At 44.3% G+C, this 144179-nt stretch overlaps 1 protein-coding gene across 5 annotated transcripts; it reads left to right on the top strand.

Moving 5' to 3' along the window:
- Nucleotides 1-50185: 50185 nt before the first annotated feature.
- On the top strand, nucleotides 50186-120385 carry LSM14A (LSM14A mRNA processing body assembly factor). Of its 5 annotated transcripts, none has more exons than XM_056136317.1 (11): nucleotides 50186-50498; nucleotides 79511-79674; nucleotides 81015-81111; nucleotides 91852-91977; nucleotides 95791-95832; nucleotides 96881-97057; nucleotides 97344-97409; nucleotides 104614-104796; nucleotides 104889-105060; nucleotides 106941-107172; nucleotides 118326-120385. In XM_056136317.1, the coding sequence occupies exons 1-11, from the start codon at nucleotides 50378-50380 to the stop codon at nucleotides 118347-118349; spliced, it is 1404 nt and encodes a 467-aa protein (XP_055992292.1). In that variant the 5' UTR covers nucleotides 50186-50377; the 3' UTR covers nucleotides 118350-120385. The 5 variants fall into 5 exon arrangements, with proteins under 5 accessions (XP_055992292.1, XP_055992291.1, XP_055992294.1 ...); XM_056136316.1 differs by having other exon boundaries at nucleotides 50187-50498; nucleotides 80982-81111; XM_056136319.1 differs by lacking the exon at nucleotides 95791-95832 and having other exon boundaries at nucleotides 50188-50498.
- The last annotated feature ends 23794 nt before the right edge of the window (nucleotides 120386-144179 follow it).

The following is a 144179-nucleotide window of genomic DNA, read 5'->3' as shown; positions in this document are numbered from 1 at the left end:
CATGGAGGATCCTGATGTATTGGGCTTGAATGCCCTGATTGGCTAGGGCTTTAATGACCGCTTCCGTCTCAACAGAATCAAAGGCCTTCTTTAAATCAATGAACGTTAAACAGAGCGGCATCTTGAACTCCCGAGAAACCTCAATGAGCTTGGTTATCATGTGGATATGGTCGATGGTGCTGAATCCTTTGCGGAACCCGGCTTGCTCGCATGGTTGTCCTTCATCTAGTGTTCTGCCAATCCTATTTAGGATGACTCGAGTGAACAACTTGTAGATGACAGACAATAGGCAGATCGGGCGATAGTTGCCAATGTCATGGATGTCTCCCTTCTTGAACAGTAGTACGGTCCTGCTGGTTTTCCATTGGGACGGAACCTTGCATTCAGACAGGTAGCGAGTGAAGAGCCGAGCCAGTGTATTGATGAGTACTGACGGCAGGTTCTTCAGGTGTTCAGGTCTGACCTTGTCTGGGCCGGGTGCTGTTTGTTTCTTTACCGACGAGATGGCGTGTCAGATTTCGGAAGGGAGAACGTTGAGAACGACATATCCATCCTGTGGAATTTGGTATGTCGGCAAGTGGACATGGCTATCGAAGAGATTTGAGTAGAAGTCATGGATAATCTTCTCCATTGCCGTTCTGGAGGATGTGATGGATCCATCAGGACGTCGGAGGGCAGTCATCTTAGTCTTGTAGTTGGCGAAGGACAGGCGGGCGTTAAGAATACTTTTCCCGGCTTCTGCTGCATCTACCAGTACTTCTGCTCTTCTCTCTTTGAGGTCTTCCTTGATCGCATCTCTGCACTGCTTTGCAAGCTCAGACGTTAGCTTGCGGTTGCCTGAGGCATGCGCCAAACCACGCTGGCGAATTAGCTCAAGAGTTTTCAAAGATAGGCGATTTTTTGTGGCTATCTCTCTCTTGGCGTTCCTCGCACATTCATGGAGGTGCTGAATCAGTCGATTGTATTCCTCGTCAATGTTGTCAACAATGGCATCTTCCCATGTTGCCGCAATAGTACCAAAGAGTTCCCAGTTGGTGGTCATTCTGGGAGTTCTCTTCTTAAACTTTGCAGCCCTTTCTCCCCGCTCTGTGAAGTAGAATTTTGCACGAAGGAGACGGTGGTCCGATCCCGTTCGAAATTTTGGGACAACAGCGACATCAGTCAGGCAAAACCATCGATTGAATATGATGTGGTCTATTTCGTTGTGGAATCGTCCACCGGGAGACTCCCATGTCCATCGTTTAGATTCTGCCTTCTGGAACCGTGAGTTACCATGAATGGTCTTGGTCGACATGATGAACTCAGATAGTCTCTCACCCTGTTCGTTCCATTCTAGGCCATGGGTCCCGATGTGAAGTTCTTCAGCTGATCTTCTCGGTCCTATCTTGGCATTAAAATCACCCACAATGATCTTGTAGAAGGTGTGGTCTTCTTTATAGAACTTCTCTAGCTCCATGTAGAACTTCTCGATTTCTCCTTCATCATAATGAGATGTTGGTGCGTAGACAACGAAGATAGAAACTGCAGGCAGTGAGCCACATCTATTCAAATGTAAACGTCCGATTCGGGTTGTTAGGCATTCGAATGAATCAATGCTCTTGGCCAACTTTGTGTTGACAAGGACACCGACGCCTCCAACACCTCTTTTATCGCATGTTCCGAGGAACAATTCTTCTCCAGTGTCGAAAACGGCATAGTGAGATTCGTGCCTTCTTGTCTCGGTCAGACCAATGATGTCGTACTTGATCATTCGCGCTTGTACCATCAGGTCCTCGATGGATACATCTGATGCTAGCGTACGTGCATTGAAAGTACAGATGATCATTTTTGTCTTCCTTCATTGTGGCAGCCTAGGTCGGCCTTGAGATTTTGTCGGCCTCTCCTTTCTCATCCTTTTCAGTGCTGCCATGTCGGTGAAGCCTTCAGGGTCAGGTGAATGAGACCAGTTGTAGTTACTGGTTTTGGCATATCGAATACACAACGGATAGCTTGCCAGGCTCTTCCGTGCGGGCGGAATACTCTCGGTAGCTTGCCAGTCTTTCCGAGAGGGATAGAGGCTTTTGGGGCGACCTCTAATCACCCTTGTAGGTGTTACCATATTTGAACCCTATCAAATACGGTACGACAATTCTGGAAGATCGGTATTTAGTGTCTTATGGTGTGTCGCACAGCCGCTTCGCTTCGCGGCTGCGCAGGTCCGGAAAGCGTCCCAGAGTGTGGCGACGGCTGGGTAGTGGAAGTAGTGTTCAAGTAGTGTCCAAGTAGGGCCAAGACTCAGAGACTATAAAACCCAGCTCCCAGAATCCCGTCATCTTATTATCTCATTTCTACTTTGGACAAACTGGCAGGCTACCGAATGTAACCTGCCCACACAGCAGAGTCTGGCAAACTCCCCGTGGCGTACCCAATATGCCAAACACCAGTAACAATGATGGATCTCATTCTCCTAACCCTGAAAGAGCCTTGAATATGGCACTTTTTAAAAAAAATCTCAGGGCTAGGATGAAGGAGACGTTACTGGGGCCTGCTCAAGGCAATCGACGAACAACAGGATGGTCGTGATCGTGATCATGATCTGGCAGTATTCAGGGGTTACTTAGGAATTACTGCTGTCAGTGCTCGAAGGACCATATGGGATGTCAGGGATCGAACCTACGTTGGCAATGTGCAAGGCAAGCACCCTACCCGTTGTTCTATAACTCTGGCCACCAGGATGACTTCTAATTACCACACTATAAAGTAGGCGACACTAAGTTAATGCCCTAAAATTTCTGAGGAACTGGAGATAGAAAAAACTTAATATTGAAATAGTAGCATCAAAGTGAAAATTGGGGTTAGTGATTTGGCCCATTGGTAAGTATATAACTGGCAAGTGGAGAGCTACAGATTTTATTCCCATCATCATATCACCCCCAGATCACTGCTGGGAGTATCCATTATAACTAACAACCAAAAGAATCTGAAAAACCATATGATTTGTAGCTAACATTTTCTCCCATTATGAGAATACTTCATAGGTGAAAACAACATAAAGCAGTAACTTAATGAAAAAAATCACTGAGCATTTCCAGATCCAAAAAAACTAAACTACCAAATTGTAGAAAATAACACCTAATGCCTCAATTAACACGATCACAGATCAGAAGCAGGTAATAAAGACACACCTGCATAAATTTGTTCCTGAGGAAGATACTTGGCAGGACTGACCCTGTTTCCTGGGATGCATCTGCCTCTAAAAAGGCTGCTGCAAGACTCAGGCCGCATGCAATTATTGCTGTGGCCTTTTGCCATAAAAGCAAGATCCTGTTCAGATTTCTTTTAGTAGAAAAAGAGGTCAAATAATAGGTTTTATTAAATTAAGTTGGCAAGAACATTCATAAAACTCAGAAGCAAACTTCTGAAAAGTTGGATTGCATATATTTTGATGAATTTGCCTGAAAAAAATTAATGAAAATCAACTGGGAAAATGAACCAGCAGCATCCAAGGAGATGGCTCGAAGAGAAAGGGACCCCTTGCATGCACAAGCCCTGAGTCTGGCCCCTGGGATCACATGACTGTCCAGCATTACTGGTTACAACATTACTGGTTACAATCAGCATTACTGGTTACAACATTATAGCCCTGATGTGCCCCCTCCCCACCCCTGCAGCCTTGCCCACACACTGAACCTTCCATTCTGGTTGGCAACTGTCTCCAGGAGTGGCCATCTGGTTCCCTGAGAAACCCTAGGAGTCTACCCACACCCTCCCCTGCCACTCCCTACCCCCTTGCCCAAGACAAAATCAAAACTGGTAAGATAGTTGGTTACAAAGTCAAAGGCAATAGACAACAATCAGTAGCGCTTTTTACCTGCTGATATCTCTGGTCAATTTGGGATACTGCTAAGAGCTCGGCAACAAGGGCAAGGCCACGAGCTCAGCCCTGACTTTGTCCCCACAGCTCAGTCTGTGCCTGGTGGCTATGCTGCCTGTGACGCCAGGGCCACCATGTCCCACTATGCTGCAGCCCCGTGTCCAAGGATGTGACCCTGATGAGCATTGCAACCAAGCATGTGTAAGGCACCAGTACTCAAAACATTGACAGGGGAATATGAGAATTCTTGGATTTTTTTTGGGGGGGGAAGCGGCTGGGGTTGGTTTGGGGGTCAGAAAATGCAGAAGCAAACTTCTGGAAAGTTGGATTGCCTTGTTTTGTGCTCAGGTATCACTTCTGGCCAGTCTGGAGGAACAGACAGAGTGCCAGGGATCCAAGCCTGATCAGTCGTGTGCAAGGCAAAGATCCTACCCATTATACTACCACTCTGGCCCCTCCTGATTTTGACTAAACTCACCTTTCTTCCAAAACAAAACTATATTCTGGGTGTTTGTATGTCAGCAAGCTTTGTGATTGCTATTCAGGCAATGCACCTTAAAGTTAGCCTTTTAATGTTCTCAGATGATGCCTCTCAACTCCATCCTCCATCGTACCACCTAGGACAGCACTTGAGCATGACATTTACGTCACACAGCGCTGAGTCCATCTCTCTCTCCCTTACCAGGCTCAGCCATAGAGACCGGAAATGCTAGAATCGCCAGGTGGGAGGAGGTGAGGGCCTCAGTAGTGCTCAGGGGACCATTCAGGGTCAGAGATCAAACTCAACCTCTTCATGCAACATTCAAGACATGCTGCTCCCACCCTCGGAGCTATCCCCAGTCCCTGGGATAGCATCTCTAAGGTGAAGAAAGAGAAAAAGAAATAAGCACAACTTCAAATTGGACATGCAGACAAAATGCCCTTCAAAGACAGAACTGAGGGCCCGGGTTCAGGACAGGAGAACATCTCTTGCAGTCAGGAAGCTGGGAGTTTGATCCCCAGCATTGCACCACCTGCTGAGTGCAAAACCCTGGTGGCACTGCCTTTGGGATCCTGAGCACCGTACAAATGTGCCATTTCCTGAACACCACAATCAAGTGTGTCCTGCCCAGTCAGCACTGTCACCAGCGCGTGCAAGTCCCAGTCATCACAACATTAACAACCACAAAATGGAAGGAAAGAGAGGGGAGAGGGGAAGGGAGGAGGGAGGGGGAGGGGGGAAAGAAAGGAGGGGGGAGGGAGAAGGGAGGGGGAGGGGGAAATGAGAAGGAGTGTGGGAGAAGGGAATGGGAAGGAAGGGAGGGAGGGCAGGAAGAAAGCAGGAAGAGAAAAAAAAGTGAAATAAAAGGAATCCCACAAACAAAAAGAAAACAGCCTTACATGGAAGCACATGGCTGCAAAAAGAGCATGAACAAAGCCGTCAAACAAAGGAGACCTAACAGGAGACAGTACAGCGGGTAGGCCCTTGCCTTGCACATGGCTGACCTGAGTTCAGTCCCTGGCATCCCATATGGCCACACGAGCCCCACCAGAAGTGATCCCTGAGTGTTGAACCAGAAGTAACCCCTGATCATCACCAGGTATGATCCTAAATTTTTTTTAAAAGTTCATGGCCAGACTTTTGTTCCTCGAGCATTTAAAGACCAATCTTTTGGGGTCCAGAATGGCTCATGTTAAGTGTCCACAAGCCTGAGCTCAGCTGACAACTGAGGCACACAGAGACAGGACAGATTTTTCAAGGTTTTATTCACACACCAAAGTACACTCATACAAGGGATTCAGCGCTGAGAGTTCACGAACCTAAGAGACTTGGAACCTTGAGGGTCTGAGTAGCAGGAATTATATACTCTTTTTTAGGTTACTAAACAAAATATATCTTCCCTTTTCACATGGCAGTTACATTCCCATCTTATCTAGAGCAAAGCCGAAGTACAAAATCAAGTGGTTAGAACATCCTGACTGAGCCAAACGTGCATCAGTGGCCTTGGGTCTGATCTGTTCTTCCTCCTCTCTTAGTTTGCAGGTGTCATGAGGGACTATCTTAAGATGGAGTAACGTTTGCCTCTCAGCTCAGTGACAAAGCACCTCCCTTGCCAGAGTGAGGCCAGAGGGGCTGCATCTTCCAGGCCTGATGCCCACAAAGTCTAGTGCAGTTCCAGTGGCTCTGCAGTTTGAAGCACAGAAACCCTGGCAAGCTCCACAACCAGGTGTGCACCAAACCCAAGCATCATGCAGAAATGACAAAAAAAAAAGGAAGCAAAAAAATGTTTGTTAGAAGTTGTTTATAAGGAGCCTGGTATATAGTTCCATGGACAGGGGAATATGCCTTGCAGGTTCAGGGACCAGACACTAACTCCCACATGGCAGACCACCCCCTGATACTCAGGCCCTAGTGTTGCTGAACCATTGTCCAGACAGGCTGAGAATTGCCAGAAGTGTCCTCTCCCATCCTAAGGAAACTGAGCACTACTTGGAAGGATCAACCAAAGAAATAAAATATAGGACAGTTAGCTCTAGATTTCTTTTTCTTTTTCTTTTTTAATTTTTTTTTACTTTATTAGGTAGTTCACAATGTTTGATTACATTTAATATTCAAACATCAATCCCACCACCATTACACCTTCCCACCACCATATTTGGGATGTTTCTATCCCCAAACCCAATCCCTGTCCCAAAGCAGAACCAAAATAATATATTTTGTATTGTTATGAAAAACCACTGAAAATGCTACAAAAAAGTATCCATAGAGGAAAGAGTGTGAAGATTGTTCTACTTTGGCAGGGGCCATTAAGGCCTTCTATAAGATATTACTAACATGTTGTTAAAGGTTGAGTCTTGTGGACTTTCATATATATGTGTGTGTGTGTGTGTGTGTGTGTGTGTGTATTTCCCTCTATGATTGATTGCCTACTATTTGAACCCCATCAAATGTGGTGTGGTACTCTTGGAGAATAGGTAGGGTGTGTCTTATGGTGTGTCCAGGAATAGGTTCATTTGTGCGTGAGGCTCGGCCCTAGTGTGTGAGGAGCGGCCTTGAGCATGGTGGTGAGGAGGTTTTCGGCTGCCGGGGTTGGATCCCTTGGAGCAGGGAGGGCTCTCACCCATCCCCTCTGGGATGCCCCGAGTGAAACAACCTGGTGCAGGGTCCGGTGGCATGGCTATGGCAGGCTCCCTTCCGATATGATATGCTATGCTCCCTTCTGGGAGAGAAGGACATGCGATGTGGACATGGCCAATGATGAGATTTCCTGGCACCAGCCAGAAGTGGCTTATGGGCGTTATGGCTGGGTCACCAGAGACAGGGGGTTACAGGCAGAGGATCTCCACTCCCAGACCCATTGAACCCTGAGTTCTCAGTCACAAAGTTCCGCATACCTGGGTTTTGTGGGACTTCACTGGTAAGTGAGTCTCGGCCCAAACATGTTGGGAGAGGCCTTGAGCATGGCGGCAGTTGAGTTCTGAAGGTTTTCGGCTGCCAAGGCTGGTTCCTTTGGGGTGAGGAGGGCTCTCACCCGCCTCCGCTGGGGAACCCCAAGTGAAACAGCCTGGTGCGGGTCCGGTGGCATGGCTATGCCAGGCGTCATGTTATGCTCCCTTCCTTTCAACCCAGAAAATTAACATTTTAATGAGCCTTCCAGTAATTCTGCTACCCCCAAGTCTCAAAGACCACCAGAGCAGTGGTAAGGGCCGCCACAACCACATGTCTGGGTTCCCAGAGAAAAGAGTTACACTGCTGCTCCTGGTTTCCCACAGAGCTCAGCTCCCGCTGGAAGCCATGGGTTCCAGAAATGGCTCTGTGAGAATCTAATTATTCTTAAACAATTACACCACGAGCAAAAACTCCCGACACCAATAATACAAAACTCTGCAACAAACCTGGCAAGTGGGAGCATCAGCCCGCAACTGCATTTTTGATCAGAGAATGGAAAGTTTACAACGTGTATCAAATGTTTTGAAAATGTGCAAATCTTTTGAGCCAGTAATTCAACGTAAGAGAACTATCCTCAGGAAATATCCATATGTGTGCAAGGCTGTGTGTACAAAGATAGCCACTGCACTGTGGATATAATAGAAAATAATTCAAACTATTTCAAAAATCAGAGATTGGCTACAAAAATAATGGAGCCATAAAATAAATGCTAAGGACGAGTACCAGCTACCCTTGGAACTTACGTTCTGAAAACATTTGTTGAGAAGGAAAAATGTTCATGATAAGTACATTCTAAGCAAACAACTGGTTACAAAACAGCAAGTAAAATACTCTTGGTGTTGTGTCTACAGATGTATATTGAACAAACACACTACACAAGCAAGGGAGGAAGATGGAATGATACTATTACAAGGCTTTCAACCATTACAAGGGCTTCTACTCTTTACTTTTTATTTGGGGTGGGGGTGCACACCCAGTGGTGCTCAGGGTTTACTCCTGGCTCTGTTCTCAGGTATCACCTCTGGCAGGCTCCGGAAACAATATCGGGTGCCAGAGATTGAATCCAGGTCAGCTGCTCACAAGGCATGTACCTTACCACTATCAATCAGGACCCTCTACTCATTTCTTATTGCTGACAAAATTCACCAATTTTGGATGCAAAAGTGAAAGTGAGATAGAACTTTTGTGGCCTCAAAGATATTTATTAATACAAAGAGAAATTAAGCATTTTTTCAGTGCAGAATAGGGCTGGAGCGATAGCACAGCGGGTAGGGCGTTCGCCTTACAAGCGGCCAACATGGCCGACCCGAGTTCGATTCCTCCGCCCCTCTCGGAGAGCCCGGCAAGCTACCGAGAGTATTCGATATGCCAGACACAGTAACAACAAAGTCTCCAATGGAGACGTTACTGGGCCCGCTCGAGCAAATCGACGATCAACGGGAGGGCCTTTACCTTTACCTTATCAGTGCAGAAATTGAGCAGAAGTCACCAACAAGTGGTCAAAACTGATTTACATTAAAAAAGAAAAGAGGGCTAGAGAGATAGTATAGTAGGTAAGGTGCTTGCCTTGCACACTGCCAACTGAAATCTGAACCCCAGCTCCACATATATGTCCCTGCCAACCAGGAGTGATTGCTGAGTGCAGAGCCAAAAGTAAGCCCTTAGGACAGCTGGGCATGCCCCCTTCAACCCGGTGCGGGTCCGGTGGCATGGCTATGCCAGGCGTCATGTTAAAGGTTGAGTCTTGTGGACTTTCATATATATATCTATAAATATATATGTGTGTATATACATATATATATTTCCCTCTATGATTGGTTGCCTACTGTTTGAACCCCATCAAATGTGGTGTGGTACTCTTGGAGAGTAGGTAGGGTGTGTCTTATGGTGTGTCCAGGAATAGGTTCACTCGTGTGTGAGGCTCAGCCCTAGTGTGTGAGGAGCGGCCTTGAGCATGGTGGTGATTGGGTTGTGGAGGTTTTCGGCTGCCGGGGTTAAAAATCCATCTTCAAGATCATGGCCAGCAGAATGAGATGTACAGAGCACATCTCCACCTCATTTTTCTATCCCTTCATTGCAATCATTGAGGCACATCTCACAAATTCAAACCCACTTACGTTCTACAAAACAACCAGTCTGGACTCAACTAAAGTGTCATTGGAAGAGATTGAAGGGAGCTAATGATAAAAGGCATTGTTCTGCCCAGACGTACTCCAGAAACACTGGTGAAATTCAAAGGAAACCTGCAGCCCTATGAGTATCAGACCAAGATGAATTTCCTAGTATTGATCAGTTCATAAAATGTTAACACTAGAGGAAGTTGAAGGAGAGAAAAGAATGTTTTGCACTGTTCTGTCCGGTTTATATTGCTGCATAACAAATAACCACAATTTTAGCGGCTGGAAATAACAAGCATTTATTGTCTCACCATTTAGAGATAAGAAGTCTAGCACCCATGGTGACATTCTCTGTACGGGGGGGTCACTGGGTCAAAATCAAGGTTGACACTCACCTGGGTCTTGAGGTCTTTTTGCAAATTCACTTCAGCTGTGTGCAGGATTCATTTCCTGGCAATTAGGGGAAGGATGCTACATTTCCCATGACTTCTCCCCACGTCTCTCTGGTCCTTGTACATGGCCTCCCGCCACCTTCCAGGCAGCAGAAGTGCTTTGAGTCCTCATGCTTTGAATTACTGTCACCTGAGCCAAGGAAGCACTCTCCGTTTAATGGCTGGTGTGACTGGATTGGGCTGGTCTGGAAATTCCTGTCTAGAACCTCTTGATGTTACAGCTTCATCCCCTTAAACTTATTTATAAAGTCTCCTTTGCCACCTAACATAAATTTTTTTGCAATCTTTCTCTATGGTTATAATTAGTCCAAATTTTCATTTTATTTAACTTTGGTTTGGGGGGGGCAGTAAGGGGGGGCACTAAGCAGCTCAGGGGCTAATCCTGGCTCTGTGCTCAGGAGACCACGTGGTGCTCTGACTTGAATGCAGGCCTCAGACATACAAAGCATATGCTCAACCCATTGAGCTATCTCTCTGGCCCCAAATTAGTTCAAAATGTTTAATTTAAAGAGTTGTTTTTTCTCTTGATGGTGAAATGTACAGGGGGTTGTTTTTTTATTCTTCTCTACATTTTCTTTTTTTTTATAATTTTATTTATTGAATCACCATGAGACCAGTTACAAAATTTTGGGGTCTAAGTCTCGGTCATACAATGAAACACCCGTACCTTCACCAGTGCCCATTCTCCATCACCAAAAACCCCAGTATACCCCCATCCCACACCCTCCCCCTACCTGTGGGGCAGATTATTTCCACATTACTCTCTCTCTACTTTGATCACATTCAATATTTCAACACCAGACCCACCATTATTATTTGAGATTTTACCCCAACACTCAGATCTGCTGAAAAGGCAACAGTAGACAATTTGTGTTCTATTGCTGGTTATGAATAACATATGACGTTGCATGGCTGTAGTAGGGTCATGTGATTTTGAAATTTCAAAATTTTTTTTATATTTATTTTTTTTAATAGTGAGACACCATGAGGTACAGTTGTAGACTTACAAATTTTTGTGCTTGGGTTTCAATTATACAATGATCAAACACCCATCCCTCCACCAGTGCGCATTTCCCACCACCACGGATCCCAGCATCCCCTCCCCCCTCAGCCCCCATCCCACCCTGCCTCTGTGGCAGGGCATTTCCCTCTCTCTCCTTTTGAGTGCCGTGGTCTGCGAAAGAGGCATTGAGTGGCAATCATGCTTGGTCGACAGTCTACCCTCAGCATGCTCTCCCATCAAGGGCGGATCCTCCCAACACCCTTTATTTGGTGTTCCCTTCTCTTTCTGAGCTCCCTTTTCCCCTAACATGTGTGGTTGTCCTCCGGGTCATTGAGTAAAATTCCTGGTACTAATCTCTGCCATACTTGGGTGTTAGTTTCCTATTTTAATTCTTCTCTACATTTTCTACATCTAATATTTCAGTAGTTCCAATGTAGGATTCCTTTGTTGTATATATATATACATATATATATATATATATTTGAGCTGGAGCGATAGCACAGTGGGTAGGGCGTCTGCCTTGCACACAGCCAACATGGTTGACCTGTGTTCGATTCCTCTGCCCCTCTCGGAGAGCCCGGCAAGCTACCAAGAGTATCTCGCCCACATGGCAAAGCCTGGCAAGCTACCCTTGATGTATTTGATATGCCAAACACAGTAACAAGTCTCATAATGTTACTGGACCCGCTCGAGCAAATCGATGAACAACAGGAGGACAGTGACAGGACAGTGACAGTGATATATATGCTTAGTACAGGGGTTAAGGCACTTGCTTTGCATGTGGCTGACGCCAGTTTGATACACACAACACACAGGCTTGGGAAATTCTGTACAAAGTTTTGCTGCCATGTTTCCGACAAATTCAAAAGCACCAACCAGGCACACTGCCCGACTGAAACCTTCCAACCTCTCTTTCTTTCCTGGGCAAACACTGCTTGGAATCCAAACCAGAATTTCTAAAACTAACTTTTGTTCCAAGGCTCTTTCCTGTCCTAGAGATTCCCCTGGGTATAGGCTCTGAAGATAATTTGTTATTTGAAAAGCTGAAGACACTTCCATGGTTTCTAGAAGTCCAACTGTTTGAAAAGATTATTGTCGAAAGGCCTGGAAATGGCATTTGTCACTGAGCATTGGATCCACTTAGATAGATGTTGTTATTCATTAAATAATAAAAGCATCATGCTGCCTTTCTGAAATTCCAAAACAGAGTAATGAGACCAATTACTGGGTGAGCTCAGCCCTCAGTGGATATTCTCGGCAGCTGTTCAATGCGGAGGATCTGGAGGAACCACAGCTGTGGTACAAAGGCATCTGATGATCTGAGCCTCTGCCAGAACGGTCAGAATCTGAAGGTGTCCTGGAAAGAAGATAAGATGTTTATTTTGTTCAAAAAGAAAAGAATTTTCCCAAAAAAAGAGAAAAGGATATGGTTTAAAAGTATTTAGCAATTTCAAGCCCTTCAATAATCCTGGAAGGCATTAGCTCCCACTCTTTCAATAAATATTTATCGGGCACTGTTTCAGCACCAGAGATATAGCGGGATTAAGCTTGCAGCCTAGTGAGAGATATAGACAATAAATTGAAAATCCCTCAAGTCATTACAAGACCCTGATAAGTGCACCGAAGGAAAAATTCAAGGTCAACCAAAATATTAGTCTGAAGGGTCAGAAAAAGAGATGTTATTATGAAGATGTTGTTGTTGCTATTGCTTTAGTATGGTAGGGGGATCACATTCAGGGACACATTACTCCTCGGGGATTACTGAAGGGCCCAGGGATTACTTCCCATTGAGTGTTCAGTGCTGAGGAACCATACAATGCCAGGGATGAAACCCAGAGCTCCCGCGTATAGAGCAGGCATTCTAGCCTATTGAGCCAACTCCCCAGCCTCATTTGTGAATTTTTGTTATGAGACCCATGTGTATAATATCAACTCCTGGCACAGTTCCTTCTTCTCACGGTGCCTGAACGCAGCATTTCTGGTCTGGGCTCCAGAGAATTGAAGGCTTTGGCTTCCTTTGCTTTGTCTCTCTGATATTAGAACTGAGAGAAATACCTCTGGGTGTGCCCCCTAACAAAACAAACCAAAACAAAAAGACCTTTTATCTGCATCTTGGCCTCTCCTCTTTACTTCCTAGGGCTTCAACCCTCTGGACAAATGTCACAGATGGAAGAACAGGAGATGCAGTTGTTCTGGTTTTCCTAGCAACGCCAAGTGCGAGCCTGTGCTGGCTCTTCTACACCCATCAAAACAGTCCTCAAGGCAGCATCTTGGAAAAGCAGTTCCCAATGCACACACCTCCTCCACAACTCACTGAACTCCTCCTCCCCACCCATTCTGGGCTTGGCATCCACCCACCTACCCCCAGAAGAAAACCAAGAAATTGAAACTCTAACACTTGTGTCCCTGGGTTACCTTTATTTCAGTAAAAAGTTTTAAAGGGCGTAACAGTATCAAAGAAAGCTGCTCAAATATTATCAACATTTTCTTTTTATTTTAATTGAATCACTGTGAGATACAGTTACAAAGCCTTCTTGATCCCCTTTCAGTCATACAATGTTCCAACACCCATCCCTCCACCAGCTTACATTTCCCACCACCAATACCAATATCACCACCAATATCACCAACCCCCTGCCACCATTCCTCCTGCCACTCCTTCCCCAGCCTGCCTCTATGGCAGGCATTGTTCTCTCTCTCTCTCTCTCTCTCTCTCTCTCTCTCTCTCTCTCTCTCTCTCTCTCTCTCTCCTGTTTTGGGCATTATGGTTTGCAATACAGCTGCTGAGAGACCATCATGTTTGGTCCTTAACCTACTTTCAGCACACATCTCCCATTCAGAGAGATTCCCAAGCATCATTGTCATAATGGTCCCTTCTCTATCCCAAGTGCCCTCTCCCCCAGCCCTTGAGGCAGACTTCCAACCATGGACCAATACTCCTGGCCTTGTTTCTAGTGTCCTTGGGCGTTAGTCTCATACTATTTTTTTATATCCCACAAATAAGTGCAGTCACTCTACATCTGTCCCTCTCCTTCTGACTCATTTCATTCAGCATGATACTCTCCATATCCATGCATGTATAAGCAAATTTCATGACTTTATTTTTCCTAACAGCTATGTAGTATTCCATTGTGTAGATGTACCATACTTTCTTAAGCCAGATGTCTGTTCTCAGGCACTCTTGTCATTTCCAGATTCTGGCTATTTTGAACAGTGCTGCAGTGAACATACAAAAGCAGATAACATTTCTGTTGTGTATTTTTGCACCCTGGGGTATATTCCCAGATGTGGTATTGCTGGGTCATATGGAAGTTCAATTTCTATTTTTTGGGGCGAAATGTCCATATTGTTTTTCAAAAAGGCTGAACCAGTCTTATCAACATCTTCTAATAGCATCCAACATAATCCTCTAGGAAAAAAGAAACTACTATTTAAATGGCACTTGGCTGATGAGGAAAGAAGAAGGGGAACCGTCCACATGCTGATTTTTATTCAGAAAGTCCAGTACACACAGCACTGATAGAGAAAGAGAAATCAGGTGGTGGTGGCTTGGAGGAGGACTGATAGAGAAGAGGCATAAGAGAACTTTCTGGAAGTGATGGAAGTACCTTATATGAGACATACCTGTGAATGACATAGGTAGATGACTTGTCTACAGTAATTGACCTGTGACACCTGTTTCTGTGTTCTGGTCATACCAGCAGTGCTCTGGGGACCATACAGTGCCCAGGGTCACTTGCAGGCCTCCTGCATGCAAGGCACAGGATTCAGCCTAATGAGCTTTCTCCCTGTCTCTGATAAGACTTTTCAGACATTATTTTTAAATTAAGAAGACTTGAAACAAAAATAAGTGTGTGGGAACTTACTTGGCCTTGCATGCAGCTGACCTAAGTTCAATACCCAGCACCCCAGAGAGTCCCTCAAATCCTAAACATGAGACAGAACTAAGACCTGAGCACTGCCGGATGTGACACCCACCCACCACCACAAAAAAAAAAAGACAAAACAAAGCAAAGTTGTTAGTTCTTCTCCTCTGGGCTCTTGCAAAAAAGACAAAAACAATAAGCTACAAATAGTCCCAAGAATAAAACCGCCAGGTCCAAGGAAATAGTGCCATGGCAGAACGCATCTGTCACATATGCCAGGCCCTGGTTTGATCCTTGACCTCAGAAAATAATGGTATGGGGGCTGGAGCAATAGTACAGTGGGTAGGGCATTTGCCCTGCATGTGGCCAACCTGAGTTCGATTCCCAGCATCCTCTATGGTCCCCTGAGCACCGCCAGGAAAAATTCGTGATTGCAAAGCCAGGGGTAACCCTTGTGTATCGCCAGGTGTGACCCAAAAAGCGAAAAAAAGAAAGAAAATGATGGTATACATTTAAAAGCCTAACCATGAGAAAAATCATCTCAGGGGGCAGAGTACTAGAATACACAGCAGGAGGGCAGCCTACGGGGCCTGGAATGGAGACTGAGTCAGTAGTCTTCACCTTTGGCAAAGCACCATAGTCCTGTATGAAACTTGAGGCTAGAGGACCTTCTCCTTGAAACACACTGATTCAGTCTGTACCACCAGCAGCTCACACAGAGATGTGACAAATTGCAGTAGCAGTGTCAACTTGTTGAGGAAAAAAAGCTGAATGGGTCACCAGGGAAACTCCTCCGCAGTCAGAGGCCTGTGCTTTACACACACAGGAAACTGAGCTCAAACTCTGGCCCTGCATGGCCCTCTAAACATCACCAGCTCCCCCGGGTGGCCCTGGCACCATAGGCTCAGCTGACTGAGTATCACTGGAGTAGACCCAGGCGTCCTGAGCATTACTTGGGAGCACACACACACACACACACACACACACACACACACACACACAAGAGGGCCAGGGAGATGGCTAGATCACACATTTTGCAGAAGTCCTGAATTTGATTTCTGGCACCCACATGACTCTTCAAGCACCATCAAAAGTGGCCCCAAAGGACTACCGAATATGTTCCTCCTCTCTCCACCAACAAACATTTTTAAAAGGCTGAAAAAGACAGCAAGCAGCTAAGCAGGGCTAGGTGCCCTGACTTCACAGGAAGCTCTGGGCCTGGAGAGCTGGGAAACAAAGAAGCCAAGTGAAATGGAATCCAAGATTTCTGAATTGGATCACAGAATAAGAGCAGCAAGACATCATGCAATGTGGTTCTGGGCTGAGGGAGGGCAGAGAGGGTGCCATGTGATGACAAAAACAGCACTGTAGCACTGTCATCGCGTTGTTCATTGATTTGCTCGAGCAGGCCCAGTAACATCGTGAGACTTGTTGTTACTGTGCTTGGCATATAGAATAAATATATCATGGGTAGTTTGCCAGGCTTTGCCGTGCAGGTGAGATACTCTTAGTAGCTTGCCAGGCTCTCCAAGAGGGGCAGAGGAATCAAACTCGGGTCAACCAGGTCGGCCATGTGCAAGGCAAATGCCCTCCCCCCTGTGCTATCACTCCAGCCCAAAACCATAAAATCACACCCAGAGGCGGAAATGAGAACACTCATGCCTAAAATCACACACAGTGTGTCCCTGAAAGTGAACAGATCTACAACTTCCAAGACCTGCTAAAGTGCTTTGCCTACATGAAGAAATCCTGTGCTAAGAGACTAGAGCGATAGCACAGCAGGTAGGGTGTTTGCCTTGCATGCGGCTGACCAGTATTCCATTCCCAGCATCCCATTTGATTCCCCCAGCACCACCAGGAGTAATACCTGAGTGCAGAGCCAGGAGTAACCCCTGAGCATAGCCAGGTGTAACCCAAAAATTAAAAAAAATACAGAAAGAAAGAAATTCTGTGAGTACTATTTGAAACCATAGGAAGTCTTAGGAATGCAAAAACAGTTCGAGCATCTTACCAAGAGAAGCTTGCTGGTGGAACTGCTTTTGGAAACTTTAATTCTTGCAAATAATCTTGCTGTGCCAGATAGATGGATAGTACAGCAGATAAAGCACTTGCCTTGCATTCAGCTGAAGCAGGTTTAATTTCCATCACCCTATAGAGTGTTCCAAGTTGGCCAAGAGTCATCCCTGAGTGGAGAGACAGGAGTAAGTCCTGAGTACTACCAGGTGTGGTCCAGCCCCCTTCCTCTCACTGAGAGAGAGAGAGAGAGAGAAAGGAAGAAGGGAGGGAGAGAGGGAGAAAGGGAGGGAGGGAGGGAGGGAGGGAAGGAGGGAGGGAGGGAGAGAAGGATGGGGGAAGGAGGAAGGGAGGAAGAAGGAAGGGAGGAAGGGAGGAAGGAAGGATCAGAATCCAGAGTGACAGTACAGATGTTAAGGTTGATTCCATCCCCAGCCCTCATATGGTTCTTTGAGCACCAGCAGGAGTGATACCTTGAGCATAGAGCCAAGAGGAACCCTTATTTCTAGGAGTGACTCCAAAACCTATATATCTTGTGTTTTTTTTACATAAAGAACAAAACTTTTTAAAAATATATAAATATATACATTGTATTGCAGTCTATACCTTTATGGTGGCCATTGAAAAAGATGCCCTTTAAAACTTTCAAGGCCAGGGAACTAAGTGATAGTACAGTAGGTTGGGCTCCCCAGACCCTCACCACAAGTGATCCCTGAGCATACAGCCAAGAGGAATCACTGAGGACAGCCAGATATGGCCCCAAAACCAAAAACGAAAGGAACTTCCATTTCCAGAAGAAAATCAGAGAGTTCTTTAAATTTTTTAACAAGTTGTCTTTCACGAGCCTGGGTAGACACAACTGCACAGAAAACTCCTTGCTGGGGTGGGGGTGGAGGGCAGGAGGAAACAAATGCAGGTTACCTGCATCTCTCTCCACTCGCCCCATCAGAGCCATCTGAACCTGTCCTGCTTCCAACAGAATTCAGGGACCCTGATAAACCCTGAGCAGGCCAGAGGATCATCACTCAGCATCCACAACGCCTTTCTTTCTTTCTTTCTTTCTTTCTTTCTTTCTTTCTTTCTTTCTTTCCCAGGCTCTCTGGGAATCAAACCCAGAACGTCATGTATAAACGGAAATCACTATTGGGGGGGACTACATGTGATACCAGAAATGCATCACAGGTCACGTAAGGCAAGCTCCCCACATTCCCTTTCTGAAAACCAGTTGGTCAGTAAATAACCCAGGGCAAATAAATGCACTCACCTATCTGTTGACGGCAATTCTGAGCCCCAGGGCCGAACTGCCTCTGCAAGGCCTGAGGCAGAAGGCAGGTGCTTTCTGGCATGGACTCACTCTTCATGGCATGGATGCTAAAGACATCTTCAAAGATGAAACACCACTGACCAAGCAAGTAGAAGCAAAGATAAACAAACGGGACTACATAAAACTAAGAAGCTTCTGAGCCTCAAAAGAAAAGTGACCAAGATACATACAGCCCACAGATGGGAAAGATTATTTATCCAATACCTATCTCTAAGGTTAATATTAAAGATATATAAGACACAGGTAGAACTTTACCAGAAAAAGATATTCAACCCTATCCAAAAATGGGGAGAGGAAATGAACAGAAACTTCCTCAAAGAAACTCAAACAGCAAAAATAGACTCTTGAGAAAAATGCTCTACGTCACTAACAACAATGAGATATCATCTCACACCATAGAGATTGGTATATCTTGTTCAAAAAAGAACAAGAACAACCAGTGCTGGCATGGATATGGGGGAAAGGAACTCTCATCAATTGCTGGTGGGAATGCCTTTTTGGAAAATAATATTTTGAGAGCATTCCTCAAAAAATTAAAAATTGAGTTCCCATTTGACCTAGCAATCCCACTTCTGGGGATATACCCTGGGTGCCCAAAAACACACTGCAGAAATACCATCTGCACCCCTATGTTCATTGCAGCACTGTTCACAACAGCCAGAATCTGGAAACAACCCAAGTGCTCAAGAATAGATAACTGGATAAAGAATCTATGGTACATCTACATAATGGAATACTATGCAAGCACCAGGAAAAACAAAGTCATGAAATTTGCTTACATATGGATGAACATAGAGAGTATTATGCTCAGTGAAATGAGTCAGAAGGAGACAGACATAGAATGATTGCGCTCATTTGTGGGGTATATATTTTAAAAAAACATAGTATGAGATTAATATCCATGGACAGAAAAAAAAAAGGCCAGGAGGACTAGCCCATGGTCGGAAACTTGCCTCAAGTGTGTAGGGGGTGGAGGGCAGTTAGGATAGAGAAGGGACCACCATGACGATAATAGTTGGAATAATGATTGTCACTCTGGACAAGAACTGAGTGCTGAAAGTAAGTAAAGGGATATGCATGATAACCTTTCAGTATCCGTATTGCAAGCCATAATGTGTGTGTGTGTGTGTGTGTGTGTGTGTGTGTGTGTGTGAGAGAGAGAGAGAGAGAGAGAGAGAGAGAGAGAGAGAGAGAGCGAGCTCGCGTTAGGGAGGTTGCAGGAAGGTAAATGGGGACTTGGTGGAGAGAAATGTACACTGGTGAAGGGAGGGATGTCTGAATATTGTATGAAAGAAATCCAATCATGAACAACTTTGCAACTATCTGTCTCATGGTGATTCAATTAAAAAATGAATCAATTACCCCCCCCCCCAAAAAAAAGACAGGTGGGTGTGGCCTTGTGGGTGGGGCTAGAGAAGGCTCTCGCCAGTCAATGCTCGGGACACACCCCTTCCAGCCTCTGCGGCTGAGCTGACTAGGAGGTGGGGGCGGGTACTGGCGTGCAGGTTACCTGCTTCGCCACTTGGGCGTTAGCTGAAGTTTCTACCTAGTCTGGCGCTGCTGCTTCTATCCCATCCCTCTAAACCTCCCAGACTTCGCGATCCTCATCAGGGCAGACTGTATCCGCTTGCAACAGGCAGGCTGTTCTCAGTAAGAAGGAAAAGAAAAATCCTTCTCCTCATGTAAAGAAATAAGACATTTATTTGAACAGGAATGGGGGTATTATCTCCCACCCAGGCAGGATAAGAAAAATGATTATTTGAATTCAGGGCCTATAGCAGATGCAGGCTGGGGGGTCAGAAAATGCAAACTATGAGGCAAAACTCAGAAGATTTTGTTTTAGGTGGAAGGGTTGTTTCCGTCTTGACAGACCTTGAGCGATGGGCGGCCAGAAGGTGTCCCAGCAGGGACTGAGCAGAGGCTGGACCTGGGTGGAATGTACAGGGCAATCCACTATGTGGATTCTGTGTTTGCGTCTGATGACTCACGCAGGACCTCTGCAGTTGCATCTGTTAAGCCCGGGACTATGAATTCCCAAGTGGCCAGACAGACAGAGGCATGGACACTATAATGCAAAAGCAGTAGGAGTTTCATTCTAGTATACTGGGGTCAACTATCCCACCCACAGAGTGGTCTCTGATAGCGACCCCAACCCTCAAGTGCAAGCAGTTTATATAGGGTTTGATCACATAAGCAGTACAAGCCTTATTGTTTCAGAAAAGAATCTTAGTTACTAAACAAAGGTGTTTTGACCAGTGTCCAGGGTAACAGTGGTCAGGCAACAATTAAACAATAATTTCCAGTAACGGTACCAGTTTTATGATTACATAGGCTTCTCATTCTTTTAGAGTTAACAAAAAGCAACTTCTGGGGCATTGTGAGAATTGATTGATTGAGCCCGCTTGCTGAGCCCAGGAACTTTCCCAGGTGGGTTCAGGTTGGCTAGTTACACATTGTTTCATTGCTGGGAAACTGAAACAGTTTTAGTTCCTGTAACTGAACCTGAGGTCTAGCTGATTTTGCTGACTTCTGCCGCCTGTCATGGCTGCACTCTGGCGGCTGCACTCTGGCTTGATGTGAGTCACACACATCTTTGTCTGATTCTGCAAATTTCCTTCCACCATATTGCTCTTCCATATCCTGAAGTCTGTTGCAGGCGGCCTGCCACACTAAAACTGGGGGCCCACGAAAGTGTCCTGAGCTTTACCTAAGTTCTCACTACTTGCGGGGGCAGGGGGTCCTCAAGATGTTGGGTGCCTCCAGGGATCCATCCACTGGGGCTCAGGCAGCCAGGCGGTGCTGGGGATCAAACCTGAGGGCGTTGGCATACCCAACATGCACTCTAGCCCCTGGGGTTCTCCTCCCTGCTGGAGACACATGTATATTCCTTTGGAACAAGCACCACAATCAAAGCAATTAACTTGTCACTCCCCTCAAAGTTTCCTTCCATCCGTGTCTGATTCCTCCAGTCACAACCTAATATAAGTATTCAAAATGTGAAGTGGAGCAAGGAAAGCCTCTTTAACAAATTGTGCTGGCAAAAATGGACGGCTACATGCAAAAAAAAATGGGCTCAGATCTCTACCTAACACCATGTACAAAAGTAAGATCAAAATGATTAAAGACCTCAACATCCTACCAGAATCCATAAGGTACATTGAAGACAAGGTTGGCAAAACCCTCCACAACATTGAAGCTTACGGTATCTTCAAAGATGACACGCCACTGGCCAAGCAAGTGAAAACAGAGACAGACCAATGGGACTGTCTTAAACTAAGAAGCTTCTGCACCTCAAAAGAAACAGTGACCAAAATACAATGACAGTCTATAGAATGGGAAAGGATATTCGCCCAATACCCATCCAGCACGCAGCCAGCCTGGCAAAGCCGGGTTCAATTCCTCCACCCCTCTCATAGAGCCCAGCAAGCTACCGAGAGTATTTCGCATGCAATATGCTAAACACAGTAACAACAAGTCTCGCCATGGAGATGTTACTGGGCCCTCTCAAGCAAATTGATGAACAACGGGAGGACAGTGCTACAGTGCTACCCATCCAACAAGGGGTTGATATCAAGGATATACAAAATACTGATTGAACTGCACAAGAAGAAAAATGCCCATCAAAAAATGGGGCAACAAAATGAACAGAAACTTTCTCAAAGAAGAAATCCAAATGGCAAAAAGGCACGTGAGAAAATGCTCTACATCAGTAATCATCAGGGAGATGCAGATCAAAACAACAATGTGATATCATCTCACACCACAGAGACTGGCCCACATCCGAAAGAACAAAAGCAACTGGTGTTGGCGTCGATGTGGCAAGAAAGGGACCCTCCTTCACTGCTGGTGGGAATGCTGACTGGTTCAGCCCTTTTGGAAAACAGTATGGACGATTCTCAAAAAATTAGAAATTGAGCTCCCATTTGACCCAGCAATACCACTCCTGGGAATATATCCCAGAGAGGCAAAAAAGTATAGTTGAAATGACATCTGCAGTTCTATGTTCATTGCTTCACTGTTCACAGTGGCCAAAATTTGGAAAAAACCCGAGTGCCCGAGAACAGATGACTGGTTAAAGAAACTTTGGTACATGTATACAATGGAGTACTACACAGCTGTTAGAAAAGATGAAGTCATGAAATTTACCTACAAGTGTTTTACATCGAAAGTATCATGCTAAGTGAAATGAGCCAGAAAGAGAGGACAGACATAGAAAGACTGCACTCATCTGGGGAATATAAAGTAACAGAATGGGAGTCAAACACCCAATAATAATTGAGATAAGTACCAGGAGGTCTGCTCCAAGGCTTGGAAGCCAGCCTCACATGCTGGGGGTAAAGGCAGCTCAGAAAGAGAAGCGAACACCAAGTAAAGGGTGTTTGGAGAACTCGCTCAGGATGTGAGATGCGTGCTGAAAGTAGACTATGGACCGAATACGATGGCCACTCAAAACCTCTATTGCAAACTACAAGACCCTACAGGAAAGAGTGAGCAAAAGGGAATGGCCTGCCACAGAGGCAGGGTGGGGCCAGGGGGATGGAGTGTAGGGGTGGGAGGGCTACTGGGATCATTGGTGGTGGAGAATGGGCACTGGTGGAAGGATGGGTACTCGATCATTGTACGACTGAAACCCAAGCAAAAAAGTTTGTAAGTCTACAACTGTACCTCATGGTGTTTCACTAATTTAAAAAAAAATGTGACTTTGGGTCACAGCTATTAGTTTGCATTTTACGGAAATACACATAAATATTAAGTTTGGAGCTTCCTCCTGGCTCTACACTCAGGGCTCTGGCAGGGCTCAGGGGACTATATGGGGTGCCAAGGATTGAACCCAGGCTAAGGGTTTGCCTTGCAAGCACCTACGTGCTGTCTCTCCAGCACCCTGGAAGCATATATAAATGGAATAATGGGCTATGTGCTTTGGGGTGCAGAAGGCACTCAGGCTCAGCTATTTTGAGATTCATTTGTATTGCAGCAAATATCAATAATTCATTTCTTTTATCTCTAAGTAGTAGTTCATTAGATGCCTGTACCACAAAGTGTTTACACATTCACCCCTTGTTGGCCTTTTGCATTTCTTGCGTTTTGCTTATTACAATGAACATGGATGTACAAATTTTGTATCATTACTAGTTCAAAGTCCATCGTATAGGAGGTTTAACACTTCAAGAAATTGCTAGATGAGTCAGGGACACAGCTCAGCAGACAGGGGCACATGCTTTGCGTACTACAGGATCAGAGTGTTAACTTTGGCACCACAATACCCCCTCAGTGTATAATCCTAAAAGGCCCCCAAGGTACTGATGTTCTTTGGCACGCATGGCCTGAGTAGCACCTCGGTTTCCTTTCCTGGCACTTGGGGAACCCAACCCTCCCTCCCAAAAAAGAGAAATTACCTATTTTTCAGAGTCTTTATTTTATACCCTCACCAGCAATGAAAGTTCTAGATCTCCATATCACTTTTTCATTGGTTGGTTTGGGGGCCACACTCAGCTGTGCTCAGCGCTTGCTCTGGTTCATCACTCCCGGTGAGGCTCAGAGGATCATATGTGGTGCTGGGGATCAGGGATCGAATCTGGGTCAGCCACATGCAAGGTAAGCATCCTACCCACTACACTATCGCTCTGGCGCTAGCTCCATATTCTCAACACTAATCTCACTGTGAGTTCATTTTGCCTTTGTCTAAAGGCTCATGGTGTTGAAGATCCTTTCGTAAGCTAATTTACCATTTATGTATCTTTCTGTGGTCAAGTGGTAATTCAAATCGTTTCCCACCATTTTTTGTTCCGTTTTATTTTTGTTTTTGCAACGCTGGGGATTGAACCCAAGACTTTCACGCAGGTGAATCATATGCTCTGCCTTGGACTTGTCCCCATCTTTCAAAAATACATTCTTCATTCTCCAGAGTCAGTTTTACTGGATTTTTTCAGGTTTGTTTTAGTTTTCTGTTGTTTGTTTTATTTGGGAACTGCAGGAGACTCCTGGAAATACTCAGGCCAGATGTGCAAGCCTGTCTATTGGATAGTCAGGCCCCAAAGTTCTGGGGGTCCCAGGATACACCCAGTGGTGATGGGGATCAAACTCTTATGATATAAAGCTTGTATCGCTCTCTTTTGAGTACCTATTCAGCCTTCGGAAGCTCTTTACATAACATAGATGTCTTTTTAAATATATGACTTGGGAATATTCTGCTCAGTGGCTTCTCCTTTATTCTTTTAAAAGTGTGTTTCTATAGCAGACATTTTTAACTCTGGAAAAGCTTAGTCAATTTTTTACCTGCAGACTGTGCTTAAGATTTCGTATATAAAAAATCTTTGCCTAGCTCAAGTCCTCAAAGATTTGTATCTTTTTTTTCTAAGATGGTTACAGCTCTAAGCTTTTTTTAACAATTTGCTTAAAAGGTAAAGGCCCTCCCGTTGATCGTAGATTTGCTCGAGCGGGCCCAGTAACGTCTCCATTGGAGACTTTGTTGTTACTGTGTCTGGCATATCCAATACTCTCGGTAGCTTGCCGGGCTCCCCGAGAGGGGCGGAGGAATCGAACTCGGGTCGGCCATGTTGGCCGCTTGTAAGGCGAACGCCCTACCCGCTGTGCTATCGCTTATTTATTCATTTTGCTTTTGGGGTCACATCCAGTGATGCTCAGCGGCTACCCCTGTCTCTGCACTCAGGGATCACTCCTGATGGATCACTCCTGAGGGTACTCAGGGGACCAAATAGGATGCCGGGAATCAAACCTGGGGTGACCTTGTGCAAGGCAAATGCCCTCCCCACTGTCCTATCACTCCGGCCTATATAGTTCTAAGTTTTAAAATGTCATACTGATTTTTTTATATAATTCAAGATATGAGCTTTAAAAAAAATTTTTTTGCAGATAGCTAACCAATTCTTTCAGCAACTTGATGAACGCATTATTCTTCATTTATTTGTAGGCTCTAAAGCCAAAATTTAAGAACTGAGTTCATAGATACAGAGAACAGATCAGTTGCTGCCAGAGGCAGGATGTAAGGGAAGGGGATGATGAATGAAAAGGATGAAGGGAATCAAAAGATACAATAAACAAATTCTGAGAATACAGTACACAGCATGATAACTATAGCTAATAAGGCCATGTTGTGTATTTCAAAGTTGTTGAGCGTGGATTCTGGCTAGAGCAATAGTACAGTGGATAAGGTGTTTATTTTCCTTGCGTGCAGCTGACTCACGTTCAATCTCCAGCACCTTTATGGTCCCCTGAACACCGTCAGGAGTGACTCCTGAGTTCAGAGCCACAAGTGACCCCTAAGATTCACCGGGTGTGGTCCAAAAACTAAAAATATTTTTTTTCTTTTTGGGTCACACCCGGCATTGCACAGGGATTACTCCTGGCTCATGCATTCAGGAACCACTCCTGGCAGTGCTTGGGGGTCCCATATTGGATGCTGGGAATCAAACCTGGGTCGGCCGTGTGCAAGGCAACCGCCCTACCCACTGTGCTATCACTCCAGCTCAAACTAAAAGTAATTTTTAAAGTAGATAATAAATAAATAGAAGAGTGGATTACCCCTTCCCCCACTTCCCTTTTCTTGGCTGCAGCCATAATTAGAATCACACATGCTTAGTTATTGAAAGAGGAAGCCTCAGTTTCCCCCTTACCAGCTGCTATGAGCAGTCCCATTTTTGACTGTCCCCCATCCTACACTTTTTAATACTCCTGCGAATTCCTGGGCTCTTTCTGATGAATGGGAAGTTAATTCCCTGAGATCATAGATTCTGCCCCAGACTTTAGTCTCAGGGAGATTAAGAGACAATGGAGGCCCATGGCCAAAGAGATTAACCCAAAAGGCCCTATGATAACCAAATCAGCCTGTATAATCTTTGCATTTTCTGTTAACATTCCTGTCACTTGATAAGTAACACAAAGACCCAGTTTTCTATTAAACACACACACACACACACACACACACACACACACGTCATATTTAACTTAGTTCTATAAACCTGTTGAATTTAGTCCCTCCCTGTCTAAGGAGTTACTTTTTTTTGTTGTTGTTGTTCTCTTCCTCTCTACTTTCCAATAAACCAATAAACCTTTCGATTTCTGTCTTAGAGTCTGAACATTGGTTACTCACTGTTTTCCTTCCTTTTTTTTTCTTTTATTTATTTATTTTTTTTGAGTAACACCCGGCAATGCACAGGGGTTACTCCTGGCTCTGCACTTAGGAATTACTCCTGGCGGTGCTGGGGGACCATATGGGATGCTGGGAATGGAACCCTGTTCGGCCGCGTGCAAGGCAAACGCCCTACCCGCTATGCTATCTCTCCAGCCCCATGTTTTCCTTCTTGAAAATGCTGATGAGACCAGCACCTTGACTCTTGCCTCATCATGGTGCTGGTCAAGGTCGTCCACTGCAGTGGCCAGGCTTGCACTCATGATCACAAAAGATCACACTCTTCGTCAAGCTCCCAAGCACTTTGGTGGCAGTACTCTCACCTGCGCGCCAGGGGGCGCACTCCTAGCCACGCTGGGGCAGTGCCAGGGTTCCTGAGCCTCACTTAGTGCACTGGGGCAGCCTAGGAAGAAAATTCTCAGCCTGGCCAGCCCAGCAGCTGAGTCTGAACATTTGTTCTTTGCAGCTGAGTGTTTCCTGGAGCCTGGAAGGTAGATTTTAAGAGTTCTCCTCACTAGATGAAAAGCGAATTGTCACCGTGTACGCTGATGAATGTTACCTAGGTTTACCGGGGTGATCATTTTGCATATCTACATCTCTCCAATCAGTGTGTTATATACCTGAAACTAATAGGGTAATATTTGTCAGTTATAACTTAATTATTTATTTATTTATTTGCTTTTTGGGTCACACCCAGCGATGCACAGGGGTTGCTTCTGGCTCTGCACTCAGAAATTACCCCTGGTGGTGCTCAGGGAGCCATATGGGATGCTGGGATTCAAACCCGGGTCGGCCACATGCAAGGCAAACGCCCTACCCGCTATACTATCACCCCCGCCCCAATTTATTTTTAAAATTTTATTGAATTACCATGAAATACAGTTACAGACTTACAAACTTTCACGATTACATTTCAGTCATATAATGATGGAGCACCCAATCCCTCCACCACTGCCCATTCTCCACCACCAGTGTTCCCAGTATCCCTCCCGCCACTCTCACCCCTATCCCCCCCCTGCCTCTGTGGAAGGTACATTCCCTTTCACTCTCTCTCTCCTTTTGGGTGTTATGGTTTGCAATACAGGTACTGAGAGGCCATCATGTTTGGTCCATATCTACTTTCAGCACACATCTCCCATTCTGAGCGATCCCTCCGACCATCATTAGTGGCCCATTCTCTATCCCAGCTGCCTTTTCCCCCAGCAGGTGAGTCCAGTTTCCATGCTTTGTGCACCAACTTCTAAGGAATTCTTCTTGTAGGGCTTTGGTCTGTCATGTATATGTTGTCTGTTACATGATTATAATTTCTGTTGCTATTCACTTGTAATCACTTGTCATCCCATTGTTTGTCGATTTTTTTCAAGCGGGCTCCAGTAACATCCCCATTCGACCCTTTCACGTGCTAATGTAGCCCAATGGCATTCTTCCAGAAACATGAAGAGCGTTAAACCATTTGCTCAGAGTCTTGGCGAAGAAGTCTGACCATCTCATAGGTGAGCGGCCAGGCATTCTTTTGACATCCAGTGGAATCCAGTTGGTAACGGCTCTGGTCCAGCAGTCGTCTCCAAATTGCATTACATGTCCGGCCCATCTGATTTTTGACTCCTTGGCAAACAAGGCAGCATCCCTGATTCTCGATCATTGACGGAGGTCAGAACTCCGGATTCCTTCTCTCACTTAAGTGAAGCGTGATACTCCAAGCACAGCTCTTTCGATTCCTCTTTGGGTGACCAGAATAACGTTCTTGTTCTGTCTCTGAACGGTGGAGTCGAAAAGATGTGCCTGGAGCCAGAGGCTCTTCGTCCTCTTAACAACTTCTTCGCTGCTCTTGAAGACGTTCCATGCTGCTCTCTTTCTCCTGCGTAGTTCTGGCACCAAGTCGTTTCCCAGGTTGAGTTCTCGACCCAGGTACACATAGCTCCTGTATTCAGAGATGTTCGTTCCATTGAGAGCAAATGGAAAGACAGGGACTAGTTCATTTTTCATGAACATTGTCTGTTGCTACTATTAGAGAAATTCATAACAGCCTATAATCAAGGCTGGCATATTAAAAGTCTTTTTTTAAAAAATACATGGCAATTTTGTTGGATTCATTTATTTATTTTTATAGCTTTTCTTTTTATTTTGTTTGGGGACCAAACCTAGCATACTTCATATACTCCAGGGGACCATGCATGGTGCTGGGGATCAAATCAGAGTGAGTCACATGAAATGCCTTATCCCTGTATCATTCTCCTGCCCCCACAGCCCCCCAGCCCCCCAGCTTGACTTCGAACCTGAGCTTTCTCCAGAGCAAATGCTTTGAAGTTTCCACAGTTGGAGCAACCTGGCACTATGTGTAACACGTGGCAGTCTCTGAGTCCAGGTGCCCAGTGAATGCAAAAGGCCCCTGGTGGGCATTGCAGAATGGTGGGCAGCAGTGGGCTCACATGTCAGACCTGTGATTCTTTCAGCCCAACAGACATTTTTTTCTTTTTGTGTCACACCCAGCGATGCACAGGGGTTAGTCCTGGCTTTACACTCAGGTATTACTCCTGGCGGTGCTCAGGGGACCATATGGAATGCTGGGAATCAAACCCAGGTCGGCTGCATGCAAGGTAAACGCCCTACCCACTGTGCTATCACTCCAGTCCCTCTGCCCGACAGACTTTGAGGTGGAGGGGAAAGGAAATGGTGACAAGGCTCTTACTAGCTGGGCAGGAGGGCTGATCTTCCTGCTCTCTAATGTGAAAAGCTTTGCAGCAGAGGACTGAAGACAAATCAATCCCTTGTGGACAGAGGGCCGGTGGAAACCACCAAATTCATACTAACAGGAAAAAGCCTTCCCAAGCCCCAGAAGTAGCAAGGCTACAGGAACAGGTTCATGTCTGGGTGGCTAGGACAGCAAAGAAGGAGCCAAAGACCAAAGACTGGGACAGAGGGTGAAAGAGTGGGCGAGGATTGTCACCCGATAAGCAATGGTGATTGGCAGCTTGGCTTCCAATCCATTCAAACTTCAATCGACGCGGACAGATGCAACCAGGAAAATCAAGGGCAGAAACAGAGAAAGGGCTGTGACCATTTGGCCAGCAGGTCCAATCACGTCAGTGGCACAATAGTTTAATAGGAGTGGAGTCACCAGTTAAAGAAAGTTCTTGGTGTGGGGGCCACCGAACAAGCCAGACAGCTCCTAGGCTGACAAAATCCATGTACCCAGCCAGGGTTTTCCCAGGGTTGATTTAAAGGGAGCTCAGAGCCCGATCTGTGTCCTCTGCTGCCATCTAGTGTACATAAACGCGATTGCACATGAGTAGGTCGTTGGCGTTCGCTGCTTTTCTCCGGTTTCTTTCCATCACTGTACCTACTTCCCAGCTGTTATTATGTGTTGTTTAAGCACAATGGTGGGAGGGGGAGAGTACAGTGGGTAAAGAGGGATAAGAGGGTCTCATCCCACGTTTTCTTTTCTTTTCTCTTCTGGTTTGGGGGCCACACCCAGAGATACTCAGGATTGACTCCTGGATCTTTGCTTAGACGTAACTCCTAGCAGTGCTCAAGGGTTATATATGGTGCCTGGGATCAAACCCAGATTGGATGCCTACCAGATGCACTATGTTGTCTCCAGCATGTGTTTTTTAATTAAATTATTACTAAAGGGGCCAGAGCAACAGTACAGGAGGTAGGATATTTGCCTTGCACACTGCTGACCTGGGTTCCCATATGCCCCGCCCCCCGCCCCAAGCACCTCCAGGAGTGATTCCTGAGTGCAGACCCAGGAGATACCCATGAGCATTGCTGATATGGACCAAGAACAAACAAAAAATTATTTCTAACTAAAGGAATGTTGCCATGCACTGCACTGCACTATACTGTACTGTCCTCACATTGTTCATCGATTTGTTCACGTCACGAGTAGCTTACCAGGCTTTGCCATGCGGGCAAGATACTCTCAGTAGCTTGCCAGGCTCTCCAACAGGGGTGGAGGAATTGAACCCGGGTCATTCGGGTCGGCCATACACAAGGTAAATGCCCTACCACTATGCTATCGCTCCAACCCATGAGTATATATATGTATATATATAAAGAAGTTCTAGAAAGTCATTCCAGAGATTTACCCATTTGTTAACATTTTGTCCCATTTACTTTATTTTGTCTCTCTGTAAGCAAATTTTTATGATTTTTCTATTATTGACAGACAATAGGCAGATCGGGCAATAGTTGCCAATGTCATGGATGTCTCCCTTCTTGAACAGTAGTACGGTCCTGCTGGCTTTCCATTGGGATGGAACCTTGCATTCAGACAGGTAGCGAGTGAAGAGCCGAGCCAGTGTATTGATGAGTACTGACGGCAGGTTCTTCAGGTGTTCAGGTCTGACCTTGTCTGGGCCGGGTGCTGTTTGTTTCTTTACCGACGAAATGGCGTGTCGGATTTCGGAAGGGAGAACGTTGGGAACGACATATCCATCCTGTGGAATTTGGTATGTCGGCAAGTGGACATGGCTATCGAAGAGATTTGAGTAGAAGTCATGGATAATCTTCTCCATTGCCGTTCTGGAGGATGTGATGGATCCATCAGGACGTCGGAGGGCAGTCATCTTGGTCTTGTAGTTGGCGAAGGACAGGCGGGCGTTACAAATACTTTTCCCGGCTTCTGCTGCATCTACCAGTACTTCTGCTCTTCTCTCTTTGAGGTCTTCCTTGATCGCATCTCTGCACTGCTTTGCAAGCTCGGACGTTAGCTTGCGGTTGCCTGAGGCATGCGCCAAACCACGCTGGCGAATTAGCTCAAGAGTTTTCGAAGACAGGCGTTTTTTTGTGGCTATCTCTCTCTTGGCGTTCCTCGAACATTCATGGAGGTGCTGAACCAGTCGATCGTATTCCTCGTCAATGTTGTCAACAATGGCATCTTCCCATGTTGCCACAATAGTGCCAAAGAGTTCCCAGTTGATGGTTATTCTGGGAGTTCTCTTTTTGAACTTTGCAGCCCTTTCTCCCCGCTCTGTGAAGTAGAATTTTGCACGAAGGAGACGGTGGTTCGATCCCGTTCAAAATTTTGGGACAACAGCGACATCGGTCAGGCAAAACCGTCGATTGAATATGATGTGGTCTATTTCGTTGTGGAATCGTCCACCGGGAGACTCCCATGTCCATCGTTTAGATTCTGCCTTCTGGAACTGTGAGTTACCATGGATGGTCTTGGTCGACATGATGAACTCAGACAGACAGATGAACTCAGGAGACATCCATGACATTGGCAACTATCGCCCGATCTGCCTATTGTCTGTCATCTACAAGTTGTTCACTCGAGTCATCCTAAATAGGATTGGCAGAACACTAGATGAAGGACAACCATGCGAGCAAGCCGGGTTCCACAAAGGATTCAGCACCATCGACCATATCCACACGATAACCAAGCTCATTGAGGTTTCTCGGGAGTTCAAGATGCCGCTCTGTTTAACGTTCATTGATTTAAAGAAGGCCTTTGATTCTGTTGAGACGGAAGCGGTCATTGAAGCCCTAGCAAATCAGGGCATTCAAGCCCAATACATCAGGATCCTCCATGAGCTGTATTGCGGATTCACTACCAGGATCTCACCATTCTACAAAGAAGTGATCGTTGATGTTAGGAGAGGGGTTCGGCAGGGTGATACCATTTCACCAAAACTCTTCAGTGCCACCCTCGAGAACATCATGCGACAACTGGAATGGGAAGGAATGGGAGTGAAGATAGATGGTCGGCAATTACACCACCTCCGCTTTGCTGATGACATTGTTTTAATAACACCAAACACCAGCCAAGCGGCACAAATGCTGGCCGATCGTGATCGTGAGTGTGGAAAGGTAGGACTACAGTTGAATCTTACGAAGACAATGTTTATGAGAAACAGCCTCGTTCCTGATGCCCCATTCACTCTCAACGGAACGACCATCTCCAAATGCAACAGCTATGTGTACCTAGGTCAAGAAGTCAACATGACAAATGACCTGTCACCCGAGCTGCGCAGGAGGAAGAGAGCGGCTTGAAACGCCCTCAAGAACGTCAAAGAAATAGCTAAGAGGACGAAGAACCTCCGGCTCCGGGCACATCTCTTTGATTCCACTGTTCTTCCTGCATTAACATATGCCTCAGAGACCTGGCCCCTACGCAAACAGGATGAGAATGCTATTCAGGTCTCCCAAAGAAGAATAGAAAGAGCTATGCTTGGAATATCACGTTTCACTCAAATGAGAGAAAAAATCCAGAGTTCCGACATCCGTCGACAATCAAGAATCAGGGACGCTGTCTCATTTGCCAAGGTGTCAAAAATCAGATGGGCTGGTCACGTAATGAGATTTAAAGACGACCGCTGGACTAGAGCTGTTACTGACTGGATTCCACGGGATGTCAAAAGACCATGTGGCTGCCCACCTACCAGATGGTCAGACTTCTTCGTCAAGATCATGAACGATCGGTTTGAGGCCCTTCATGTTCCCGGAGCGAACAGATGCCATTGGGCTACACTAGCACGCGACAGGGACAAATGGAGACGTTACTGGCGCCCGCTCGAGCAAATTGACGACTAACGGGAACTTAAGTGATTAAGTGATTTTCTATTATTATTTATTATTATTAGTATCATTATTATTGTCATTATTATTACTTGAAAGTAAACTGAAGCCATTATATTGTTTTATCCCTAAACACTTTATTGTGTATTTCTTAAAAAGAAGATGCCAGTATAATTCTCAAATTGGGAATTCACCCTAGCAACGTTGTTGATGAACAAATCTACAAAAAATTTTACCCATTTTCCTAATATGTTTTTTTCCAGTGTTTTGCTCTGGTCCCATCTTTTCATCACCTCATTGCTTTTAGTTATGTTCCTTTCATTGGCTTTCATTGAACATAGGTTTTTCTTTTCACGGCTCATCTTTCCTTCTCAATTTGTCTAATATTTTCTCCTGACGAAGCTCAGGTTGGGGCCCCAGACTTGAGGGAGGTTCCCTCTTGCCATTCTCAACCTGCACCCTCCTTTTCACGGGGAGGCAGGTCTGCAGCTGTGCCCCAGGCACACCCCAGGACCAGAGATGGACAAGGTTTTCTATAAAGACCCAAAAGCAGGGCCGGAGCAATAGCACAGTGGGTAGGGCTTTTGCCTTGCACTTGGCCAACCTGGGTTCGATTCCCAGCATCTCATATGGTCCCCCAAGCACTGCCAGGAGTAATTCCTGAGTGCATGAGCCAGGAGAAACCCCTATGCAACCCCGGCTGTGACCCAAAAAGAAAAGAGAAATCAAAGCCAGGGCCTGAGAATGCAGTGCCGCTTGGTCCCTGCAGAGCCAGGGATACTGAGTACCTCAGCAGTGCTCCACCCAGCAGTGCTCCAGGGACCGTGCAGTGCTGGGTCATGTGCATCTGGGCATATGCCCTCATGACTGTGCTGTCTACCCCGGCCCCTTTCAAACACTCAGCTATATAGTACATGGCCTCCATTTACAATGTGTGCCTGCCCTGTGATGCGCTGGCAACCTTCCTCACAGCACCAACACTTCTGGGAACAGACCACATCAGGCCAAGCAGCTCCCCACAGGCGTCCACCTGCCCAGGGAGTGTCGAGCCTCCACACCACACCTAGCCTATCACCTCCCTGCCCATGACTCCTCAGCTTGGCAAAAGGCCCCATGCTCAGTGTTCAGCTTCTCAACCACACAACCAGGCACACCCCAATCTGGCCTGTTCCTCTTTCTTTCCACCACCTCTGGAATGTCTCTTTTCTTCCTACTTGACCTCATTGCTTTGAACCTCTTGATCTTTGGGGCTTTTTGTTTGTTGTTTGCTTCTTTTTCATTGTCAGTGCTTCTGTTTTTAATGGCCCGCCTGGACCTCTCATTCCTATTGTTGTGATGATGGGGTTGCGCTCATGTCTGACTGTAGTGTCTGCCAGGGGTCACACCCTTGATTGAGACACACAGACTGCTGGGAGGCGCTGTGGCGGCTGACATACAAGCTCTCCTGAGTTGCACTTCCTGGCCAGGGTGCACAAACATGTTAGGGGGTGGGGCCTCACTCTGCAGTGCTCAGAATTTAGTCTGGCTCTGTGCTCTGCACGCAAGTTGAGATCAGCCACATGCAAGGCAAGGGCCCCATCTCCGTATAGTCTCTCCAGCCCCTCGCATGTATTTCCAGTTGTCATGCTTCCTAGGCATCACACCACTTCAGGGGATGCTCCTACATGCTTGGCTGCCATTGTGACTAGTGGTCGCAAATAGCAGAACTGCCAGGCTCAAACAGCAGAGCAGTCAGATTTGTGCGTGGCACCTACAGGGCACCAAGCATTTGAACTCATGACCATACACTGACCATATACTGGCAAGACAAGTTTTCTAAGCAGTTACACTATTCCTCCAGCCCAGAAACCTCCTCACACTTGAACAAAAAGATCATTAACAGGGGCCAGACTATAGTATAGTGGGGAGGGAATTTGTCTTGCATGTGTCCAACCCAGGTTCGATCCCCGGCATCCCATATGGTCACCTGAGCACCGCCTGGAGTAATTCCTAAGTGCAGAGCCAGGAGTAACCCCTGAGCATTGCCGAGTGTGACCCCAAAAAAACAAAGAAACAAAAAATCTTAACAAGTTAAGACATCTGGAGGTGTTTTTGTCTCCTCATCTCATTCACATGATACAGCATCACTACCAACCTCTGCTGCCACCACTAGCCAGTGTCCTGAGAGCCCGTTTCTCATGCCCAGAAAATTCCATTTTACCGACACTTGTGCAGGCTCATGCCCAAGATGCTTTGAGAGTTTTTGTTTGTTTGTTTGTTTATACTTATTGTCATAAAGTTGTTCACAATAATGGATTACATTCAATAGTTTGACACCAGTCCCACCATCATTATACCTTCCCACCACCACTATTTTGAATTTTCTTGCCACCACTCAAACCTGCCAAAAAGGCAGATGCTAGATAATTTATTTTGTATTGCTTGTTATGAATAGCATAAGATGTCAGCGGTCAGTGCTCCTGGAATTCAAAAATTTTAGATAATTAGGGTCTGGAGAAAAGTTCTGCAGCGAACTGCTATATTTTTTTGCGCGTCTATATTTTTTTGCGCGTCTTTGGATCATGGCTATTAAGGAGTTTGAATAGGGGCTGGAGGCAGTTCAGTTTGTGGGCGTGACCTCCAGGGTCGCATAGAAAAGAAGTAAGAAGGACTGGCCCATCCCCTATTCTTTGAGGCCTGGAGTTTGCCATCACTGAACTGCATACCTGGACTTTTCATTGGGTCCTGGAAGTTGGCGGCCAATGGGATTCTTAGGGGGCAGGTGGAGGGATAACACCTGCTCCCGTCTGAGGCATCCAGGCTAAATTGGCCTGGCTTAAAGTCTGGAGGCATCTCTGCATGAAATGCTCAGTTCTGAGATTCTTTGATACTTTGGAATTCAAAGAACTATAGATCAGAAAAACCGGGTCTTGCTGGCAGTGAAGTGTGTCTGGAAAGATAAATAATTCTTTAAAATATAATCCCATGAAATACATCAGATAATAATATTCTTAGAAGTAAATGATGGGTATTGCTCCAGAACTCGTTTCCAATAGCGTAAAGCTTCCGATACAGTCAAATTTAAGGACCACTACTATGTCATTTAAGCAATTGCTATAATACAGTAACATGTAATCTTCTATTATATAATTTACTTTTCTCTAGCCTGCTAACTTTTGTCCCCAAATTGTGAAAGTCTAAAAGTGATCCCATTGGAATTCTGTTTCTTTTTCAAATGCTGTGGGTCTCAAGTCAAAGGCAATTTTTATGAAAGTATTTTGTTGTATCATACTAATGATTTTTTTTTTTTTGGTAACACCTGGCATTGCACAGGGGTTACTCCTGGCTCATGCACTCAGTAATTACTCCTGGCGGTACTCAGGGGACCATATGGGATGTTGGGAATCAAACCCGGGTCCGCCATGTGAAAGGCAAACACCTACCCGCTGTGTGATCCCTCCAGCCCCTGATGATTATTCTGATTCGCCAACAGTTACCTCAGTTATCTCTCGGAGAGTGATGTGTGTCCATCACCACCGACTCGAGTCACCATCCAAACACAGCTTCCGTCAGACTGTGAAGTAGATCACAGACAGGAATCCCTGTGCAAAGTGGAAGAGCTGAATCATGGAGCTAATTTCACCTCCCCTGCCCCCAGCTTCTCGACAACAAGAGAGAAATGTGGTAACACTGGTTCTCCTCTCTGTCCTCAGGAAGCCCTAAGAAGATCAGATGATTAAAAACGCCTTGTTAACAGCGACATTCATGTGTTATTTATTTGCTCACAGCTTGCAGGTTCTCACTGGGTTAGGATCACTCACACTGCACCACCCTGCGTCCGTTGGCAGATGCGCTCTGGTTCTCTCTGTGCAGGTGGCAGTGTGCTAAGGCGGTCTTCTCCACTAGAATTGGAAAATGACTGGCTCCATTAATGTGCTCTCTCAGCAGTGACAAAGCACATGCCTAGCATGTATGAGACCTGGGTTCTTTCTCCAAAACTACTATTGCTATTTCTCCAAATAATAAATGGACAAATAAATGGACTTCTCTAATTTTAGGCACTCACCTTGCCTCACCCTGTCCCAGCCTGGTAACTTGGAGAGAGAAACGCTTCCATTGACTGCAGATTCAGGAACTAGCCATTATAATTGTTCCATAGGTTGGTGGACTCTGTTGACAAAATTTCCACGTTCCTCCATGGTAGAGGGCCTGGGAGTCACTGGATTTTAACTTAGTGTTCCCTCTGGTATTTGTCTGCAGAGACCAAGTCTCTCCTCTCTGCAAAAACTTTGCCCAAAACTTCAGATAAAATGTACAAGAGTGACTCAGAAGCTTTGTGGATGATTCTATTTTAAATCTTGAATGTGAGGCTTGATTCCTCTCACCTAATTTAGGGCAGCTCAGACCAGTAGTCTTTGAGATTCTTTTTTTTATCCCATTCTTTTGAGACGCCAAATCACATCCAGTTTCGATCTCTGGCACCCTGCTTGATCCAGGGTTAATTATCGTTACCAATAGGCACTGTACTCCCATTGTTCATCGATTTGCTTGAGCAGGCCCAGTAATGTCTCCATTGTGAGACTTGTTGTTACTCTGTTTGGCATATGGAATATGTCACAGGTAGCTTGCCAGGCTTTGCCGTGTGGGCGAGATACTCTCGGCAGCTTTTCGGGCTCTCCAAGAGGGGCGGAGGAATCGAACCTGGGCAGACCAGGTCAGCCACATGCGAGGCAAACATCCTACCCGCTGTGTTATCGCTCCAGGCCTGTCAACAGGCAAAGGGTTTTAATTACAAGAAACTGTCACTTCCAGAATTAAATCCTCTACCAGCCAAAAAAGACTTATTTTTCCTTAAAAATGCAATTGTAGTGTGGAGGTGTGAGGTGCTGGGTCAGGACCAAACTCAGGGCCCAGTCCATTCTAGCGTGGGTTCTACTACTGGTGAGTTCCCAGTCTTTAATTATTTATTTGTTTATTTGCTGTGCTGGGGATCAAATCTAGGGTTTCTTAGTCCAACACAGGTTCTTTACCATGTAAGACTCTGCATCCCCTTTACTGGCTATTGGAAGGGGAAGCTCCAAGAAAACCTTTCATAGGAGTTCACTCATTTTGGAAATGGACCATCCCAATAGAAGGACAAAAACTGCATGTTTCTACCTATAGGAATTGTCTAGCGCCTAGCATTAATTCATTAATTCATAGACAAAAAGTGTAATTGAGCTTGCCAGGAGCTGGGGCCATGAGGAATAAGAAATTTTAATATTTCATGAGTAAGGAGTTACAGTTGGGGAAGATGATAACATTCTAGAGGTGGATGGTGGTGATAAATATACAAGAATTAATAAACTGAATTATACATTAAAAATGGTGGATCCAGGGTTCAACTTGCACGGTGAGCACATGCGATGTGAGTATTCTGAAACCACATCCCTGTCCCAACACTGCTAAGTGTGGCCCCTGTGAAAATAGTTCTAATGCCCTCATTTGAATTTTCTGGTGTGTATATCTTATTCCAATTAAAGAATTTTAAAGGACTGGAGCAATAGTACAGCAGGTAGGCCTGGGTTTGAATTCCAGCATCCCATATGGCCCCCCAAACACCTGAGTGCAGAACCCTCAGCACCGAGCACTGAACACTGAGCACTGAGCACTGAGCACCAAGCACTAAGCCCTGAGCACCGTTGATGGACCCAAAACAAAAACAAAGGAAAAATCACCAGCAAAATAAGCTGAATGAGTTAAAAGTAGCGGTCTCCATAGGACCATCACTGGAGAGAAGGGGGCTGTGCTTCATAAGCCCTTCTATAAAATGTGATGGTTTAACCTTCTACGTGGATTAGAAGTACTTTGATTTTTTTTTAACTTTTTTCCCCCCACAGAAAATGACTGGAAGGTTTTTGGGTTTTTTTTTTTCCTCATGTAGCACTTTCATTCTGGAATTTTCCAATTAAGCTTTTGGCTAAACACACACATATGATAATGATTATTATTCAGAATTGGAAGGTTTTGTAAAAACATTGTGTGCCATTAGAGTAATCAAGCTCAGTGCTAACACATCTTGGCTTTTCAGGATAATTAGACCACACTGGAGGCCCAGATGGGGTGAATGAGAAAGCCATGGGTGTCTGCCATATAGTAACAAAAAAACATCACACAGACTCACTCAACTGGCAATTGAAATTTGCATATTAACTTAATCCACAACAAGAAATGAATAAAAATACTCGAGTTTGGGGGAAACACTTCATTTTAAAACTCAAACATAGAAGGTAGGTGCAATAATTACACAAGTTAAACCTTTATGGATTAAAAATAGAACCTTTCAAGCTAGAACTTCCTCTGTCTTTTACTTTGATAAAGGTAAGCTCCTACTGTGTCTTTGTTACAAATTCACACACACACACACAAAAGAAAATTCATTCGTCTCTTCATTCATCTGACAAAGATGCTTTGCTGATGTTCTCTGTGCGTGACCTGGAGTCACTGCTAAGAATGGGGGAGAGGCACTCAGGACCCCACCTGCAGCACAATTACAGGCTCCTGGAGACCCTGTGTGAGCCAAGGCATTCCACCCCACGGTAATTAGCACATCAGCAGAGTTTGGGCAGGTTCTGTGGGACCCAAGGAGGGGAGGGAGGGTGTAAAAAACTCTCAGTGAGAGAGAGAGAGAAGAAAAGCACCTGCCATAGAGGGAGTGGAGGGTGGGGGGTGATGGGAGGGAAACTGGGGTGCTGGGAAAGGAACATTGGTGGAGGGATGGGTGACTGAAATCCAATCATGAACAACTCTGTAAAGGTCTGTCTCAGTGATTCGATTAAAAAAAAAAGTGGGGCTGGAGTGATAGCACAGCAGGTAGGGCGCTTGCCTTGCACGCGGCCGACCAGGGTTCGATTCCCAGCATCCCATATGGTCCCCCAAGCACGGCCAGGAGTAATTCCTTAGTGCATGAACCAGGAGTAACCCCCATGCATCGCTGGGTGTGACCCCAGAAAAAGCAAAAAAAAAAAAAAAGTTAAAAATTTAAAAAAATACCTCTCAGATAGAGCTAGTTGCTCACACAGCAGGAAGAAGGATGGTTCCTGACTAGGGCAGGATCTAGCCAGAGGTGGCTATGCGAAGGTTCAATGCAGGGAATCTGGAAGCAGTTTAATCAGGTGTTTGTGTTTGGTTTTTAAGTTTTGTTGTTAACCCCAGCGATGTTCAGGGGTTATTCCTGGATCTTCACTCAAGAATTACTCCTGGCAGTGCTCCACGGACTATATGGGGTGGTAAGGATAGAACCCGGGTCAAAGGCATACAAGGCTAGTATCCTACCTGTTATATTATCTCTCCAGGCTGAATTTAATGTGGCTTCTGGAAGGAGAGATAAAAGCCAGGGAAGGACTGAAATGAGGGGAAGGGGGAGAGGAGAAGTGGCAAAAGGTGAGAGCAAAGAATTCATTAGGATCCCCAGGGCTGGAGCTATAGGAGATAGGGAGTTTACCTTGCATGCGACCAACCTGGGTTCAATCCCCAGCATTCCATATGGTTCCCTGAGCACCAATCAATCCCTCAGGAGTGATTCCTGAGTTCAGAGCCAGGAATATCCCCTGTGCATTGCTGGGTGGGACCCAAAAAGCAAAAACAAAACAAAAAAAAAAAAGAGTTCATTAGTATCCATATGATATGCAGGTTAGTAAACCACAGAGCCTGAATTAGTCTAAGAATGTAGAGCAAGGAGAAAATGAGAAGTCAAAAGGAGGATGTTGGTTTGTTGTTTTGTGGCTTTGGGAGGGTGGGGGGGGTTGGGCATGTTTGAGGTGTGTGACATTATCACATTAGCATTTTAGGTATATTTTTCCTCAAATAAACCCATTATGGATTAATTTCCATTAATTTACTTTGCATTCACACAAATTTCTTACTCTTTCCATTTCTATTGTTTGTTGTTTTGGTCATTGGACAAATATTTGAGTATTGGTAGGAATAAGAGAGCTAGTATAGCGTGCCACTAAGTTTACAAAGCAGTCTACCATGGTACCATTACTTCATAGACTTAAGGGGAGGTGGCACAGATAGAAACTCAGGTCTGGTTTCATTCGGTTTCTACCCTGTGTCCATGGAAAATGTCGAAAACTGATGATGGTACAAGGCCTAATGATCTCTTACACAACCTCAGAAATTCCCTCTGTGATATGTAAGGGTTGAATTGCAGTTTCATTCTGGGCTCCATGTACTCCTTTGAATTTTATCTCTATGTATTGCTATAGTGATGGGAAAGTTAGAAACCTAGCAGCTAAGCACAGGAAACCAGGGAGGCAGCCAGAGGCGGGAGCGCTGGGTGGCCCATTCTGGGAACGGAGCAGAGATGAATAGGTCATAAATCCTGTTGCTGACCAGAACAGAACAGAAGGACCCAAACCCACCTGTTAACTAGGTGGGAAGGGGAACAGTGCCACCAAAACAGTCAGTTAGTGAATAAATGTCTCTTACAGGACCTAAAACAGAATGTACCCACCACAAAGATTCCCGACAATAAGGGCCCGCTTATAAGTCTCGTGTTGTACACTCATCCCAATATACCTTAGTGTATTGTGGTGAAGGAACCAACTTGTTCCCTTCTTTTCTTTATTTCCCCAGTACTGATTGCCAGAAAAATTCCTATTAAAAATGTTCTGGGAGCTGGAGTGATAGCACAGTGGGGAGGGTGTTTGCCTTGCAAGCAGCCAACCCGGGTTCAATTCCAAGCATCCCATAGGGTCCCCCCAAGCACCGCTAGGAGTAATTCCCTAAGTACAGAGCCAGGAGTAACCCCTGTGCTTCATTGGGTGTGACCTAAATAACGAAACAAACCAAAAAAAATGCCCCGTACTCTTGCTCTGCACCACAATTTTAAGTGATTCCCTAGTTAGGGCTCATCATAACATTATCATTATGAAGTCTCCTTGCTTTCTATGCTGAAGATGTTTTAGATGTGATTGAGCAAATTCTGTTACAATACCCACAAGCACCATCATCTTGTGGATTTGTTATTTGGTTAAAATGTCTCTTTACCATCCTGGAATAGTAGAGGGCAAATATATTATGTACTGATACAATGTAATCAACATCCATGATTTCCCAGCTTAATCCTGAATCTAAGGTTTTTTCTCTAAGTCTCAGCCTGCTGCTGCTGGAGAGAAAGAGAGAGAGAGAGAGAGAGAGAGAGAGAGAGAGAGAGAGAGAGAGAGTTGGGGAGTAGAGGCCAAAGGCTATTCCTAGCAATGATCAGGCTGTGGGTTCAAGCCTGACGGTGGTGCTGGAGGAGTAATGTGTTGGGGATCAAACTCAAGGTCTTGCAGACTGTGTTCTATCACTTTGCACTATCTCTTGGACCCCAACTTCCTAATTTCTAAATAATTCATAGTATAACTCAGAAGGCTATGTTATTAATTAAAAGGCAGCAGACAATGAAGTTGTCTTAACTATGTGTTTCCATTTGCAAATTCAACAATTCCGCTCTGAAGAGAGAGAAAGACAGAAATCAGTGACAATTCCACTCACTGTAGATACACAACAGAGAAAGTACCGAATGGAAAACACCCTCATGGCACCACTGATTAGCCTCCGTTTCAGTCCATCTCTGATAGAATGAGCAGAGAGGGGCCAGAGAACAGTACAGTTCTCTTGCATGCCACCAACCTAGGTTTGAACCTGTGTACCCTATATGGTCCCCTAAGCACCGCCAGGAGTGATTCCTGAGTGCAGAGCCAGGAATAACCCCTGAGCATTACAGGTGTCACCCAAGAGGGAAAACAAACTAACTAACTAGCAAGGGACCCAGAGACAGAATAGTGGTTAGGCTGTATTCTTAGCATGCCCTGACCCCAGACCCCAGTACCACATGCCCCGCTGAACACTGCCAGCTACAGCCCTGGGGACTCCTGAGCATCACTGGGTGTCACCCTGGAAGCTCCTAAGCACTGCTGGGGGGAGGTCCCTGGTGCTCCCCAAACCTGCAGGAAATGAGCACAAAGCTACATTCCAGGCTTTTGCATTCAGCCCAGTTGGTCAAGCAGTGCAAGGAATGGCCCCCAAGCTCCCCGAGCACGACTTGGAAGGCTTCCCAGAATAGCATGAAACCGTAGTTATGTGTACATAATGGAAGAGTACTCACTATTAAAAAATTAAAATGAAAGCTTGTGTTTTGCTACAACACAGATGGAACTAGAAGGTGTTAAATGAAAAAAAGTCAGAAGGAGAGACAGCTTCCAACGAGCTTATTCAGATGCAGTAAATAAAGAAAGCAAAGGGGGTTGGAGTGATAGTACAGTAGGTAGGGTGCTTGCCTTGCACGTGGTCAACCCGAATTCGATCCCTCAGGTTCTATCCCCAGTACCCCATATGGTCCCCTAAGTACTGCCAGGAATGATCCCTGAGTGCAGAAAGCAAGGAGCTAGCCCATGTTCAGAGAAATCTGTCCAGAGGGTCTGTTCAGCAAAGAATCTTTGTTCCTCTGTTGGAGTGAGACTGTGAGATCTAGGAAGATGTGGTTTGGGATGGTCCTGCTGACTCCTGATGCTCTTGCCCATCACAGGGATTACTTCCTTCAATCCTAACTATCTTGGTAGATGCTTATGAAAAGAACCAGCCAATAGGAGCTTAGAATGAAACCCTGCCAGGTCTCCTCCAGCTCCTCTGACCAGAATGCCAGGTACAAAACCAGTTTCAGTAGATTTTGCCTTTGTTTTACATCGTCTGGACCCTAACTTCTCCCCCACGGGTCACAGATCCATATGGGTCACATCACTGAAGGCAGAGGGGTCAAGAAAAATGTTTTAAAATAAATGTATATTTTATTATTGGTAAATAAATGTTTTATATACCCAGGGTCACATTTCTCCAGAGAAGGCCATAGAGATAGTATGGTGGGTAGGGTACTTGCCTTGGCACATAGTCAATCTTGGTTTGATCCCTGGCACCCATATGATTTCCTGAGCACACCAGGAGTGTTTCCTGAGCATAGAGCCAAAGCACAGATTGGTGTAACCCTCCCCAAAAAATTCTCCATTAAAAAGGGTTACAAGTGGAAAAAGCTTACTTATTGAAGATGTGGTTTACAAGAGAAATGACAGCTTCACTTGTATGTCTATTGCAGCACTATTCACAATAGCTGAATCTGAAAAAACCTGATTTTGAGAACAGATGACTGGTTAAAGAAACTTTGGTGTATCTACACAATGGAATACTATGCAGCTGTCAGAAAAGATGAAATCATGAAATTTTCGTATAAGTGGATGAACATGGAGAATATCATGCTATGTGAAATGAGTCAGAAAGAGAAAGACAGACATAGAATGACTGTACTCATTTGTGGAATATAAAGTAGCATAATACATAACCTAAGAACAGTAGAGATAAGGGCCAGGAGGATTGCTCCGTGGTTTGGAAGCCAGCCTCACATGCTAGGGGGAAAGGCAGTTGGGATGGAGAAGGGACCACTAAGTAAATGATGGCTGGAGGGCTCACTCAAGATGGGAGATGAATTCTGAAAGTAGACTAAGGACCAAACATGATGGCCTCTCAGTATCTATATTGCAAATCATAATGCCCAAAAGTAGAGAGAGAGTAAGAAGGAATGTACCTGCCACAGAGGCAGAGGTAGGATGGGGTGGGGGTGGTGGAAGGGATATTGGGAGTACTGGTGGTGGAAAATGTGCACTGGTGGAGGGGTGGGTGTTCAATCATTGTGTGACTGAAAATCATGAAAGTTTGTAACTGTATCCCATAGTGATTCAATAAAAATAATAATAATAATAATAATTTTAAAGATGTGCTTGGTGTGTCAGTAAAGAATGAGGATATTGGCTCCCCCAAATGATGTAAGAAGGTTGAGGGAGTTCCATGGAGTCATATCGATCCCAAAATCCCAGTTTTCCTGCCAGATATGTGGATGGAGCCCATGTGGACGGCCACACGAGATATGTCACCACCAAATAATCCCAGAAACACAATGGCTTCATTAGCCAAGCCTTACTCAGCTCCTGATTCATGAAATTGTGAGAGAAAATAGTGAAATAAAAATGGGCGAGGAATGTGACTCACTGCTAGAGAACTGGCCTAGCTCATGTGAGAGGTTCAATTCTTGGTACAGTCAAGTAATATATAATTATGTATGTAGACTTAAAGATATAAGTAATTGTACATTATTGAACTTGTACACTATACCATCTTCTAATTAATAAAGAGAAACATTTCCATGAAATCTTGTATCTCAGGCCCAGGGAAGTGGCTCAGGATAAGGCATTTGTCTGGGGGACATGAGGCCTCCATTCACCCCAGAACCCCCGCCAGGTCACCAAATGGGATTAATTCCTGATTCCCAATCACATGGTGGGATGCTTGGTGCTGTAACAATTATGTGACCCTTAGCTTCACAACAACAACAAAGGGAAGGGAAAGGAGAATTTATTTTTTGAAAATCTCTTGTCTGAGCGGTATTTGCCTCACAGGTGCTGATGCTAATGCAAATCAGACCCCACATTATGAACTGCTGTGCCCCACCAGGAATAGTCTCTGAGAGGAAACCTGATAGTAATAACTTGATACAATAGCAATTGGAAGTTACTATTTTCGGCTTTGGTTTCATTTTTTAAATGGCTAAATACTGTCCCCATTGTATAGGTATTTTGTTTTGTTTTCCTTTTGCTTTTTGTTTTTTTGTTTTGTTTTTGAGTCTGAGAGGTGATAGCACAGCGATAGGGCGTTTGCCTTGCTCGCAGCCGACCAGATCGAGCCGGGTTCAATTCCTCCGCCCCTCTCAGAGAGCCCGGCAAGATACCAAGAGTATCTCACCGGCACGGCAAAGCCTGGCAAGCTACCCGTGACGTATTCAATATGCCAAACACAGTAACAACAAGTCTCGATGGAGACGTTACTGGGCCCGCTAGAACAAATCGATGAACAATGACAATTACTTTTTTTTTTTTTAGTCCACACCCAGTTTGTACTCACACTTACTCCTGAATCTATGTTCAGAGCAGGGCGGTAGCCTGAACTGTGCTCTCTCTTCTGCTACAGTGTAGACATTTTATTTGGTCAGTCTGCAGTATGTGGACACTTTGGTGGTTGTCTTCAGTTGATACTTTATACTTTGACAGTTATACAAAATGCTGCTATAAATGTCTCTATACCTCACTGGGATATGTGGTTTCAATGGTTTTAGGCATATATTCAGGAATGAAACAGTTGCATTGTATGGAAACTTTGTGTTCAACATTTTTGAGGAACTGTCAACCTGTTTTCCAAAATAGACACAATAGCTTAGCAGGTTCCAATACCTCCACTTCCTCAACACTTGTTATTGTCAGTCTTTTTTACAACAATCTTTCTAGTTGATACAAAGAGACATAGCATTTTGGATTTGCATTTCAAATTTATTAATAAGGATGTTCAGCATCTTTTTCTGTGCTTGTTTAACCATTTGTATATCTTTTTGGAAGAAATATCTGTCAAAACACTTTACCCATTTTTTAAATTTGGTAATTTAAGGTGTATTTTTAAATAATTTATTATGAACTCTAAGTTTTTCCCTAGAGTGGCCAAATATTGCCTATCAAATAGGATAGAGAGATTCTCCTATCAAACAGGAGAATAAGAAATGATCAGGGGAGAGTGATACATGTGTTCTAGAGAGAAAGTAACCCAGTGTGTCAGAGTGTGGTATATAAGGGGAATGCTGGGAGTTATGATGAATAAAAGTGGCCAGGAATTAAGGCAGGGAAAAATAGGGGCCTTGTTAATTCCAAATTCTCCTAGACTCATCAAGTAAATATAAAAGTAAGCAAAATACAGTGTGCTATCTGAAAGCATAATTTTGGACACGATTCCAATCTCTTCTGTCCCCCTATCAGTTTGTCGCTGTCATTTTAATGTAGAAATTCCTGAGCATCAATTTAATGCTGCTAACACTCACTTGAAAGGACTTTTTCCCTGTTGGTTGACCCTGTGATTCATCAGTGACTCATTAACATGGAAACAGCATGGGATCTGGATTTGGCAGAAGCTCTGGTAGTAAAAACAAAAACAACAACAACAAAAAAGCTCAATTATCAATCTAGTTCTAGCATATATAGAGGGGATTCACATTTGTGGCTACTAAGATGCATTGTGTCTAATTCCTGGTGCAGAAAACCATGAACTGTAAAATATAGAGTGCCAGGGAGATATTTCAAAGGGTTGGGGCACAAACTTTGCATGTGAGATGCCCAACTTGTTTTGTTTGGGGGGTTGGGGCCATAAGTGATGCTCAGGACTTATTCCTCTGTGCTCAGAGATCACTCTAAAGGTGCTCAGGGAACATATGGGGTGCTGGGGATGGAACCCAGGTTGTCTGCACGTAAGGCAAGTGCCTTATCCAGTGTACTCTCTCTCTCTCCAGTCCCCAAAGAGGACCAAGTTTGATCCTATTGCTAGGAGTGAACCCTCAACAACATACCAGGAACAGCCCCTGAGCAATGCCAGGTGTGGCCCATTAAAAAAAAAAATCAAGCAACAAACATATAATGAAGAAGCCTGGCAAGCTCCCTGTGAAGTATTCAATATGCCAAACACAGTAACAAAGAAGCTTCACAATGGAGACGTTACTGGGCCCACTCGAGCAAATGAAATATATGTCCAGAGAGATAGTTCAGCAAGCTGGATTGCATGCTTTGCATGCAGGAATCTAGGTTTGCTCCCTGGCACTGTGTGATCCCCCAAGCATCACCAGAAACAAATAATCCCTGAGCTCTAAATCAGTAATTAGTCCTTGAGCAACACTTGGTCTGACACAAAAACCCAAAAAGGGAAAGGAAAAGTGCACAGTTCTTTTGTGACATCAACAAGCTTGGTGATTGGACTCGGCTTCAGATTTAATACCTGGATGAATCCTGAGGCTAGTGATGCTGATGGAGAGGGAACGTGAATAAAGGAGAGGTTTTATCTTGGGGAGAGCAGGAAGTAAATGCAGACAATTTTGAACATGTTGATTAGGAAACACCTTTGAACACTCAAGTAAATGGCCTCTAGTACATATAGGGTGTGACCCTGAGAATAAGGATCTGGAATGAAGTGTAAACTTGAAATTTTCAGCTTGTAGCTGGAGACGGAATAGCTCACCCCTGGTATGAGAAGGTAAGCTAAGGTCCAGTTCCAGAAAGGGGAGGAAAAAACAAAGAAGAGCTCAACTTCCTGCCAGGAAACTTATCTTGACCGAAGTTTAAAGGCCTCCTCAGAGGCCAGCAAGCAGCAGCCCTGGTACTGCCTGCTCTCTCGCTCCCCCTTTCAGGGTCACCTGCCTTCTCACCATTTGCTCATTCCACTTCCCAAACATCTCACTGTTCATTCAGCAGCAATTTACTGAGCAGCTGCCTTGTGCCAGCTGTTCCACTGAGTCTTGATTACACAGCAGTGACCAAAACATTGCTGCCTCAAAACACAAAGGTGCGAGTGAAGAAGTGAGGCCCACTCAACACAACGAAAGACGGACAGGGACTGAAGGAAGAGCAGTAAAGGGGAAGGAAATGCTATGAAGGAAAGCAAGAAAGCAGGAAAACAGTAAGGCAAGCTGTAAACAGAACAGGAAGGAAAGTGATCCCTGGAGGTGGCACTTGAGCACTTGAGGGTCAAAGCTCAGGAGGAATGAGAAAGAATGCGGAAATGAGGCTGCAAGGAGCTAAATGTGTGATTATAAGAAGGGCCACCAAGAAAGACATGCATACAGGAGGCTATGAGTTAAGACTTTAACGAGATCCTTCTGGCACCGGTGTTACAAATAAACTAGTTACTGGGCTAACCCAGGTTTGATCAGCATCTGGAACCAGTAAGAGTGATCTCTGAGCAAAGACAGGAATAAGCCCTGAGTACAGCTGAGTGTGGCCCCAAAACCAACCAAATAAATATAGATTAAAGTTCTAGGGTAGAGGTGGGATGGGGGTTATAGCTCAAAGAGCAGAAGCCCATGTGGCAGGCCCTGTGTTTAAGCCTGTCTGGAGTTTGATCCTGGCACCCTCCCTGCCCCTAAGTACCTTTGGGTGTGGCCCTGGAGAGCCCCAGTACTACCAGGACCCAGCACCAGTTAGGCCTACACTGTCTAGTGGAATACTCGGAAAAGTGGTAAAGGTAGAGTAGGATGACTTATTAGATTATTGCAACAATAGAATAATAGAGTGGTGATCTTCAACTGGTGGGCAGGTATAGAAAGGTTGGAATCCACTGATCTATCACCTTGGTTATAACCCCTATGTATTGAAGTGTAAGCAGGACACAGCTGAGTCCATGTCTGAAGAATGATGGCATAGAGTAACAGTGTTTGCTGGAGACCAGTGGGAGGAGAGTAGTGGTCAGATTCAGGATTTTTTTCTGTAAGCAGAATAGGCACACAGGCTTTGCAGTGGGTTTTTTTTTTTTCTGTGGTTTGTTTTGTTCTTGTCCTACACCTGCTATGCTCAAGATTTACTCCTGGCTCTGCACTTCAAGAATTATTTAATTCCTGGCAGTCCTCAGGGGAACATATGGGATGCTGACAATCGAGCCCAGGTGGGCCTGTGCAAGGCAAGTGCCCTACTTGCTGTGCTATCACTCCGGACCCTGGGCTTTCCATCAGAGGGAGGGTTGAGAGCTTAGCCCAGAGGACCCCAAAGAAGAGTGGTCAAATAAATGGTACCAAAGACTTCAATGCAGATTCAGTTAAGAGGGGGAAAGCAGAAATATGGCTTTAACCATACTAGTTCGCACATGGAGACATAGGACTGGAGTAACTGCCGAATCCATGGTTCATAAAAACTGATCAGAGCTGCAGATCCTAACGATTGGTCTGTGCGCAGCGCACTGAAAGCCGCCCGACCTCGGATGAGACCACCTGGAATGCTGGACAGAGTCCCAGGCAGGGAAGAAGGAGAAGAGAGACTTGGTGTTGGGACTTGGACGCTGTTACGGGTCAGTGACAGCTCAGTGAAAGACGCTTCACTGGGGGAGGGAGGAGCCGCAAATCTGCTTTATTTGGGGTGGGGGTGGGGGTGGGGGACACACCCAGGGGCGTTCAGGAGATCAGGCGATGCTGGGAGTGCAAGTTGGGCCTCCTGTCTACAGCCTGCCACGCTATCTCTCGGCCCGGGGGGCCGGGTCCGAAAAGGAGCTCTAGAGGAACTCGGGAGCGGGTGGGCAAGTTCCCGGGAAGAGGGAATCCGCGTTTGCCAAAGCAACCGGGGCCGAGATCTAGATCCAAGTCCGGGGCAGGCGGAGGGGGGTCCGCGGAGGGCACGAAGCCAGCCCGCAGAGGGTCCCGGAGGCCGGGAAGCCAGTCGCCTCTCTCCGACGCCCGCCTCTCCAGCTGCGCGCACGAGCACGGCCGGCCCGAGCCGGCCCAGCGGGCAGAGCCGCACCGCGCCGCGCCCCCCTCCGCCCCGGCCGCCCGCCGAGTCTCGCGAGAGCCGGGCTCGCCGGCCCAGCATGCCCCGCGCCGCCTCCGCTGCTGCCGCCGCCGCCGCCGCCGCGCCGCGGCTAGAGGGCGGGAGGCTGGGGGGAGGGTAGCGGAGCCGGCGCCGCCGCCATGTTGGCTGTGAGGCGGCTGCTGTAGGCGCCGGCGGAGCGAGCGGCTGCGCGGAGCGGCGGCGGCGTGGGATCGGCCTGTCTGCGGAGCGGCCCGGAGCGGCGGCGGCGGCGGCGCCATGAGCGGGGGCACCCCTTACATCGGCAGCAAGATCAGCCTTATCTCCAAGGCGGAGATCCGCTACGAGGGCATCCTCTACACCATCGACACCGAGAACTCCACCGTCGCCCTCGCCAAAGGTAACGCCGGGCCGGGCCGGGCCGGGCCTCGTGCCGCGGGGGGCGGCCCCGGGTCCCGGGTCCCGGGTCCCGGCCGCGCCGCGCTCCCCGCCCGGGGCCGCCTCGCTCGCCGCCGGCGCCCCCGCCCGCCCTCGGGCCCCGGGCCCCCGGCGTCGCGACCCGGCCGCGGCCTCCCCCGGGCTCGGCGCCTCCATCCGGGCCCTCCGGGACCCGGGCGGCGGGGCGGGCGGGGCGGCCTTGATGTCCGAGAACGGGCCCGGAGAACACGGACGTCTGTTGTCTTCCAACGAGGGGATTCCGTAGTTCTGGCGTCCCTATAACTGCAAAACAAAGCCGGAGGGGGGTCGTTTGTTGGTTTGTTTGGTTTTGGGGTTTTTTGTTTGTTTGTTTGTTTTTGGTTTGGTTTGGTTTGGTTTTCCGCCCAGCTGGGAGTTGGAGCGCCGAGGTGGTGGTGCTTCTTGCAGGCCACCCATCGCACACGCGCACACACACATCCATACACATTCACACCTGTTTTTTTTTTCTTCCTCCGCGGGCCCCCCCCCCCCATTCTGCTTTTTCCTCCCGGCTGTGCATCTCTTTGATTCCTCAGGTGCACCGTGAAGTCCTGCCTGCGCCCCAACTTTGGGCTGGCTTCGCTCCGCCCGGCGGCGCGCGCACCCCCACCACCGCCACCCCCCGCCGCACTTGCTGGGCCCGTCCGCCCGGGCTGTTGACCTGCGTGCGGGACCCGCAGCCTCCACGGCCGCTCGTGCAAGCCGCGAGGAAGTGCGTTGTTGCGGCGCTCGCGGCCACCCGCGCTCCGGGAGACCTGCGGGCAGGAGGGACTCTGCAGCCTCGCAGTCCCGGGGGTGGGCAGTGGGCGCCGGCTGACACCCCACACACACACACACACGCGCGCGCGCGCGCGCGCGCTCCCCCACCCCGGGGAGGTGGAGGGTTGCCTGACACCACCCCCCCACCCCGCGAATACCCAAATATTTTGTTTCCGCGCACACGTGCTGGGCCCCCACCGCCAAGGCCGCGCCCGGAAACCCGGCGGTGGTGGTGGGCGGGGTGGGGGAGGCCCAAGTGGGGGCGTGCAGGGCCATAAACTTGAATTTCTTTTAAATCTTAAGACGAAATCTGCGGGATAATAGGAATGGGCGTTCTAGACGAGAGCTGAGTGCTGAAAGTCAGGATAAAGGGGCATACGTGATAACCTGTAACCTTTCGGTGTGTGGGGGGGGGGAGGGAGGACGACTAGATACAGTGGTGGTGGGAAATGTACACAGGTGAAAGAGGGATGGGTGATAAAACTTTGTATTACTGTAACGCAACCGTGAACAACTTTGTAACTGTATTTCATGATAATTCAGTTTCCAGAAAAGAAATCGCGAGGGAGGGGGGGAGGGGGAGGCGCCCTCCTTCCTCATTACAGGGACCGATTTTAGGGACCGGCGCATGCATTTTCCCCGTAGGCCCACGAGGGATTCAACATACTCAATCCCCAGAATGCAGAGGAAACAGCCACCTGAAGTTTGTAGATGCTTTGGAGCGGGGAGGAAGGTAGTTTCAGAGCAAGGTAGAGTTGAGATGAGGATTAAGGTTGTGGCAAATCTGTGGGTTTGTAGCAAAAAAAAAAAAAAGATCTTGGACTGAGATAAGAGAATCGTTTCACATTATCAGTTTTTTTTTTAATGTACCTACTATATCGTTTTTAATAGTAATTCTTATTCCTGGGTAGGGAGTGTTAATATTATTTTATTTTGCTTTCCTTGGCGCCCTGTGAGCACGGCCCCTTACCTTCTGGGGAGGGGTGGCTCTCCAGGCAGCTCTCAGGACTCACTCTCGGTGGGGTCCGGGTGTCAGTAAAGGCATCCTCAGTCAGCTGCATGCATGGCAAGCCGTTGTGGTCTCTCTCTGCACCCCTTACACACACACATATTTTTTCATGGATATTCACTATAGTGTTTTAGCTTTTATAACTTAAGGGTTATGACTTAAAGGTTCTCAACAGTTCTTGATGAGACCTACATCTATACATCCAGGCTGGAAATAGTATTGCTCAATCAAGTGGTTTGATAACTTTAAGCAGCTTTTTTTTTAATCTGAGTTTCAGTGAATTTTGCCTAATCTGAATTTCAGTACCAGCATAGAAGCCTTCCTGTTGGCTATGTGCTTTGACTCTTTAGAGCTGTTGGACAGGTCGCACTGTGATTTGGTGGGTTGGGGGAGCAGGGGGGGCTGAGGGGGCCACTCGGGACTATGTACCCCAGCTCTCTTGACTTATCTCTCCTGCCACAAATCCATACATGTCAAGAATTTCTAAAGTATTAAGTGGTTTTTCAAAATCTAGGAATAAAAAGGTGAATATCACAGCTGGATTTGTGTGCAAACCTCTACCCTCCCCCCATCCCCAGTAGTAACCGGGGAAGGGAATTGGAGGAATAAAATATATTTAAAAACAAATGAAACTATGAATGTATCCTTTTATGCAGGAATCTAGAAACATCTATGTTTTAATGCTCTACAAAAATAAGTTTTTGTAAAAATGAGTCTAAAGGTGGTAAACATTTAGTCTGTATAGTTTAAATCATATTCCAAACAATTTGATCTCGTTACCATCATTTGGCAATTGTCCTAGAGTATAGCAATAAAAAGGTTTATAATCTTTGAATTCTTTAGTCATTGATATCTTGTGTGCCCTTTGGTATTTAATCCCACATAACAATACATTTTTTTGTTGTTACATAATAATACATGTTTCTTTAGTATTTAATGTGCAACAGAGGTTCCAGAATTTCTCATTGCAAAAACTAATTATCAAATTGATATTTTACGTAGCAGTATCAAAATTCAGTCTGCTTTATAGCAGTCAATAGCACCTAATTCAAATTTCAGAATTAAAAGTGGGGGTGTCTTAAAGTTAAATTTTAAAATTTACCATGATGTAATTTGATACCTGAAATTCTATTTTGAAGCCTGTGCAAAGAATTGACAATCTAGCACATTAAAACTACAACCTATATTATTTGTGGAACTTAGAATATTGTATGCATTTGGATTTAGAAATTCATGCCACATTAAAACTACAACCTATATTATTTGTGGAACTTAGAATATTGTATGCATTTGGATTTAGAAATTCATGCTACACTTCCTAAAGCATAAGTTTATTTCTGACTAAGGAACATTCTTAGAATTCATTTTTGGATGTCAATTTGTGCTGGAGGCGAATTTCCCTGTATAGTTAAACTACCGTACATGTGGGAAAGATCTTGAAATAAAATGAATTTTTAAAAACTTCTTTCCTAAACCAAAAAAATAATTTTAAAGGGGCCAGGGAGATGGTATGAAGTAATTCCACTGAGTACTACGTATGATCCAGGCCTCCTGCCTACAACTAGGCCTTCTATCATTGAGCTTTCCCTTCACCCTACATGATATTTTTCAACAAAGAACCTGTAGCTATGTTCCTAGTGGCCTCCCAAACCTGCATCTTTCCATCATAACCAAGTACCCTCTTAGGCTCTATAAAAATATTATTCTAAGGAGCTGGAGAGACAGTACAGTGGGCAGAGCTTTTGGCTTAACATACAGCCAACCCAGGTTTGATACCTAGTACCACATGTTTCCCCACACACCACCAGGAATGATCCTGAGCACTGCTGGGTATGGCCCCCAAACAAAAAACAAACCACAAAAAAAGTGTGTTATATATAATTTTGACATTTGTAGTGGTGTTTGTGTTTTTTGATGTTGGTTTTTTTTTGTTTGTTTACTGTTACCTGTTTTTTCTTGGTAAATAGAAGTTCTTAATTTTGTTTGGTTGGTTTTTGTTTTGGGAGTCATGCCTGACAGCGCTCAGATTATTCCTGCCTTGGTACTCATCATTTTCTGATGATGCTGATTTGTGGGGGAGGGCTTTATATGTGGTGCTGGGCATCAAACCAGGTTTGGCTCTGCTTCTTAACCCCTGTGTACTGTCTAAATCCCTTGTGTGTGTTTGTTTCAGTTTTTGGACCACATTTAGCTGTGCTCAGGTATGTGGGTTATTCCAGCCCTTTGGGGAGCTCTCCCAGTGATCAAGGGACTATGTTCTCAGAATCAGATCCTTGCCTCCAGCATGCAAAGCATATGCTCCTGCCCATTGAGCCATCTGTGTGACACCCTGACATTTCCTTTCAGTCACTTATATTTTCAAACGTAAGTGATACTTTCATCCATGTTTCACTTTATATGGAGTCATCATGTATATACTTTGCTTTTATTGTTGCATTATGTTGCAGTATCCCATTATGAGTACAGCATTTTAACATGCACTTAAAACTAAATTGTTTACAGTTTCTGGCTATCGTGAACTTTCTGGCTGTAGTCTCTATAAGCATTTGTGTTTAAGAGCACTGAAAGGCATGTTTATGAAATTTTCTAAAAATTCTACTAGAATTTGAATTACAAGATCATAGGACATACTTTATTAGGGTAAAACGAAGTTTTCCAAAGGGTTTTTTTTTTTTACAGTCTTTGTTTAAGTTCTTAACATTTGAGAGTTTTGGTTGTTTCATATTTTTGCCAACATCATTAATATTTAGTATCAGATATTTTAATTCTGGTCAGTCTGCTGGGTTTGTAGTTGTGTGCATTTGTACTCTTCCTGATTACTAAGGAGGGGAACACTTTTCTCCTTTAGGTGGGCTGGGGAGGGTGCACACCAGTCTATACTCAGGGGCTACTCCTGGCTTAGCGCTCAGAAATGGCTCCTGGCAGTGCTGGGGGACCCTTTGGGATGCCTGGGATTGAACATTGGTTGGCCTCCTTGGAGACAAACACACCCTACCAGCTATATTATCTCTCAGGCCCTGCCTTTGAAAACTTTTGCCTATTTTCCTGTTGAAGTACTTGCTTGTCTTTCTACCTAGAGTTTTGGAATTCTGAACATGAATCCTTTGTTGAATTAGATACCACAAAGTGTCTTTTGCTATTTATTAGGGTGGGGAGAGGTTAGAGGGAGGCTTAGCCACACCTGTAAGGCAAGCCCCTTAACTCCTATAGTATCTTCCCAGAAGATCTTTATTTTAATGTAGACATAAATGTGTTTAAGTCTTTTCCTTTATGGCTTGTTTTATTTTGTTTTAGGATTTTTTTCATTACCCCAAGGTTATAAGAGACATTTTATCTTTCCAGAACATACTGCTTTACCTTTTCACATTTAGGTCCATAATCACCTGATACTGATTTGTGTATGGTGTGAGATACTTAATTTCTTAAATTTAGTGTGGGATTCACTTGGTTTATATGGTCCAGACTATAATTTACATTCTTTACTTGTATATAACTTATAATTTAAATCCGTCTGGAACTATAAAATACTCTTGAAATTTTGAAGTAGTTACATTTGATGTGGCATATAATTAGTCTGACCATGTGACCTGGTTTGTCCTGGTGAAAAGTCCTTATTTGTGCCTGTTGTTTTTTCTCTCTTGAAAAAATTCGTTTTAGGAATGGGAAGATGATTTAAAGTTCTGGAACCTTGTATGTTGAAGCCCTAGGCCTGGCATTGCTAGGTATGGTTCTGAAGCCCAAAAAAAGTAAAAATATAGATATCCAGTGAGGGTAATGAATTGTATGGTCTCACTGTGTATATATCAGATCCAATCCCAGAGTGTGACCAAGTGGATGATGTCCTTTATTTTTTGTTAGATTGCACAGACTTACTATAGTCATATAAAAGTGAAATTGAGATAAGTGTGACAAGCTTTGATTCTCAAGTCTCCTGCAGTTTAGCTTCTTAAACTCTGGGTTGTAGCCCAGTCTGCCCAGTCTGTAGCTGTGTGTTTGGGCGGGGGGGGGGGGGGGGGGGGGGGAGGCTTGAAAAAAATCTTATAAAAAGTTTACTTATGATTTATTAGTACTATATTATCTACATACCTATTTTATATATCCAGGGTTATATAAAAATCTTTGGTAAAGGGGTTGTGCACAAGTGGGAAAGGTTTCAAGAAGCCTGCATGCCAAAAAAGTCTTCAAGGCAACCTACAAAGACCCCGATGCAGTCTGTTAAGTTGTGGTTTACGTCTTGTAGTTCTGAGCTGCTTTCTGCCATTGATCATGACCTAGTTATTTTTGCTTATTTACACATAATTATTTGTCTTTTTCACCCACCCCTGCTTCTGGAGTAAATGAGTATTTACTTAATGAATGAGTAAATGTAAATGATTTGGCATTTTAACTTATTAATTTCATTGATCCCTGAGCATCACTCCTGGTGAGGACTGTGTGGTGTGCCCATGCAAGTGCCCTCATGAATGAAATACCACCCCAGCCTCTTAATTTTCAAGTAATCTCTTAGAGGTAGTTCCAACTGAAGTTTTTAATGTGTTCACAGTTACATTTGTCTTGAAATGTCTATGATAAATTGTTTTGGAGAATAGAGATATGAAAGAAAATATTGAATGTTGGAATGTATGAAGCCCTAGATTTGAGTCCTGGCACTGAAACTAAGAAAGAAAAAAGATAAAATTGGTATGATTGGAAATACAGAGTTTTACTCAAGCTTAATTATAATTTATGTTTAAAATTTAAGAGAAGTCTGATGGGCCAAGCACCACCAGGTGAGGCCTCGTAGCAATAAAAGATAAAATGAATACAGTTCAAAGGAAGAATCCATTTTGGATGTTAAGAATTACCAAGTGTGTCATGCCTGAATTATTTGTAACGTTTCTTATTCTCCTCTGTCTCAATGTGATACCTAAGCATATACCAAAGATTTCCTTCTGCTTCCTTCTGAATGGAAGCTCTAAAGTGACGAATTTTTGTGTTATAGATCACGCTGTCCTTGGTGACTAGCACAGTGCTTGATACAAAGCAGGCCCTCCATAAATAGTTGAGTAAATGAAAAGATAAATGTAGCCGTTGAAGGTTTCTAGCTTTGGGAATTTCAAAACCAAAGTGCACAAGTTTCCTTATAAATTTTTTGTAAAATGAGTGAAATCCTTTACATATAGTTAGCTATCAAATAGAAATCAGGGTTGACACTGGTGGAGGAAGATACTGTAAAGACAAATTTTATAATCCAACTTTTGAGGTTTGTTTATTTGGACTGGGGTAGTTTGGCCACACCACATGGTGCCCAGGACTTCCTCTTGGCAGTGCTCAGAGAACCATATATGGTGCCCAGGATTGAACCAGGAGCTGCACACAAGAACCTTAATCTCCAGCTGTTTTGTCTGTTTGCTTTTTTACTAAGCGATTGTTGGAGGAATACAAAAGCAGTAAGCGGTGACACACTATTTCCTTACTCATCTGCTGACTCTTCCCTCTCCATTGGCATAGATTACCCGCTTCTTGATCATTAACTATGATCAAAAGACTATAATTCCAGAGAAGTGGGAGAGCTTTTTTATCATGGAAAAAGTAACTGTGATGTGCCATATTGATTTCCTGCATTCTCTCATGAGTTTGAGGCCTAAACCCAGCAATTTGTAAAATCACTACGAAGAACACAGAAGATCTAGTGAAAGGTCAAGAAGCAGTTTTCTTCTGGTTGCCCTATTACAGTGAATTCACCAGAATGTGAAGCATTGGAAACAGCTGCTGCTTGCTGCTGCTGCAGACCACAGAAATTGGTGATTCTGGGAGGTTTATAGTCCGGTGCAAAAAAAGTAAGTTCATTTTCCACTGGACTAACAGAAACCATGGCTTTCTGAGTCAGAAGGGAAGAAAATGGCATAACACCTGAAGAAAGTAGCAGAGGGAAAAAAATAGGAAAAGTTAAATCTTTTTTGTGCAAGATACCTAATGAGAGTTTGTTTTGTTTTTAACCAAGTGCCAAAGTAACAAAAATAGCGGCACTGAGTATGGTTTCACTTGAATTTGATTAATTCAGATTAGAAAACTCTGTAGTGAGGGGCCAGAAGATAGGATGGGGATTAATAAGCACTTGCCTTACGTGTAGCTCACCCTAGTTGGATCCCAGACTCTGCATATGGTCCTGAAAATCCAGAAAAAGTAATCTCTCTAGAAAAAAATTTTAGAGGGGGCTGAGAGATAGTACAGCAGGTAGCGCATTTGCCTTGCACATGGCCAGCCTGGGTTTGATCGCATGTGGTTCCCCAAGTACTGCCAAGAATAATTCTGGGCATTGCTGGGTAAGCACCCCCCCCCCCCCAAAATACTGTAGAAAATTGTTTTCTCCAATGCTTTGAAGTGATACCTTAATTAGCTATTTGAAAGAGAACATTGTAGAAGTACTCTGTTAATAGATAATGGGTAAGTCTGTAAAATATTTTATTCACAGGGCTAGAGCAACAGTTACAGCAGATCGGGCATTTTCCTTGTCGGTAGCACTCAACTATGTTCAATCTGTACACCACATATCGTCAGTCCTTCTACCAGAAGTGATCCTCACATCAGAGCCAGTGAAAAAACCCTGAGCACTGCTGGATGTGGCCCCTCCCCTAAGTATTCATATATATAATATATATTATTTCATTCCCTTTTTAAGATACTCTGATTGTTTTTCCCTGTAAAACTAAGCATTACTCTCAACTGCATTACTTCATTTCTGTCTCCTGCCACATTTCTATTCTTCCCTTCACAACAAGACTCTTTGAAGTGGCATTTATACTAATTACTTGATAGTATCTTTTGAATCCACTTTATTTAGATTTTTGTTCCCACTAATAATGATAAAAACTTATCAAGAGTTTTTATCATTAATCTTCTTGACTAGTAAGCAGTATATGGCAGGATTGATATGTTCTCCTTGAAAGACTTTTTTTTTACCTTTTTGTTTCTTCAACCTCTAAACCTCCTGTCTTCGTTTTTTATGTTTTGCTGACAAGTGTTTCCATGCTGTCAGCTTTATTTTCAAAATATTTCCAAAATTTGACCTGTTATTCTTGTTTTGATTCTGGTTTGGGAGCCACACCTAGTGATACTCAGGGGTTAGACCTAGCTCTGGACTGAGGAATTACTCTTGGTACGCAGGGGACCGACCATCAGGAGTGCCAGGGACCCAACTCTGGTTAGACATGTGCATGGCAAATGCCTTACCTGCTGTTGTATAGCACTGGTTCAGACCGTCCACTCTGATTCATTATCTCTTACCAGTCTGTGTCAAAACACTCAGGATTCCTCTTTTGTGCTTACATTATTGACTTTATTCTCCTTCTCCTACCCCAACAGTGCTTGAGTGCATCTTTGTCATTTTTCTTTTTAAATGGAGTTTGTAGGGAGCAGTTTTTTTGTAGTAAATATGTTTTCATTGATACCTTAATTGGTTGTTAAGTCATTGGAAATTCCAAATTGTTTAATGGATTTTATAAATTGTTGGTTTTGTCTTCTAGCATTCTGGTGTTGCTGTTGTCCTTCTGAATCTGTCGCTTCTCTCTGAAAATTTGTTCTTGGAGTTGAAATTTTACTGCTCGGATAGGATTATAGGCTGGAGGGCAGTTCTTTAGGGGTTTGCTGCGAACCTAGTTCTGGAGACTTAAAACTCTTAACCAAATAAATGTGTTCATTCCCTGTCTTTCTGCCTCCTTTCTGTACCTCCTGTCCCCACTTCCCACTGTTTTTTAATTTCTCTTGGACACATGCCTTCTTATTTTTTGTTCTTGCATCATTTTTAAATTTTAGTTTTATAATTTGAGAGATTAAAATATAAAACCACAAGAAAGAATGCCCAGCTGAAAGCAGCTTCAAGAGCCTAGATTAAGTTGAACCTGCGCCGATTAGACTTGCTTTTACTTTCCCTTCCTGTGCTAAATCCTACTAAAATGCTGAGCCTTTTTTCTTTCTTTTTTTCAAATTTAGGCACAAATCATAAAGGATGAAGTATATTTGGTAAAGGAGACAACAAACAACATTTTCTGGGCTAAAAGGCAAATGATTTCTTAGCAAAATCAGTAAAGCTAGAACCTAAGTAGTAGATAATCTAATTTGAACCCAAATTTCTAAAAGGGTCAGAAATTGACCTAACTAAATATGGTGAAAATTAAAACTATGAAGTGAATTAGTAGTAAAACTGGAGCTAAAAAAAAAAATTTACTGAGATTTTTTCAACAGAGATCAGTCTCCAAATCCTCTTGTGCTTCTCATATTATTGGGTCACTAATCTTCTCTAACCCTGGAGTTTCACAGACACCCTGGTACAGCTGAGTACGTGCTGGTGCAAATAAAGCTAGGGGAAATGAAATGTACATCTTCCTGGTGCTGTTAGGTTTTAAGAAACAGGAAAACAGTTCAAAAAGGTTTTTTTGGTGTTTTTTTTTTTGTTTGTTTGTTTTTTGTGAAACACCATGGGTACAGCTGTAGACTTACAAATTTTTGTGCTTGGGTTTCAGTTATACAATGATCCAGTGCCCATTCTCCACCACCAATGACCCCAGTATCTCTCCCACCCCGCCTTTTTGGCAGGGCATTCCCTTTTGTTCTCTCTCTCCTTTTGGGTGCTGTGGTTTGCAAAAGAGGCATTGAATGGCATCTCCCGTGTTGGGCGGATCCTTCCAACCCCCTTTACTTGGTACTCCCTTCTCTATCTGAGCTGCCTTTCCCCCCACAGAAAAGTTCTTGAGGACGCAGCATCTTATGCTTTAGGCCCTAAAGACAAGTGACAACTAGCACATGAAGAGGAGAGTATCTTGGAAGAAGTTTACCCATGCAGCCTCAGAGGGTTTGCTGTCTATTGGGAGAGCAAGCACACAGACAAGTTCAAAGTCGGACCTTCACTCTGGCCCAAAATAGCAGTTAACTTAAGCTGGAAACCATACCAGCTGTTTTAAGGACATGTGTTTTTTTTTTTTTCCCCACTAATTCTCCTGAATTAGAACACTCTTCCCCTACCCCTTACATGACTGTTTTTGAGGAAATACAGCAGTTTGAGAAAGAAGTAACTTCCCAAAGGGGAAGAACAGTTTTAGAAGGCTCAAAGGCAATGAAAGTTTGTCCCAAAGAGGACTCCTTTTTTAAAATCCAGCCCCTTTTTTAAACGTTTAGTTTGTCATTTGAATAGAGGGCTAACGAGTCTTTTGTTTTCATAGTCAAATTTTTTTAATCGATTCACCTTGAAATAGAGTCACAAAGCTTTTCATGGGGGGCTTCCAATCATAGTGTTTCAAAACCCGTCCCTTGTAGATTCTTTAGAATTTTCTTAGTATCATCTCATTTGCAAATAGTGAAAGCCTAACTTCTTTCCTATCTGGATGCCCTTGATATCTTTTTCTTGCCTAACTGCTAAGGCAGGTACTTCCAGTACTATATTGAGTAGGAGTGGTGAGAGTGGGCAACCTTGTCTTGAGCCTGATCTTAAGGGGAAAGCCTTTAGTTTTTCCACATTGAGAATAATGCTTGTTGTGGGCTTATGGTACATGACTTTGAGTATTCTGCTGAAAGTTCCTTTAACTCCCATTTTATTGAGAGTTTTAATCAGGAATGGGTGCTGGATCTTGTCTAATGCTTTCTCTGCATCTGTTGATATGATCGGATGGTTTTTATTTTTCCTTTGATTGATTTGGTGTATTATGTTGACTTGTGAATATTTACCATCCTTGCATCCCTGGGATGAATCCTACTTGGTCATGGTATATGATCTTTTCGATGAGTTGTTGGATTCAATATGCTAGTATTATGTTGAGAATTTTTGCATCTGTATTCACTGGGGATATATATTGATCTCTATATTTCTTTTTTTTGTGGTGTCTGTCTGCTTTGGGTATCAGGGTGATAATTGCCTCAGTGAAACTGGAAGTGTTTGTCTCTTCAATTTCCTGGAAAAGCTTAAAAGAATTGGCAGTAGTTCCTCTTTAAATGTTTGGAAGAATTCACTAGTGAATCCATCTGGTCCTGTGCTTTTGTTTTGGGGAAGTCGTTTGATTACCATTACAATTTCCTTGATAGTGATAGGTCTGTTCAGGTATTCCAGATTTTCTTGGTTCAGCCTTGGGAGGTTATAGGAATTCGGGAATTTATTCATTTCTTCAAGGTTCCCTTATTTCATGGTGTAAAGATTCTCAAAGTAATCTCTGTTGATCCTATGTAGTTTGTGTTGTGATATCCCCCTTTGCATTTCTGATTCAGTTTATTAGAGCTGTGTGTCTGTCTGTCTGTCTGTCTTGCTAATGGTTTATCGATCTTATTTTCTCAAAGAACCATCTCTTGGTTTGGCTGATCTTTTGGAATGGGTTTTTTTTTTCTTTTATTCCAGCTCGTTGATTTTTGCACTACACTTGTTATTTCATTTTTTCTACACAATTTTAGAAACATTTTTAGAGTATAAAGTAACTCACTGGAGCAATAGCACAGCGGGTAGGGTGTTTGCCTTGCATGTGGCCGACCCGGTTCGATTCCTCTGTCCCTCTCGGAGAGCCTGGCAAGCTCCCTGTGGCGTATTCAATATGCCAAAAACAGAAACAAAAGATCTCAAAATGGAGATGTTACTGGTGCCTGCTGGAGCAAATAGATGAACAAAGAGAGGACAGTGCTACAGTGTTACGGTATTAAAAGTAACTTGCAAATCTAGCTTTAGAAAAGGACCAGAATGAACAGCTTGCTTCATACACCAAGGATATGGTTTGATTCCTGGCATCCCATATGCTCCCCCAAGCAGTGCCAGGAGCAGTCCCTGAGCATTGAGGGGTGTGGCTCAAAAACAGAAAATCTGTGCTGGTGATATTGTATAAAAATTGATTGGGTGGAAGGAAGAGGCTGACAGTAGTGAAGTTAGTTGGAACATTTTAAAGAATTTGGGAAAGGAAGTGATAGTACAGGGCCTTGCATGCAGCAACTCGATTTCCACCTCTAGTACTACATACGGTCTGCTGAGCATCACCAGGTGTGATCCCAAAACAAAACAAGAAAATTAAAGGAGTTTGGGGAAGATGAAGGGTGTGCCTTAACTAGTTAAAATAGAAAAGAACAGTTCTGAGAAATTAGGAAAATGGGCTGGCCTTCTAAAAGTTTGCTCTAGAGGGCCCAAAGGAATATTGCAGTGATTTAGAATTCCTGCCTTGAAAACGTACGTCATAAGTCCAAATCTCTGGTGTCAACGTATGTGCTGAGCACAGTTTTGGGCAGCTTATTCTTTGCATTCCCTCCCTAGTGCTACAGATAATTTCCAGTTGCACCATATTCCAGGTGTGTGCAAGCACCACAGAAGGATGCAAGCCCTAGTGAGCACCACAACTGAGATCTGCAAGCACTGCAGCTATAACTTTGGTATAGCCCCTGGCAAGCACCACAACTAGCTTGTACCCTGGTGATTGTGACAGCAGTAACAGGAAGGTAGGGAAGAAATATAAAATACAATCAAAGCTAATAAAACCTGATAAAACAAAAAGCTGATTTCCATTCCTTTCCATGAAAATGGGCTGGAGTGATCGCACAGTGGGTAGGGCATTTGCCTTACATGCAGCCGACCCAGGTTCGATTCCTCCGCCCCTCTCAGAGAGCCCAGCAAGCTACCAAAAGTATCCCGCCAGCACGGCAGAGCCTGACAAGCTCCCCATAGTGTATTTAGTATGCCAAAAACAGTAACAACAAATCTCACAATGGAGACGTTACTGGTGCCCGCTCGAGCAAATCAATGAACAACAGAACACTGCTTTTTCCATGAAGGTGGCTGTTGAAAGAAGGGCCTCTCCCTAAAGCGGAAACCATGCAGAAGCATTGAAAGTCAAGAAAGTAGTGCTGCATGGAGTTCACAGCCTTGCACAAAAAGATCCCATCCCCACCCAGCTCCCCACACCCGAGACTTCAGCCCATGTATCCCCAGAAGACACCCCTAGGAGAAAGAGACCTCTACGCCAGCCTCAGGTTCCCTCTGATCCAAATCAGCTGTGAAGTAGAACACATAGAAGACAACAAGTTTCGTTGTGGCTGGGAAGAAGTTCTGTGACCCTGATGCGGCCAGGGTCAGTCCCAGAGTCAGAGCTTTGGGAGAGTGGAAGGCATGGATTCAGCTGGCTCCTCACCAGGATACCATGGCTGTTGCCCTCAAAACTGGGTACCACTGACTAAATCTTGTAGACATTTGTTTTCACTTTAAAATTTTTCTTTTAGAAATTAATTGTGGGGCTAGAGCAATAGCACAGCAGGTAGGGCATTTGCCTTGAACGTGGCTGACCCAGGTTCGATTCCCAGCATCCTGTATGGTTCCCTGAACACCACCAGGAGTGATTCCAGCATGAGCCAGGAGTAACCCCAGTGCATCGCCAGGTGTGACCCAAAAAGCAAAAAAAAAAAAAAATTGTAAAGAAACTGGAATTGTGTTATCTTGCTATATTTAACCACTGGGCATCAGCATTTCTCCCCACTCCCCCTTGTATTTCTGTACATAGCAAGTTATTTGTTGCTCACATAAATGTTTTGGGAAAATGAGTTTTGTTTTATTGGGGACACACTTGGTGATGCTTAGGGACTGTGCTGTGCCAGGAATGAACAGAGGGACTTGTTAGGCAAGGGATATGCTCTACCACTTGAGCATTTTCATATTTACTAAGAAAATGTGTGGTAAATGAAGGTACTAGTAGGGATATATTATTCTCTGATAAGAAGTGTAGAGCAGTTTTTGCCATTCTGAGCTTTACAGAAATGTATCAATCTCACTTATCTACAGTTTCAAAGTGTCCTTTTTAAAACATTTTAAAATGTTTATATTATTACTATTGTTTTATTGTTACTGTATCAACATATTATTTTCCAAATTGTTCCTTTAGCTTTATAGCTCTCTACTAATTCTTTCTCTTTGTGTGTTTTGTTTAATGTTTAACTTTAGACTGTAGGGGGGGCTGCAGGGGATTGAAGCCATGGAATTGCACATTCAAGCTTTGTACTCTTCTCCTTGAATGACACCCTCAACTCGCCATCTCTAAATTCTAAATAATGGCACACTACTCGTTATTTCTTTACACTGAAGTTCTAATCACTAAAATGAGAAACATGTCTGAGTAAATCCGCATATATTAATAACCCAAAGGGAAGAGTCTTATATGGAGGAAACAAATTAAGATGTAAAAGAGAGGGTCATTTTGTTAACTAGGCAATATTTCCAGTCTGTACTATGAAAAATAACTTTGGATTAAAAAGAATATAAGGATCTTCTTCCTCTAAGACCACATGGAAGAGGAAAGAGGATGATAATAAAATGTATAAATTAACAGAATACAAGACCCTTTGGGGTTTTTTTTTTCCCTGCTTTTTGGATCACACCTGGCAGTGCGCAGGGGTTACTCCTGGCTCATGCACTTAGGAATTACTCCTGGCGGTGCTCAGGGAACCATGTTTGATGCTGGGAATTGAACCCCGGTCGGCCGCGTGCAAGGCAAATGCCCTACCTGCTATGTGTTATTGCTCCAGCCCCCACCCTTTGGTTCTTTTTAGTAAAACAGTAGTTCTTATATCTTTAGAGATAAGTAATAAGGAATTTTAAATTGGTAAGGAGTTTAGATTGGGGGGCTGGGGAGTTTCAGGCCACACCTCTTGGTAGCCTGGGTGGAACCTAGGTTGACCACATGCAGGGCATATGCCTTACCCCTGTGCTTCCTTCTCAGCACCAGGAATTCATTTAAATAGCATATTTGAAAAGTTAAAAGGAAAGTCATCTGAATTGATGACCCACGAGGTACAGGGAGTTTCTGTCCTTGCCAATCAGTGATTGGCGTGTATAAAAGCTGACAGGAGTGCAGGGAGGTAATTCAGTGATGTCTGAGTGACAGGTCTGCTAGTGGCTACAGGAAGAGATGATAGAGATCAGAGAGATGCTCTAGTATAGTAATACTCACTACCTGAAGGTAGTGTGAGGAAGGGAGCAGTGTGAGACTGCGGCTGTACCAAAGTAAGAAGTTTTGGGTGTACCAGCAGCTTGGAGCAGAAAAGTGAACGGACTATGCATTGATCCAGGCCATCAAGTCTGCCGGAGGGGAAAGGGTGTTGCCCCATTCGCCCTCTCCTCTCTGGAAAGAAAGATGGCGGCCACATGGGAGCCTTGTGGACAGCAGGTATGAGCCGGGGGAGTGGGGGCGACTAAAACCTCATGGGTCGGGGGGCGTTCCGGTCTGTCCTTCACGCCCTACCGAGGTCACCAGTTGCCCCCCACGAGCGGCTCTCCAGCACAGCCACAGCCCCAGAAGCACAAGGACTTAATGCAGAACCCAGCAGCTTGGAGCAGAAAAGTGAACGGACTATGCATTGATCCAGGCCATCAAGTCTGCCGGAGGGGAAAGGGTGTTGCCCCATTCGCCCTCTCCTCTCTGGAAAGAAAGATGGCGGCCACATGGGAGCCTTGTGGACAGCAGGTATGAGCCGGGAGTGTGGGGGCGACTAAAACCTCATGGGAAGGGGGGCGTTTCGGTCCGCCCTTCACGCCCTACCGAGGTCACCAGTTGCCCCCCACGAGCGGCTCTCCAGCATGGCCACGACTCCAGAACACAGAAACCAATTTCTTAACTATCTGACTTTCAGTAGAAATACTTCCAGGGTCAATAAGTAAAATAGCAGAAATCCAAAACCAACATTTAATTCTTGAACCCAGCTGGAGAAAGCAAATCACTTCACAATGCTTTTTCAGCATGTCTGATTTGGGGGGGGGGGTAAACTCTAAATAATAGTGGTGAATCTTTTATTGAAACAATCTAATCAAAGCGGATAGAGTGTTAACTAGAATTCATCTGCCTCACAGGGACGGGGAGGGGTGGGGGGTGGGGTTTTATTGGGGTTCTTCATGGGAAAAAATAAGTATTGGTAAAGGGAAATGTGTTTGATATTTGCATGACTGAGACATAAACCTGAAAGCTTTGTAACCTTTCCCACAGTGATTCAATAAATAAATAAATAAAAAAAAAAAAAAAGAAGTTTTGGGTGTAGAACATTATTTTGTGAAGCTAATTTACTCCAAGTAAAAACCAAAGCCTGCTACTGTAATCGTGCCGTCAAGGGCTGTGCAAGAGACATTATAGAAAGATAGTTCATAAATGGTGCTCCTTTACTGTTTAGCGGTTTAAATCTGTATCAAAGCAGTTTATTCTAGATAGTTATCTCGTGATTTCTCTGCAAGAGTTAATATGCCCTTGAATGTGTAATAAGAATTGTGCTCTGGGAGCAGGGGAGATGGCTCCAAGGCCTGAAACACATGCTTTGCATGCTACAGTTCCCGGTTTGATCCATGCCTCCATACCCCCTAAGCAACCCATCAAGCACTTCTGAGTGTGACCCCAAGCAAAAATAAGAATTGCACACGTGGATAAATATCAGAGGGAAAAAATACCTAGAACATTTCATCACTGTTGAGTTTTGTGGTTTGTTTTCTGGTTTTCTGTAAATGCTGGGCTGGGCTTTATGTTTTTGTTTTTCTCTTTCCCCTATTAGTAGCCAGTTACTGATATTTGCTGTAGTCCTTCTCATTTTATCCTAAATAAGTTTATGTAAATTAACTCAATTTCCGTGGTTTAAACAACATTCAGTAATTTGGAAATATATTTCTTAGTAGCTTTTTTCACAGTGTAATTAACTCAGGAAATACTCATATTCAGCAATATGTAGGCTACTGGGTCAGATAACTGTGGGCATTGTGAAGATGATATACAGATCTTATCCTTAAGGTCTTTTGATTCTAGAAGGGGGTGGTTATAAACAGTGGTGTTTTTAGATATCTTTTAGGGGGTAGGGGAGTTGGGTCACATCCAGGGCTTAACTCCTGACAGGTGGGAAAATTAATGGTGTAGTTGTGTGATGCTTAATTTGTGTCAACTGGATCACAATACCCAGCTATTGGTTTGGTTGAGCATTCTGAATATTTCTGGGGTGCTTGAGGGGGGTTGGGGAAGGAGGTTAAAATTAATGTTTCAATCAGTGGACTTTGAGTAAATTTAGATTACTCTCTGAGATTTGGTGTGTGGTATACAATCAGTTGAAGGCCTTGGTAGAACGACTGACACCTGGAAAAACATTATTCCAGGAAGAAACTCCAACTCTTCCCTAGATATCTGTAAATTTTCACAAGCCAATTCCTTTCGTGCGCAGAATACCTGGGACTCTTTGGAAAACCCTGAGGAAAACTAGCCTGAAGCTAATCTGAAATTGAGGGTGGGGAGGATCTGTGTTTAGAAGAGAAAGGCTGACTTTCTGGATTGAGGAGTTTTAGCTCTAGGGTTACTAGATTTCTATTTACTTAGTCTTAATCTCTTAATTGACTTTTGGGCATTTTATTTTCATTTTTGTTTTTGGACCACACCCAGCAGTGCTCAGGGCTTACTCCTCGTGGCTCTGTGCTCAAAGGTTCAGTCCTGAGGATCACTTCCTGGCTGGCTGGGGGGGGATCATATAGGGTGCCGGGTTAGGCTCATATTTTGCTGTATTACCTGCTAGCCACAGACTTTTGGGCTTTCTTGATTAATCCAGCCTTTCATTTATGAAATCACATTTTGGTATTCAACAAACTTTTTTTTTCTCTTATCAATAGATTTGAGAATCTAATTTCAAGACTTTGGATCAGAGGAATCGACTCTGATTTGGTCCTGGCACCACTAGAGTCCCTTGAGCATTGCATAGAGTAGCCTCCAGCACCAAGTGTGACCAACTCTACCACCACACGCTTTGGGGAGCTTTAAATTATGTTGTGTTGGTCATATTTTACTTGGAAAGCTTTGGTATTTTATAATGGAGATATATTTGGGAAGTTAACCATGTTTGAACATGTCTTGATCTGCAGACTTTGGGGGGTCACTTATTTTTTTATTATTCTCTTTTATTGAATCACTGTAAGATAGTTACAAGGTTGTACATGATTGGGTTTCAGTCACACAATGTTCCAGCACCAGTCCCTTCACCAGTATACATTTCCCACCACCAGTGTCTTCAGTTTCCCTACTGTCATCCCCTCCCCCAGCCTGTCTCAGCCTCTGTGGCAGACACTTCTTTCTCTCTCTTTCTCCCCCTTCTTCCCCCCCCCCCCCCCATCTCCCCACCTCTTTTAGGTACTGCGGTTTGCAGTACTGTTACTGAAAAGTATATTACTTTACCTCTTTTCAGTACTAGCTCTTGCCCAGAGTGATCATTTCCAACCATCATTGGATCTGCTATGTGTGTGTGTTTGTGTGTGTGTGTGTGTGTGTTGGGCATGGTTGTGGTAGCAGTGCCAGGGATTGAACTCAGGACTTCATACATGCAGGGCATACAGTTGAACCACATCCCCAGATCAGATCTGTTAAGAGATTTTTCAGATGAATGATTTTGCCAAATATTTACTCTACTTATCTTTTTAGATAAGCACAATGGTAGGGCATTTGCCTTACAAGCCGCCAACATGGTCGACCCGAGTTCGATTCCTCTGCCGCTCTCGGAGAGCCCGACAAGCTACCGAGAGTATCTCGCCCGCACGGCAGAGCCTGGCAAGCTACCTGTGACGTATTCGATATGCCAAACACAGTAACATCAAGTCTCACGATAGAGACGTTACTGGGCCCGCTCGAGCAAATTGATGAACAACGGGAGGACCGTGACCGTGATCTTTTTAGAAGATAATCATGGAAGGCATGCCTGTTAATCTTTACTATTTAGTCAGAAATATAGAATCATACTCTTTGCCACAAATATAATTATTTTTCCTATTTTTCACTTTCTTTTAAACATTTTTAAAAGAGAATGGTTTTAAACACTTAAATTTTTTTTCTAACTTAGGGAATGAGAAAAACTAGAATACTTATTAACTCAATGTGGCAACATGGTGATGTTTATAATATAGAGAACAATCACCCCTAGTTTCAACATTCTAACCCCATTATTATCATTTGTGTATTTTCTTCCAGACTATATTTGGAGGTACGTGCTTTATCGAAGTGAAATTTCTGTAACATACAATTAACCATTATAACTGTATGAGTCAGAGGCATTTAGTGTAGTCACAATGTTGTAACCACCACCTCTCCTTAATTTGAAAAAAACGTTCTCAACACTTTAGAATTCCCTTACCATTAAGTAATCCTTCCCGTTTCCCCCTGGCCCTTACCAACTTACCACCACCACAACCACTTTCTGTTTCTCTGACTAACCGTATCTGGATGTATCATGCAGAAGAGAGAGTGTAATATGTGTTGTTTTATGTCTGGCTTCTTTCCGTTAGTATCTTGTTTTAGAACTTGTAACATATCAACATTCAATTTTATTTATGTCATTGGCATTTTGGTGGGTGTGTGCTACTGTATGAATACAAAAAACAATTGTTTATACATTCATCTGTTGATAGGCATTTTAATTTCTTCTACCTTTTGGCTATTATGAATACTGCTTTCAACATTTCTGTACAAGTTTTTCTGTGGACATATGTTTACATACATACGGGGGAAATTGCTGAGTCACATGGGAATTTTGTTTAATTTTTTTTTTTTTAGGAACAACCAAGCTGTTTTCCACAACAGCTGATTTTTTTTTTTACCAGCAAATTCAAAGTTTTAAATATCGACTATTATGTTAACTTTAATAGGTTTCAAGTTTGGGCTCTAATAATGGTCTTAAAGAGCCCATTGGTCTAACCAGAAGAAAAACTGTTTCTTCTGTGGCTCCCAATTTGCCCTCAGTATTTTTAGTCTCCAAAGTTAGGGTGGGGGCAGTGGCCAGGAGAGAAAACTGTGGTCCACATCACCCAGTTCTCCAGCTCTCCCAATTACCAAGTGGATTATCTTGAGTTTTAATTTGGGTGCTCTGGAGTGTTGAAATTCTCGGTCTGGCAGGATTGTACCCTTGCCCCCATTAGGCAGCAAGTTCAAATCCCAGATTACGAATTGTACGACTCTAAACTGAAACTTCCCACAACCTTCTTGGTTTTTATTATATCCTAGAACAGCTCACAAAACTAAGGAGAGCAGTTTACTTGAAATGTTAGATCGCCGGCTTGTTATAAGAGGGTACAACTCAGGAGCAGCGGAGGTGGAACCAGGTCTGTGGTGCTGTGTGTAGTGCTTTCCTGCCCCCTTGAGGCGTCCCATCCTTCCAGTGGTTCCTTGTGTTCGTTCATAACCTGGAAGTTCTTCAAACTCTGAGTAGAGGCTTCGTCACAGGCTTGATCGTGAGAGCTTCTGCCTCTCCTCAGGATGGGGTGAGGCTCAACTTTGCAATCAGCTTAATTTCTGGTGACCAGTCCCTTTCACAAAGCTTTTCCATTACGAGGGAAATTGCTGAGTCACTTGGGAATTTTATTTAATTTCTCATTTGAACAAAATTGTTTACCATCCAAAAAATTTGGGAACCCTGTTCAAATGACAGGAACCAGTATCAAGACACTTTTTTTTTTTTTGCAATATAGGAGTCCTGCAATTTATTCAGCCATTGATTAAGCTGATTGAATTGGGCATGAACTCCACATGACTTTTTTAAAATTTTTTAATTTTATAAGACGTTACTGGTGCCCGCTTGAGCAAATTGATGAACAACGGGAGAACGGTGCTACAGTGCTAAAGTTAGTTCACAATGTTTGATTACATTCAATATTCAAACATCAATCCCACCACCAATTCGGGATGTTTCCATCCCAAACCCCAGTCCCTGTCCCAAAACACACCAAAATAATATATGTCATATGTCAAAAGACATTCTTAGTAAATTAGAAAATTCCAAAGAGTAAAGGAGCTTTGGATAAGTGCTGGAGATGAAAACCAAAATATATACATTTGTTATATCACAGTATTATAACCACTTTGAGTTAATTCTTATATATGGGGTTAGGTAGGGTTCTTATCTATCTTTTATTAAAAAATTATTTTACACAATTATTTTTGGGCCACGGGCCGGAGCAATAGCATAGCGAGTAGGGAGTTTTTGCCTTGCACGTGGCCGACCTGGGTTTGATTCTTCGCCCCTCTCGGAGAGCCCAGCAAGCTACCAAAAGTATTCCGCCTGCATGGCAAAGTCTGGCAAGCTACCCATGACGTATTCGATACACCAAAAACAGTAACAAGTCTCACAATGGAGACATTACTGGTGCCTGCTTGAGCAAATCAGTGAACAACAGGAAGACAGTGCTCCAGTGCTATTTTGGGGCCACATCCAGTTGTGCTCATGGGTTACTCTGGGTTCTTTGTTTCTTGGTGGGCTTCGGGAACCAGAAAGGGATGCCAGAAATGTAACCTGGGTCAGGTATGTGCAAGGTAAGCCACCTTACCTGCTGTACTTTTATCTCCAGCCCAAGCCATCTTATTTAGGTGTGATTACCATTTGTCTCAGAACTTTTTTATTTGGGGGGGAGGTCACAGCTGATGTAGAGTTTAGGCTTGGCTTTGTACTCAAGGATTACACCTGGTGGTTCTCAGAACACGATGCAGTGCTGGAGGGTGGAAACCAAGTTGCTCCATCAAATATTGCACCCTACCCATTGTACTCTCTCTATGGCCCCAGAACCTTTTTCAAAGAAGCTGTTCTTCACACACCCAAATCCAATGGTTTTGTACTTTTGTCCTAAATTAATTGACTGCTGGAATATATAGGTCAGTGGAAAAGCCACTTGCCTTGTGTATATGAAAGGGGTTCAGTTCCCATCACTGCCCCCTGAAAGAAAAGTTTGCAAAACCAATTTACTATACATATTTGAGTTTATTTCTGAACTCTCCAACTTTGTTCTATGAATTTGTATGTCCTATCAGAACCACACTATTTTGACATACTACACTTGAGTGTTTTGGGGGTAGGGGACACACCCAGAGGTGCTCAGGGCTTACTCCTGGGCCTGGCAGGGCTTTGGGGACCATGTGGGGTACCTGGGATTGAACCTGGGTCAGCTGCATGCAAGGTAAGCATCCTATCTGCTGTACCAGTCACTTCTGTTCTCATTCTATGTGTGTTTGTGATTAGAATATACAAGTCTTTCAACTTTTCAAGATTATTTTGATTATTTGGGTTCTTTTAAAGTTCCGTATATGAAGGGCTGATGTGATAGCACAGCAGGTAGGGCGTTTGCCTTGCACGTGGCCAACCTGGGTTCGATTCCCAGCATCCCTTATGGTCCCCTGAGCACCACCAGGGGTAATTCCTGAGTGCAGAGCCAGGAGTAACTCCTGTGCATCGCCGGGTATGACCCAAAAAAGCAAAAAAAAAAAAAAAAAAAAATCCGTATTCGAATCTGGAGTTTGTCTTTTCTATTTCAGAAAGGGGAACTTTGTAATTTTAATAGGAAGTTTGTAAATCCTTGGGAGTATTGTGATCATAATTTCTCCCAATCCATGGATTGGGGTGACTTTTCATTTGGGGGGGGTCATTTTTAATGTCAGCAGTGTTGTAAATGTCAGTGTGTACTACTTACTTTCTACTTACTAACATTTATTTTTAGAGGGGCTGGATAGTCCAAGTAATAGAGCAGGAGCCTAGTGTACAAGGGACACCGAGGTAAGTCCCAGTACCTGGAGTACTCCATGGTTCTTGAGCACTGCCTGCCCTCTCCCAGCTGGCCACACCCCTATATAGTTATTATATACTATGTAATCTACCTTTTCTACATAAGTTATTCCTGTAGGATTTCTTAGGTGTCTTATTCTGGTGTACGCTAATGTAATTGGAATTGTTTGGTTTTGGTTTTTCGACCACTCCCAGTTACTGAGGAATTGTTGCCAGCTCAGGTGTTGCTCCAAGGAACTTCCAGTGTCAGGTATCAAACCAAAGCCTCTTGTACACAAAGCATGAGCTCAGTGTATCGAACTAATTCTCCGGCTTCAGAATCATTTTCTTAATTTTTTTTTCCAAATCCTATATGGAAAAACGTATCGGGTTTTTGTTAGTTGATTTGCAGAATTCAGTTATTAGCTCTCTTTTCCTTTTAATGGGCCTGTGGAATTTTCTATAGATGGAATCATGTAGTCTTCAGTTTTACTTCTTCCTCTCCCATTTGGATGGCTGCAGCTTGTTTAATCGTACTAACTAGAACTTCTGGTACACTGTTATGGTACACTGAATAGCTGGTTAAAAGCTAGTACTTCTGATCTTACAGGATAGCTTTCAGTCTTTTTCACCATTGAGTACGAAGTTAGCTGTGTTTTTCATATATTCCTTTTATTATGCTCAGGACATTTACTTTTTTTTTAGTTTAATATAAAACGGTGTTAAATTTAGAAAATGTTTTTTGTGTTGTGTTTCTTCATTTCAGTTACTAACATGTAGATTTTGTTGAAAAAATTTTTGAATTTCTGAATTTTTTTTACCTTGGTATTTCTAGAATATTGCCCCTCATTTACACTTATTAACGGTGTGAATCTTTTGATGTACTCTTGGATTCCATTGACTTATACTTTACTGAGAATTTTTGTGTCTGGATTCATAACAGTTGTTTCAGCCCTTCCCGCTGTGTGGTGGTAATGCTGATGCTGTGATAACCAGGGTTGCACATTGATTGCAGAATCTACACTCTGGCACTGGAGAACTAATGGCAGTTCTAGGGATTGACCTGTCAATTGTGCTTGTAAGAGGTTTCCACTGAGCTGTCCCTGGGTCTCTAGCTTTCTTAAGTTTGGGTGATAAAACTCTCTTAAAATGTGTTACAAAGTGTTTCTTTCTATTTGGGGAACTTCAGTTGTAACTGTTGCTGATTCTTCAAGCATTCAATTTACCAGTAACAAACTTTGGAAGTTTTGAATTTTGATACAATCTGTTTGTTACAGACCTATGGAGATACTGTTTCTTTTTAAGTCACTTTTGATAATGCTCTTACTTTCATTTCTGCTAATAGTTCTTTTGTATCTTCTTACCCACCGTTCCATTCCTCCGCCCCTCTGGGAGAGCCTGGCAAGCTACTGAGGCTCTCCGAGAGTATCTCACCCCTACGGCAAAGCCTGGCAAGCAACCTGTGGTATTCCATATGCCTAACACAGTAACAGTAAGTCTCACAATGGAGACGTTATTGGGCCCACTCAATTTGAACAACAGGAGTACAGTGCTACAGTGCTACCCTTTTTCTTAAGAGGATTGTCTATTTGTTGAATTTTTCTTTTTTTCTGGAGAACCATTTTTTCCCCCTCTGTTCTAATCATGGTTTTTTTTTGGGGTTTCAGTTTAGTTTGCACTTTTTCTTTTTTAATTAAGATGACATTGATTTACATATTTTTCTATTTTCTTAAAGTACATATTGATTTGAGGCTTTGCTTTTTTTTTTTCATTTTTTATAATTTTATTTATTGAATCACCATGAGAGCAGTTACAAAGCTTTCGGGTTTAAGTCTTGGTCATACAATGAAACACCCATACCTTCACCAGTGCCCATTCTCCACCACCAAAAACCCCATTATACCCACATCCCACACCCTCCCCCTACCTGCGGGGCAGATGATTTCCACATTACTCTCTCTCTACTTTGATTACATTCAATATTTTGACACCAGACCCACCATTATTATTTGGGATTTTACCCCAACACTCAGATCTGCTGAAAAGGCAACAGTAAACAATTTGTTTTCTACTGCTGGTTATGAATAACATGTCGCATGGTTGTGCAGTAGTAGTGGCCACAAGATTTTGAAGTTCCAAAATTTTAACACTTAAATCTGGAGGGATTTCTGCCAAAACCTGCTGGGTTCCGAGATTTGTTCCTGAGTCTCTTGGATCATGGCCGTTAAGCAGTTCGATTGGGAACCAGAGAGGCCATGCCTCCAATTACATAGATGAGCCGAAGATGGTTTGTGGGTGTGTCTCCCACATACCTAACTTTTGGCCGTTTACTTTCTTGGTAAACTTTGCCCCAAGTTTTTGGGGTCTGGCCAAAGGTCTGGAAGTCTGAAGGCACCATCAGGCTGCTGAGGGACTCGCCTCACAGATGCAGATTGACCTGCTGGCAGCACCTAACCCCCAAGAGGTTTTGCTATTTTAAATGTCGCATTTAGAATCACAAATTTCCTATTAAGTACAGCATTCTCTGAATCCTACGATTTTGTTGTGTTATGCTTTCTTCTCAAATTATTTAAGTTTGATTTTTTTTAATTATTGGTTTGATAGTGTTTATAATTTGAAACTTGCAAACTTTCTAGATTAATTTCACTGGGATCAGAGAAAATATTTTTATGAAGTTCACTTTTAGTTTTTGAAAGTTAGTTGGGGGCTAACCATGATTTATTCTGAAGACTGGTCCACGTACAGTTGAGAATAATGAAAATTCTGCTGTTGGACAGAGGCGATAAGGGTCTTTCCCTTACGTGCCTTTGCCAACACTGCTTAGAGCAGCAGGAGGACTGGAATCAAAGTGCGGGCCTTCTGTTATTTGGGGAACTGTGCAGGCTCCTCTGTGAAGTGCCAACAGATCAAATCATAGAATCCCAAGTTTTGAAGGATGAGGTGCTTATTGTCAACCAGTTACCCACAAGGTGCACCAGAAACACTACTCTGCTTCTCGTTGGCTAACATTTAGGTGATGGGAAATTAAGAACAGGAATATCAGGTCATTCTGTGGAATACTTATCGAGTATTCCCAAGGATACTGCAAGTGTTTAAAAAAAATCCCATAGTTCCAAACGGTACATTCCAGACAATGCATGTCAGGTACTTGTTTCACTGGAAGAACTGGCTTTATGGATCTTCCTACTCTGTAATATTTCATGTCACATTAATCTGCAGGGGTCTCTTGAGGGTTGGGATGTGTTTATTTTTCCTTTTGGATCACATCCAGCATTGCTTTGGGCCTATTCCTGAACCTGTAGTCAAGGATCACTCCTGGAGAGGCTCGGGAGACAAAACAGGGATTGAACCCTGGTCTGCAAGTCCCCTACCCACTGAACCATCACTTCAGCTCTAATCTGTGTTATTAGTTCAGATAATTGTTATTCTTAGATTATAACATTTGCACTCATACACGGGATTTTACCCCAACACATACACATTAAGTTTAATATTACCTAATGTGTATTTATTTATGTTATGGACATTGGTCTATTTTGGGAGGAAGGTGACCAGAGATGTAGAATTCTGAGAAATTAGATAAAATATGGGGTTTGGGGTGTGGTGATTGGGGGCACACCTGGCTCTGTGCTCAGAGATTACTCCTGGTGTTGCTCAAGAGGGTGTGCTGGAGCAAAAAGTGCAAGCCTCTTTAAAACTTAGCTTTTTCGGGGCTGGAGCAATAGCACAGCGGGTAGGGCGTATGCCTTGCACGTGGCCGACCCGGGTTCGATTCCCAGCATCCCATATGGTCCCCTGAGCACTGCCAGGGGTAATTCCTGAGTGCAGAACCAGGAGTAACTCCTGTGCATCACTGGGTGTGACTCAAAAAGAAAAAAAAAAAAACCTTAGCTTTTTCTTTACCACTTGACCATCAGTGCCCATTTGCTTCCAAACTGATCTTCAGCATTCATTTTCATTTTATTTTTCCCTGTCTCCAAAGGATAAATTCTAAGATGGTGGAAAGGAAATGAAGCATTTAATAGATACTGAATTTATAAGTGAAGTTCTAGAGCTCTTCTATACAACATTTTGCTTGTAGTTAACAATGCTCTATACTTAAAATTTCGTTAAGAGGATACCTCTCATATTCTCACCTTGGGGAGCAGAGAGCAGGAAGTGCAAAGATGGTGCCAGCAAATGAACTCAGGGCTCATAACTCAGATATACAAAGCAAATGGTCTGCCATGGAGCCACAGCCTCAATCAGTTTTTAGTTTATTAGGAACTAAAATGAGGTTGGGACCCGAGATGGTAGAGTGGGTAAGGAGCTTGCTTGCCTTGCACTCAGCTGATTCAGTTTCCTTCCCCAGCACCACATTAATCCCTGGGCACAGCCAGATATGTCCTAACTGCCACTACAAAATATAAGGAGCCAGAGAGATAGTACAGGGGTTAATATACTTGCCTCGCACATGACTGACTCTGGTTTGATCCCTGACACTGGATGTGGCCCCAAAACAACAAAATTATGGCCTGCAGTAAGCACTTGCTAAGTACATAGCCAAGTGGAGCCACAGGGAACCTGTAATATGTGGACATAATAGACTATTTAATGTTTAATTGTTACCTAGACATGTTAAAAAAAAATAAATAACGGGGACCTAGAACAATAGTGTAGCGGGTTGGGCACTGGTCTTGTATGAAACTGACTGGGGTTTCATCCCTCGCACCTCATGTGGTCTCCTGAGCTCAGTAGGGGTGATCGCAGAGTCAGAGTAAGTTCTGAATACTGCCTGGTATGGCCCAAAGCAAACAAGCAAAAAAAAAGTTGATGTTGAAACCAATATAACATTCTTTGTCCTTCCCCGCCCCCCACAAAGGGGTTTGGCACATGAGACTGTGCTCAGGAATCAGTCCTGGTGGGCTCATGCTGGGATTGAACCCAGGTCAGCCCTGTCAATACATGCACCCTATCCCTGTACTGTCACTCCAGCCCATTTTTTGGAACTCCTAAATAGATAGACATTTTTAGAAGTTTTCTAAGACAATCTGACACGTTAATAAATTTATTAAAAACTGGGGGAATTGGTTTGTTCAGATTCCTAGACCTTTGCTCCAGAAAATCTTAATCCAGTGGAGTTGAATGAATTACCAGAAATCTTTGTGGCCATTTTGTTATTTGTGATGCTGGTATTCTACAGTTTAACTTTGAATAATGCTATCTTAAATCTTAAATAATCCCACTTAATTATGTGGGTTTAGATATACCTCGGACTGCTGACATCTCGTTGAGACTGCTCGTGTGTGTGTGTGTGTGTGTGTGTGTCCATGATTTACTCAGTTACTGATGAATTTTAGGCATGAGTGTGCCAACATTTAATCGCTTCACCAGTGTCCACTTCCCTCCAGTAGTGTGCCAAGTTCTCTCCCACCCACCAGCCCGTCTCTGTGATTTACAATTCTGTGACTGATGGGTTTCTCAGAGCTTGGAACACCTGGAGGAGGTACAACCCAAATGCCATAGAGATAATACTGGGTTTAAGGCACGTATCATACGTGTGATCAACCTCAATTTCTATCCCTATCACCACACAGTCTCCTAAGCATTGTGGGGTGTTTCCCTGAAGGCCCCTCAGACTTGAGCAGCAACAATAAATGGTGATAATACACAATCTCACATGTTCCCTGTTCTCTCACCAGTTCGGTCCTTTGGTACAGAAGACAGACCAACAGATCGTCCAATACCACCTCGAGATGAAGTCTTTGAATACATTATTTTCCGTGGGAGTGATATTAAAGACCTCACCGTTTGTGAACCACCAAAACCACAATGTTCTTTGCCTCAGGACCCAGCTATTGTTCAGGTAACTAATGAGTAAATTTGTCTTAGAATGCAGATAAATTCCATTATATGTCTTGCCTTGGCTTTTTACCTACTGAGTTTTGGGGTATTTTTATTATAATAAAAATTATAACTTTTATTAATAATAAAAATTTGAGGGTCTTGGGGTTTTTTGTTTTTGTTTTTCAATTTTCTCAATTTAAAGTTTATGTGATTTAACATTTCTTAGTTATCTGGATGTCTTAAAACAACTGGATAATATAGTTCCCAAATTTGTTTACTGTCTTTTTTGATCAAAAGTTGGACTAATTTTAAAAGTAACTGAGGAGTCTTATTTTTATTAAAAATATTTTCTGGAGCCAGAAAGATAGTACAGCAGGGAAGGCCCTTTTTTGAGTGCTGCCAACCTGTGTTTGATTCCCCTTCCTCCATCCCCCCCAAAAATTTTTTCCAGTTTCCACAGTAGCTAAAATACCTAAAATTTGTTAAGATCTAATGGTATAAGAAGCACTATTTGAACCAAAGCATTTATATATGCACATTTAATTCTCGCAGTACTCCAAATTTAATACCATTCTTAAAATTATTCTGTCAGAAAATTGAATTAGAACCTCAATTTGAGCAGACCTAGTCAATCTGGCTCCAGAATCCAAGACCCATGCCACTGTATTCGTATGTGTTTCATGCTACAAGCCATGGTGATATTGGTTATTTTTAGTCTTCTGAAGACATGCTAAGTGGTAGGTAAAATTTAAATGGAGATGAGTAAAAGGTACTTTTAACAAGTCAGAGTGGTGTTTTCTTCCAGCACCGTAATTCTTACTTATGAAAGTATCAGGCTTAGTATAAACAGTTTTGACTTTTCATACTTTTCCCCCTCTTTCCTCTTTCACCAAAAATAATAGTTTATTGGGGAAATACAAAAGAGAAAAGAGAGAGAGTACCTCATAAAGTTGAAGAAAGGAATAAAAGAACCCAAGTTGGGATGCCAGCTCTGCCCAAAATGGAGTATACCTGTATACTTTTTTTTTTCCAGCAGAATTGCTTACTCAGTAATTTTTCCTCAGTTCTTTTCTAAATCTGTAACAATCTTAATTCACAGCAGTTTATTGTGGAATATAACATTAATTACATTGAATGTAATTGGTACATACATACAGATACTAAACTTGGTTATTTAACCATTTCATACTATAGTAGCTTGTTATAATTGCCTTTTGTGTTTAGTCATTGAATGCTATAATTAATTGGAAATTTAAATATCCAACTTTTAAAACTTATATTCATGTTGTTCAGAGCCTGGGAAAATAACCTATGGTCTTTCTTTAGTCTTCACTAGGCTCATCTACTTCTTCATTCCAGACAGTGGGTTCCTACGGACCTTTTGGCAGGATGCCGACATACAGTCAATTCAGTCCCAGTTCATTAGTTGGTCAGCAGTTTGGTGCTGTTGGTGTTGGTATGTTGTGCTTTCTTCTTTTTCTTTTTTCCCCCCTTTTTTTACTTATTTTCCAATTTTTAGCACAAGGACATATCAAATTTATATATTATTTTATATATTTTATATATAATAATATATTATTTTATATATTTTATATTTATATGCTATTTTATATAGCAAACGTTCAGGCATATTGTTCGGTGTTCCTTTTTGTAACTTATATTTTTAGGGCCTTATTTAATGTTCCTACTCATAACTGGTTTTGTAAAGCTTATTTCTTTAAAAAGTCAATCGTAAAATAAAATACCTAGATATGTCATTGAATGTTATTTTAAATTTATGTTATAGAAAGTGGATCCATTTTAGCGTTTTTCCCCCCAACAGTATTTTTATAAAAGGTGGTTGGAGGTAATGCTGTTAATTATTATTCCAAAATACTAATGAGGGGGCCAGAGCAATAGTATAGTGGGTAAGCCACTTGGGCCTTGCACACAGCTGACCCAGCTTCCATCCCCAGCATTCCGTATGGTCCCGAGAGCATTACCAGGAGTAATTGCTGAGCACAGAGCTAGAAGTAAGCCCTGGGCACTACCAGTGTGACCAAAACCAAAATAAGTGGGTAAAAAAATATTAACGTCATTAAGGAGTATTTATATTGTGTGAAAGATTGCTTTTAGTATATGTTGGTCAGATTAGACTAGTGTTACTTTATACCTGTGTACCTTAACCCTTAAGTCCCCCTACATTGCAGTTTCTAACTAGAGAGTAATGTTTTAAGTCTCAAGAGTTAGACCTTAATCTTTTATAGTTAAAGTAAAATCATCATTTAGGGGCCAGAGAGATAACTTGCCTTGCTCACAGCTGCTCCTGGGACTCATTTAGTTCTCCCAAGCCAGCCACGAGTGATCCCTAACGCAGAGTCAGGAGTAAACCCTAAGCATAACTAGGTTTGGCCCCAAAATAAAATAAAATAATCCTTTACCAATTTACATTGTTACACTGAATCATAAATCTAGCTTTTAGGGGGGCTGGAGCCGTAGTGCAGTGGGTAGGCCTTGCACACTGCTGACCCAGGTTCGATTCCCAGCATCCCACATGGTCCCCCTAGCACCGCCAGGAGTAATTTCTGAGTGCAGAGCCCTGAGTGTAACCCCTGAGCATCGCTGGGCATGACCCAAAAAAGCAAAAATAAATAAAGTGGCCTGGAGCGATAGCACAGCAGGTAGGGCGTTCGCCTTACAAGCGGCCAACATGGCCGACCCGAGTTCTATTCCTCTGCCCCTCTCAGAGAGCCCGGCAAGCTACTGAAAGTATCTCGCCCGCACGGCAGAGCCTGGCAAGCTCCCCGTGACGTATTCGATATGCCAAACACAGTAACAAGTCTCATAATGGAGACGTTACTGGACCCGCTCGAGCAAATCGATGAACAACGGGAGGACCATGACCGTGACCATCTTGAAATTCATTAGTTAATAAATTTAGTTAAAATTCCTAAGATGTTATTGTATAGATATGATTTCTCAAGAATATAAATATTTTGCATATGTATAAAATAAAAAGAGTCTGGAGAGATAATGGTTTGATTACAGGCTTTGCATTCAGGGAGGCCCAGGTTTAATCCCCAACATTGCATTTGGTCCCCCAACCACCTCCAAGAAAAAAAGCTGAGCACCTCAGGGTGTGACCCCAAAACAAAAAATGGGGGGAAACAGATTCTTATTTGTGCAAAACTGTCTTTTCTCAATACTGAGAATTTTCAGTAGTATGCTCAGCTTGTATTGATTACTCTGGATTTGCAATTAAGGCGCAGTTCTGTGACATCATGAAAATGCAATCTTTTTAAATTGCAAAAAATAAAAGCAGGTCTTAAAGTGAATGAATGTAAGCTGGAACTACTGGTGCTAACGGTGGGGCCCAAGCAGCACCACATCCTTGGGCTTGCCAGCCCAGAAGCCTGAGAATCACCAGAAGAAAAAAAGTTCCCCTTTTCCCCTGTAAAAGAAAATATCGGTACTAAGGATATATCTGAAATTGAAAACCATACAGAAACAGTTTGGGTAACCTGTACTCTTGAAGTTGTTTTTGTTTGGGGTTTTTGTTTTTTAATATTTTACAGACTTAGACTTTTGTGATTACATTTCAGTCATACAATGATCGAGTACCCATCCCTCCACCAGTGCCCATTCTCCACCCCCAATGTTCCCAGGATCCCTCCCTCTGCTTCTGTGGCAGGCACATTCCCTTTTACTCTCTCTCTCCTTTTGGGTGTTACGGTTTGCATTATAGTTACTAAGTGGCCATATGGTCAGTCCATAGTCTACTTTCAGCACACATCTCCCATCCCGAGTGAGCCCTCCAAGCATCATTTACTTGATCCCTTTTCTATGCCAGCTGTCCTTTCCCCCAGCACATGAGGCCGGCTTCCAAGCCATGGAGTAATCATCCTGGCCCTTATCTCTACTATCCTGGGGTGTTAGTCTGGTGAGAGATGTTTTAAGAACAAATAGAATTGTAAGAAAAACTTGACTTGGGTTTATAATTAGGAGTGATATTCATGTTGTTACTTTTGAAACTGTTCGGTATGTCTTATAGAATAGGACTTAAATAGTATTGGAAGTTCTAGTCAGAGAGCCCTTAAGCAAGAGAGAGAAAAATAAAAGATTTCCAAATTGGAAAGGAACTACTTGGAAATGACACTATATATAGAAAAACCCTAAAAGTCCTTTAGGAAACAGAACTGATGAATTCAGTCAAATTGCAGTATACAAAGTCAGTGTGTTGCATTTTAATATTATAATAATTGTCATAAGAGATTAGTGTATTTACATTTGGGTTAAAAACAAGAAAGGGGCCAGAGAGATAATGCAGAGTTTATCCCCAGCGATGCATATGGTACCTGGTACCTGCTGGGGATAACCTCTGTATTGAGCACCACCAAGGAGTGACCCCTGAGCACAGTGCCAGCAATAAGTTCTGAATACTGCTGGGTGTGGCCTTAACCACCCCCACTAAAACAAAAGTCTGATACATTACTGAGTAATAAATTGAACTAAAATGGTGAAGACTTCAAAATGATGAAGAAGATTGAAAACTATTAGATACACTAATGAAAGAAATTGAAGAATACATAATAAATGAGAGATTAGAGAGTACCACAGTGACATGTTGTTCTTGCACACAGCTAACCCTAGGTTTGATCCCAGCATCCTGTTTGGTCCTCTGGACCCTTTAGGAGAAAGCCCTGAGTACCACTGGTGTGGCCCAAAAACAAAATACTTGTCATTAATTAGAATTAATATTATTAAAATATTCATTCCACCCAAAGCAGTACACAGGTTTAGTGCAACCAGATGTTTAAGTTTAAAAAAACTTACTAGAAAGTTTAGGTAAATTAGGATTATACTGTGTTAATTGGAAAAACTTTTTTATTTGACATTTATATCATAAAGTTTTAATAGCTCTAGTGCTTCTAAAAATAAAGAGCTGTAGCTTGACAGAATTAGGAACTGACCTGCCATTTTCAGAAGAAAGTTACAAATGACCGGTTCAGTGGGAAAATGTTTAAATCGGGGCTAGAGCGATAGTACAGTGTCTAGGGCATTTGCCGATCTGGGTTCAATTCCCAGCATCCCATATGGTTCCCTGAGCACCACCAGGAGTGATTCCAGAGTGCAGAGCCAGGAGTAGCCCCTGTGCATCGCCGGGTGTGACCCAAAAAGCAAAAAAAGAGAAAGAAAAATGTTTAATCTTGCTGATAATAGAAATAAAGCATCTGCCTCATCTCTATGTCTAAGGCCGTGGGTTCAGTTCCTAGCACCAAATGAAAAGAGAACCAGAGATAGGCCATTTAAATATTCACCATGACAGTGTTTCTCCTTGTCAGTTGGGGCGGGGGCACTTGTGTGTTGACCAGGAGAGTTTTGAGTTCCTCCCAGGGCTGCAGTGTTGCGCTTTGCAAGCCTTGACATCACATGGCCCCTGAGCATTGCAAGGTATAGCCAAACACGAGTTTGAGTATATGCTTTGGCAAGAGTTGGAGTGGGAGGGGAGGAGATATTCTTCGTTGAAAGAATGAGGCACCAGGTAAATTAGAGCGTTTTATTCAATCCTGGGGCAGTTAATTAAACTATTATTGTTGTTACTATTATCTTATTATTGTAGAAATCCCACCAGTAAGTGCTGGGGGTGTTCAGGACAGGCTGTGAGGTGCTGAAAATTGAACTCAGGACCTGACACATGCATCGTGTATATACACCTTGAACAGTAACAGTGGCCCTAAAATGATTTTTTTTGGGGGGTCACACATTGCAGTGCACAGGGGTTACTCCTGGTTCTGCACTCAGGAATCACCCCTGGCAGTGCTCATAGGACCATATGGGATGCTGGGAATCGAACCCGGGTCGGCCACGTGCAAGGCAAATGCCCTACGTGCTATGCTATTGCTCCAGCTCCTCTAAAATGATTTTGAAATACAAAGATGAGGCTCTTTTTGCCCTTAATTTATGAACTGAAAATTGTTATTTAATAAAGTGACATGATAGCTGTACCATGCTGAGTACCTGTAGTACGTTACCTCAGCAGTCAGATGATGGGTGCATTTTAAATTGACCATGTTTTATCAAAGAAGTTTGAAGATGAGGAATATTGCTCGATGAGACAGCTCCTAAGTGGTAGCAGCAATATTATGTAGGGTTAGGGTTTAGTTTTGTCTTTTTAAGCACACATGAACTACTCAGTAGAACAGGCAAATTTGTCCCTTAAAGTAAGTTATATACTAAATTCAGAAAGATTAAGGACCAGAGAAGTAAATCAGCAGTACTCTGCATGTCTTGTGTATGTGAGGCCTTGGTTCTGATACCTAATAACAACAATAAATTGGAGCAAATGATGAAGAGTATCTGAAATATCTCCAAATAACCTGAAATTGCACACATTTGTAAGTTATAATGAATGGCAGAAAATTGTAAAATATTGTTTTAATGGTGATCATAAAATACAACATGTCCAGGCCAGGAAAGCAGTTGGAGTGGTCTTCCATATACACCCTCTGGAACCACATGTCTCCCAGGGAATTGTTGTGTGAGGTACGAATCCCCCACCCATGAGCCATGAGCCATGAGGAATGGTATTGCCAGGTTCTGGGCCCCCAACTCTGCTAGGTGTGTGGCCTCTGTTTTTAAATGTAGCAAATATAAAAATCTGTAAGTGGAGCTTAAGAGATAGCGCTTCAAAAATTTCATAGTTTTAAATACATAGAGTTGAAGGGCCTGGAGAAATAACTCAGCAGCTTGGAACGCCTGCCAAGCAAGCAATGTGGTAACGTGTTCAATCCCTGGCGCTACCACGAGCACCAAGCACAGTCTTAGCAGCTCTCCCGTAGGCAGTTTCCCTCCACAATTGTAACCAGACATGTGTAAGCAGCTTAACAGGCCTGTGACGTCCCCCACACCCTTCCCACAAACACCACAACTTTTTCTTTTTAAGTGCAGATATTATCATGAAATTCAGCCCCTGGTGAGCAGGTATGGGAGGACTGCAGTGACCTCCCGTGAACCCCAAGCCCCACAAGGAATGAGCCCTGACTGACACTGTCAATTGTGACCCAAAAATCAAAACCAAGATAATCTGAAGACGTGAAAAACTATGCCAACCAACTTCACTTAAATAGACGGATTCTTTGCAACATTGAACTATATTAACTAAGGCAACTTAAGAGGAAATAACATTTTAGTCTTCCTGTATGTTATAAGAAGTTGAAACTGAGCCAGAGAAATAGTACAGCAGGCCCTCGCAGCAAGTGACATGTGTTTGTCATACAGCACCACATACTATGGTTCAGAAGTGATCCCTGAGTTCAGAGCCAGGAGTAGGCCCTGAGCACTGCCAGGTGCAGCCTCTGAACACAAGAAGTTGAAACTGCCTCAAGTGCCCCTGAGGTCCAAGCAAACTGCCTCATTGGCTTATATTGCTGTGAGTGGTCCCTGGACCCCCTAAGCACTACTTGGGAGCCCACCACCCAGTAAAAAATGGAAATTGAAACCATAATTAAAATCTTTATGGTGGTGGGGGATAGCACAGCAGGTAGGGCGTTTACCTTGCACACGGCCGACCTGGGTTCGAGTCCCAGCATCCCATATGGTCCCCCGAGCACTGTGGGGAGTAATTCCTGAGTGCATGAGCCAGGAGTAACCCCTGTGCATCGCTGGGTGTGACCCAAAAAGCAAAAACAAAACAAAAATCTACATGATGGTGGGTATGATGACGCTTAGTCATTTATAGAGGTGTGCTAGTGCTAAATCAATCAAGTGGCCACAGAGAGAGTACAGGGGGCACTTCTTTTGTATGTGGCCAACACAGAGCCCCCCAGCACTACATGTGGTCCTCCAGTCTTGCCATGAGAGATCCCTAAGCACAGAGCCAGGAATAAACCCTTAGCAATGCCAGGTGTGGCCCCCAAACCAGAAAAATACATCAAATTTTTAAATGTGTTCAGTAAAATATAATTCTCTCTCTTTTAAATCTCTCTGGGGGCTAGGCTCAAGTGGTCCAATCCCTGGCCCCAGTTCCAAGCTGGGTGCAACCTCAGTGGCTCTGCCACAGTAGGGGGAAAAAAGTGGAGGGGGGGTGGAAGAGAGATAGTACAGAGGTGCTTGCCTTGCATGTGGCCAAACGGTTTTGACCCCTAGCACCCCAGATAGGTCCTTCAGGCACTGTCAGAAGTGAACCCTGAGTACAGGACCAGGAGTTAGCCCTGAGCAGTGCCACAAATGGCCAAAAAAAAACAAACAAGTATGTGTTTACCACAACAAAAAAACTTTAGTCATTAAATCTACTGTTTAGGGAAGAAAAAAATTTGCCAATCCTACACAAACTTTTGAAGAACAGAGGAAAGGGACCCGAGAGAGATTTCAGCAGACTGGAGCACATCTTTGTGCGATGGAGCCTTAATTCAGTCACTGGCAGCCACAGGTCTCCTGAGCCTCCCCCCAACCCTCCAGCACTGAAGTAGGAGTAGGCCCTGAACACCACCAGATACAGCCCCCAAACAAAAGAGAACAGAGAAAGAGCTCTACCAACATGGTAATCCTAGCCAGATAACTGATGTGCCAAAATCTAAGGATCCTGGTCATTACAAGGAAAATACAACTCACTGTCTCCTGGGAACATGAATGACAGATTCCTTAGCGTAGTATTAATAGTGAAAACCGGCAGTTCATAAAGGAATAGTTTATAATAGAAGAGTAAGATTTATCTCAGGAATGCCAAGACGGTTTTAAACATTTGAAAAGTGTTGCTAAGTTACCACATGAACAATGGAGGAAAAGGGCAATTCCAGAGATAATAAACAGACATTTGATTAATTAAAAAAAAAAAACACCTGTTAACAACTAAGGAATAAAAGAGAATTTCCTAAATTTGGTCACTGAAATGAAAGGCTTTGTAGGTTTGGAGAAATAGTACAATGGGTGAGGCAAGCATCACCCTTGCTTATGCCAACCCGGTTTTAATCCCCAGCACTGTATGGTCCCCTGAGCACCACCTGGTGTGACATTAAGACAAAAAGAGTAAAAGCTTACTTACATAATCATGAAATGATGCTTTCTCTTGAGGTAAAGAATAAAGGCCAGATTATCTTCTGTTTTATTTAGTATTTTTCTAGAGGTACTAGTCAATTCACTAAGGCCAGGTTTGGGGCAGAGGGAGTGGGGAATTTCCCAATTCTAAAATTAGAAAGAAGACTGGTTGCATGTGGCCCATCTTGGGTTCTATCCTTAGCACCCCGTTTGGACCTTTGAGCCCTTCCAGGAGTGATCTCTGAGCAGAACCAGGTACTGGAAAGAGTTTAAAATACCGTTAGGACCTGAGAGAGAACAGGTCCTAACAGTATTTATTTTAAGGTGCTTGCCTTGCTCACAGCTGACCTAGGTTTGATCCCCAACATCTTATATGGTTCCCTGAGCACAGCCAGGTGTGACAAAAAAATATCCCTCTATGGGGGGAGTTGATTTGACTCAGCAGTAGAATACTTGCTCTCAATTCGCGGGGCCTTGGGTTCAGTCTTTGACACCATCCAAAAAATACAAAGCAGATGTGGTTCAGTTAGTGAGATTTTATTTTAAAACTCATGTAATAGTCATTCTCAACAGAGGGTGGGTAATTTATCTCTTTCCCCCCAAGGTCATCATAATGAAGACTTTCAGTTGTCACAGCTGGTAGAAATTAAATTTCAAAATGTTTTAAAAATAGAAATTGATATGCTGATTCTATTGTTTCTGTAAACCAAACCGAGTAAAAGCCAAGAAAGATTTGAGTAAAATTTGAGAGTTTTGCCCATTTTCAAAATGTACTATAAAGTTGTAGCACGGGACAGTAAATTTCTGATAGACAAATCAGGAGTAAAGAGTATAGAAATAGAACTACTTAAATACCGGTTTAAGTGAAGATGGAAGCATAGTTCACTGAAGAAAGGAAAATCTGAGTAATGTACCAACTGGATATTTATTAGGAAAACATTAACCCTGAGACCAGTTCTTGAGTCCATGCCTTGCATAAGAGCAAGGCCCCAGATTAAATTCCCAGCCCCTAAACCCCACCTCCCACCCTCCTCCCCACCACACACAGGTAGCCCTGGTAGCCTCATCTCCACTAGGTCCAAGCTACATTGCCTTTCCAGGCTGAGCAGTTGCCCCACAGAGCCCTCAACTATATATTGCCAGGAGTGAGTCCTAGCCCTGCTACGGAGGATCCCTTCCTCCAAAAAAATTGAACCTTGACCCTTGCTTCACACCATGCCCCCCTCCCCAAATTTTTTCTAAATAGCAGAATTGGGATGGGAAGGTTAGTGTGATATGACCAGGAACTCAATAGGTGGAAATAGAGCATGGTCAGGTAAGGTAAGAACAGTGGGGATGTATGAATACACCCCAACAGAGAGAGTAGTTTCCATCTTGGCCTTTGTCCAGAAACAAGTAATGGGATGCTTATCAGACTCTCCTAAAATTAGAGAGTGCTGGTTCGCACATTTTGGAGAAGATGGTAGATCGTTAGGCCTCTCCCAAAGTAGCTGGAGCTGTGTACTGAATCTATTGCCCCACCACAGAATTCCCAGTGATCTGAGACATCTGAGGTACTGTGCTACATTCCCATGACTCTTAACAGTTCTGTGAACAACTAGACTGCATTGATGTAGAAGTCATTCCCAGAAGGGGAATGAGGTTAAAGACCACATCGAAAGCAGTAATGGGTGGAGAAAGTGGAGTTACTAACCTAGAAATGAGAGGATCACACCTTTGTAACCATGATCATCGCTATCAGTGTCCTCCAGTTGTTCATCAATTTGCTCGAGCGGGCCCAGTGACATTGTGAGACTTGTTGTTACTGTGTTTGGCATATCGAATATGCCACGGGGAGCTTGCCTGGCTCTCCGAGAGGGGCGGAAGAATCTAACTCAGGTCGGCCAGGTTGGCCGCATGCAAGGCATACATCTTACTCGCTGTGCTATCGCTCCAGCCCAACCATGATCATAATCTTCACATATTTCAAGACAGGCAAACAACTGCTGTGAGCTGAGTGGACAGGTGGAAATAAGGAAACATGAGAGATATGGGAGGTTTTGGGGTTGGTTTTTTGGGTTTGTTTGTTGCTTTTTGGGTCACACTCAGGGATGCTCAGGGGTTACACCTGGCTCTCCCCTCAGAAATTACTCCTGGCAGTGCTTGGGGGACCATATGGGATGCTGGGGATTGAACCCAGGTCAGCCATGTGCAAGGCAAATACCCTACCTGCTTAAAACACTTGAGCCCCCAAGAGATGGGAGGTTTTAGTTCCTGGAGTTGTGTAACACAAATTTTGACTCTCAGACAATGAAAAAGCTGCACCAGAATAGAGAGCTAAGGAATACTGAAATTGTTTCTCCTAGAAAAAAAACTATGTAGATTAAATATTAAGACAGCACAGTATGAAAAGTGAATGGTGCATAAATACTGTAGAAACTTAGAGTAGATTGAGATAACCTAGTATAGCGAAGAGCAGACCTTTCCTAGGGATTTTGTTATCTCAATTTTACCAGAACATTTTGTAGTTTCTTTAAGCAGAAAGCAACCCAAGTTATAATCTGTGGGGAAGCATTTGAAATGCAAGAATAGAACCTTCCTCATACATTTCTCTACTGATTGGCTATTTGTGAAGATACTTGTTTATAAAAGTAACTGAACTTGATCCAGAGAGGTAGTTCATGCTATAAGGCTCTTGCCTTGTGTGCAACCAAGTACTGCAAGAATCAGGAGTAAGCCCTGGGCACTACTGATTGTGACCCTAAAATAAAACATAAAAAGCAGGAAATTGACCTTAATATTGGTGAAGAATGCATCGTTTTTTGGAGCTGGGGGTAGAAACCAGCCTCCAACACATGTGTAGTATACGCTGTACCACTGAACAACATTCCCTGCACTAAAACATACCATTTTTCTTCTTTATCAGACAAGAACTCTGGCATGACCTTTGCTAACTTCCCAACAGTATCATATGTGTTACCACAAATTGTTGACACCTACCCAAGGATGCTGGGTGGATTATACATTGGCTTGGGTTATTTTTTTCCTAATGATAAAATCTGGAACAATTTTTCTGTTTTCACAAAATTATAATCATATTACAATTATTAGTATTGGGGAACAATAATTATATCATTAAAATAGTATATTACTTTATATAGTCATTTCTTATTTTAACTTTTTATCATTGAAACTTCTCTTAAAGCAGGAAGCTCCTTGACGTCCTTTGGAACGGACACTTCCAACAGCGGTACTCTCTCCCAAAGTAGTGCGGTTGGTTCTTCTGCTTTTACACAGGACACAAGATCACTAAAAACACAATTATCTCAAAGTAAGTTGCTTTTTACTTTCAAATAATTCCATTCTGAATTTCTGTAGTAAATTCTCTTTCTCTGAATGTATACAAGCTTTTGCAACTTGTAAACCACATGTATAATTCTTATTTGGTTCTTTAGATGTTTTATTACTCATTTGCCATGAAGTAAGTATATTATTAAATGACTGTTGACTTATTAGACTTTTTTGCAATTCTTAGACATATTTTAAATATGTCGCTATGATTTTTTGCAAGCAATTTTTATTATTGTAATCTGTATAGAGTATTTAGCATAAACCAACACTGAAAATGAATTATTCTTGTTGAGTTTTATCCCAATTGGAAAAGACAAACTGCATGATACTGTTAAGTTTTCCCTAGCCTCTTCCCAGGATGTAGAGCAGTGGTTCTAGACCACAACCACATGATCTGCAGAGCTGCTCTACAAATGTAGGTTCTAGGGTACAAAGCAATAGTAACAGGGTTAGGGCAACTTGCCTTACATGTGGCCAACCTGGGTTCAATACCTAGCACCACATATGGTCCCCAAGCTCCACCAGGAATGATCCCTGAGCTCAGGTGTGGCTCCAAAACCAAAAGAAACTTGAAATAAAGTAGATTCCCCTTGCATGTGGCAGGTCCCAGTTCCTTCCTGGGCACTACATGGTGCCCTGGGCACCACCAGGAATGGTACCTGAGCTTAGAACAAGGAGTAAGCCTTGAACAATAGCTGATGTGGTGTGTCGTCGTACACACACACACACACACACACACACACACACACACACACACACACACACACACAGTAATCGACCAGAAAGTACATGAGGTAAGGTACTTGCTTTGCACATGGCTGACCAGGTTCCATTCCACACCAGCATATGGTTCCCCACACACTGCCCAGGAGTGATCCCTGAGCATATCCAGGTGTGGCCCAAACCCCAACCCACCACCAAGAAAAGAAAACTTAACCCAAATTATGTACTGAGGCTAAAAGACAATGTTATGACAGTAATGAGAATCAGAAAGTCTGCATAAATGCATTTCGTATTATGTATTAAGGCCAGGAGACTGTGGCTCAAAGGACTACAGTGTACACCGAATTTTGGGGTCGCGGGTTAAATCCCTGACACCTCAGATTCCCCAGCACCACTGGGTATGACCCAAACCAAAAAACAAAAAGGGAAGTTGACCAATTTCTGTGTTTAAAGAATATAATAAGAGAAATCATCTATATGGCCCATGTTAGAGTCAAGAGCATCTGAGTCTTTGAATTTTATTTAGCTGAGAATCAAACTGCACCCGGGCTAGTCTTGGGAGAGCACCATAGCTGGGTGTGCAAGCCCAGACACTGACACCAGTAGCCACAATAGGCAAAGGAGGTTGAGGAAAATGAATCACACATGTGATTCATTTTTAAGTTTTATTTTTACAATAGGAGAACCCTGTCATACTCCTAGAGATGAAGATGAATATTGGAGAAACTACCTCTTGTTTTAAGTAAATCTAAATGGAGGTGGTAGTCGGGTGCAGTGACACAGTATATTGCTGGTGTTACACTGTTGGGGTTGTAAAATTATGACCTAAATTATAACAAAATCTTTTTAAGTGGAAATGTAATCATTAAGAGACAGCAAGGCTATAGTATATAAATATGAATGTACTTCTAGACATTTGAAAAAGAGATGGTTTGCCTAATTGATAATAGTAGACATAGAGCACTGCGGGAGTAAATTTAGAAATAAATGGAATAAAAGTCCAATTATGGGGCTGGAGAGATAGCACAGCGGGTAGGGTGTTTGCCTTGCACGCAGCCGACCCAGGTTCAATTCCCAGCATCCCATATGATCCCCTGAGCACTGCCAGGAGTGATTCCTGAGTGCAGAGCCAGGAGTAACCCCTGTGCATTGCCGGGTATGAACCAGAAAGCAAAAAAAAAAAAAAAGTTCAAGTATAAATAAGTGGTGTGTGATAAAAGGGGACTATTTTGTTGGGGGGAGGGGTTGTTGTTGTTTTTGGTATTGGTTTCTGAGCACTTGCAAGGGTTCACAGGGCTTAAACCTGGCTCTGTGCTCAGGGATCACTCCTGGGAATGCTCCAGGGGCTTAAACGTACTGCTGGGGATTAAACCCAGGTCAGTTGTGTGCAAGGCAAGCACTTTTCTTTTATACTATCTCACTGGCCAATAAAGGTTGTTTTTAAGTTAGCACAGGAAGCCTGACTTTGATAAGTACTATTGTGCTTATAGACATATTCCTAATTATTTGGGGAAAATAGCTAGGATTCCTTTCCCTGTTACAGAGGACTAATGTAAAGTTTCAGTAAATACTGTTTGACATTTGTAAGGGACCTTGGGGATAACCCTTGGTAGACCACACCTGCCCTGTGAGCATGAGGCCTCAGGCTCAGTCCCTGGCACTGCCTTGCATCTGGCAGCTTTGCCATTTGGGACCCCTGGCACCACAGTAGAGTGCAGTCTCTGGTGAAGACCTCAGCTAAGGCATATGCGAGCACCGCAGCAAAGTATGTGGTGCCTTGGGGCTGGAGAGACAGCACAGCGCTTAGGGCACTTGCCTGGCACACAGCCAATCCACAGCATCCCATGTGGTCCTCCGAATCCCACCAGGAGTAAGCCCTGAGCACAGCAAAACCGTGTTTTTGAGCAGAGGGATAATAGAGTGGATAGGGTGCTTGCTTTGAACTTTACTGGGTTTTACCACCTGGTATGGAAAAAAAAAAAAAAAACAAGATAAAAATAAAGTGTGATAACTGGCAAGCCCCACAACTAAATTATATAATTGCCATTGAATATCACCATCAATAAAGAAGGATAGGAATCTGCATTTACATTTCACCAACTTCACCGAAGCAGGGAGTGTGTGATTTGCGTGCAGAAACCCAGGGTTTCCCCTGGCACTGCATGGTTCCCTGTGCACCACCAGGAGCAACCTTTAAGCATACAGTCTGGAGTAACCCCAAACCTTAAAAAAACTAAAATATAAATTTCATCAGCTAAGCCTGGGGATTTAGCTCAGCTGATGAGCCTTCAATGCACAAAGCCCTGAATTAATTTCACCAATTTCTAAATTAAAAAACTAAAGCTACTAGAATTTTCTTTAAGCTATAGTAAATAATATGAGCTATTTCAAGATGTTTTTACTACGCTGCAATAATTTTGGGGATCTAATGTCACCTATATTTTGTATTTCCAGAAAAAAATGGTCATAACTAGAAACTTTATTAGAAACTGACTTTGTGCACAAACAAATGAGTTCTTACTTGCTGTGATTGCTCTGTTGTTTTTCTTTGATACTTGTGATACAGGATCTTTTTTTCAAACATAAACTAGTTGAAGTAAGTTTTACAAGATCCTTTCATGAGTATTATAAAATTAAGCACTAAACCTTTCTAAAAACTTAGGAGTCGGAAAGCTGGTATAGCAGCTTGATGGCAGCAGACACCGATCAATCCCCAACACCATATATGTTCCCCTGAACACCACCAGGAGTGAGCCCTGAGCACCACTGGATGTGCTGCCCCGTTCCTCCCCAACCCCCTCAAAAAAAAAAACCTTAGTACTTATAAACAAATCACTTTCCAAAGTGATGTGTAATTACAGAACGTTTTTTTAATAAGCCAAAACTTGTATAACCAACCTTGATTATCTGATATAATCAGTGGGAAGATTCCAGTACTGCTACTAATGACCAAGTAAAATTTGGCTGGAGGTGGGGTGATTCACATTTATACTTGCCTCCTTTAGATTAGTAGTTTTTAATTCTTCTACACCAGCACTGGTCTGTGCAATAACTGGTTATCTGCTTTCAGGAACCTTAAATCTGATGCGGGGCTGGAGAGATAGTACACCAGGTAGGGCACTTTCTTTGCCTGCAGCCAATCCAGATTCAGTCCCTTGAACCCCACATGGCCCCCAAGCCCACCAGGAGTGATCCTTGAATGCAGAGCCAGGAGTAAGCCCTGAGTACTGCTGGGTGTGGCTGAGAAAAATGGGGGAACTGGTAAAACTCATAATTGACCCTTAAGGCATCTGGTGTGCAGCTGTATTGTCAGCACTCAGCTGCTCACCACTTGGCACAGATGCTCACAGCTATCGTGGGCAGTCTGTTTGGGAATACTTAGGAAAGTACAAATTAGCTATTAAGCAAAAATTTGCCAAAAGAGCTTTCAAATGGCAAGAAATGAGTCTGTCTGCTGTACGACTTATTTTATTTTTTTTAATTATTTGTTGCTGACCTTTTAGTACTGTTTACCCAAGCCCCTGAGGCATTGAAGAACTTCATCTATCGAGTTCTGTGGTTCCTTGTAGTTGAAATTTAATTGAGAAAACACCTGTAAATATATATGAATTCTATAAATATGTAAATTTAATTACAAATTTATGGTTTTATATTATATAAATGTATAAATTTATATATAAATAAATTGAATATAAAGGTATCACTTCAAGCATAACTTTTCAGGGGAAAAAAGTTTTTTAATGTTAAAACCTCTGGAAATAACAGCTAGAGTATTCGTATAATCTGTGATTGTATTGGGTAAAGTCTGTATCTGCCTATAGTATGGTCTTGAGAACTATCTGGGCAATTTTAATCAGGCACCTATTTTTGAAAAACTTATTAAACCTGATTTCACCAGATCAAAATACTGGTAAAGTTGAGTTTTGTTAGGGTTTTGTGTCTTTTGTTTAGTTTTTTTTTTCTTTTTTAATCTTTACTAATCTAGTGACAGCCCACTGAAGATGATGAGGTATAAACTCTTGTTCTTTTATGTAGGTTAATTTCAGATTTGTCCTTAGGATTCGAATTGGTAGAAATAAAATTCTAGGCTATTTTTAGGGTTTGATTATTTTGAAATCCCCGAGGATAGGGTAGTTTCTTATCTTCTGGTTACGTTTTAGGTCGTTCAAGCCCTCAGTTAGACCCTTTGAGAAAAAGCCCAACCATGGAACAAGCAGTGCAGACCGCCTCGGCCCACTTACCTGCTCCAGCACCTGTTGGGAGAAGGAGCCCTGTATCAACCAGGCCTTTACCATCTACCAGCCAGAAAGCAATAGAGAACCAAGAGCACAGGCGAGGTAGCACTTTAGCTATTTACTATTCCTTAATTGACTTATCAGCATTTTCCATTCACCTTTTTTTCATTAAAAAGATTTACTTATTTTAATGATCCTAGAAGGTTTAAACTGAACTTGAGATTTCACGAAATAGTGATGGTTTGATGAAGCCATGATGGTGGTGGGGGCATAGATTTTTTTTACATTTTGTTGGGGTTAGTTTCTCCCCTCTTCATCCCATTTTTAACTACAGAAATATTTGGTTCTATGTCTTGAGTTGATTTGTCACTTTGTATATCTTTTACAGCTGAAGTACACAAAATTTCAAGACCAGAAAGTGAGCAACTCAGAAATGATAATAAGAGACAAATAGGTAAGTTTCTTGGATCTAAAAGCTGATACCCCAAAAAAATAAAATAAAAGCTGATACCCTGTTCTTCTCAATAGAGCTTTATAAATGTGTGACTCATAATTAGTTTTTTTTTTTAATGCATGATAAGGGATGGTCAGAAAGATACTACAGAGATAAGATGCTTGCCTTGCACGCGTCCAACCCAGGTTTGATACCCAACACCCCACATCCTCCTAAGAGTAAGCCCTTGAACACAGCTAAGGTCCCCACTCCCCCAAAAAATCATGACAGAATCATGAAGCGATAGTACAGCAGATAGTCATTGCCTTGCACTGCCTTGCACAAGACTGACCCGGATGTAATCCCTGGCATTCCACAGGGTCCTCTGAGCACTGCTAGGAGTAATTCCTGAGTGCAGAGCCAGGAGTAAGCCCTGAACATCACCGGGTGTGAGCCCCCCTAAAAAAAAAATTCAGGGCTGAAATACTGGAGAGATAACTCAAGTGGTAGAATACATATACTTAAGTTCAAAAAATAAATAAGTATTTAACACTAGGGGAATTTTACTGCGGTTAAAAAAAGTAAGCTTGTGGAGTTCATGCCCAATTCAATCAGCTAATCACTGGCTGAATAAATAGCAGTACTCCTACATTTTAAAAAAAAAAAGCAAGCTTAATGATGATGGTGGTTTTATCTAGATCTATTTCAGTGGCATAATGTCAGAAGAACCACACATCAAAAGCATTGCCAGAAATAATCTATGAAATACAGATAGCCTTATATTGGAATATTGTGCCGATGTTACTTTCTGTACTTTGGTACCATGCGGTGTCTTACATAAAGTGTTGCGTTGGAAGGGAAGCTGGGAAGTGGGCACATCAGATCACTCCCAGTGCAGAACTCCGGCACCACAAACATGGTGCCAGGATTAGACCCATGGCCCCTGAATGCAAGGCAAGGGTCCCAGCCCTTAGAGCTGTCTTCTCTTTACCCCAGCCCACTTTGAAGTAATTGTCCAGGAACTTGAATGTTCTGGGCTAGAGAGAGGGTACAGCACGCCGTCCCGTCTCTGGTCCCCAGACCACTGCCAGGTGGGATCCTGAGTGCAGAGCTGGGAGTTAACCCTGACCACAACCCAAAACCAAACAAAAAATATTTTTAAGCGAACTTTTAGTTTTAACTTAATAATGCTGTGTATTTTCTGTTTTGTATTTTGTGTTATATATTTATAGCTATAAAATATACCCTAAAATGTTTCATTGATATTTATATAAGATATAAATTATAATTTAAAAGTCTTCCAGATTTAAAAGACAAGACAGGGGCTGGAGCAATAATACAGTGAGTAGGGCATTTGCTTTGCAGACGGCTGACCCAGGTTCAATCCCCGGCACCCCATATGGTCCCCCGAGCCCACCAGGTGTGATCCCTGAATGCAGACCCTGGAGTACCGCCCTGAGGTGAGGGTTAAGTGAAGTCAGGGTTAGCCCTAAGCACCGTCAGGTATGGCTCCAAAACCAAAAAGTTAATATGAAAGTAAAGACAGTCACTTAATAATGATTGCAAAGTATTCTTTCCCTTTAGAAATCTTGATAACGGGGCTGGAGCAACAGCACATTGGGTAGGGCGCTTGCCTTGCACGCGACCGACCTATATTCAATTCCCGGCATCCCTTATGGGAATGAGCACTGCCAGGGATAATTCCTGAGTGCAGAGCCAGGAGTAACTCCTGTGCTTTGCCGGGTGTGACCCAGAAAGCAGGAAAAGAAGAAGAAAAGAAATCTTGCTAAGATTTTTCTTTCTACATATATGTACTGTGTGCCGTAGATTACAAAAATTTTATTTTGATTTACTGTTCAACCTTTTAAAAATTTGGTAAAAGAGAACCCTATCTCTTCCAAAATAACATACAGCAGTTATTAATAAATTTTTATAAAATATAAAGTAATAGTTCTATTGCTGTGCTTAAAAATTCATCTCCCAGAGGGGCTGGAGAAATAGCACAGTGGGTAGGGCGTTTGCCTTGCACATGGCTAACCCAGGTTCGATTCCCAGCATCCCGTATGGTCCCCTGAACACTGCCAGGGGTAATTCCTGGGTGCAAAGCCAGGAATAACCCCTATGCATCGCCGGGTGTGACCCGAAAAGAAAGAAAAAAAAATTTATCTCCCAGAGTTAACAAAATAGTGGGTATTCTTTCATACTGTTTTTCTTACAATTTTGCATACTTAAAACTTTTTGTTAGTTTGTTTTGGGGTCACATCCAGCAATAAGGCATGCTGAAGATTGAACCCCAGTTACCTGCAAGGCTAGCATCTTACCCACTACTATCACTTGGCCCCACTGAACTTTTTTTTTTTTTTAATAAGGGCCCACACCTGTCGGTACACTGGAACCACCAAGGTTAAGACCAGGTATTTGGGTGGTCTGCAGTACGAACTTTGGGTCTCTCATATGTCAGTCATATGCTATACCCAGCCCCCTAAAGATGTTTTTGATACTAAATTGTGTGGGGGTGCTGCTATTGAATTTCATAGGTTATTTTCTCAAATTTTGCATTTTCTCAAACTTAACCAAACATTGAATGCAAATCTGTCTTTGACTATAGTTACTTCTTATTCTTGTAATTATGTATAAAATTTTTTACATAGTAGTTGAAATCAGTAGTCTCTTTTTAACACACATCAAATGCTTTGCCCTTTTTTTTTTTTCCTTTTGGGTCACACCCAGCGATGCTGCTCAGGGGTTATTCCTGGCTCTGCACTCAAGGAATTACTCCTGGCAGTGCTCAGGGGGACCATATGGGATGCTGGGAATCGAACCTGAGTCAGACACGTGTAAGGCAAACTACCTGCTGTGCTATTGCTCCAGCCCCCATCAAATGCTATTTTGTATTCTAATTTTTTTTCCTTCCTCTCTTGGGTTTTAGGTTCTCACACTTTCCCTATAATTTTGCTACTTTGGTATTTTTGCTTTGTCATGCCTCATAAATACTGTTGTGTTATATCTGCTTTATTATTATGTCTACTAGAGATAGATATAAGGTGAGTCTTATCTATTGGAGATAGATAAAAACAAGACTTGAGGGGCTGGAGAGATAGCACAACAGGTAGGGTGTTTGCCTTGCATGCGGTTGACCCGGGTTCGATTCCCAGCATCCCATATGGTCCCCTGAGCACCGCCAGGAGTAACTCCTGAGTGCAGAGCCAGGAGTAACCCCTTTGCATTGCCGGGTGTGACCCAAAAAGCAAAAATAATAATAATAATAATAATAAAAACAAGACTTGAATAATGAGCCATTTAGGACTAAATGGCATTTAGGCCATAAAGGTGAAGTAGAGAATGACTTGGAGTGGTTGAAATCTGGTTACTGTCTTTTTTTCATTGTCTGGTGTGGAAATAATATTGCCATTGTCATTTGCGTTAATTAGTTTTACTTCCTACATATCTTGGTTTCTGTAATCTTTTCCATAAAAGGTTTCCTAAATTTTGAGGACTCAGCATAAGCTTGACCCAGAAATTTATGTGTGTATTCCCATTTTGTAAATTTCTTGTGTATCTTCCCAGTGTGTTTTGTAGATGTTAGTAAAAGTTTTGTTTTTGCCCGGGTTTTGCTTTTCACTTTGGGGGCCACATTTGGGCTTCTCTGAGCACCACAGCATCACTTCCAGCAGTGCCCAGGGGGACCGTGCAGTGCCAGGGCTCACACCTAGGCTTCCTCGGGCAAAGCATGCACCCCCGGCACTTTTGGTTAGCACAGCGGGTAAGTCATTTGCCTTGAACGCAGCCGACCCAGGTTCGATTCCTCCGTCCCTCTCGGAGAGCCTGGCAAGCTACCGAGATTATCCTGCCCACATGGCAGAGCCTGGCAAGCTCCCCGTGGCAGTTCGATATGCAATAAACAATAACAGCAAGTCTCACAATGGAGACGTTACTGGTGCCTGCTCAAGCAAACCAATGAACAGGAGGACAGTGCTACAGAAAAAATATATAGGGACAGGGATAAGGAAATTTTTTTTTTTTTTTATTCTTTCTTTTTTTTTTTTTTAATTTATTTATTGAATCACTGTGGGAAAGGTTACAAAGCTTTCAGGTTTATGTCTCAGTCATGCAAATATCAAACACATTTCCCTTTACCAATACTTATTTTTTACCATGAAGAACCCCAATAAAACCCCACCCCCCACCCCTCCCCGTCCCTGTGAAGCAGATGAATTCTAGTTAACACTCTATCTGCTTTGATTAGATTCATTGTTTCAATAAAAGATTCACCACTATTATTTAGAGTTTACCCCCCCCCCCCCCCAAATCAGACATGCTGAAAAAGCATTGTGAAGTGATTTGCTTTCTACGGCTGGGTTCAAGAATTAAATGTTGGTTTTGGATTTCTGCTCTTTTACCTATTGACCCTGGAAGTATTTCTACTGAAAGTCAGATAGTTAAGAAATTGGTTTCTGTGTTCTGGAGTCCTGGCCGTGCTGGAGAGCCGCTTGCGGGGGGCAACCGGTGGCCTCGGTAGGGCGTGAAGGGCGGACCGAAATGCCCCCCTTCCCATGAGGTTTTAGTCGCCCCCACACTCCCGGCTCATACCTGCTGTCCACAAGGCTCCCATGTGGCCGCCATCTTTCTTTCCAGAGAGGAGAGGGCGAATGGGGCAACACCCTTTCCCCTCCGGCAGACTTGATGGCCTGGATCAATGCAGAGTCCGTTCACTTTTCTGCTCCAAGCTGCTGGGTTCTGCATTAAGTCCTTGTGCTTCTGGGGCCGTGGCTGTGCTGGAGAGCCGCTCGTGGGGGGCAACTGGTGACCTCGGTAGGGCGTGAAGGATGGACCAGAACGCCCCCCCTTCCCATGAGGTTTTAGTCGCCCCCACACCCCCGGCTCATACCTGCTGTCCACAAGGCTCCCATGTGGCCGCCATCTTTCTTTCCAGAGGGAGGAGGGCGGAAGGGAGCAACACCCTTTCCCCTCTGGGCAGAAATGATTGCCTGGATTAACGCATAGTCCTTTCACTTTTCTGCTCCAAGCTGCTGGGTTCTGCATTAGGTCGTTGTGCTTCTGGGGCTGTGGCCGTGCTGGAGAGCCGCTCGTGGGGGCAACTGGTGGCCTCGGTAGGGCGTGAAGGGCGGACCGAAACGCCCCCCTTCCCATGAGGTTTTAGTCGCCCCCACACTCCCGGCTCATACCTGCTGTCCACAAGGCTCCCATGTGGCCGCCATCTTTCTTTCCAGAGAGGAGAGGGCGAATGGGGCAACACCCTTTCCCCTCTGGCAGACTTGATGGCCTGGATCAATGCATAGTCCGTTCACTTTTCTGCTCCAAGCTGCTGGGTTCTGCATTAAGCCCTTGTGCTTCTGGGGCTGTGGCCGTGCTGGAGAGCCGCTCGTGGGGGGCAACTGGTGACCTCGGTAGGGCGTGAAGGACGGACCGGAACGCCCCCCTTCCCATGAGGTTTTAGTCGCCCCCACACTCCCGGCTCATACCTGCTGTCCACAAGGCTCCCATGTGGCCGCCATCTTTCTTTCCAGAGAGGAGAGGGCGAATGGGGCAACACCCTTTTCCCTCCGGCAGACTTGATGGCCTGGATCAATGCATAGTCCGTTCACTTTTCTGCTCCAAGCTGCTGGGTTCTGCATTAAGTCCTTGTGCTTCTGGGGCCGTGGCTGTGCTGGAGAGCCGCTCGTGGGGGGCAACTGGTGACCTCGGTAGGGCGTGAAGGACGGACCAGAACGCCCCCCTTCCCATGAGGTTTTAGTCGCCCCCACACTCCCGGCTCATACCTGCTGTCCACAAGGCTCCCATGTGGCCGCCATCTTTCTTTCCAGAGAGGAGAGGGCGAATGGGGCAACACCCTTTCCCCTCTGGGCAGAAATGATTGCCTGGATTAACGCATAGTCCTTTCACTTTTCTGCTCCAAGCTGCTGGGTTCTGCATTAAGCCCTTGTGCTTCTGGGGCTGTGGCCGTGCTGGAGAGCCGCTCGTGGGGGGCAACTGGTGACCTCGGTAGGGCGTGAAGGACGGACCGGAACGCCCCCCTTCCCATGAGGTTTTAGTCGCCCCCACACCCCCGGCTCATACCTGCTGTCCACAAGGCTCCCATGCAGCCGCCATCCTTCTTTCCAGAGAAGAGAGGGCGAATGGGGCAACACCCTTTTCCCCTCTGGGCAGAAATGATGGCCTGGGTTAACTCATCGTCCGTTCACTTTTCTGCTCTAAGCTGCTGGTTTCTGCATTAAGTCCTTGTGTTTCTGGGGCTGTGGCCATGCTCCAAACTTAACTCTGATTTTCAGGGAGAAAGATTGGGTGGTTTACTTCTCATTGATCACTTTGTATATAGAGAGATGTCGCGCGGCCGCGCGGTTTTGAGAAAAAGTCCTCGTTCCCGCATACTCGAGCTGTGTTTGTAGAGGCTTCTGGTCACCAGGGTTCCATCTGGGGGAGGCGGGATGCGGCGCCTACTCCATCTGGAACTTGCCGGTGCTCTCGGCTCTTTTTGGAACCTGTTTTTTCTTTTTTCTTTTCCTCCGGGATCCCGCACCCTCCATGTGTTCCTTCTCTTATTCTGAACGTTTCAAAGATGGCGCTGGGGGGCGGGCTGTGGGCGTGACTTCCGGGATCAGAGGTTACCTGGGAGGTGTAGTCCGGCAGATTTGAGAAAAAGTCCTCGTTCCCGCATACTCGAGCTGTGTTTGTAGAGGCTTCTGGTCACCAGGGTTCCATCTGGGGGAGGCGGGATGCGGCGCCTACTCCATCTGGAACTTGCCGGTGCTCTCGGCCCTTTTTGGAACCTGTTTTTTCTTTTTTCTTTTCCTCCGGGATCCCGCACCCTCCATGTGTTCCTTCTCTTATCGGGATAAGGAAATTTAAAAAAAAAATTAAAATGCAAAGGCAAAGCCATGGGCAGCAGGGCTGGGGGCGGATGGGGTGAACAGTTGGCATGCTTCGAATGTAGAGGTCCCAGGTTCAGTCCCTGCCACTGCATGGCCCTGCACTGCTGGGGGACGCCCCAAACACAGAAATGGGTGTGACCAACAAAATACAGGGGCAGAGGATGTCGCTCAGTGGTGGAGTGTATAGTTTGCATATATAGGATTCTGGGTTCAGTACCTGACACTGAATAAGTACTAAAGTTTTCTTGTTGGTGTTTAAAAGGAGAAAAGTAGTAACATGACTTGATTTTGTATTCATAAATCTTCATTTTATTTATTTATTTTTTAAAACATAGTTCCAGGTGCTCCTTCAGCACCAAGAAGAGGACGTGGGGGTCATCGAGGCGGCAGGGGAAGGTTTGGTATTCGACGAGATGGTCCAATGAAATTTGAGAAAGACTTTGACTTTGAAAGTGCTAACGCGCAGTTTAACAAGGAAGAAATCGACAGAGAGTTTCATAATAAACTGAAATTGAAAGGTGGGTTTTCATTTTCGTACTCAGGAAATAACGTTGGTTTGGGAATTGATCCTGTTTAGTCCAAGTCTTGACTTGTGATTATTTTTCATTAGAAGATAAACTTGAGAAGCAAGAGAAGCCTGTAAATGGTGAAGATAAAGGAGATTCAGGAGTTGATACCCAAAACAGTGAAGGCAATGCTGATGAAGAAGATCCGCTTGGGCCCAACTGCTATTACGACAAAACTAAATCCTTCTTCGATAATATTTCCTGTGATGATAACAGGTACAGTCACTGAAGCTGCTTGGGATGTTAAAGTATGAAAATAGTTTGTACGTTTATGAAGATTAATGAATACAAATGAATAATGGAAAACAACAAAAATAATAACAAAATATAATGAATAATGAACAACAATTTTACTACAATTTCCATAATTTTATTTTTCAAAAAAATTATTTTTACTCTAAATATTAACTCCTTGAAGATAAAATAGGTTTATACTTTTAAGGATTCAGTCACATTTCAAAGTGACTAGGGGCCAGAGCAATAGTACAATGGGTAGGACCTTTGCCTTGCATGTGATTGACCCAAGTTCCGTCCGCGGCATCCCATATAGTCCCCCAAGCACTGCCAGGAGTAATTCCTGAGTGTAGAACCAGGAACAACCACTGAGCATTGCCGATCTGTTGCCACAAAGAAAGGAAGGGGTGGGGGAAAGGGAGTGGGGGGTGGGAAGAGACTAAAACAAGTTAGTTTTGAGATCATATGGAGTTAAAGGCTCTTGGAAAAATCAAAAGCTGTAGAGAAATGAAGATCCAAGAAAATGGCCTAAAGTAGGTTAGAAAATTGGAGAGTTCAGGAGAAAGTTAGTTTCTGAGTACATGAGCCAGAAGTAACACCTGTGCATTGCCAGGTGTGACCCAGAAAGCCAAAAAAAAAAAAAAGAAGACGAAATCATAAATTCTTTTGAGGGGGAGGATTGGTTTTTTTCTTCTTTTTGGTTGTTGTTTATTTGGGGATCATACTCAACAGTACTCAAGGTACAAGACAAGCACCCTACATACTATACTACTATATCTCTTTAGCCCCAAAAAGGACAATATTTTTTTCTTAAACTGCTTAAAAGCGCTAACATTTAAATAAGACCATTTACCCCTGAACAATCGTATTCATATGAACCCTAGATCAAAAGTACTAAGGTTACTTTGAGGTTTGCCCGTACTGTAATTTGTTATAATATTTGTTGGACTAGAAAATTGTCAAGTTATTTTAAAGTACCCAAGGTAACAAATCAACCATTCAGTTTCTGCTGACCAATTGAAACTTCCCTTGCCTGACTGTTTTTTGGTGCCATCTGGTGGCATTTATGTATTATTACTACTCTGGTTTGGTTTGGTTTGGTTTGGTTTGGTTTGGTGGCACTGTCAGGTTTGAGGGCACATGCCACTATGGGATCAGACCCAGCCCTCCTGCAGAGAAATGAATGAGGGGTTGAGGGAGAGAGCTTGAAGGGCTGGAGCATATGTTTTACAGCCAGAGGCCCCAACTTCACTCCTCATCAGTGCTTGGGAGGCTCAAAATAAAGACGCGAACAAACAGGACCTAGAGTGAACGTGAGCCCTGCAGTCATCTCTGTGTTAGGACAGCAGTTCAAACACTAGCTTCAGGCTTCTGGTCTAGAAATTGTATTGGGAGCCTAGTGAGAATTCAGAGACACACTCTTTGTCTCCAGCTTCCTAGGGCGGTTTCCTTTCCACGTTGCTTTCTCTTCCGTGGAAGCTGAGTGGAGCCAGTTCTGTTATATCTGAACCCTTCACAATATTGATAAGAACCCAGTATCAATCATATTGTCACATTAAACTTTGAACAGAATTTTGATTGGAGGACGCTGTACCCAGCAGTGCTGAGGCTAATCCCAGCCCAGTGGTCGTGGGAATGATGCCGTGCCAGGAATGAGCCCAGGTGGGCTCTGGCATGCAGAGTGTGCACTCCAGCCCTTTGGGGTATCTCCTCAGACCTATTTTATTAATACACTGTCATGGACAGATTGTAGTCACTTAGAAAACATGCTTGGTTGAGTCTTAAGAATTTCTTAGCCTTGAGAATTAGCCCTTGTGTTCTTTAAAGCCTGATCTGCAAAATATTATTTGTCCTTAAAATAGAGAAAGAAGACCAACCTGGGCTGAAGAAAGAAGATTGAATGCAGAAACGTTCGGAATCCCACTTCGTCCAAACCGTGGCCGTGGAGGTTACAGAGGCAGAGGAGGTCTTGGTTTCCGTGGTGGTCGAGGACGTGGTGGTGGCAGAGGTGGTACCTTCACCACCCCTCGGGGGTATCGTGGGGGATTCAGAGGAGGTCGTGGCGGCAGGGAATTTGCAGATTTTGAATATCGGGTAAGTACGATAGTGCTTTGGTCTTGGCATACAGTTTTAAGACATTTAGGGCAGGAGGCTTGGTGCCAGAATCAGGCCCAGATCTCATGCAAGAAAATCATGTACTTTACTACTGAGCCATAGCCTGCCTCCTCCCAGTACTTTATCCCTTTTGGGAAGGTTGGGCCACACCCAGCTGTGCTCAAGGCTTACTATCTTTCAGACCCAGTGATACGGTTTTAGATGTTATGAACTGATAAAATTTCACAAAAAATGCTATAAGAGACTCACTGACGGTTATTCGGGAATTGTCTGTTCTTTTAACATCATTTGATTTTTTTGTTGGAGGCATAGGGCATCACTAAAGACTTTCTGTTTCTTTGTGGAGATGGAGTGAGGGGTGCCACACTTGACTATTGCTCAGGGCTTACTCCTAATTCCAGGGATTGAACCAGGGTCAGCTGTGTATAGTAAGGCGAGCACTTTTATCGCACCGTCCCCTAAAGACAGTTTATGTTTTAAATAACTGTATATGGAACTGGAGTTATAGTTCCGAAAGTATGGCACTTGAATGTCGCCAACCTGGGCTCGATCCTGAGCACCCCATAAAGTCCCCTAAATACAGATCCAGGAGTAATCCCTGAATAATGCTAGGTGTGACACCCAAAATTTTTTTTAAAAAATTTAAAAATCAAAGGATTGTTACCATTTTTATTTCATAATACAAGGTATGCTTTAGTACCAAGAGATTCTAGAAAGACCAAAATCCAGAATGGAACATAAGCTTATGCTTTAAGTAGCAACTAACATTTACATATATTTTTTGGTGTAGTCAACATTTTCTTTTTTTTTTTTTTCACATGCTGACTCACTTAAACCTCACTCTAAGTGGATTCTTATCGGCATTTTTTAAGTTAGGAAATAAGTATAAAAACATTAATAACTTGTCCAGGGTCACATAGCTAGTTAACAATAATGCTGAGTCTTAAACTTAGTTTGTTCCTAAGTTAGTGTTTTTCCCATGTTTTCTTACTTTACATCATGTTGATGTTTGGAAACTGCTAGAAAATTCTTTTTGCTTTTTTTTTTTTATTAAAGAAATTTTTTTAATATTGAGACATCATGAGGTACAGTTGCAGACTTACACATTTTTGTTCTTGGGTTTCAATTACACAATGATCAAACACCCATCCCTCCACCGTTGCCCACTTCCCACCACCATGCATCCCGGTATCCCTCCCACCCCCCCATCCCCTCCATCCCACTCTGCCTCTGTGACAGGGCATTCTCCTCAGTTCTCTCTCTCCTTTTGGGTGTTGTGGTTTGCAAAAGAAACATTGAGTAGCAATCATGTTTGGTCTGTAGTCTACTTTCAGCATGCTTCTCCCATACTGGGAGGGTCCTCCCAACACCTTTATTTGGTGTTCCCCTCTTTATCTGAGCTCCCTTTTCCCTAGTATGTGTGGTTGGCCTCCAAGTCATGGAGTAGAATTCCTGGTACTAATCTCAGCCATTCTTGGGTGTTAGTTTCCTATTTTGTTACTTTATGTTCCCCAGATGAATGCAATCTTTCTATGTCTGTCCCTTTCTTTCTGAGTCATTTCGCTTAACATGATATTTTCCATGTAGTACCACTTGTATGTGAATTTCGTGACTTGATCTTTTCTAACAGCTACATAGTACTCCATTGTGTAAATGTACCAAAGTTTCTTTAACCAATCATCTGTTCTCAGGCACTCAGGTTTTTTCCAGATTCTGGCTATTGTAAAGAGTGCTGCAATAAACAGGCAATTGCAGATGTCACTTTGACTATACTTTTTTGCCTCTCTGGGATATATTCCCAGGAGTGGTATTGCTGGATCAAATGGGAGCTCAATTTCTAATTTTTTGAGAATCAACCATACTGTTTTCCAAAAGGGCTGAACCAGTCGGCATTCCCAACAGCAGTGAAGGAGTGTCCCTTTCTCACCACATCCTCGCCAGCACCAGTTGCTTTTGTTCTTGTGGATATGGGCCAGTCTCTGTGGTGTGAAGTGATATCTCATTGTGGTTTTGATCTGCATCTCCCTGATGATTAATGATGTGGAACATTTTCTCATGGCCTTTTAGCCATTCGGATTTCTTCTTTGTGAAAGTTTCTATTCATTTCATCTCCCCATCTTTTGATGGGATTGTATGTTTTCTTTTTGTGGAGTTGAACCAGTACTTTGTATATCCTTGAAATTAACCCCTTATCAGATGTGTAGTTGGCGAATATCCTTTCCCATTCTGTAGACTGTCTTTGTATTTTGGTCACTGTTTCTTTTGAGGTGCAGAAGCTTCTTAGTTTAAGATAGTCCCATTTGTCTATCTCTATTTTCACTTGCTTGGCCAGCGGTGTGATATCTTTGAAGACACCATTAGCTTCTATGTCATGAAGGGTTTTGCCAACTTTTTCCTCAATGTACCTTATAGATTCCGGTCTGATGTTGAGGTCTTTAATCCACTTAGATCTTACTTCTGTACATGGAGTTAGGCAGAGATCTGAGCCCATTTTTTTGCATGTAGCCATCCAGTTTTGCCAGCATAATTTGTTAAAGAGGCTTTCCCTGCTCCACTTCACTTTTCTTGTCCCCTTATCAAAGATTAGATGCTCGTATGCTTGGGGGGAGATGTCAGTATATTCAACCCTGTTCCATTGGTCTACAGCTCTGCCTTTGTTCCAGTACCATGATGTTTTAATTATTACTTGTAGTAGAGTTTGAAGTTTGGGAGGTTGATTCCTCCCATTTTCTTTTTCCCAAGAATTGCTTTAGCTATTTGTGGGGGCTTATTGTTCCATATAAATTTCAGGAGTGTTTGCTCCACTTCTTTGAAGAATGTCATGGGTATCCTAATAGGGATTGCGTTGAATTTGTACAGTGCTTTGGGAAGTATTGCCATTTTGACAATGTAATGTTAATTCTCCTGATCCATGTACAGGGGATATTTTTCCATTTCCTCGTGTCCTCTTTTATTTCCTGAAGTAGCGTTTTGTAGTTTTCTTTGTACAGGTCCTTTACTTCCTTAGTTAAGGTGATTCCTAGGTACTTGATTTTCTGGGGCACAATTGTGAATGGGATTGTTTTCTTCATGTCACTCTCTTCTCTTTCACTATTTGCATATAGGAAAGCCATGGACTTTTGGGTATTGATTTTATAGCCTGCCACTTTACTATACAAGCCTATAGTAAACTTCCTATTGTTTCTAGAAGTTTCTTGGTAGAGGTTTTAGGATTCTCTAGGTATAGTATCATATCATCTGCGAATAGTGAGAGCTTGATTTCTTCCTTTCCTACCTGGATGCCCCTAATATCTTTTTCTTGCCTAATCGCTATTGCAAGTACCTCCAGTACTATATTGAACAGCAGTGGAGAGAGTGGACATCCTTGTCTCGTCCCTGATCTTAGAGGGAAGGCTCTCAGCTTCTCGCCATTGAGGACGATGCTTGCTGTAGGCTTGTGGTAGATGGCTTTAACTATATTGAGGAATGTCCCCTCTATCCCCATTTTAGCTAGGGTTTTCATCATAAATGGGTGCTGGATCTTGTCAAATGCTTTCTCTGCATTTATTGATATGATCATATGCTTTTTATCTTTTCTTTTGTTGATATGGTGGATTATGTTGATTGATTTCCGAGTGTTGAACCAGCCTTGCATCCCTGGGATGAATCCTACTTGGTCATGGTGTATGATCTTTTTGATGAGTAGTTGAATTCTATTTGCTAGTATTTTGTTGAGAATATTCGCATCCGTGTTCATCAGGGATATAGGCCTGTAGTTTTCTTTTCTCGTGGTGTCTTTGTTTCCTTTTGGTATTAGGGAGATATGGGCTTCATAGAAACTGTTTGGGAGAGTTTCCGTTTTTCTCAATTTCCCGGAAAAGCTTGAGAAGGACTGGCAGCAGGTCCTCTTTAAATGTTTGAAAAAATTCGCTAGTGAATCCATCTGGGCCCGGGCTTTTGTTTTTGGGAAGACTTTTGATTGCAGTTATTTCATTGATGTTAATAGGTCTATTCAGATACTCCAGATCTTCTTGATTCAGCTTTGGGAGATTATAGGAGTCCAGGAATTTGTCCATTTCTTCTAGGTTCTCTTGTTTCGTGGCATACAGACTTTTAAAGTAGTCTCTGATGATCTTTTGGATTTCTTTGGTTTCTGTTGTGATATCCCCCTTCTCATTTCTGATTCAATTTATTAGGGTTCTCTCTCTGTTTCTTTGTGAGTGTTGCTAGTGGTTTATCTATCTTGTTTATTTTCTTGAAGAACCAGCTCTTGGTTTCATTGATCTTTCGGATTGTTTCTTTGGTTTCCATGTCATTGATTTCTGCTCTTAAGTTTTATGATCTCTTTCCTTCTGCCTGATTTAGGCTCTTTCTGTTGATCCTTTTCTAAGGTCTTGAGCTGTGAGGTCAAGTTGTTTATGTGCATCGTTTCTAGAGACCTAAGATATGCTTGCAGAGCTATAAATTTTCCCCTTAATATGGCTTTCGCTGCATCCCATAGGTTCTGGTAGCTCATGTCTTCATTCTCATTTGTTTCCAAGTATCTTTTGATTTCATCCTTGACTTCATTCCTGACCCACTCGTTGTTCAGCATAGAGTTGTTTAACTTCCAGGTGTTTGATTTGGTTTTCCGTGTCTGTGTGTGATTCACTTCTATCCTCAGTGCATCATGGTCTGAGAAGATGGCTGATACTATTTCTATCTTCCTGATTCTGTTGAGGTATGTTTTGTGTCCTAGCACATGGTCTGTTTTGGAAAATGTTCCGTGTGCATCGGGTGCTTTTTGGGTCACACCCGGTGATGCACAGGGGTTACTCCTGGCTCTGCACTCAGGAATTAATCCTGGCGGTGCTCAGGGACCATATGGGATGCTGGGAATTGAACCAGGGTCACCCGTGTGCAAAGCAAACGCCCTACCCGCTGTACTATCACTCTAGCCCCACTACTAGGAAATTCTATAGTTGTGTTGTACCTATAGTTGTGTTGTACTATTGTTCAGTCTGGTTTATTTCTGGGTTTTTGTTTTATTTTATTTTGGCTTTTGGACCACGTCTAGCAGTTCCAGAAACACCTGCAGGCAGGAGGAGCATTGCCCAGTATTTAAAGCTTCCCATTGTTGCCATTGATGGGGGGAGAGATGATCCATACACCTTAAATCCGTATCGTGTTGTGAATAGTACCTCCGCCTTATAAATTAATGTGTAAAGTTGGCTGAGATCCCTCTTAAAGAGTGAAAATTAGAGACTTTTGGCTTGGGGGCCCATGCATTTTCATTCCTTTGGTATTGTGTTGTCATAGTCAAAGTCACTAAAACATAAGTTAGCCGCAGTAAGCAATAGTTCAGCATTGCACACTCTGATCCAGCTTTGATTCCTGCTTCAGTCTCCCCCCATCACATAGTCCTTGAGCACCACTGGACATGGCCCTCTTCTTCCACTCCCCTTACTCTCCTCCCCCCGCCCCCCCCCCCCCCCACACACACACACAGTTTAGTCTTTAATGGGCTAGGAGGTAGGTCTGGAGTGCATGCTTTATATGTGGACGCGCCTGAATTCTTCCTGAAGAACTGCCTACTAACCCAGAAACAAGCCAGAAAAGGAAAATATTAGCCTCATGTTATTAGCTCAGGCCCTTCGGCCATAGCAGACCCTTGGGCAGCTGCAGGACTTCTAACTTACAAAAATGCGTCCTGGTGCAAGAGGATGTTTGAGAAACTTCAGAATATTTCATTGCTTTTCACTGTTACTGCTCTGTAATTGTAAACCTTTTGCAAATATTCGCCCTTATGTGCGTTATTTAACACTAATGATTCAACTTAGGATCTTTTTCTCGATTAATTGTTAGTGTGTGTGTGCGTGCGTGCATGCGTGCGTGTGTGTGTGTGTGGCTTGTTTTGAGTTCATTTCATAATTCTCGGGGATCCAACCCAGGTCAGCCATGTACAAAGCACACTCGCTAGATTCTGTACTATCTCTCTGGCTCCCTTGAGTTTGTTTTAGGGGATGGGGGGGGGTCACTCCTGGCAGTACTCGGGGACCATCTCATATAGGAGGATGGGTCTCTGGCCCCCTTGAGTTTGTTTTAGGGAATGGGAGTGTGTGTGGAGTGGGGTGTATTCACTCCTGGCAGTACTCAGGGACCATCTCATACAGGGGATTGAACCAGACCTTCTGCATGCAAAGTGTATGCTTAACTGGTTGAGTGCCCCTTCCTCCCTTTCCCTGTCCCAGTCCCTCCCCCTCCCCCATCTCTTCTTTCTCCCCTCTTCTCCCCTCCCCACCCTTCCCCTCATCTGTTTAAGACAACAGATTTTTCTCCATACAGCACTTTATGGTCTGTCTGCTTCTCCAGGTCAAAAGTCTAGTCCTGGCTCTGGCCCTTTTCCCAGTGGGACTGCCCTTTTCTGTGTTTACTCTGCTGATTTATGTGTCTTTTTGCCCTTGTTTAGCTTCAGACCTAGTCCTGTCTCAGGACATTTCTACTCATTCCTTCTGCTTGGGGTGTTAGTTTGTAACTTCTTGCAGACATTTGTGCTCAGGTTTCTCTCTAGAGTTGCTGCCTCACTCTTCCTCCCCCCCACCCCACCCCCATATCCCTTTCTCTCCCCCACACCGTTTTTGCGAGCTAGTAGGTACCAAAATCTGTAGCTTCTACTCAGATTTTCTGCTTAGAACATGTATGCTTTCAGGTTCATTCCTTTGTTTCCACTTGCTTTGTGTCCTGTGTTCTGTTTACTTTTACCTTCCTCACGGTGGCCTCATTATCATCATCTTGTCTCTGGCATCTTCCTAGAGTTCACATAGGCTATTTTTACTCTTTCTAAAACATGCCCCAAACAGTGGCCAATTTCCACATCACATGCATTTTCTTGAGATGTCCCCACCAGCGCTCATGATGATCCACTGATTTGTATTCACATACCCTGGTCTCTGCCTCACTTGTGGCGTTTTCAGCTGTACAGCCTGTGTCCAAGACCCTCTGATAGTACCTTGTTGAAGACTACTTTGGGCCTTACAGACATCTACCTAAAAAAAAAAAATTTTATGTACACACATATAAGCACTTCATGGGGTACTGCTCAACTATGAGAAAAGATGAGCTTGTGTCTTTCAAGACAACATGCATAAACCCTGGTGTTTCTGTGGACATGCATGGTCCCCCCCAAACCGCCAGAAGTTACCCCTGAGCGCAGCCAGGTGTTACCCAAAAACCAAAAAGAATGCTACCACTAAGCCCCTTTCTCCTGGTCACTGAGGATCTGAGAGATTTTCTTTTGTTATTGTTGTTGTTGTTTTGTTGTTTTTGCTTTTTTGGGTCACACCCGGCGATACACAGGGGTTACTCCTGGCTCTGCACTCAGGAATTACTCCTGGCAGTGCTCAGGGGACCATATGGGATGCCAGGAATCGAACCCAGGTCGGCCACATGCAAGGCAAACGCCCTGACCGCTGTGCTATCTCTCCAGCCCCTGAGAGGTTTTCTTGTACTTGTGTTGTTTGTCCTTGACCACTCTCTTGGACTGGGTGGCTGAATTCTTTTTATTTTACATCTGCTGCAGCTGAGGAGGTTGATCCACCAGAGGGGAGACAGATTGTCTTCCAGAGACGTTGAGTATCAGGGACCAGAGTTAGAGCACTTGTCTCATAATCTTTGTACCTGGTAGGAGCGCACGCACACAGATTTGAACTGATCTTACGTGAGAGGTTATAAAGTGCAATGGGGATATGTGAAGATTGACTCCAGTGGAGGCCAGCGTCATATTCAGCTCTTTCTGCACCAGCTTACACCATGCATATGTATTTTTGATTTCATAGCATTGTATCAGTTGTTTGGTTTTGTGTTCACAACTGTTTACAAAGGAGAAAATGCTTGTGCCTCTGACAGTTTGAGTGAATGTCTGTGAGGAAGTGTGCAAGAGAGATTTCCTGAGGGAAATCAAAGCACCTGGCTGATCTGTGCCTGGGCCATGGTTTGGGCTGGAAAGCCAGGGGCTTCTTGGCGCTTTCCCCTGCTTTCTCTCTGCTTCCTTTGTGGTTTTTTGTTTTGGCTACACTGTTATACACTGGGAGCTTCAAGCCAACCCTCCCTATTTACTTGTTTCAAACTTCCCAGCCAGCTCTGGTGTTCAGAGCATTTCCAGTATAAATGTATATCCTTGGAACTGGGAGTTGAGAAATGAGGCACACATGATTTGTGTTGTGGGAGACCTGGGTGCAGTTCCCAGTGCCACCTAGTTCCTCAGCACCTCTCAGAGAGGATCCCTAGCCACAGTGTGCCCCCTCCAAAAAAACTACCCTCTTAAATTTGGGGAAATAGCTCAAATGGTAAATCACATGCTTTGTGAGAGGCCCAGAGCTCTCTCTGCAGCACACAAGGTCTCCCAAACCCCTCTGGGTGTGCCCCGGGGCCCCAGTCACCAGATTGTAGAGCGAGCTGGGTCTGAGCTTACATACCTGCATTAGTGCCAGCAGTGGCCTCTGGTTCATTTAGGTTTGATTTTTTTTTTTTAAGTTAACTTTCTTTTTTAAAAAAATACTATTAGTAACTTACTCCTCCCTCCCCCAATGTATACTGAGACACTGAAATCTACAAAGTTACTCATAATAATTGTTTCAGGCATACAACACCAACACCAATCCCACCTTGTCCCCAGATTCCTTCTGCTCCCCTCCCCCCAGCCTGCTCCCATTGCAGGACTATAACAAATTGTTGAGGGGGGCCATACTCGGCAGTGCTGGGGGTTACTTCTGACTCTGCACTCAGGAATTACTCCTGGCGAGTTCGGGGACCATAAGGGATCAAACCTGGGTCAGGTCAGCCAAGTGCAAGGCAGGTGCCCCACCCATTGTACTTTCTCTCTGGCCCAGCATATAACAAGTTTATTTCATTTTTCTTGGTCCAGTAAAACTTAAAGGAATGGATGGCAAGTAGAATTACCAGAAAATAAATAGTAGGAGTCCATGATGATTCATTTCCTATATGTTTTTAACCTTTCTTAATCTGCTAGAGGATAATCATATGCACCATTAGTGAGTGCTTGTGCTCAATGCCACATGATGGGAAGTTTCTCCTGTTCCTTAAAGGAGCTCTTTTAACGCTTCTTGGAAAACTGGTTTCAAAGCTACTGATTCCCTAAGCTGTTGACTGCCCATGAAGCTCTATAGTTCTTCAAAACTGAATGATTATCTAGCTGGATAGAGTATTCTTGATGAGATTTTTTTTTTTCATTGAGTTTTTATACTATATCCTGCCATATTCTTTCTGGCTCATAAAGTCTCATCTGATCTGCTGTACATTATGGGCTTTCCTTTGTGTATATCAGAAACACAATCTATCAGATCCTTTTCTGATTTTGTTGCCTTCGATATTCTCTCCCTGTCTTTGGATTTTGTTGTTTTGAGTATAACATATTTGGAGTTTTCCTAATTGGGTTGTTTCCACGGGATCCTTCAGGATCTTGTCTCTTGGTGCCAGTAATCCCCAACTCTGGGAATTTCTTATCGATGATTTGTTTAATGTTTCTTCATTACATTTGCCTTCCTGTTCTTTAGGGACTCTGATGATTCTTATATTGATCTTCTTGAAATCATTCTATAGTTCTCTGTTATGCTGTTCATTTCTATTCAGACCGTCTTCTACCTTCTGTTTCCTACCAGTTTTCTCCTCATCTTGGACCTCTTTGATCTTTTTGCTCAGCTTCTGTTATTCTGTTCAGAGCTTCTTTTTTTTTTCTTTTTGGGTCACACCCGGCGATGTACAGGGGTTACTCCTGGCTTTGCACTCAGAAATTACCCCTGGAGGTGCTCAGGGGACCATATGGGATGCCGGGAATTGAACCGGGGTCGGCCGCGTGCAAGGCAAACGCCCTACCCGCTGTGCTATTGCTCCAGCCCCAGAGCTTCTATTTTTAAAATAACTTTTTTAAAATAACACCTATTATGTTAATTTCAGTTATTTCCAACTGTAGTAGTTCTTTTTAAAATTTTGACTCATATTTTCTTGTGCTTTGTTGACTGCCTGTGCCAACATTTCTTTGACTCATTGACCATCCTCATAGTCTCAGTTAAGACACTGAGGACTTACTGGTGGTGTGTATATCTTCAGTATAACTGTTTTCACTCATTGAGTTTGGTGGGTGTCTACGTGCTTTCCCCATTCGTTTCCTAGTGTTCTTACTGTACTGGGGGGTGAGTCTTTGTAGTTAACCCCCCCACACACACAGTCCCCAGAAGATACTGAAGGATTAATTACTGGAGATTACTCTCTGTCTTATGCCTGTCCTCAGAAAATGACAGGAAGAATAACTATAAGGATGCTTGTAATTTGTTGAGTAGGCAGGAGCTGTGGTATGGGCCCTTACTGTGGCACAGTTTAAGTGTGGAGGCTGCTGGAACCCATCCGGTCGGGAGGGTCTCAGCCTTCTCTTCATAAAAGTCATAGGTGAGCCTCATCTGGGATGGGGTGGTGGAGCAGCAAGGAGAAGGTCAGCTAGTGTTTTAAATTTCTAAATCAGTGCACTGTCCCAGCATAAAATTTTGGAGAAATTTTTACTATGTATTTCAATGTTACCTTTGATAAAGATATCAAGGCCAGCTCGAGCATTACAAAGAGTGACCTATATATTTAAAAGATTATTAGAGTCGAGAGAGATAGTACAAGGTTTCAGGCACTTGCCTTGCATGTGGCTGACCCTAGCTCAGTCCCTGGCACCATATATCGTTCCCCGGTACCACAAGGAGTGATCCCCGAGCACAGAGCCAGAACTAAGCCCTGAGCAATGCCAGGTGTGGCCAGAAACAAAACAAACTGGAGCCATAGAGAGTGTACCGCTGGTAAGGCTCTTCCCTTGCACACTCCAGACCTAGGTTCAAGTCCCACTGTACCCGGAATGATCCCTGAACTCCTTTGGGTGTGGCCCCAAAACAAAACAAACAAAAATAGCCCCTACACCACTTCTTTAGTCTCTACTAGCTGGGAAGTGTGGCAAGAATAGACGATGAACTTATCAAAATGGTTTCCTGGAAATAGATATAATCGATTTGTACGTGAAAGTAAAAGTAAATATGTAGAGGTAATAAATGAAAAATAAAGCAAATTAGCAGTGATAAGCCAAAGTTTTAAAACATGAGCTTTCTTTTTTTTTTCCTTTTTAGAAAGACAACAAAGTTGCTGCATAGTCTACAAACAAGTCTTTGAAAATAGGTGAATAGCTCTTCATGGTCTTGAGAATTGGTTTCAGTCTTTGTGAAGAAGGAAGAAGTGAATTGAAGAAGTGAATTGCTGTCTATTTGTCACCAGCACTGGGTTTTTTGTTTGTTTGTTTTTCTGCTTAATTTCAAAGATATGAAGCAGTTACTTTTGGGGGTGGGGCGGGGGAGCTCATCTTTAAAAAAAATGAGCATTAAATATATTTGGAATAGCAGAAGGTTAAGTAATTTCTTATGTATAGTTAAACTAAAGCAGTACTTCAGTGGGATTTTTGAGTATTTTTTCATTACTGAAAGGATTTTTCTTATCACTAAATTGTATTTGGCAATTACTGCAACTTGCCTGCAGCTCGGGCCGTGATACTGTGTTTTGAGCCACAGAAGGGTTGTGTGCGTGTCTGTGTGCGGGCGTGTGCGCGTGACTGTCTTTCTTTTTTGGAAATTCTGTAATATCCCTTTTGAGGTAGCTTATTTCGTCCTTTAGGGTGCTGGATGGTAGAAAATTTTGTCAGTCCACTATGTACACACAGTAAATACTGTTTCTTAGGCAAAGGTAACTTTTTTATATAGTTGTAAAATTCCATTATATTCCATTGCCAAAGAAACATTAAGAACTTTGTATAGCTGTATAAAAAGCAACTAATTTTTTAAAGAATAAACATTTTAAAGTCAGCAAACATACTGTGTCCTTGCAGAACTTGATGTGTTGAGAAGCAGAGATGGGGGTGGGTCTTTTTTTTTTTTCCATAACTCTCCAGGCTTAAGATTTTTATTTTATTTCATTTTTAATGTTCAGAACATATGTGAAAATTTGATAAATTCTTCCATTATCTAAAAAAGGATAAACTATCCATGCTTGTAAGAACCTCACTTTATAGCAAATGGCATATCACAGGAGTTGTCCAAATAATGGATTCTTTCAGTATATAAATGTAAATAATTACAGATAAAAATGTACTTTACTGTATTTTCAAAGAAGTAACTACCCTTTCCTTTTTTTTTTTCTTTTAAGACATTGAAACTTCAACTAACTTATTCTTCCTGATATGCCTGGAGTTTTTTTTTTTTTTTTTGACACTTACTGATTACATTATCTTTCAAGAGGCTTCAGAATCTTAGAAAATATTTTGACAACCTGTAATGACACTGGTCTGGGCCCATGACCCACCAATGACTCAGTGTCAAGTTCATTGCTAGTAAATCTTTGATATTTTGAGCTATAGTGGAAAAAAAATATCTGGCCACTTTGTGTTTTTATGAAGGCCATGGAATAAAGGGATCCAAAGATTTAAATATTTTTATCTATTTTGGTTTTTTGTTAACTTTCTCTTTAAAACGTTCAGTAGTGATAAATATGTGGAAAGCTGCACTGTAGGACAATTGGAATATTTAAAGATGATTGATATTTTAATTTTATATCTTTTGTATAGCTCTACAAGGAACTGTTTTGTAATTTGGTTTATTAAAGTCCAGTACTTGGCAGCCATAGTTTAGATAATATTGTTTAATACTGTTTGCTTGCATGTTAACAACAGAACCTTTTGGAGGACCCACAAATCATGATATTAAATACATTTCTGAGACATTCTGAACATCAGAGCAAGTGCTATGGTGAACATTGGATGTCCCGGGCCTATTTCAAGAAGAAAAACTGTAAATACCAGTTCTACATGCTCTAACAATATGAGTTCATGCGTTTTCCCGGCCTTCTGGGTCTCTGACTAGGGCATTTGGTGTCCCAGTAACTGGCAGCATGGCACGCTGCAGTGCACCTTACAATACTAAAGCAAGATTTCTATTCTAAGGCAGAATAAAACTATTCCGTAAAAAGTGTTTGTCAAACATATTTTTTCTTTGTCCTTAAATAGCATTGTTCTCTTAACAGAAAGAAACATAATGAAAGTCATCTTTAAAATGTAAGTGTGGAATTATGGTAATGTTTATATTCCCTAAAATACCTAAATCAATTGCCTTTTTTTATTAAAAAACTTATTTAATTTTAAAAATTAACTTTTATCAAAGATTTATTATTTATTATCATAGGGACTGGGGAATGTAGCTCAGAGATTGAGCCCATTCCTCTTATGTGATATCCTGTGTTGGATCTCTCTCTCTCTCTCTCCCTCTCTCCCTCCCCCCATCTCTGTCTTCCACTCTCTTCCCTCTGCCCCTACTCTCTCTCCCTCTCTCCGCTTCTTCCCCCACCCCGTCTCTCCCTGTCCTCATGCTGTTGTGGTTGTTTAGATAAAGCTCTTCATTCCCCTCTAGACTTATAGGACCTCTAAGTTTGTGACAATAAGACATCAAGCCAAGCTGGAAATCTGAGGCTTGAATTGTTCTGTGTGTGAGCAAGTATGTGTAAAAGAAAAAAAAGGAAGGGCTGGCTTCTTTTAAAATCATCTTCAAGGGGGCTAGAGAGATAGTTCAACTGGGAGACCCAGGTTTAATCCTTGGCATCACATGATCTGAGCACAAAAGGCTGTGACCAGAAAAATCAGTATGAGGGACCAGAGTGATATGGGACAGCCAGAAGAACTCTTGCCGTGCGTGCTACCAACCCAGATTTGGTCCCTGACTCCACATACTGTCAACTGAGCCTACCAGGAGTGATCCCTCAGCATCACCAGAGATTGGTGATACTGGGTATGACCCAAAAGCTTTTTTTATTTATTTTTTTTTAATCATTTTTATGATAGACCATTTTTCTCTCTGAAAAAAGACAATGTGAATGGAAAGGGAAGAAGGTGAATGTGAATCCAGCTTAACAATTTAATCAGGAGTTAAACTGGCCTCCCAAAAGCATTTAGGAGTCAAAGGGCATGTGGTATGTTTCTGTTTCTTTGGTTTAGTTTGATTTGAGGACCACACCCAGTGGTGCTCAGAGACTCCTATCTCTGCTCAGGAATCACTCCTGGAGGGCTCAGGGGACCATATGTGGTGCCAGGGATTCAACCTACATTTGCCACGTGCAGTGCAAGCTGCCTGATGGCTGGGCTATATCTCCAGCCCCTGAAGGGAGCTGTCAGTGTCTAGGACCACTACTGGCATGTGCGTAAGGCTTAGGAATGGTTGCTGTCCTGTGCTTCCTGGACAGTACCGCCTGGTTCTGCCCACAGTGCAGCAGTGGCCCCCTGAAGAAAGGCTGGCTAAAGTCCCTCCATATGAAGCAGCTCAGTGGGGAGTTGATCTTTCAAATATTTACTGAATAATGATTTTACAAAGGATATAAAAGGATAACATATAGGGGCTGAGCAATCATACAGTGGGTAAGGCATTTGTCTTGCACACTGCCAACCTGGGTTTCATCCCTGGCGCCCCATGTGGTCCTCCAAGCCTGTCAGAAGTGATTCCTGAATGCAGAACTGAGAGTCAGCCCTGAACAATACCAGGTGTGTCCCAAAATGAAAATAGTTTGGAAATCCATTATCACACGCCATCCTCTACTTTAGTCTTGTGTCAGAATCAGCTGAAGAACTTGATTTTTCTCCTTGCAATGAAGGTCCTGAGGGCCTGGGTACCACAGTAGTAGTATTCTTTTGTTTTGCTTTTGTTTTGAGGGCCACATCTGGTCGTGCTCCGGGCTTATTCCTGGCAGGCTTGGGGAACCATATGTGGTACAGGGGATAGAACCCAGGTCAGCCGCGTGCAAGGCAAATGCTCTCCCCTGTACTGTCTCTAGAACTCTGAGCACTGAGACCTGGATTCTTAATCCTCACACACTGGAAATGGTTTTCCCGTTCTGTTCTTACAAGACTGTCATCCCTATTTCTGTGGGTTATCTGCTCGAAGAAGCTCCTCAGGCATTCTTAACCCAGATTGTGTTACAGGATATGAGCTTTTGTTGAGAGATTATACACTGGTTTAAACTGACAGAATCTTCAAGTAAAAGTAGCCAAGGGTGAAGTTTCTCAGAGAGGCTAACATCCCCAATTTACTTAGTTGTTTGATTGTTTTTTGTAGTGGGCAAGTTTGAGACTCTTAGTTATCCATCAAGAGAGAAGTGTGGTTGCACCCTTAACCTCAAAAAGGCTGCTGCAGAGGGCCTTACAGAAATAACTTGGAGGAACTCTGTCCTCTTCCCAAAGAACATTGGGTGAGGTGGATGGGGGAGAGCAGAGCGTGAGTGGGCCGCAGCAGCCTGCTGGTCCGCTCTGCGAAACTAGGCCCACAGGCTCCATCACCACTCTAGTGAGGTACTCTCAGCGCCCTTAAACCGCTAAGGTTCATATCCTGTTTTTCAGAGTCTGTGTTCGGAAAAGCAATTTTGCGGTCTTGAGCCATTTACAGCCTGGTTCCAGGAGCACATGGCGAGACTGAATCTTAATTCGGTTTCTCCTCCGCGGTGATGGGGCAAAGAGAGGAGCCAAACTGGACTGATTCAAGTGTTTCCAGGTTTAGCTCATAAATGTATCAAAATAGATCTGAATCTGTTTCCAGCTTGCAGCGCTGAATGTTGAGTTTCAGGAAATGCCTTGAAATGCGCTGGAGTCCGTGCTGTGGATTATAAAGAGACAAAGCAGCTTTGTAAGACGAGAGAATATTTCAGTGCAGTAATAAGGCCTGCGAGTGTGACTCATCGCTTGGGTGCAGAGACTGCTGAGCAGCCAGCAGGAGCTCGTGGCCAGAAAATATTGCCTCTGCCTCTAGACTTGAGCATTATGGGATTGGAGGGGTGGGGGAGCACGCAGGTCTGCCAGACTGGGGGAGGTGAGGCGTCTGGGCCCAGGTAAAGCTGGGAGGAAATTCTGGGGCATGTGCACCAGATCCTGGAGGGCCTTTAGTCCTGCACTCTCCCAATCCTCCAAATCCATAAGTGCTGCCCCCCAAAGGGGCTGTTGCTGAAAGCACAAATGCCATCATTGCAAACTGTGGCTTTGTGCGGAAATCGTTCATTTTTTCAATATGAGTTACTTGCTGGTGATCTCCCCTTTTTTCGCCCCCTGGTGTTTAATAGCATTTCCTTTGTTCCAAAATGGAGCCTTGCTGCTTTGCCATTTAGTCTGATTGAGACATCTGTCAGCCACGGGGGATTCAGCTGGTCCACAAGCGTCCATTGGTCAGAAAAATGTCCTTCCCTGAACGATGGGTTTGAGGCTCTTTGTGTTCCTAGAACGAGCAGATGCCATTGAGCTACACTAGCACATGACAGGGACAAATAGAGACTGTCGCCCGCTCGAACAAGTCGATGTGATCAAGTGAACAGCGTGGGACTATTCAGTTGATGAGAATTATACGAGTAGCCTTGTTACCTGTGGAACCTCTGCAACAGGTTCCAGAGACTCAATCATGGGGTGCACAGGGCGCTTAGGCCAAGACCCCAGACTGAATAAGATGTAGTGTGTGGCAGTCTGCCTTTCAAGAGGCCTTTCTATAGCCAGTAGGGCACTTTCCTTGCATGCAGTGGGATGCATGAACCAAGTATCCCATATTGTACCCCTAGCCCCTCAGGAGTGATCCCTAAATGCAGAGCCAGGAGTAAGCCCAGAGCACTGGCACGTGTGGCCAGAAAAGTCTTTTAGATTATAGTTTTAAATTTTTTTTTTAAAGATACGAGGAGGGCTGAGGGTATGAATCTCACTTGTTTAAGGCCCTGGGTTCAGTCGCCAGCACGTCAAAAAAAAAAAAAAGATGATCCCAAAATGGAATTAAATGTGGTGAAGTGTGGGGGGAAGGGTTGTGCTTTTTTTTTTTTGCATTTTTTGGGTCACATCCAACATTGCACAGGGGTTACTTCTGGTCATGCACTCAGGAATCACTCCTGGTGGTGCTCGGGGGACCATATGGGATGCTGGAAATTGAACCCGGGGTCAGCTGCATACAAGGCAAACGCCCTACCCGCAGTGCTGTAGACATCTCCAGCCCCCATTTGCTTTTTTAAAAGTAATGAAACTGGGGGGTCCGAACTCGCTCAGCGGCTGGAATGGAGTTGACGCCTGGTGAGCAGAGGTCCCTGCCCTTCGGTCCCCAGCAGCACCAGGACCCACCAGCATTGAGCTGGGGGACGTTCCTGAGCATCACTGGGTGTGGCCAAAAATAAAGTAATTATGAAAAGAATATGAGTGCTACGGAAAATGGCTTTGAAAACTAGAGAGGGCTGGGAAAAGAGCTCAGTGGACTGGGCATGTGCTTTGCATGCTAGGAGCCCAGGTTTGATCCCATACCTGTTTCTCTTGGTTCAGTGTTGCTAAAAGCAAAAATTTGATAAAGGAGAGCCCGGGGGTATAGCTGGAACGTCTGCCTTCCATGTGTGATGCCTGGTGATCCGTGGTTATCGGCACACACACACAAATGAGGTCAGAGAGCACAGTGGGTGGAGCACTGGCCTGACACAGACCACCTCCCACGGACCACACATGGCCCTCCCGGGACCACCAAAACGTGGTGGTCCATGAGTGAGTCCCGAGTATCTACAGTCCCACCACACAGCCATTGTTAACACTTCCACCATATATATTCAGCCTGATACTCTGTATAGGTATGAGCTTCTCATGGTAAAGAAGATATTGTGAAACTTGCTTTGTTCGGTTAACACTGAGTAGCACTGTTTTGAGGTACAGCCCTTCACAGAGAAGTATACACCTCATAACTGCTGATGCAACCAGCATCCAGATTGGCAGTCGAAATGTCATAGTACCAGAAGAAGCTCCATTGTTAAGTGGAATGGCAGCATATATGCCCATATATGCCCTTCAGTCAGCGTTGTATTTGTGGCATTTGTCCATACTGCATTTGACTGTGGACTCTGTTTTCACTGTAGCATGGTCTACTGTGTGCCACGAAGTATCCAGTCTACCATTGCCAAATTTGGTGGTTTTTGTTTTGTGTTTTGCAATGTCAGAGATTTCACATGCAGATAGCATCTCACACCGTTAAAGGCAAGTGCCCTGGCACTGAATTAAATCCCTGACCAGTGCCCCATTTGGGCAGTTAAAAGAATGCTGGCACTTCTGCAAGATAAACCAGAGCTAGGGTGGGTGAAAGGAGCAGGGTGGTATACCTCTTGAGTTTGGTTTTTTTAAAAGAAGTATTGGTTTAGAGTTTTTTTTTTTTTTAAGTATTGCTACTTTAGGGCCATTTGCCCCTGCCCTACATACTACATACTGTAGATATAGACAGGCATGTATGTGTAGGAACAAATAATAAATGCAACATGTGAAGGATCAAGTTTGATCACACATAAAATTGAAACTCAGAGTTCTGGAGCACAGAGTTTGCAGGCAGTGGGGTCGAGTACGGCATTTGCCTTACATACAGCCAACCCAGATTCAATTCTGGGCATCCCATTTGGGCCCTTGAGCCCACCAGGACTAATTTCTAAATGCAGAGCTAGGAATAACTCCTGAGCATCCTGGGTGCAGGCCAAAAAAAGCCAAAGAAAAACAGTTTGCAGGTACGAGTCCCAACTTCAGCCCCTGAACCAGGTGGACTCCTGAGCAACTCCAGACTCCTTGAGTTCTTGAGTTTCACCTGGTATAGCCCCAGGTGGAAGGGGGAAAGAAAGGCCAAATCCTGAAGTGGTGGCCTTTACTCACCAAGTCCACTGCGTCCTCAGCACCGCCCTTCCCAGTGGTGGCAGAGGAGTGTGTCTGACACCTTTGTCCAGAGTGTAGACCTGTTCTCCCGGCCCTCCCCCCGCTCTTAGTAAGGCCTCTCCTTAGTCTGGGTTATTCCTGACTCTGGCTCTGCACTCAAAAATTACTCCTCACAGTGCCGAGGGGACCATATGGGATGCTGGGAAGCTGGGAATTGAACCTGGGTTGGCTGCATGCAAGGCAAACGCCCTACCCGCTGTGCTATTGCTCTAGCCCCAGGCCATGGTCTTTTAATAACTGCCCATCTGGGAAAACGTACCTGTGCCTTTCCTCCCCACCTTTGTTCCTGATCGCTTCTGCTGCTGTGTGGCTTATAACTGCCAGGAGTCCCCAAAGATACTCATATTTGTGACTCTTTCTAGTAAGAAAGATACTAAGCAAAATCAGCAGAGGGAAAAAAATACACATGGGCAAGTCTGGAGGAAGCCAAACCAGTTTCCAGAGGGGCCTGAGAAAGTAGAGTCACACCAGATGTACTTCATTCCCCCAGCAGCAGGTCATTATGACGTGTGAAATGTTGTCTACCAGGAAAGCTCATTGGAGACACAGTGCTCAGGGTTTTTTGTTAGGGCCTGGTTAGAGGGGCCCCTCTGCTTGGCACAACCCCAAACCCCACGCTCCCAGAAGCAAAACACAGGGAGCCACTCATCAGCCTGGGAATGATGGAAACCTCCCAGGAATTCAAGTTTCCAGTTGCCAGCCAACAGCCAGCCTGAGAACAGGCTCCTATAGGATAGCGCTGAATCCCACTCACATCTGGTTCCTACTCCTTGTTACTTGTCCCCGTTCCCCCCCCCACACACACACCCCATTGGTCCCTCCCACTCAGCCTGTGGCTCACCTGGTTCTTTTGAGTGGTGTGGGCTGAGCGGTGAAGGAACGCACCCCAAGGTCCTCAGGGCTTACTCCTGGCTCTGCACTCAAGGATCACACCTCGTGAAGCTCAGAGGACCATATGGGGTGCTGGGGATCAAACATGGGTTAGCCACTTGCAAGGCAGGTGCCCTTCCTGCTGTCCTATCACTCCACACCTCACCTGGTTCTTGTCAGTCCACCTCAACTGCCTCATCACCTCCCTACTGGATCTAGATTATCGCAGACAGATGAGCCAGTGGACTTGCCCAGAAATAGCATGATAAAGCCATAATGTGTAAAATGAGAGCAGGAAAGAGAATGAAGTGTCTGCCATAGAGGCAGGTTGAGGGGAGGGGAACTGGGGGCACTGGTGTTGGGAAATTACACTGGTAGAGGGATGGGTGTTGGAACATTGTACAACTGAAACCCAATCATGAACAGCTTTGTAATGCTTTATCTCACGATTGAAATTTTAAAGAATTTTTTAGAAAAAGAAAACAATATTGAGTAAGGGCTTTTTCTCCACCTTGATTTGCCCACATCCCAACCAGAAGTTTAAAAAAAAAAATTCATTTCAGTAAAAAAAATTTATTTCACTAAATAAATATGGAGGCAGTGTCCCAACACCCCTAGTCAACACTCCTTTTGTCATTTTCCTGGCCTGGTGCTTACTTACTCACCGGGCGTTTTTCTGCTTTGAATTCATTAGCTTTCATTTTTCTCCTCTGCAGTTTCCAACCAAATTAAGACTCCACATTCCATCATTTATCTTGCAGTTACCCTGAACTCTGTCCATCATTCATCCACACATTCACATTGTCAATGTTCACCCAGGACTGGTTTCTGACATCCCAGAGTCCCAGTGAAGGGGTTGGAGCTATGGCTCAGTGGTCAAGCACCTGCCTCACAGGCATGAGGCCACTTCCATCCCCAGCCCCACCCCACATGCCTAGTGCAATTTCCAGCTCCACAACCAATTGTGCAATGTCTGTGCGTTGCAACCTAATGCAACCTAGTATCGCCACCACATTGGCCAGTGGAAGAAGACATAAATAGCAATACCACTGTAAATCAGATTGATTGGTGCCCTCAACTTGGGCAGCAAAACAGTGCTTTCCCTAACCACCTCTCTGCACACTGCAAAAGGCCTTGCCATCTCAAAACACACTTAGGACATGGGATGAAACTTAACCACATTTACTTACACTAAACTGACCTCATCTGTATCTAGCCGAGTCCTGGGAGCCTAATAGAAATAGGACTCCCTGTCGGAATGCTTGGTTTCTGAGGATCCCTGTGACCCCTTCATGGGTACCAGGATGAGTACCAGATTTTTTTTTTAATTCTTGACCAATCTGATGGAGTATTTCATTTTCAATTGGAACTTTTTTGGTAAGGTTATTAGTATTTCCTTGATTATGAACTATTTTTAAATATTATTTGATTGTTTCTCTACTGAGACTTTAGTTTCTTTGCCATTTACAGAAGTTTTTTTTTTTAATTATGTTATTAAGGGGCTGGAGCAATAGCACAAGTGGGTAGGGCATTTGCCTTGCATGCGGCCAACCCAGGTTCAATTCCTAGCATCCCATATGGTCCCCTGAGCACTGCCAGAAGTAATTCCTGAGTGCATGAGCCAGGAGTAACCCCTGTGCATCGCCGGGTGTGATCCAAAAAGAAAAAAAAATAAATGTTATTAAGAAAAAGGAATTTGCGTCCACTCAGAGTCCAGGCAGCCTCTTGCAAAAACGCCACTGTGCCTCTGGCCAGATTCCATTGTCTCAGCACCCAACCTCACCCAGAAATTAACCTGATGAAAATTCAGGCATACGGTCTTGTAACTGAAATCTCCAGGCTTTCTTGGAGTCCAGATAGGCTATCTCTCCCCACTTCTTTGTACTTCCAGAAGCTGGGAGTCATGCCCACACCCTAAACCCATCACCCAGTTAAACATGTAACTCTAGCTGTACCACCCAGTTAAAAATTCTAGACTTCCTAAGTGCATGGTCATCTTCTCAGCCACACAACATTTCCAAACTCTACAACACTGACAATCCAGTAGAAGCACACCAGATAGGATGGGATGTATCAGAAGGAAAACAGTTTTGACTGACCAAACAGTAACACAGAAGGTTTAACCTGTAAGAACATCTTAGTAACATTCTTAATGTCTCCGTGGTAAGATCAAACAATTTACACTAATTTTCTTCTAAGGAAATATTTTTGATCATTTATCAATTTATTGATAAAAAGCAATATAAAATAAATTATTGTGGGTCTGCTATGGGGCAGGCTTGAGGAGAGGTTGGGAAAATTGGAGACAGTAGTAGAGGAAAGGTAATACTGGTGATTGTATCAGTGTTGCAATGTTGAATGCCTATAACAAATCAGCATGAACAACTTTCCAAACCAGTTAAATGTAAAGAGGAAATTGTCATCAGTAAGCCTTAACTATTTTATGTAAACTCCAAAATATATTAGCTCAGAATTTCTTTAAAAGTCTTATTAAAGACAGGTAAAACATGATTACCACCATAATGGGATCCAAATATAAAGTAAAATTTAAGACCTAAGGGGCTGGAGCGATAGCACAGCAGGTAGGGCATTTGCCTTGCATGCGACCGACCCAGGTTTGATTCCCAGCATCCCATATGGTCCCCCGAGCACCACCAGAAGTGATTCCTGAGTGCAAAAACCAGGAGTAACCCCTGAGCATTGCTGGCTGTGACCCAAAAAGCAAAAAAAAAAAAAAAAAAAGTTCAAAGTTGAGAACTTAGTAAATGAGAATAAGCATTTTATTATTTTAAAGGGTTTTATTTTTTTATTTACATAAGAAAATCATATAGCAATCACGAATTTATTTTTTGATCATTTCATTTTCCATTTCTTAAACTTTCATTGGAACAAGTAATATAAAGTAGATTTGTTATGTACCTCCGGGGGCAGGTTGGGAATGGGAGGGAAATGGGGATATTGGGAGAGGGGAGGTCACGCTGGTGGTATTGGAACACTAAGTGCCTGAAATACCTATAATGAACAACTTTATAAATCATGATGTTTTTAATAAAAATATTTAAAAAGAACGAAAGGAAAAGGAGTTTGAGGACCAGGGGTGTGGTTCAGTGGTAGAGTATTTGCTTTGCATGTGCGAGGCCCTGGATTTCCCCTGGACCATTTTCGCATGGTCCCCTGGGCCCATGGGAACAACACCACAGGGTGTGGCCCAAACAAAAAAGAAAAAGGTTTGGGGCTGAGGCGGTAGCTCCAGAGGCTGGGGTGTATGTTTAACATGTGGGGGCCCCAGATTCTATCCCCAGCATCACATGGTCCCCTGAGTAGCCTGGGAAGGGGAATAAAAAACAGAAAAGGAGGGTTGGGCCTCCTTGGTACAGCAGGTAAGAGGCACTGCCAGCCTGCCGCACACGCAGGGCGGTCAGTACTCCTCCATCGCCTGGTGGCCGTTTTCATTCTCATGTCTCATGAGATATTCAGCACTTTATTTAAATTAGGTGTTGAGAACTTTGTCTCATACTAAGTTCCTCCCCATAAAAACGTTTCTTTTTCCTTTCTCTGTACTTTCCAATAAACTTTTAAAAATTCAAGTTTCTTTTTTCTTTTCTTTTTTTTTTTTTTTGAGGGATCTTACAGAGCCAGGGATTGAACCTGGGTCTTCCACATGCAAAGCATGTGCACCTCTCATCCTCCACTAAGGACATACATATTTTTTATGGTGTACAAGGTTGGGGCCACCCCCTAAGGTGCTTGGGGGCTATTTGTGTCTGTGTTCGGGAATCACTCCCAGAGGTGTTAGGGGAACTACGCAATGATGAGGACTGAGTCAGGGCCAGCCACAAGGAAGTCCATTATTAACCACTGTACTATCTCATCATCCCCAAAAAGAATAGTGTCAACTTATCAGCACCTAGTCTCATTGTGTGGTGAGGCGTGGAGGTCTATAAGTCAGACAGAAAGATCTGGACTCTAATCCCCACTCCTTAAAAACATAAAAGCCATCCTTTTTTTTTTTTTTTGGCTTTTTGGGTCACACCCAGCGATGCTCCAGGGTTACTCCTGGTTCTGCACTCAGGAATTACTCCTGGTGGTGCTCTGGGGACCATAACAGATGCCAGGGATAGAAACCAGGTTTGCTGAATGCAAGGCAAATGCCCTACCGGCTGTACTATCTTTCTGGCCCCATAAAACTCATTTTTAACTCATTTGCTATCCTTTAACATGCAGTGGTGCTGTGTTAGAAGCCAACTGATTCTTTTTAGTTATTGGTTGACTATTTCTTCTCTGAATCTTAGCATCGCCTCTTGTGTTAAGAAATGTTATCAGGGGGCTGGAGAGATAGTACAGCAGGTAGGGCACTTGCTTTGCACACAGCCAGCCTAGGTACGATCCCTGGTATCCCATATGGTTCCCTGAGCACCACAAGGGGTAATTCCTGAGCAAAGAGCCAGGAGTAACCCTGAGTATCATCATGTGTGCTCCCAAAACTTAAATGTGCACATGTGTGTTACCAAGGGAACGGAGAGAATAGTACAGAGGTTTAGAAATTTTGCCTTGCATGCAGCCACCCTAGTTTCCATCCCTAGTATCACAGATACACAGTGCCTGAGCACCCCCAGGGATCACTCCCCAGCCCAGAGCCAGGAATAGCCCGTGAGCACCATTAGGTATACACACACAAATACACACATGCATGTGCACACATGTGTTATCATGAGTTCTCTGCATCTGGGCCTTTGTTGCTTTGAACCCACGTTCTGAGAAGCTCAGTTAGAAAGTATTTTAGTTGAAAGATTTTCCCTTTTTTGGTTATTTCTCTAATTCATAGAAAATTCCTCTGATGTCCTCTACCCTGGTTTTGTTGGGTTTTGGGTTTGTTTTTTTTTTTTTTTTGCGTCACACCCGGCGATGCTCAGGGGTTACTCCTGGTTCATGCACGCAGGAACTACTCCTGGCCGTGCTCAGGGGACCATATGGGATGCTGGGGATCAAACCAGGGTCGGGCCACGTGCAAGACAAACGCCCTACCCGCTGTGCTATCACTCCAGCTCCCCCTCTACCCTGTTGAATGCAAGGCAAATGCCCTACCGGCTGTACTATCTTTCTGGCCCCATAAAACTCATTTTTAACTCATTTGCTATCCTTTATTGAGTCCATCACATCTCCCTTTCGGATCCAAGAGTGATGATTCCTTTATTCTGTGTTTCCCCCCTCACTTTTCTTATCCTAATCATTATTCATGGTCTTCTTCAATTGTATCCAAGTACCCGAGGACTTGAATCCCTCTCTCTCTCTCTCTCTCTCTCTCTCTCTCTCTCTCTCTCCCCCCACCCCCTCCCCTCTTATTTTTGCTTTTTGGATCAACCCAACGATGCACAGGGTTTACTCCTGGCTCTGCACTCTGCTCAGGGGACCGTATGGGATGCTGGGGATTGAACCCATTTGCATGCAAGCCCTACCTGCTCTACTATTATTCCAGACCCAGTACTTGATTCTCTCTTGTTGAAAGGAGGGAAGAAGGGATCGGGCTGTGTGTGTGTCTGGGAGGTAGTGGTCTCTAAGCTCTCTGAACCCCAGTGGGTTTTGGGGGCAGGGGATGCCCACAGAGATATTTCCTCTTCCCCATTGGCTTTTCTAGAGGAGGCTCGTGTGCTGCTTGCTGGGCACACACAACCGAGATTACTGCTCCAGTTTCTTGCCGCCTCCTCACTCTTCTCTGGCCTGGCTGCTGCCCACACACTGGCACCTTTCTGGGTTCTAGACAAGCAGTTCTTCCTGCACAACAGCACCCTCTGGGCATGCTCTTGGCATTAGCACCCTCTGTTCCGTCTCAGGTCACCCCACATCTACCATCTGCTCTAGAACTCTACAAATCAATTGAGAAGTAACTCAGTTTCCTGTCTGCCCAATTCTATTTTTGATGTAAATATCATTTTGCTCACTGTTTCATAATGTCAATGTAAACTTAAAGGAAAAGACATCTTTTGGCCAGACAGAGTCTGGTGGGTCAGGCACTTGCCTTGCACACTTATGACTGAGCCAGGTTTGATCCCTGGCTCTCCATATGGTCCCCCAAGCCCTGCCAAGAGTGATCCCTGGGTACAGAGCCAGGAGCTCAGGTTGCCCTAAACACCGTTGGGTGTGAGCCCTAAAACAAAACCCCAAAAAAGCCTTTGGGGACTGGAGTGATAGCACAGGGGGTAGGGCATTTGCCTTGCATGCACCCTACCTGGGTTTGATTCCCAGCATCCCATATGGTCCCCTGAGCACTACCAGGAGTAATTCCTGAGTGCATGAGCCTGGAGTAACCCCTGTGCATCGCTGGGTGTGACCCAAAAAGGGAAAAAAAAGCCTTTGGATCAGAGAGCTAGTACAGAGGCTAAGGGGAGTAAAACCATGGCCCTTGTATTCCTCCGATCCTGGATCTAATTCCCCAGCACCTCATATGTTTCCCCTTGAGCACCATCAGGGGTCATTCCTGAGCACAGAGCCAGGCATAGCCCCTAACCCCCACCTGTTATGCTCCCCTCTCCACATCACTCCCCCTCCAGGAAGAAAGAACTTGTGCTTGGCTTACATCTCAAGCCAGAGCCCGGCTCTTCACTCTAGCCTGGAACCCCACAGGAACCCCTTTGTTGGTCACTGTCCACGCTGCACTTCCACACTTCATTTCTCTGCAGCAGTCAGTGTGAATCTGGGGCACACACATCTGATTTGTCATATTTTATCACTGCCTTGGGGAGGCAGCCGGGTCTGAAGAGCTCCCTGGCCTCACAAGGCTTGCCAGACCAACACTGCACACTGTTTGCATAGAACCAGTGTGCCCTGGTTCTACTCCCCTTAGCCTCTGTACATCTTCTGTTTCTCAGAAGCCGGCTCCTAACCTGCCTTGGGGTTTTCTCTGCTGCTCTCTCCAGCCCCATTAGGACTCATGTCCCCTACCCCGAGCATCTGGGTCAGTTCCCTGCACTCTTCCTGCAGCTGCTTGATTTAAATTTGGACATTTGAGAGTCTCCAGACCTCCAGAGAATTAAAATAGGGTGGCAGGGGCGGGAAGGGGGGCTATCCTGGGGTCCATCCATAGCACAGTCAGGAGGGAGCTATTTTTCCTTTTTCTGGGTGTGGAGAGGATCTGTGAGGCTCAGTTTTTTTGCATTTTTCCAGCTTCCATTTACTTGGTACTTGCTTTCGGCACCTGGAAGTAGAGAACGAAACAATCCCGAACATAAGGCAGATCTGTCACAGCCACCAAGACAAACAGCGACATGGGAGGGTTGGTGGAGAGGTAGGTAGTGCCCTTGTGCCTGACATGTGCCCTTGGGTACCTTCCAGACTGGGCTGACATTGTTTTACTTTGGAGACATCCCCTGCCCAGCTTCCCCATCATGAGCAGTCTAGGTATGCACACTGTCTACAGCCTTTCCAGAAGAAAAGAGCCGGAACTGAAGAGGTGACCTACAGGGCGTGCAGCCATCAAGGATCCATCCCTGAACATTGAGGAAGGAGTAGCCCCTGAGCACTGTTGGGTGTGGGCCCACCCTCCCAATAACAAAGAACCAGAGATGTGATTTGGTAACAGAGTGCCTGCCCTGAATGCATGAGGTCAAGAGTTTGATCCCCAGCACCACCCACATCGAGGAGGGTGCTCCCCAGCACTTTGCTAACAGTGGTTTCCAGTATAACACGCATGACCGCCAATGCACTCTACCAAGGGCATCACCCTCATCACCCTGGGCATCAGAGCAACAACAAAGGGAAGGGATGGTTTGAAAAAGCCATTCTCAGCATACTGGGAGTAGATGGAAACTTTCTTCACCTAAGAGTTGCCAAACAGCCAGTGTGAACACTTTGCTCTTGAAACTGACAAGTGTGTCCACTCTTGCCACTGATAGTCTTGTTAGCTGCTGAAGCCAGTGCAATAAGAAAAAGAAATTAAAAATATTTATTTTTTTATTAGAGTGGTAGTACAGTGGGTAGGGCATTTGCCTTGCACATGGCTGACCTGGTTTTGATCCCCAACACCCCATATGGTCCCCCGAGCAATTCCAGAAGTAATTCCTGACTGCAGAGCCAGGAGTAACCTCTGATCATCGCCGGGTGTGACCCCCCCCCAAAGAAAAGATATAAAGTGGGGAAGGGGCTGAAGAGAGAGTACAGTGTGTAAGGTGCTTTACTTCCATGAAGTCATGTCCCTGGCACCCCAGATGGTCCCCTGAGCCCAGCCAGGAGTAATTCCTGAGCACAGAGTCAGGAATAAGCCCCAAGCACCTCCAGGTATGCCCCCGCAAAACCATAATTAAAAAAGTGGGGAAAAGAAAACTCCCAGGCAGAGAGAGTACTGTGGGCTGCAGTCTTGCTTTCACAATCACAATCAATCACAGCCATCCTGTTATTTGTCGATTGCCTCGAGCAGGCCCCAGTAACGTCTCCTTCGTCCTAGCCCTGAGACTTTTAAAAAAAAGTGCCATATCCAAGGCTCTTTCAGAGAGCTTCATGAAAGTAAAGCACCTTACACACTGTACTCTGTCTTCAGCAGGCTTGCCTTACATGTGGCAAACCCAGGTTCCATCCCTGACACCGCATACTGTCCCCCAACTCCTCTAGGAATAATCTCTGAGCACAGAACCAGGAGTAAGATCTGAATACTGCTTTTTTAAGAAAAAGAAAACTTTTTTTTTTTTTTTGATGGGAGGTGGCAGTTAGGTTAGCATCCTACCTGATGTTCCAGTTCCCTATGGTGATTCTTCTGTGTTTGTTTTTTGTTTTTGTTTTTGCTTTTTGGGTCACACCTGGTGATGCACAGGGGTTACTCCTGGCTCATGCACTCAGGAATTACTCCTGATGGTGCTCAAGGGACCATATGGGATGCTGGGAATCAACCGGGGTCGGCTGTGTGCAAGGAAAACGCCCCACCCGCTGTGCTATCCAGCACGGCCCCACCCCACCCCCGGGTGATTCTTTAAAAAAATATATATATGTATATATATATTTTGTATCCAGAGAAACAGTACAGTGTGAAAGGCCCTTACCTTACACACAGCTGACCTGGATTAGATCCCCATCACCACATAAGGTCCCCCGAGCCCCACCAAGAGTGATCCCTGAGTACAGAGCTAGGAATAAGCCCTGAGCACAGCTAGGTATGACTCTCAAGACAAAACGAAAAATATCTTTTTCTTTTAACAAACAAAACTGTCAGAGGCAACTTTTGTTTCTCTCTGCCCCAGTGCTCCTGTGTGTTTGCCTAGAGCTGGTTGCCTGGCTCAGGCTCACTGCTATTATAAGAGAGGGCAGTTTTCTGTTCTGCATCTTAACATCCATGTTTTGAAATCTTCATCATAGCCATGGTAGCAAAATCTTTAGAGGCTAAGAACCAAATCTTAGTTTATAAAAGTATCTCTTTTCCAAACATTTCTAATAGCATGGCTTTGAAAATACTGGAGGGGCCACCAGAAAGCTAGTACCAACGTCCAGGCACTTGCCTCTCTCTCCAACCCTGGTTTGAATCCCCAATACCACATAAGATCCTTTGAGCACCACCAGGAAATAGCCCCTGAGCACCACTGCAATTGGTCCAAACCACCCCCCCAAAATTGGGGGACGATGGGGATATAGCTCCGGGGAGCTTGTCTTGCATGGGGGAGGTCCTGGATTCGATCCTTGGCATGGCAAAACAAAACTTACATGGGTGGGGTGAGGGTGGGACACAGATGTGCCTCAAAGTGGCTTTACATGGGCAGGGCCAAGTGGGTTCAAACCTCACAGCCTCACGTGGGCCCCTGAAACCTGCCAGCCCTGGGGGTGGCCCCTGCAACAATAACAAAAAGAAATAAGTTGTATGTAGAATGTGATGCTGCTTTGCTTCACCCCTAAGTGGAGAGCAAGAGGATTTGGCAGCTGTAAGGGTTCGGGTTCAGGGGAGGTCCAGCCCCACCGGCAGAGTAGGGGGCCCTAAGCAGCACCGTCCCTGTGCAGTAAGCGGGGGCCCTGCTCAGCACTGTCCCTGGGGGTTAAGTGGGGATACTGCTCAGTGCTACCCATGTGGGATGTGGGGGGACCCAAAAGAGCACTGGCCCTATGGGGTGAGTGGGAGTCCTGCTCAGCGCTGTCCCTCAGGGGTGAGTGGGGGCAGGCCCTGTGCAGCACTGTCCCTGTGGGGGGGGGGGGGGGCCCTGACCCCACCTGTAGCCATGCTGCTCTGTGATGGCACTGGGGTGGAACCAGGACCTCACACATTCTGTACCGGAGGGCCGTGTCCCCAACCAGGCTCAGGCTCCATTGAGAGACCCCCCTGCCCCAGCTTCAGCGCTCTGTTCTCCATATCTCAGCCCCCTGCTTCTGCACGTCCCAAGGTGGGTAGCTGTTTGCTGGCAGGAAGTGGGTGAGCTGCCCTGCTGCCCTGCCCTGCCTCCGAGACCCGGACTCTCGGACTGTCATGGGGAGTTGGGGCGGGGGGGGGGGGGGGTGCTGCCGCCCTCCTTCCCGCTGTGCCCAGAGGGAGGAGCAGGGCAGGGGGGTGCAGGCTCAGCCACTCCCAGGCATGGAGCCCTGCCAGGGACAGTCGTTCTTGCGGCCACAGAGCCCTTTTGTCAGGGCGAATGAATCCCCTCTTGTTTGGGAGATGAGCCGCTTGCTTATTACATTTTGATCACCGAGAGCAGGGCCTCCCCCACTCAGGACAGGGCACAGAGTTCCAGTTTCTCCAGCCAGACGGCTTGGGAAGAGCTTTCACACTCCTCAGCCTCAGCCCACATAAACTGACAAATCTCAGGTCGCCCATGCACGGGATATTTGGGAATATGTGGGGAGCCATACTCAGCTTCCTCCTGACTCTGTGCTCAGGGGTTACTCCTAGCAGCACTGGGGGAGCATACACAGTGCCGGGAGAGCAAAATCCGGGTCAGGGGCTGGAGCTATAGTATAATGGGTATGGCATTTGCCTTGCATGCGGCCGACCCGGGTTCGATCCCCAGCATCCCAGATGGTCCCCTGAACACTGCCAGGAGTAATTCCTGAGTACAGAGCCAGGAGTAACCCCTGTGCATTGCCGGAAGTGACCCAAAAAGCAAAAAAATCAGGGTCAGCCTTATGCAAGACAAACTCTTTAACCCCTATAATCTCTCTGGCTCATGAACTGGATTGTTCAGTCTGTTCAAGTTCAGCTTCTTTGCCAGGCCACGGAATCAACCTGGCAAAGTGTCTCAGGTCAGGGATTCAAACCGGGATTAGCCACGTGCAAGGCAAGTGCCCTTCCCACCCTGTGATCTCCCCAACTCCCCAAGACACTTGTGTCAGACTGAGAGCACAGAGCAGACCTTCCTAGCCTGTGCAGTTCCCATGGGCCTGGACACATACTGAAGTCATGAAATTTGCTTCTTAAATGGATAGACATGGAGAATATCATGATGAGTGAAATGAATCAGAGGGAGAGGGACAGACACAGAATGATAGCACTCATTTGTGGGATATTAAAAAAAAAAAACACAGTAATGAGACTAATACCAAAGGATGGTAGAAATGAGGGCCAGGAGGATTGTTCCATGGTTAGAAGCCTGCTATAAGTGGGGTGGGGTGGAGGGAGTTAGGATAGAGAAAGGACCACTATGACAATGATAGTTGGAAATTATCACTCTGGACAAAAACTGAATGCTGGGGGCCAGAGCGATAGTACAGTGGGTAGGGCATTTGCCTTGCACGCAGCTGACCTGGGTTCAATCCCTGGCCTCCTATATGGTCCGACGTGCACCACTAGGAGTAATTCCTGAGTAGAAGAGCCAGGAGTAATCCCTGAGCATAGCCGAGTATGACCCAAAAAAAACCCTGAATGCTGAAAGTAGGTAAAGGGACAAACAGGGTAATCTCTTAGTACCTGTATTGCACACCATAATGCCCAGAGGGAAAGAGAGAGAGAGAGAGAAAGAAATGCCTTCCCTAGAGGCAGACAGGGCAGGGCGGGGAGGGAAACTGGGGATACTGATGGCAGGAATTGTACCCTGGTGAAGGGACGGGTGTTGGAACATTGCATGCCTGAAACCCAATCATAAACAACTTTGGAACTGTGTATCTCACAGTGGTTCAATAGAAAAATAAATTAAAAAAAAATAATGGCTGTGTAATGATGTGGAACTCCCCTCACCTCACCCCATTCTGTACTCACCATACCCCCCTCCCCACCCCCCCCCCTCCAGCCCCTACAGCTCTGCTCACACCAGAGCTTTGTCTGGGCCCTTCCTGGATACGCCTTTCCTTCCTTTGCTGGTCAAGAGCCCTGGAGCTCTGGCACTGGAGGGTTCTGGAAAATATGTTTCTCTCCACAGCAGACCTTCCCGGCCAATAACCAAGGTGGGCAGAGGCTTCAGGGCGGGCCCGTCCACCCGGTGTCCCCCTGGCTCCCCCACACTGCTCCTCCTGTCTGAATCTGGGTCATCCCAAAGGTGGTGTCAGGCTCCCTCCTTCCCGGCGTCTGGAGGAAGGACCCAGTTTCCTCCCCAAAGGGTTTTGAGCCTCAGGCCAGCACCAACCCTGAGAATTACCACCCATCCCCCCCCCCCCCCCGCAACCCCCACTCCTCATAGCCTGGGACCTCAGAGGCCATGACAAGACAGCAGATTTCAGGCCAGGGAAAGTAGAATGGAGAGGTGGGAGAGAGAGAGAGAGAGAGAGAGAGAGAGAGAGAGAAACAGCAAAGTGGAAGGGAGGGTAGAGACTTCCTCTGGGAGTCAGTGGCCATTAGGATGAAACGTTAATTCATGCACCACCCTCACCCTCACCCCTCTCCTGCCTGGCCCACCTCGCTGCAGCCCGCCTCAGTCCTCCGGCAGCTCTGCCTGCCCGGAATGTCTGGCCAGCCCTCCCGGACTCCTTCCCAGCTCCTGTGGCTTCTGGAAAGGCAGCTGCGCTTCCCGGAGCTCACCGGCAGCCTCGACCTGGTGTGACAGACGCCAAGTGAGGTCAAGGCGAAGAGTCATTTTCTCCAAACACGCCAGAGCCCCTGCCTCCCTCTCACTGCCCCCAGGAAACCCTGGACTCTGAGCACCCTCTCCTTGAAGGTCCTTCAGACTGCTCCCTCCTGCCAATCACCTGAAACGCCCTGCTCGGAAGATCCAGCTTCTGCCAAGCAATGTGCCCAGGTGCACAGAAAGAACTTGCTCATCCTCCACCATCCACATGCCCCTCTGCATGACTGTCTCTGTGTGCCCCCTCAGCTGCTACAGTGCTGGAGGGTGGGGGCTTCTCATCCCTCCTCTGCTTATTTCTCAGGGCTACAACCCTCACCTCTGAGGCCTCAGCGCTTCCACTACCTCTCACTCCCCCTCTGCTTCTACTCCCAGGGATTAATGGTTTCGAGAGACCCCTGTCTGGCTCCTTCTTGGCACCCTCACCGGTACATAGAGATGTTAGTCACATGGTCTTGTTGGCACCATCTGTCCTTGTGCATGTGTAGGCTTCAATTCACACCCATCTGCCAGATCAATACTTCCGTAGGCTTCTGTGGCTAAGGACTTTCTCCTCTTTCTATTTTTATTTTGTTTTTTATTTATTTAGTTTTTTTGGACCATACCCAGCGAGTTGGGTTACTCCTGGTTCTGCACTCAGGAATCACTCCTGGAAGTGCTCGGGGGTGGGGGTTGGGGAATAAAGGATGCCAGGGATCGAGCCTGGATTAGCTGCATGCAAGGCAAATACCCTACCTGCTGAACTATCACTCTGGCCCCTAACCTTTCTAAAAAATTCAGATTTCCCCATCTCTTCGCACTGTAGATGTTGTGACAGCTAGAGACAGTGCTCGAGCTTGGCTGAAGTGCTCACTGGGGATGGCGAACACTCTGATTATGGTGCTCTCCAAAGACTGCCCTGCTGGCTGTGGTGCTCCCACATCTTTCTAAGTTGCTCTGCTTAAGAGGATTTCAGGGCCAGAGAGAGATGGTGCAGTGGGTAAGCCAGTTTCCTGGCATGAAGCGAACTTTGATTTGATCCATGGCACCCCATAGGGTTCTCCAAACACTGCCAGGAGTGATCCCTGAGCACAGAGCCAGGAGGAAGCCCTGAGCCTAGCTGGATGTGTCCTCAAAATGAAAAGAAATAAAACAATAACAACAACAAAAAAACCTCAACCATCAGCTACCATTCAAGACCCTCCGAGCACCCCGGATAGCAGGCTACTACCCTCGTCAACTCCGACTTCAGCCCAACTGCCGACAGCATGCTTCCTCCTCCAGCATCTTGCTAGAGGAACTCACATCTTCCTCCCTGTCTTCCATCTTGTGGAGCAGATCTCAGGGTTTCTCACCACATCTCAGCATTGTAAAGGCTTATCACAGAGGCTCAACCCTCCACCCACAGCCATTGCATTGGTGGTCTGTACCATATTCTTCTCCACTGCCACCACTGTGATTTGGAAATGCTTCCAAAGTGAGTGTCACGTTCCCACCAGTGTAAGGAAGTCATCCAGGCAATACAGAAAGAAATCTTAGAGCTTCTCTACTTTTTTTTTTTTTGGTTTTTGGGTCACACCCAGCGATGAACAGGGGCTACTCCTGGCTTATGAACTCTGGAATTACTCCTGGCGGTGCTCGGGGGACCATATGGGATGCCAGGAATTGAACCCAGATCATTGGCTGTGTGCAAGGCAAACACCCTACCCACTGTGCTATCTCTCCAGCCCCTCTATGTACTTTTTACTTTCTTTTTTTTGCTTTTTGGGTCACACCTGGTGATGCATGGGGATTACTCCTGCACTCAGGAATTATTCCTGGTGGTGCTCGGGGGACCATATGAGAAGCTGGGAATCAAATCTGTTTCGGCTTTGTGCAAGGCAAACACACTACCTGCTGTGCTATCGCTCCAACCCCTACTTTTTACTTTCTAACATTCCTCTTCTGCATATTTCATAATATAAAAAATATAGAGTTTTGCCTTGCACGCAGCCAACATGGCCGACCCGAGTTCGATTCCTCCGCCCCTCTCGGAGAGCCCCTCGAGAGTATCTTGCCCGCATGGCAGAGCCTGGCAAGCTACCCGTGATGTATTCGATATGCCAAACACAGTAACAACAAAAGTCTCCAATGAAGATGTTACTGGGCCTGCTCGAGCAAATCGATAAACAACGGGAGGACAGTAATACAGTGATACAGTGATAGTGCAATATATGCATATAGTTATAATAGGATTAAAAGTCTGAGGTATTCAATTTTTTTTTTTTGCTTTTTGGGTCACACCCAGCGATGCTCAGGGGTCACTCCTGGCTCTGCACTCAGGAATTACTCCTGGCGGTGCTTGGGGGACCATATGGGATGCCGGGGATTGAATCTGGGTCGGCCACATGCAAGGCAAATGCCCTACCGACTGTGCTATCGCTCCGGCCCCTGAGGTATTCAATTTTTAAAAAAATTTTTTGAAGGGGGGTCCACAACTGGCGATGCTCAGGGTTACTCCTGGCTCTATACTCAGGAATCAATCTTGGAGGGCTTGGGGGGATCATATAGGATGCTGGGGATCAAACCCAGGTTGGCAAGACAAGTGTCCTACCCACTATACTATCTCTCTGACCCCTCAATTTCTTTTTTCTCTGAAAGATGCTCAAGAACCCCCAAATAAAGGATGCCCTAGTCTAAAGAAAGATCACCTTTTCCTTGGATCATTGAAATTTTCCCCTAAATGAACTCTATTACTTTTTTTTATTGTGATAAAAAAATACCCATAATAGTTACCACCTGAGGGGGCTGGGAGATAATACAATGGTTAAGGAGTATGCCTAGCTTGTGCACGACCTGGGTTCAGTTCCCAGCACCACAAGTTTCCCCAAGTATTACTGGGTGCAGCCCTGGAGGCCCCAGAGCACCAACTGCATGGCCCAGGTAAACTCTGGCACCATAGGGCCAGAGCAGCAGCATCATCTCCAGCTCTGTGTGTTGAACACAGCCTGGCTGGCTGAGAATTGGCCCTCCAGGGCACCTCTTAGAAGTCCAACCTCACCCCATCGAAAACCAAACAAACCACATATGATCCCTGGAACACTGCCAGGAGTGATCCCTGAAAGCAGTGCCAGGAGTAAGTCCTGAGCACTGCCAGGTATGACCCCCAAATCAAAACAAAATTAAAACAGGAACAAAAACTTAGCACTTCAATCATTTTAAAGTGTTTCATTTTGGAGGCTGGAGCAATAGCACAGAGGTAGGGTTGCCTTGCCCACAGCCAACTCAGATTCAATCCTCGGCATCCCATATGGTCCCCCAATCTCTGAGCCCACCAGGAGTGATCCCTGAATGCAGAGCCAAGAGTAAACCCTGAATATTGCTGGGGATAGCCCCCCCACAAAAAAAAAGTTTGGAGCACTGGTGATCACTGCCACAGATGCAGTGATCACCTTTAGATGATCACCTTTAGATGCAGTGATCATCTTTAGATGCAGTGATGCCCTTTAGACCAGACCCAAGTGCCTATGGTCCCTGTCAGCCATAACGAACTGCTTTAGGCTCCTTCCCATTGTTGTGTGATCATCATCTACTGACTACTTTTTTAGCTTCCCAAACAGAAACTCAGTCCAGGCTGAATACAAACTCCCCAGCTCCCCTTCCACCCCCACCCTGGCAACTACTCTACTGACTGTCTCCGTGAATTGGACTTTAGTCCCTCCTGTACGTGGGATTGTAGGATGTCTATTCAAGAGGCTGCTCAGTTCTCTCGTATAATGTCTTCATGATTCATCCATGTATCAGAAACTTGGGAGGTTTTCATATGAAAATTTTTAAAATTGTACTCTTTCCTGCCCTCTTCCCCTTAATTTAGTTGTTGCAATGACTGGAGGTCATTCACACTTGGTTTCGGTGCTCATGGGGCCACCCCCTCTCGCTGTGCTTGCACACACCTGGTTGAAGGGCACGGAAGATTACATGCCTTGCTGTCACCCAGATGCAGTCGGGTGGATGCGAGTCAGAGAGATAAATACAGAAGTAAGGAACTTGGCCTGCATGCAGCTTGGGTTCCTTCCCTGATACTTCGTGTGGTCCCTGAAGCACTGCCAGGAGTGATCCTGACCACAGAGCCAGGACTAAGCCCTGAGCACTGCTGGGTGTGCCCCACCCCAATATAGGGTGACTGCCTGGCTAACTGCCGAACTCTCCAACCCCCTTTCACCTTTTTGACTGTTATGAATAATGTTACTCTTGCCGTTCCTTCTCTACTCCTTCACCACAACCTAGCCCAGGTAATCCCTTTCTGCCCACAAATATGGTAAAAAGCATCTCTTGCTTTTAAAGCTGAATAGTTTCCCAATGCCTCTCAACACCTTTATTTCCTGAACAGACACCTGCTGTTCCAAGGCCCACCAGATCCCTTCTTC

Source organism: Sorex fumeus, unplaced genomic scaffold (assembly GCF_029834395.1).
Source record: "Sorex fumeus unplaced genomic scaffold, SorFum_2.1 ptg000122l, whole genome shotgun sequence".
Taxonomy (NCBI): Eukaryota; Metazoa; Chordata; class Mammalia; order Eulipotyphla; family Soricidae; genus Sorex; species Sorex fumeus.
The sequence above is the reverse complement of the archived record's forward strand: the minus strand, read 5'-3'. Positions and strand labels throughout refer to the sequence as shown.

Excerpts from the sequence above, each read along its gene's own strand:
- LSM14A (XM_056136316.1), top strand. The coding sequence starts at position 50,378 with ATGAGCGGGGGCACCCCTTACATCGGCAGCAAGATCAGCCTTATCTCC. Across the intron at positions 97,058-97,343 it reads GAACCAAGAGCACAGGCGAG|CTGAAGTACACAAAATTTCA; the intron begins GTAGCACTTTAG and ends TATCTTTTACAG. Across the intron at positions 105,061-106,940 it reads ATTTCCTGTGATGATAACAG|AGAAAGAAGACCAACCTGGG; the intron begins GTACAGTCACTG and ends TCCTTAAAATAG.